Here is a 144,179-nt window from a genome sequence, read left to right on the forward strand (position 1 = left end):
ACTTGTCCCATACAAAATGTGTCCAGATCGGTCATCATTGCCCTTCCACCACTCAGAAGACTGGAGAATGATGTTCTCTTAGATCCTTCTAAAGTAGTAACTATTTACAATCAAAGTAGAGCTGCAGAAAACTAGGGAAATGGTGGTAGTACCCCATCACACTTCACATGGACCATCACAATATGTGTCCAGATCGGTCATGACTTTCCTTCCACCACTCAGCAGTTTGGAGAATGTTGGTCTCTTCCATCCTACTATTCACTATCAAAGGAAAACTGCAGAAAACTGGTGAAGTGGTGGTAGTATCCCATCAGACTTGTCCTATACTTCCACAGAACAAAATGTGTTCAATTCGGTCTTGACTTTCCTTCTACCACACAGCAGTCTGGAGAATTATTTTCTTTTAGATCTTTCCAAAACAATAACAATTTACTATCAAAGTAGAGCTGCAGAAAACAGGTGAAATGGTGGTAGTACCCCTTCAGACTCCTATATTAACCCAGACCGGTTATCACATCTCTTCCACTACTCAACAGCGTAGAAAATGATGTTTTCTTAGATCCTTCAGACAATGAACCGAATCTAGAACAAGTTGAATAGGACCATTAAAAGCTAGTTGCCTTGATAGATCAATTTAAGGCCCCCTCCCAACATAATACATTTGAGAGGCAGTTCTAAAAGAGTAAGATGTGCTCAGACCAGTGAGCTTTGGCAGATGATGGCGTTCTCCTGGATCCCATTGAACAAAACGTTGAGTGCAAAATGTGAAAGACAATGATCTCCATAGATCAGTGGAAGTACTAAAAATGGAGAACAGAGAACGGATAGAGCACAGACTAGTCATCAGTGAAGGTGAATGATGTTCTATTACTTCATATAGAGCACAGACTAGTCATCATTGAAGGCGAATGATGTTCTTCTACTTCACATAGAAGTTCAACCCCACCGAATGTGACACGTTAAAGCCCGTCTCCAGTGATCAATATGGATCCTCCTTCTAAAATTATCAACCAAGGAGTTAAGAAAAAAGTGCTCCGAGAGCAACTTTGAAGATTTGCCAAAACCTAGAAAAAAGTTGAGTGTCCTGTGAAATCTAATAATCTCCATTGACCCATCATAATGGACCAAGGAGTTCAAAATGTGCTCAGAACAATCAGCATTGAGGCGCAATGAAGTCCACGTGTATTGTATACCCTTCTCTACCATTCAGTACTGTCCAAAAGTTTTAGTCAAGTGCGGAAATAATTCGGCAAAGTAAAATATGCTCCCAAAAATAGAAGTGTCGATAGTTTATTTTGAGCAATTAAGTAAATTAAGTGAAGGAACCAAATCGAAATGGAAATCAAATTAATATTGTAAAAAACGGACAGCTACCTGCTCCACCATTTACTCAACTTTATATGTGTCCTCAGGATGCAGATAAAGTTGAAGCCAGGACATATCTCAAACTGTATCACCTCAAGTCTGGGACTGTCTTGCCAATGTGTAATGCCAATAAGGGTTGGGTACAGTGGTGTAACTACTGCCATAGCAGCAGAAGCAGCTGCCACAGAGCCCAGGACATTAGGGGCCCGGTGACAGCCGCTACTGCTGCTATCATTATACTTGGGGGTCTTTTCGGACCCCCGAGTATAATGATCGGCGGACCGGAAGAGGTAAGAAACATAAAAAACACTGTTACTTACCTCTCCACGATCCTGCCAGGCCTCCTTCCTAGTTGTCTGACGTCTCTGATGTCACATGAACCCGGCCTGCGTCCCGGGTCATGTGACGTCTGACATCATTTAAGAAGGACGGCAGCGGAGAAGACAGCGTAGGAGCCGGGGGACAGGTAAGCAACAGTAATTTTTTATGTTTTTATTCCCCCGAATCTCCGATTATTATACTCTGGGGTCTGAAAAGACCCCAGAGTATAATAATTGTTTATGGGTGTCCACAGTGGGGACATAATACTGAGTGCAGGGGCCCCTATGGGGGATAATACTGTGTGCAGGGGCCACAATGGGGGATAATACTGTGTGCAGGGGCCACAATGGGGGATAATACTGTGTGCAGGGGCCACTATGGGGCATAATACTGTGTGCAGGGGCCACTATGGGACATAATACTGTGTGCAGGGGCCACTATGGGGGATAATACTGTGTGCAGGGGCCACTATGGGGCACAATAGAACGCGCAGGAATGCTTAGAAGGGGGTCAGTCGAGATCGTCGGTGTCGGTCAGGGGGGGGGGCCCATGTCAAAAGTTCGCCACAGGGCCCCGCCATTCCTAGTTACGCCACTGGTTGGGTACAATTGCTCCAATTTCCAATTTTTTTCCAAAAACATTCTCTCCAACTTTTTCATTTCCAAAAACGCTCCAGAAACGAGAAAAGTTTACTCATTTTGTGATGCATCCATTCAAACACATAACACGGGACTCCCAACCCATAATATCCACCCTATCACGGTACAAAAACAGCAGTGAGATGGAGATGGGCCGGTGCCACATGCCTCCGCACGCTCGGTTATTAGCATTTTCTACAGATGTTCATTAACATGCCTCATTGTGGATGGAAGTTTTATAGAGTACTGGGGGATTAAAGGCCACGGTCACCGCTGCCAAACAAGTTATGCTAATGGCCAGTACAGTTGCAAAAAGTTTCGTCAATTTTTTTTTTTTTTTAGCTAGCCATGTCGCTGTTCATTTGTGATAATTTGTCCTCTGATCATCTCTGAAGTAGAGATCATTTGTTTCCGGCGAGGGAATACAAGTCATTCTGGCATCCTCCTCGAATCATCTGTGTGGACGCCAGAAAGGGCAGACCCATAACTTTCATGAATTATGTTCGGATTTTCAAAAAAAACGTACGGCAGCTGGCAAACAACAATGCTCGGCCCCTCCGAGAGACCGAGTAAATCCGATCCCGTTCTGTTGCTTTGTTTTATCTAAACCTCCTTTGTACTCGCGAAATTATATTTAGCTAATATTGTTCTCGACCACAGGCCCGGGAACAGCCGATTCCACTCGGAGACATCCACTTGTAGGATACATCAGGTCAACAGTTTTAAGCTCTTTAAAACTCTTTGAAGCATCATTACCCCCAAACCATTACGCAGCAATGTTCACAGCTACGGGCGATGCTCTGATAAATGGGACGAAACTGGAAATTGCATCAGTGTCTTGTTAGTGCAATTACGGGAACATTTTTGTTGTGCCTACCGCGATGTTCAAAATCAAGATGATTCATAAAGAGCGTCGGAGAGAAGAGGAAAAAAAAAGAGAAAAAAATTATCTCAAAAGAGGAAAATTAAACATTAACCGAGGGGTGAAGCCTGAAGACTCGAGCGCGCCTGTGAGGCTCGCGACGTAAATTGGATGTTCTTTTCTCTCGCTCTAAAGTGACTTTACTGAAAGGAGACAAAACAAAGTGAAATTGGTAATGTCAGCGAAAGAAAAGGAAATTGGACTTTTTGGGAGTTTTTTTAGAAATAGAGAAGCTCTGAATTACCGAAGCGTTATGGACTCTACGTAATGGACTAACCAATGAGTATTACTGAGACATGATACAGGGCCCATATACTCTGATGGAGGATTACGCCCATGGGGCCTCTTGGATGAAGATTTGCTACAAAGTTTCTCCAAAAGATAGACTAACGTTGGTCAAACCCAACAAATTCAGAGATACTAGCCAATCTTCCATGGTTTATTAGATGTTCGGTTGCCATTCATTAGACAGATTTGGAGAAAATAGAGGATCGGGGATGTGTTGAATTTCAAAATGTCCAATCCTTTCTTTTCAAGAAGCATAAGCCACCACCAGAGATGAGCACAGACTAGTCATCAGTGAAGGTGAAGGATGTTCTCCTATTTGATATAGAAGTTCAACCACCTACATTAAAACCTGGTTCTACTGGTTTGCGTTCCAGCGCTCTGGGGAGTATCGGACACTCTTGGACTCTGGACCTCATTCGTAGACATGTGAAGTGTACTCTACTCGTGGTTGCTACGATAGATGCACGCTTGATCCTATTGCTCTGTTGACTTTGTTCCCAGGCATCGACCTTGTGGCTCGTCATGCGTGGACTCCATCTTGGAAGGTCTTTCTTTTGTCTGCTCCCTACTCGCACCCTCCTTACCCTTCTCCTCCTCCTTTTTTTTCTTCCTCCCTCCTACTCTCCCCCTTTTTTCTCCCATTTGTCCTCCTGCTCACATTTTGGCCGAACCCTCCCGGGAATTTCTGGGGGTTCATTGTTGTTTGTGGTTTTTTTATTATCTTGGTTGTACTGTTTATACATATGCTTTCCTTTGTTGGTTTTTCTGTTTTTTTTTTTTCTGGTCTTTTCCAGACATCGTTGTATTTAAAACTATTGCAATAAAAAATTTTGAATTGAAGAAAAAAAGTTCAACCACACCTAGAAGAAGTTGAATGTGATACATAGAAACCAATAATTGCCAAAGATCAATAAGGCTCCTTCTTCGGAGTTTAAAAAACACAGTTTGTTTCTGCTTTAGACGTCGGAATAGCCTTTAGAAATGCTATTCGTCTCTTACCTTTAGACGTGGTCTCCGCCGCGCCATTCCTTAGAAATAACATTTTTTACCGCTATGCTTATGAGTTCTCCGCAGCAATGAGGGCGTCCCCACTGCTGCCCAAGAGCTCACTCCAGCGCCGCCTCCATCTTCAGCTGCAACACTACATGTAGAGATCCCGCCCCTGAGGAACCATGATATTATTGCTCCCTTGGCTAGTATATTCAAATTGGCATCAGCACTACCAGGGCTTATATCTTCAGAACGGGTGAACAGATTTGGACAAGCAAAATACCCAAATGGTCAGGGTGCCAACGCCGATCAAATCATGAACCGCCTCTTCTGTCTTCCGTCTCGGTCCAACTTCCGACGCCTGCGCAGTACGCTCCTGTATTGAACTACAAGAGCAAGAGCGGCCTCCCAAAAATGGCCACCGATGTGGTAATTAGTGGTAGAATCCCTTTAAAAAAAAGTGCTCAGAATGTAAACTTTGAAGGATTTCCTAACTCACGCTAGAAAAAGTTGAGAAATCAAAATCCCACCAAGATTGCAAGATTCAAAGATGGCTGATTGGCCGAATGGACGACCCCCTTCTTTACCATTTTATTCAACTCTATCTCCTCCTCCTCTGGATACAGGTAAAGTTAAAGCTGGGACAGACAGCACCTGAATCTGGGACTGTCCTTCCAAATCTCGTATGGTCGGGAGGTAAGTAATACCACAAAGGATTGGGTAAAATGACCATCCTAAAAAGGGAGGGATCTAAAGGGGTCTTCTCACTGGGCAACCCTGAAGGACATTGCTAGCCCTCAAAATTTCCAAATAAAATCTTAAGCCCGGTGACGATACCATAGCTGATCTAGGATGGCACACTCATGACCTTAGGTTAGGTGAACAATGTATGATTGGTGGAGGTTCTACTACTGAGACCAGTACCCTTTATCATGAGGAACGGAGAGTGGTGAGCCATGTTGTTGGAGAGCCATGGTCCCTTCACTGAAATACCGAGCACACTGACCTCCATGTGAGTGTGGCTGTGTCTGGTACTGCATCTTCTCTTATTTAGGATAACGGGAGTTAGTGGGGTAAAGCCACAGCAGCAGGAACAGCTACACATGTTTAGAAGTTGATGTGCTAGATACCACTGAATGGTGGGATTCTCAGGGGTGGAACCTACATTGATCATACATATATGGCCTATTGGAGTGCCAATATGGAGTATAAACAATATAGTTACATAGTCTATGTAGCTGTATAGCTAGTTTGTTAAAAAAAGCTACTGTTGGTGACAACCAATTTGGGTAAAAAGTGTGACCCAACTTGTATTACAAAGCAATAGCGCCACCATTGTCCACAGGCTATGCCTGATATTGCAACTATATTGAATTTAAAGGCATACCTTATCATTTTGGTACTTTGTTTATCCAAATCTGTTCAGCCATTCCAAACATACAAACCATTTTAGTACAGATGCAAATTAGGATATACTTACCAAGTGGGCGGTAACACTACATGTAGAGACCCCGCCCCTGAGGAACCATGATATTATTGCTCACTCGGCTAGTATATTCAAATTGGCATCATCACTACCAGGGCTTACATCTTCAGAACGGGTGAACAGATTTGGACAAACAAAATACCTAAATGGTCAGGGTGCCGACGCCGATCAGATATTGAACATTATTGGACATTTCAGTTGTCTTTAAGCACATCGCCTTACCAGACATAGACGATACACATGGGCGGTAGTGTTTTTGGAGATGAAAAAGCAAGAATTCTAGAGAGTATTTTTCTCTATTTACCGGAGCAATTCCATTTCACTACACACAAAAGCCCAAAGTCAATTGAAGTAAATTTTGTATGAAAGTCTAATTAACAACAATGCTAAATAAAACATCACCTCCGGTAAAAAGTGTATGCGCCGGCCCGCGCCCCGCGACTCATTATCGCACATTGTCTTGCATTACATTGGGTAAAGTATAGGCCCCCTTAGCTGGAGACTTTGATATGTTATTTTGTACAAATTGACATGTATAAGTGTCGGGAGGCGGTGGTGGCATTGTTCTCCTCACCGGTCTTACCTACATTATGGAGAAAAAAAATCAGATACGAAGAGAGAAATTGTCCTGATTACAACACAGGGAATTACAGTGGTTTAATTCTCCGAAATTGTCCTGTTTTGTTGAATTATGTATCTACGTTCATGAATTATTCGGAGATTTTGCGATTCTTTGTTGTGACTCTATTTACATATGATTAGCCGGCAGGCAATGACATGAATCTAAAAACTGCGTCTGAAAAGCAAAAAGCTACGTCCTTTCACCGTCATCTGTGTGATAGGCAAATATTAGCCGAATCAATTTAGGTAAACGATGGTCAAGCGGATACATCTCGGAATGTCACTCCATCAAAGGACAACTTCAGCCAGGGAAAGGACAAAGGTGTCCAATGTCTATTAACCAAATTCACCTACTTTGGGTGAACCTACGGGGCTTTGTTGACTCTTCCCGAACGGCAGATGTTGGAGAAGATAAGAACTGACTGTTGGCTTGCAACACGTCCAAACCTTTTGTTCTCGGGGAGATAAGCCGCTGCCAAAAGAGTCTGGCAGCAGCTTCCTCCTGTTTCCCTTGGCCGAGCCTGGTGTGCAGGAGTATGGGGGTTCTGTTAGTCGAACAAGTATTTGGCCGACAAGTTTCATATGTGTATGACCAAATGTGTTCAGGATCCGCTCATATTAGCACCGTGACTTGGAGCCATGACAGCTACCGTATGTTGGGTCCATTTGTGACCTTATTTGGAGAGGTTTGAGGTCTTAGGCTGAGTTCACGTGTGGTATTTTGGTCAGGATTTGGAGGCCGTATCTGCCTCCAAATCCTGACCAAAAAGAAGGCTCCCAATTAAATCAATGGGAGAAGGTCAGTTCTTTTTTTCCCGGGAACGGTCTGCTCTGACGTCTGATAATTTTAAGGTTACTGATACTGATTATTTACGGATCTGGTCTTGAGGACCAATAATTTAGGGGAACTTTGATAACAGGGGACTGGTATGACCTCTGATCATTTAGGGGTCTGGTATGATGTCTGATATTTTAGAAGCCTATTCTGAGTTCTCATCGTTTAGGGGTCAGGTCTGACCTTTAATGATATGGGGGTCTAGTCTGGGGTATGATAATATAGGGATTTATTTTGAGTTCTGATCATGAAGCAGTCAGGTCTGATCTTTGATGATATAGGGGTCTATAGTCTAAGGTCTGATCACTTACAGGTCTGGTCTGATGTCTGATTATTCAGGGCTCTAGTCTGACCCCTAATTATCTGACCTTCGCATCTGACATCAGTAGCATATGTATTGCCTTGATGAGTGGTGTAACTAGGAATGGCGGGGCCCCGTGGCGAACTTTTGACATGGCCCCCCCCCCCAACCGACACCGATGTCGAAGACCTCGACCGACACCCTCCTACGCATTCCAGCGCACTCTATTATGCCCCATAGTGGCCCCTGCACACAGTATTATGCCCCATAGTGGCCCCTGCACACACTATTATGTCCTATAGTGGCCCCTGCACACAGTATTATCCCCCATAGTGGCTCCTGCACACAGTATTATGTCCCATAGTGGCCCCTGCACACAGTATTATCCCCCATAGTGGCCCCTGCACACAGTATTATCCCCCATAGTGGCCCCTGCACACAGTATTATCCCCCATAGTGGCCCCTGCACACAGTATTATCCCCCATAGTGGCCCCTGCACACAGTATTATCCCCCATAGTGGCCCCTGCACACAGTATTATGTCCCATAGTGACCCCTGCACACAGTATTATACCCCATAGTGGCCCCTGCACACAGTATTATCCCCCATAGTGGCCCCTGCACACAGTATTATCCCCCATAGTGGCCCCTGCACACAGTATTATGCCCCATAGTGACCCCTGCACACAGTATTATCCCCCATAGTGGCTCCTGCACACAGTATTATGCCCCATAGTGACCCCTGCACACAGTATTATGTCCCATAGTGTCCCCTGCACACAGTATTATGCCCCATAGTGGCCCCTGCACACAGTATTATGCCCCATAGTGACCCCTGCACACAGTATTATCCCCCATAGTGGCTCCTGCACACAGTATTATGCCCCATAGTGACCCCTGCACACAGTATTATGTCCCATAGTGTCCCCTGCACACAGTATTATACCCCATAGTGGCCCCTGCACACAGTATTATGCCCCATAGTGGCCCCTGCACACAGTATTATGTCCCACTGTGGACACGCATAAACAATTATTATACTCTGGGGTCCCCAGAGTATAATAATCGGAGACCCAGGGAGAGAAAAACGCTCACCTATCTCCCGTCTCCTACACTGTCGGCCTCCGAAGTAGAAGATCTTCAATTACGTCAAACGTCACATGACCCAGGACGCAGGCCGGGGTCATGAGACGTCAGACGACTAGGCCGAAGCCTGCCCGGATCGTGGGGAGGTAAGCAACAGTGTTTTTTATGTTTCTTACCTCTCCTGGTCTGCCAATCATTATACTCGGCGGTCTGAAAAGACCCCCGAGTATAATGATAGCAGCGGTAGCGGCTGTCACCGGGCCCCCAATGTCCCGGGCCCTGTGGCAGCTGCCTCTGCTGCTATGACGGTAGTTACGCCACTGGCCATACCTGTATGGATCTCTAGGATAGTATAATTTCTTCTTGCATGACCTTGTTATTTTGGAACAGTATAGTCATATTAACATATCACTAGGTCATTTAATTAAGATACATTTTGAAGGTGTCAAATTTGGGCTGAAATTTTGCACATGTGGGTGACTACAATGTTGGATTACTGACTATTTTGGATGCTGTGCATTAGATATATATGCTTAGTCTTTACCACTGGTGTCACAATTAAGACATGATCCAGTTCACACCATCGCGCCTTGAAAATGCTAGAACAGTGCGGAATGTAACACATTAAATTAAAGTAAACGCCTTCTGTTCACTTATTAATACAAGACGCTTTGATCTCCAGATTTGCAGTGCTGTCTGAGCAATAGGTGAGAAGAGTTCCTAGGGATTTGTTTGCCGCATTACAATCTCTCCGCGCCGTTGTCACATGTCAGAATTATGTAGCACAGTTGACACTGATAAGTAGCTGAGGAAATTTACAGTGCTTGAGCTAATGCAAAAATACAGGGAGATAAATCATGCATAAAAGTCAAGAATCACAATGACAAATCGTGTTGGTCGGCTGAAACCAATGTTTAGCTGAATAATTTGAGAGGAAGATGGATGCAGAGCGGTGATCTTGTGTCCAGTGTCATCCCGAACTTGTTGCACTAGGTAGCGCGGGTCAGAATATCAGTAATACAGACAATATATCATCTAACACAAAGTAGTCTGCGGTCTGTAATACAAGGTCAGATAATAGGGAGGGTGCAAGGGACATAGATCTCCTCCAAAATGGAGACTGAAGAGACATGCACCACCCCACTACCTTATTGCAGCTTGCAGGACTTTTCTCTCCGCACGTTTCATGCAGAAACCACACGGACCCCACTATAATCTATGGGATCCGCGGATTTTCCCAGGTCAGGTGGTCCCCAAGCGGAATCCCATACACAGATGTGACGCGGGCCTCACCGGCTTTCTCTATGATCTTTGCCCATCAAACAGCTTGTAATACTGACTCAGAGGGATCTGTATACTCCTACCTCCTGTCACAATGTCTCCATCTTACCGAAGAAGCCACTTTAAATACGTTAATCAGTCTCAAGTGCGCACTTTGTCTAAGTCCAGATTTCTGCACCACAATGGGCCAAATAACCTTTCTATATAATGAGACGCCTATAATTATGTGTATACTGGTCTCATCCTCCTGGAGATGACTCTGAACCCTGTAATTTACAGATTGACCTGCTGAGTCCGATTATGGAAGGATGTGCATAAACTGCTCAGAGAAAGGTCAATTAACTGAGTAATTAACACAACGAGCAAGTGGAGAGACAGAATAAACAGGATCAGAGACCAACAAGTGTGTACAGCAGCAAATATATCCTGTATTCACAAGTATGGGGGAGAGAAAGGGGCGTCACATACGTCATGTGGAGTATATTACAGAATGTAACTCAGGATAAGTAATGTAATGTATGTACACAGTGACTGTACCAGCAGAATAGTGAGCGCAGCTCTGGAGTATAATACAGGATAAGTAATGTAATGTATGTACACAGTGACTGTAGCAGCAGAATAGTGAGCGCAGCTCTGGAGTATAATACAGGATAAGTAATGTAATGTATGTACACAGTGACTGCACCAGCAGAATAGTGAGCACAGCTCTGGAGTATAATACAGGATATTACTCAGGATCAGTACAGGATAAGTAATGTAATGTATGTACAGTGACTGTACCAGCAGAATAGTGAGTGCAGCTCTGCAGTATAATACAGGATAAGTAATGTAATGTATGTACACAGTGACTGTACCAGCAGAATGGTGAGCGCAGCTCTGCATTATAATACAGGATAAGTAATGTAATGTATGTACACAGTGACTGTACCAGCAGAATAGTGAGCGCAGCTCTGGAGTATAATACAGGATAAGTAATGTAATGTATATACACAGTGACTGCACCAGAATAGTGAGTGCAGCTCTGGAGTATAATACAGGATAAGTAATGTAATGTATGTACACAGTGACTGCACCAGCAGAATAGTGAGCGCAGCTCTGGAGTATAATGCAGGATAAGTAATGTAATGTATGTACACAGTGACTGCACCAGCAGAATAGTGAGCGCAGCTCTGGAGTATAATACAGGATAAGTAGTGTAATGTATGCACACAGTGACTGCACCAGCAGAATAGTGAGCGCAGCTCTGGAGTATAATACAGGATAAGTAATGTAATGTATGCACACAGTGACTGCACCAGCAGAATAGTGAGCGCAGCTCTGGAGTATAATACAGGATAAGTAGTGTAATGTATGCACACAGTGACTGCACCAGCAGAATAGTGAGCGCAGCTCTGGAGTATAATACAGGATAAGTAATGTAATGTATGTACACAGTGACTGCACCAGCAGAATAGTGAGTGCAGCTCTGGAGTATAATACAGGATAAGTAATGTAATGTATGCACACAGTGACTGCACCAGCAGAATAGTGAGCGCAGCTCTGGAGTATAATACAGGATAAGTAATGTAATGTATGTACACAGTGACTGCACCAGCAGAATAGTGAGCGCAGCTCTGGAGTATAATACAGGATGTAACTCAGAGTTAGTACAAGATAAGTAAAGGAAATTATTTATATTATCCTTAATGATTTGCTAGATTTAGCAGGCCACTATATATATATGTGTGTGTATATATATATGTGTGTGTGTGTGTATATACTGTATATATCTTAGTACTTCTCTTCCAGCCTCGTTCTTCAGTTGTTTTCATTTTATTTAGTGTTTCTGCACTGCACAACCAGTGAAACATTTTAAAGGTCCATCTCGGCCATTATTTGTCAAACCCCATAGAGAAACAGCGTTAAGTAAGTTTTATGACCTAGCATTAAAGAACAGACACAAATGGAAAAAAATCTCTGGCCTGCGCTGGATATACAGAGCTCTGGTGGTGCAGAGGAGCAAAAACGAGAAAAAGTGCCAAAGTAAAATTATTAGGCCGGAACCATTGTGCTGATCCTGGACAAGGACTCGGATAAAGGGGCAAGGAAAAGCCAAACCAAGCAGAGATACGCTGCAGATTTCTGGTGTGGAAAATCTATTTAAGGTGCAATTTCATTTGTCAAAAGTGACATTTATAAGGGAGCGATATAAGGATCCGACAGCCAGTGGGGCTCCATAGTGAATGAGATTTTTATCTTCAATAAAACCGGGGCTGGATAGGGGCAAGGACGTTTTATTCTGCAGGATATTAAACTCAGCATGGAGTGTAAAAGCAGCTGCAGACTGGAAATCTGGAGCCCGGATGGAGCGTGAAGGGGGAAAAAATTTTTTACAAAGCGCCGGAGGAAAATTAACAATAAAGTGTAAATGTATTCTAAAGCCTTCTGCAAATTTTTATTACGGTCAGGTTTATGCTTCTCCTTGTCAATGTAACATATTTATACTCCAGTGACTAGTGAGACTTACCAGCAAATATCGCTTTTAACATCCTCGGCCTTCCCCGTCGTTTGCAAGGTCACGTTCCTCAGTCTCATTGAACCAGCAGATGTGTCTCCATAACGGGTCCACATTAGGGGAAGAACGAATATAATAAATGTTATCGCGACGTTCTATACCGTGTCTCAGTTGCCCCCATTGTTTACACTGCTGAGCAGCTCCGTGTGGGCAGGATTGGTGGTCAGCAGGGTAAGGCCAAGGGAAGGGAAGCAAGGGATAGTCCAAGATATTAGGACGGGTCTTCAATGTTAGATTGGTTGGGGATTCAGCATCAGGGACGGGGGCGCAACTACTAGGGTAGCAGCTGCCACCGGGCTCGGGGCATCCCGTTGGCAGCCATTACCGCTAAGGATTTTCTTTAATAGGCTGTTACCTGCTGGAGTAATGAACCCCACTCACTACAAACGTCATTTAAGGGATCCTATCATTGTATATCCTTTTTTAATGACTAACACGTAGGAATAGCTACCTTTGGATGTCATCTCCACGCCGCCATTCAGTACAAATCTGGGTTTTCTTCGGTATGCAAATGAGTTCTCTTGCAGCACTAGGGGCGGGCTCCAGCGCTCAAACAGCACTGGGGGTGTCCCCAATGCTGCGAAAGAACTCTCCAGCGCCGCCTCCATCTTCTTTTGGAACAGCCTCTTCACGCGTCTTCTTCCGTCCTGGCTTTCAATCTTCCAGGCCTTGGGCAGAGCCGACTGCGCATGCCCAAGCCACAAGAAAATGGCCGCTTACACAGTAAACTATGTAAACAGCCATTTTCTTGTGGCCCCTTACACAGTAAGCTGGTGTAAGCGGCCATTTTCTTGTGGCCCTGTGAATGCTTAGTTGGCTCGATGGTGGAACCAACTGCGCATACCTAGAAGATTGAAACCCAGGATGGAAGAAGATGTAGGGAGAGGCCGTTCCAGAAGAAAATGGAGGTGGCACTGGAGATTTCTCTCGCAGCATTGGGGACGCCCCCAGTGCTGTTTGAGTGCTGCCCCCCCTTCCCCAGTGCTACAAGAGAACTCATTTGCATACCATGAAAACCCAGATTTCTACCGAACGGTGGCCCAGAGAAGACATCTAAAGGTAGGAGAAGATTAGCCTTTCTTAAGGCTATTCCTACGTGTTAGGCAGAAAAAAAGGGTATCCAATGATAGGATCCCTTTAATTTCAAAATCTCACAATATAACTTTAAGGCTGGGGCCCAACATGATGTAAATGCCAAACCACGGTGGAAGCGCCATGGAAAAATGCCACATGTACGGGCAGAGCAGGAAGGGTTAGGCTAAGGCCCCATCTAACAGGCTGCAGCAAAAAAGCCACACCACCCAACTTTCAGAGCCGAAAAAGGGACAAACTATGTGTTGCGCGCCGCGGCAAGCTTAGCTCCACCCACTTTTATGTTGACTCCGCCCATTCTCATTCTTTCATGTGCCCCCACACAGTATAATCCTGCTACAGTCACCTGTAAATTATATTCACCCCCTCCATCTCTCCCCCAAGTTTCATCTAACCCCTTCATCTGCCCCCAGTTTCATGCCCCCCCATCTCTGCCCCAGTTTCATATCCCCCCATCTCTGCCCCCAGTTTCATGTCCCCCCCTCTCTGCCCCCAGTTTCATGTCCCTGCATCTCTGCCCCCAGTTTCATGTCCCCCCATCTCTGACCACAGTGTCATGCCATTCTTTCCCCCTTCATCTGCCCCAGTGTCATGCCGTTTCCACCCCCTTCATCTGCCCCCAGTTTCATATCCCCCCATCTCTGCCCCCAGTTTCATGCCGTCCCCCCCTTCATCTGCCCCAGTGTCATGCCGTTCTCCCCCCTTCATCTGCCCCCAATTTCATGGGCCCCCTACATTACGTTTCCCTCAATGTTTAACACAAACAAATACTTATACTCACCTTCCATCGCTCCCCCGCCGCTCTCTCCACTCTCTCACTCCACTCACATAGTTGTAGACCTGATGTGACGTCATCGCATCGTGCCTACACACGCAGGAGCCGGAGCGCAGCGTTAAAGCAGGAGCTGAGCTGTGACAGTTCCTGCTTTACTTGCTCATGTGTTCAACTCATCGGCGTCCTCCGGACACTGATGAGTTGAAACTGGAACATACCTCCTGCCGACCGGGACCATGGGACAGGACACTGAATTCGTGAATGTCCCACGGAAATCGCTGCAGAAAGCGCTGCGGTAAAGAAACGTGATGCTTTGCGGCCGCAGCAGTTTTTTGCTGCAGCCCGCTAGGTGGGGCCTTAACCTAACCCTTCCTGCTCTGCCCCGAACATGCATGGTGCAGTGATGGTAAAGGCTCAGGAATCGAGCCCGTACAGTCAGCAGTTGGTAAGACTCAGCTGACAACCGGCTGCAACCGCTAGGATTGACAAAAGTGCCAAGTTCATCCATTTAACCCTTTAAATGCCCTGGTTACCCCACCAGGAAAGTAACTGCAGGGTGCCAAGGCCTCATGAACGTTCCCATATCTGCCATCTTAGTACATTTCTTAGGCCTTGCTAGATACGGGGCCTAGAGGATATTCTGACTTTTACAAGCCTAGAACTTGTCCCAGAAAAACTAATAAAACAAATATTGGTAAGTGACATGAACACAGGATGAATTATATCGTACACAGCTCAGCATGGCGGAATTACTAATCTAATTTCCCATTAAAAACAGACAAAACGCCCGCGCGGTCACTCCAGCCGCTATCAAATGTCAGCAGGAAGGTCAGTGGTGATCTTCACATGAGGTGCCGCACAACAAACTTTCATTTGGATTTAGCAATGTAAATAATGCTGACAGAATTAAAGGATTACATGGATTCTTGGGTAGATATTTGCAAATGTAATTATCATTTTCCGCCTTGTGTGCAACCATTGGTACAGATAATAGGAGGTTTGGATTGCAAGTGTAACCATATTCTGATGGGAAGTGTGTAAGGAATATCAACGAGGGACGACTCCTTCTAGGCCGAGGTATGGGCACCTACCTCCGAACTTTACAACTGAACCCAATGCCTTGACTTAATGGGAACCCTAACAAGGTCATGCTGTTGGGGTTTGGGCCCGAGTCCTGTCCACGAAATATTTAATCTGTCTCCTCTCCAGCAGCTCCTGAAGCATGTAGGGGACGTCGTAGCGAAGCGGTGGAGCGCGATGTACTCTCACTTCAATTGTTCGCTACGCACACGCCAGGAACCGGCGTACGGCCAACAGATTAGAACAATCCATATCTGCCAAACTGAGCCATGGACAGGACAGAGGTCATCAGCTTTATGTTTCGGCAGTGATATGCCAAGATAAGAGTAACCCTTTAAAGGGTCTTCATGCTGCTGTGGTTTACGCTTCCTTTAAATGGTTAATAATCTTTCAGACAACTTAGTCTCATTTCGTAGATCTTGTTACTCTGGACCAACATGTATTGCACGTTAATTAAAAATGCAGAATGCCTGAAAAACCTCTGTAAAGTTTCTGCCACTAGGTGTCTCCCTTCTAGATAATTTACAGTTGACTCCTTTGTTACCAGGGAAGTCTGTCCCTAGATACATTAGATAAACAAGATGGAAAGACAGTGAGGGGCATAAGGATGGATTAGAAGGGAGGGGCTGATTCTCCTCTTCCCCATTGGATTTTCTGTCATTTTATATGTCATTAATACATTTTGCAATATGCTTTATTAACAAAGTTCGGCTCCTTTCTGTGAAATACGACATTTTTTTCACTCCGTTGTTTCTCTATTGATATCTGCCCCTGCTTCTTATTGGGTTTGGAGTATGGACTTGTGTATAACATAGGGAAATAGAGGATGGGGAGGGTTACTTGAATGAGTTATATCTTGGGCATTATGAAACAGTGGCCAAAAGTCACGGGAAGGCGGGTCCCAGGGCCGGTTGTGTTGGATATGACGTGATGCGGCCTATGGCACTAGTGAGTGTTCCCAGGATATCTGAGCAATCTGAAGCAGACAGGTGTCTCATGAAAGTGGCAGCACGTCGTGAGCTAAGTGACTTTGAACGTGGGATAATAATCGGTGCAAGACGCATGGGGCATAGCATTTTGGAAATTACCCGGAATTTGGGTTTCCAAGGTCAACAGTGTCTCGGGTGGACCTGCAATATCGCAGAGACAACGTTGTCAGCCGCATAAACTGGCGTACCAGTTGACTACAAGTGTTGGATGAACGGATGTCACGTCACCTCTGCAGAGTCTTACGGGGCTCTTGACAGTTTACTGTGGGTCAAATCGCCATCGATTTGAATGTGGGGCACCAGGACCTCATTTCCACCAGAACTGTATGCCAAGAACTGCACCGCATAGGCTTCAACAGTCGATGCCCGACCCGTGTCCCTTTGCTGATGCAGCAACACAGGGCTCGAAGACTGACAAGGGCCCACGACCATCGACATTTGACCATGGAAAAGTGGTGGCATGTGGCACGGTCTGATGAATCACGGTTCCAGTTGCACAACGTCGATGGGCATGTGAGGGTGTGACGTATGCCCCATGAAGCCATGGATCCTGCATGACAACAGGGACGAGTCCAAGCGGGAGGTGGCTCCACCATGGTCTGGGCCGTGTTCACATGGTCACAATTGGGCCCCATTGTAATGGTGCAGGGATCAATGACTGGTGCTCGATATATGCAACTTATGGCAGACCATCTGCACCCCTTTCTGGTGTTGGAGTTCCCTGATGGGGACGCTGTGTACCAACAGGACAATGCAACATGTCATCGCTCATTGGTGGCACAGGACTGGCTTAATCAATACACCAATGACCTCACGACCCTCGATTGGCCTGCCCGCTCACCCGACCTCAACCCCACAGATCATTTATGGGATGCTGCAGATACCAGTGTCCACTCCAAGGACCCAGCGCCAACTACACAGGACCAATTGTGGGCTGCAGTGTAGACTGCGTGGATCAATATCCCTCCAGAACTCTTCCCACACCTTGTGGAGTCCAGGACTCGTCACCTTGCTGTAGTGGCCAGGGCTTGTGGAGGGGCTACCCGCTATTAACGGCACATCCGGTACCTTCCCATGACTGGCCACTCAGTGGAGTTCAGATATTGTATGAAAGAGTAGAATGTCATATCTATATATAGTCATAGTTATATTAATTCCAGAGATATCATCTTAGAAAACACAGTCAGGATTGGGATATTTCTAGGCAGCGTCTCCCAATCCTGACACTGTATTCAACTGATGAAATAGTACAGGTAGAACTGCAACCGCAGCTTTCATATGATACCAGGATCGGGTTTCTATGTTTTATTATTCCAGAGTGATTCTCCCCCACACACACATACACACATAAACACACACAGACACACACACACACACACACACACACCCTCTGCATTACACACAAGCCCGAACAACTCTCAATAGAGAGACAAGAGAAAGAGTTAAAAAATTCAGGATTTCACAGAAAGGAACCAAAAAGTGTCAATAAAGTATATTGCAAAATGTATTGAACGTTTAGTTACGCTTTAAATACCAAATCACACATATAGATGTGCATGAAACAATGGATCCTTCAGACAAAGAACCATGGGTGTCCCACTTTGAACTTTCATAAAGGTTAGGAGGGATCCTCACCCTTTAATTCCGCTCCCGGGAATTATAGATTGGAAATGATGAGCAGTGACCTGAACCGGCTACAGCTATGTAACATGTCAGCTACACCAATCCAATTATCCATACATAGCATTATCTATCAATGAGTCTCTCTTTAATTCTTTCGAACCACAAACAATTTTTGCCACTTTAGGCGGTATAGGGCCAATTTTTATTAAAGGTACTTATACCTATTATGTGTACTTATACAAACACAACCTAGATTCATCACTACAGACAATCTGGTTCAAACAGTGGCGTAACTAAGAATGGTGGGCCCCAAGTCGAACATGGGCCCCCTGCACAAAGCGCATTGCTGCACACACTATTATGGACCATAGTGGCCCCTGCACACACTATTATGCCCCATAGTGGCCCCTGCACATAGTATTATGCCCCATAGTGGCCCCTGTACGCAGTAGTATGCCCCATGGTGGCCCCTGCACACAGTATTATGCCCCATAGTGGTCCCTGCACACAGTATTATGTCCCATAGTGGCCCCTGCTCACAGTATTATTCCCCATAGTGGCCCCTGTACACAGTATTACGCCCCATGGTGGCCCCTGCACACAGTATTATGTCCCATAGTGGCCCCTGCACACAGTATTATGCCCCATGGTGGCCCCTGTACATAGTATTATGCCCCATGGTGGCCCCTGCACACAGTATTATGTCCCATAGTGGCCCCTGCACACAGTATTATGCCCCATAGTGGCCCTGCACACAGTATTATGCCCCATAGTGGCCCCTGCACACAGTATTATGTCCCATAGTGGCCCCTGTACACAGTATTATGCATCATGGTGGCCCCTGCACACAGTATTATGCCCCATAGTGACCCCTGCACACAGTATTATGTCCCATAGTGGCCCCTGCACACGGTATTATCCCCCATAGTGGCCTTTGCGTACAGTATTATGCCCCATATTGGCCCCTACACACAGTATTATGTCCCATAGTGGCCCCTGCACACAGTATTATGTCCCATAGTGGCCCCTGCACACAGTATTATGCACCATAGTGGCCCCTGCACACAGTATTATGCCCCATTGTGGCCCCTGTACACAGTATTATGTCCCATAGTGGCCCCTGCACACAGTATTATGCCCCATTGTGGCCCCTGCACACAGTATTATGCCCCATTGTGGCCCCTGTACACAGTACTATGCACCATGGTGGCCCCTGCACACAGTATTATCCCCCATAGTGGCCCCTGCACACAGTATTATACCCCATAGTGACCACTGTACACAGTATTATCCCCCATAGTGGCCCCTGCACACACTTTATTATGCCCCATATTGGCCCCTGCACGGTATGATGTCCCATTGTGGGCCACCCATGTATAATTATTATCCTCTGGGGTCTTTTCAGATATAATTCAGTATAATTCAGACCCCAGATTATAATGATCAGAGACCCAGGGGAAGATACAAACATAAAAAACACCGTTACTTATCTCTCCCTGGCTCTGGCGCACTCCCCACACTCCTCTTCGATGTTGGACCAGATGTCACCTGACTCAGGCCAGCATCGCAACACATATTGATGTGGCCTGGATATGAGCGCAGGAGAGGTAAGTTATAGTGTTTTTTATGTTCCCTCACCTCTCCTGGGCTCCCCTGGCATCTGTAGAAGGGGAAGCGCCGGCGGCCGCGAGCAGGAACCGGGATTGGTAAGTAAATAGGACCCGTTACCTGCTGGAGTTTTTAGCACTTATTGTATATTTTGCAATTTTTTTTAACTTTATTTAATACTCTTTTTTTGTTCTATTAGACATTCTATCAAAGCACCAGACCACTGAACAAGCAGTGTTGTCATAGGTGCATTCTGTATCTTCTAGCAGTGATAACACGGTTTTCTATGTCAGCCTGTTACATCTCTTCTCTGCGTAATTCTCCTATAACCTGCAAAGCTCCATTCAGTATACGGTAACCCACACACAACTACAAGGTCGGCAGCGACATTACTTCTGACAGCTCATGAGTTTCCCGTATATCCGCCCTCTGAATGGTGTCTGACCTACTCACGTCCCACCTAAGAACTGGACATTGTGTGTAATTGAAAAACAATGAGACGTAAATTGGAAAGTGCGGTTCTGATGAGTGCGCCGGGGTCAGGAGAGGCGCGCGTGTCATTATATAACAGGGCTGTGTATAACAGGTGGAAGGTAATCACACTCCGAAGGAAACCATTAGCGTCAGCTGATGGAGAGAGCTATTGTCCATGTCTGGAGCACTACCCCCTGTAAATGGTGGCTGAAAATGCTCTTCATCTGCTTATAATTGCATCTGTTATGGGAAAGCTGAGTCACGACAATATAGCAGCTTTATTTACCGCCCCGACAGTGTACATATCACAACTTTGCTAGAGTCCTGAATGGCCTCATCTACAAATTATATGGCAAATACAATATAGGCTGAGAACAAACTAGGCAAAATTGCCGCACATTGACCACCATGAAATCATTGGCAGCTAACCTGCGATGGATTATGGTTGCAGCAGAGTGGACATCGACAAATCCCATTAACATGCTGCATAGCTTAGAAACTGTGGAGGGAATTGCAGAGGAATCTCCAGGTGAACAGCAGCAAAAGCCACCAGGAACCTATCACACCTATTATCATACCTATTACACCTAGGAACCTATCTATAATACATAGTGTATAACACTGTCAGGGCTCCTAGGAACCTATCTATAATACATAGTGTATAACACTGTCAGGGCTCCTAGGGACCTATCTATAATACATAGTGTATGACACTGTCAGGGCTCCTAGGAACCTATCTATAATACATAGTGTATAACACTGTCAGGGCACCTAGGAACCAATCTATAATACATAGTGTATAACACTGTCAGGGCTCCTAGGAACCTATCTATAATACATAGTGTATAACACTGTCAGGGCACCTAGGAACCAATCTATAATACATAGTGTATAACACTGTCAGGGCACCTAGGAACCTATCTATAATACATAGTGTATAACACTGTCAGGGCTCCTAGGAACCTATCTATAATACATAGTGTATAACACTGTCAGGGCTCCTAGGAACCTATCTATAATACATAGTGTATAACACTGTCAGGGCTCCTAGGAACCTATCTATAATACATAGTGTATAACATTGTCAGGGCTCCTAGGAACCTATCTATAATACATAGTGTATGACACTGTCAGGGCTCCTAGGAACCTATCTATAATACATAGTGTATGACACTGTCAGGGCTCCTAGGAACCTATCTATAATACATAGTGTATGACACTGTCAGGGCTCCTAGGAACCTATCTATAATACATAGTGTATGACACTGTCAGGGCTCCTAGGAACCAATCTATAAAACATAGTATATATACTGTCAGGGCTCCTAGGAACCTATCTATAATACATAGTGTATAACACTGTCAGGGCTCCTAGGAACCTATCTATAATACATAGTGTATAACACTGTCAGGACTCCTAGGAACCTATCTATAATACATAGTGTATAACACTGTCAGGGCTCCTAGGAACCTATCTATAAAACATAGTGTATGACATTGTCAGGGCTCCTAGGAACCTATCTATAATACATAGTGTATAACACTGTCAGGGCTCCTAGGAACCTATCTATAATACACAGTGTATAACACTGTCAGGACTCCTAGGAACCTATCTATAAAACATAGTGTATATACTGTCAGGGCTCCTAGGAACCTATCTATAATACATAGTGTATAACACTGTCAGGGTTCCTAGGAACCTATCTATAAAACATAGTGTATATACTGTCAGGGCTCCTAGGAACCTATCTATAAAACATAGTGTATAACACTGTAAGGACTCCTAGGAACCTATCTATAAAACATAGTGTATAACACTGTCAGGGCTCCTAGGAACCTATCTATAAAACAGTGTATAACACTGTCAGGGCTCCTAGGAACCTATCTATAAAACATAGTGTATAACACTGTCAGGGCTCCTAGGAACCTATCTATAATACATAGTGTATAACACTGTCAGGGCTCCTAGGAACCTATCTATAATACATAGTGTATAACACTGTCAGGGCTCCTAGGAACCTATCTATAAAACATAGTGTATGACACTGTCAGGGCTCCTAGGAACCTATCTATAAAACATAGTGTATGACACTGTCAGGGCTCCTAGGAACCTATCTATAATACATAGTGTAGAACACTGTCAGGGCTCCTAGGAACCTATCTATAAAACATAGTGTATGACTGTCAGGGCTCCTAGGAACCTATCTATAAAACATAGTGTAGAACACTGTCAGGGCTCCTAGGAACATTCTGTGTCCCTGTCTTGACTCTTTGGGTCCGCACCACCGCTGCTACCATCGAGTTAACTTTCCCACAATAGTATTGTACTGTCCTACATGATGAACTGTATTTGGAGATCTCTATACCTGTATAGTATTGTACTGTCCCTACATAATGTATTTTATATAGAGAGATCTCTATATAGTATTGTACTCTTCTGCATAGTGTATTGGTATATAGCAAGATCTCTGTATCTGATATCATGGCTTAAGGCGCTCTCCTTGGGCCAATTGTGATGTCATGTGACCTTTAGCTCGAGGTCCTATGATACTTAGAATATGATGATGTCACAAGTCCTCTGTGATGTCATTGAATGGTTGAGTTAAGCACTCCACAGCCTGACATTAATCAGTATGTCTTCATCACCCGACCAGTCTGTACAATCTAATCTGTACGATTTCAACCGTTACCTTCAGAAGAAGGGGGAGAAGGCCAGTAAGCACAGGTTCCTCGTATCACCAAGGGACAAGGCACCTGCTGAAGCGCCAATTTCTCCAAATCTCCTATAGAAAAGAAAAATGGAGCGGAGAGGTAAGTCAGAAAGTAAGAGCAGAAGAGAGTGTAAAATATGGCAGTAACAAGTAAAACAATGTAGCTTCCAAAAGATCTGGAAGCCCGATAGAGGAAAGTAGACCGAACAAGAGGACGACAGAAGAGATTGAGGACCACAACCACAATGGCAACTTTCTGCTGTCAGATGTATTCATGAAGCATGTGAGTTTCCTGCTGCATCATGAGGCATATTCCAAATTTGGTCTTCGTTCTCAGCCAATGGCCAAGACATTTATTGGACTTTCTGCAGTCAGATGTTCTCACACAGTTATCTCAGATTCCAAGAACAGTTTCTGTTGTCTAACAAGCACAATGGCCACTTTATGCAGTCTAGGTGTAGTCACGAACTACATGAGTTGCCTGCTGCATCAGGAGACAGGTTACAAATTTGGTCTTTGTTCTCAATGGCCAAGGAATGTATTGGACTTTCCATAGTAAGATGTACTGACACACCAACTGAATTATCTGCTGCATCAACCACAATGGCCACTTTCTGCAGTCCAGATGGACTCAGGAAGCATGTGACTTTCCTGCTGCATCAGGAGACAGATTCCAAACATGGTCTCTGTTGCCAACCAATGACCAAGACATTTACCGGACTTTCGCAGTAGGAAGGACTCACTGTCATTTGAGTTATCTGATGCATCAACCGCAATGGCCACTTCTTACAGTGCAGACATGCTCACGAAGTCTATGAGTTTCCTGCTGCCTGAGGAGACAGATTCCAAATGTCGCCTTGTTTCCTGTTGCATAAGGAGACAGATTCCAAGCATGGTCTTTGTCCTCAGCCAATGGCCAAGACATTTACCGGACTTTCCGCAGTAAGATGTACCTACTAACAATTGAGTTATCTCCTGCATCTAGAGACGATTTCCATCCATGGTCTCTGTTCTCTATCAACCACAATGGCCACTTTCTGCAGTCCAGATGGACTCAGGAAGCATGTGAGTTTCCTGCTGCATCAGGAGACAGATTCCAAGCATGGTCTTTATCGCCAGCCAATGGCCAAGACATTTACCAGAGTTTCCGCGGTAGGAAGTACTCACTGTCATGTGAGTTATCTGCTGCATCAACTGCTATGGCCACTTCTTACAGTCCAGACATGCTCACGAAGCCCATGAGTTTCCTGCTGCATCAGGAGACAGATTCCAAGCATGGTCTTTATCGCCAGCCAATGGCCAAGACATTTACCGGAGTTTCCGCGGTAGGAAGGACTCACTGTCATGTGAGTTATCTGCTGCATCAACCGCAATGGCCACTTCTTACAGTCCAGACATACTCACGAAGCCCATGAGTTTCCTGCTGCATGAGGAGACAGATTCCAAACATGGTCTTGTTTCCTGCTGCATGAGGAGACAGATTCCAGACGGGGTCTTGTTTCCTGCTGCGTGAGGAGACAGATTCCAAACTTGGTCTTGTTCCCTGCTGCATGAGGAGACAGATTCCAAACTTGGTCTTGTTTCCTGCTGCATGAGGAGACAGATTCCAAACTTGGTCTTGTTTCCTGCTGCATGAGGAGACAGATTCCAAACGTGGTCTTATTTCCTGCTGCATGAGGAGACAGATTCCAAACTTGGTCTTGTTTCCTGCTGCATGAGGAGACAGATTCCAAACGTGGTCTTTGTTCTCAACCTATGGCCAAGACATTTACTGGACTTTCCGCAGTAAGATATACTCACTATCAGGTGACTTATCTCCTGCATCAACCGCAATGGCCACTTTCTGCAATCCTGATGTACACACAAAGCCCATGAGCTTCCTGCTCCGTCCTGCTATTCCATGTCCATTTGTGCCCAGTCTCCATTAGAGTAAATGTGAACCCCAGAAACAACCAACCCACATGGTTGGGACTCCCAGCGGCGTAAATTTTATTCATGGTCATCCGACTACATTTTTCCTGGGGTTGCTACGGGCATCAAGGCAGTTTGATCAATGAGGCCTATGGCGGCAGAGTTACGAAACTGTTTTTGTTGCCCTCACACCGTCGCTTTCACTTTGCTATGGGCAACATAGTTTGGATTTCCATAATGTCAAAATTTCTCCCCATGGTTTGCAAGGATAGTAATCGTGGGTTATGATACTATTTATACAGCACGGCGAGCCGGGGAAATAAAAAGAATCATTTCAGGTTATTTACACCTAGAGATAAAGGCGAGAACTTCTGTCCGCAAATAGGACGGCGCTCATTAGAATGCAGAATTATTCGCTTTACTTGGAGGAAATGTTTGTGTTTTTGCTCAGGAAAGCGGGATTCTGTATTCATTTTATGCAACATCTGAATTTCCAAGCAGAGTTAAATGGAATTTAGGGACTCGGCTTATTCCGATTTGCATAAGTCCACGCCATATGTAAATTCTATAGGATTAACCGCAGCGACACGCTCGGATTGTACAATACGGTCTGTAATTTATAACATAGGTTTAAGCTCTTGATTCCATAGTTTGTGTTTGCAGGAAGCCATGAATAGTCTGGTATACATAATACATGGCAGAACTTCCTGCGCCAATTACAATCAGGTATCCGGAATGTATAAGTAAACGTCTTCCTTCATCCTCTCCTTGTACTTGATGTCTGGGGTGTACGAAAGCCATGTCACGTTCTTGGAGGAACGCTGAATACATGCATGGACCTTGTTCATCAACCCGGACCAAAAGATGGTCCACTCGGAGCGTAGCTGTCATAGGTCCCATCGGGCTCAGGATTGGCAAGCGACCTAACGGTTATAACCAGTCGGAATGGCAACCGGCCTTAGGCGAAATACAATGTGGGGTCCCAAATACTGAAAATTTTACCAAAATTTTACCAAAATCACAGGCACAGAAGGCAGCGATAGCACTGATCTAAGGGGGAACCAAAGAAAGACAGCCCCCCTTCACAAATAAACCAGATCCCCCATCCCAGTTGTCTTTGGTTGCATGATGGGGCCCCCGTAAATAAAATTGTAGGATGCACCCTCCCATTTTCGAATCCAAAAATTCCCTTATTTGGGGCTCACCTAGTATAACGCCCCCAACACGGTATATAACCCCCTTTTCATGGCCCCCACACAGTATACAATCCCATTTTTTGGACCCCCACACTGTATACTACCCCCTTTATTGACCCTCCCACAGTGTATGATCCCCTTTTTTGGCCCCTTACAGTATATGATTCCCTTTTTAATGGCCCCCTACAATATATTACCCCCCTCTTTTTGTGCCCTCTCCAGTATACGACCCCCTTCTCTGACCCCCTTTTTAGGGCCCCCCACAGTATATGATCCCCATTTTTTATGGATCCCTCACACTATATGACCCTCACTTTTTTCTTGTGCCCCACCTATTGATATGCTAGGTCGCTACCTATTGTATCATTCAAATAGGAAGAGGGCCGATAATTTACTGACCCATCCACACTCCCGTCAACACTGTCCCTGACCAATACTGAACAATGCCAGGACACTGGACGCAGTGCAAGGCGCTGGACGCAACACAGTGGTGGTCTTCAGGCCATATTGGAGGCCGGCTTGGACAGGAACATGGATGGGCCCTTACCTAATGGAATAATACAATAAGTAGTGGACAATTAAAAAAAAAAAACCTGTCCATCATCCCCATGTCCGAGGTCATTGCCTCAGGTCACCTCCTGGTCCACACTTTCAATTCCCACCGGTGTTGGACTGAGGTTCTTTGGGCTCACCAGATGGGGGCACTAAGGTGCATTATACTATGTGGGGCCATTGAGGCGGCATTATAATTTGTTATAGGTATGTCTAGGTGGAACTTTTTTTTTTTTCAGTACGTCTTTGTAGAATTGGAGGAAATCCACGCAAACACGGGGAGAACATACAAACTCCTTGCAGATGTTGTTCCTGGTGGGATTCTTGCCCAGGACTCCAGCGCTGCAAGGCTGCAGTGCTAACCACTGAGCCACCGTGTTGCCCCCCGCTTATGAAACCTTTACACTGGACACACATAGGTTGAAATAAGCCTTAATGTAGTGTTTTTACTCCATTTGTTCCCACATAACCTTCTCTTCTTCATGGGATGTCGCTGCTATTTGATCCTTTAAGTTGTATTTCATAATCAAAAAGTTAAAGGAGCAAATAAAACATAGACTGTCGGTGCGAGACGTCGTCATTGTGGCCTCGAAATTATATGCTGATGCCTGTGGTGGCAGGAGAGATAAAATCCACAAAATTTCACATGTAATAAAGTTGTGTGAATTGGGCTGAATATACAAAGAATTTCTATTTTTACAGGATTTGACCATAGAGAGAACGTTGCTGCCATCTACAGGATATTTCAGGAGGGACCGCTCAGACAATCCACAAAGAGGGTTTCTAAATTTTAGCTAAATTTATGTTATTTCCGTCCAGTAACCCCTAGTTTTTAATGTCCCCCTCCAGCTGTTCCCAGTTTAATGTCCCCCTTCATCTGCCCCCAGTTCAATGTTCCCCCCCTACATCTGCCCCCAGTTCAATGTTCCCCCCCCTACATCTGCCCCCAGTTCAATGTTCCCCCCCCTACATCTGCCCCCAGTTTAATGCCCTACTCCATCTGTCCCCCAGTTTCATGCTCCCCCTACATCTACCCCCAGTTTCATGTCCCCCTTCATCTGTCCCTATTTTCATGTTCCCCCTCAATTTGCACCCAAAGTTTAACATAAAAAAACACTGATACTCACCTGGACTCGCTCCCCTGGTGCTCTGTTTGCAGTCCCAGTCATGGAGTGTTCTTAGAGCTGTAGACACGATGTGAGTGACATCATCACATCGCTCCTAGAGCTCCCGGGGCCGGAGTGCACAGGGAACACAGCGGTGAAGCAGGAGCTGTCCATGGATAGTTCCTGCTTCATTCACTATTGTATTGAATATGCAAATCTATTCTCCAGGATGTAATTAGGAGAACAGTGCCTCTGTATGCTGCCCTCTAGAGGGCAGCCTCCTTAACATCATGCATGACTCAGTTAATAAGCCTACTAACATGATGCGGAGTTTATTGCCAAATTAGTATTTCTATTCCAAAAGGAACAGATTCCCAGCTATGGACAGTGCTGTTTCGGTATTTTGGACCTCCTCAGCATAGCGCAGGGATACTGATTTGGCAGAGTGAGAGACTATAGACCAGTGTCAGGGGATAATCATACACATTAGGGAGAGTGTGTGCCTGCATAGGCAGTACAGAGATTTACAAGTCATTCCTGCTCCGCTAGGGATTCTGGGTACAAAAATATGCAAATCTATTCTCCAGCATGTAATTAGGAGAACAGTGCCTCTGTATGCTGCCCTCTAGGGACAGCCCCCTTAACATAAGTCTCCATGGGCCGGGGGCGCGGGTGGGGCGAAAGGGGAGGGCCGGAGATGCATCAGCGGGGCCGTGGAAGGCCACGGGAAAGGAAAGGGCCGTGGAAGGCCACGGGCCGCATTGCAGGTGGTTCGCGCAAGGGTGAGGGGACAGCGGACGAAGTCGCGGGTTATAGCTAGTATTATATACATTTGATATCCCAGAATTATAAAGTCCCATAGAATACAGGTGACAGGTCACTTTGGCTACAGAGTGGACGCCATAAAAAACGAAACCCGTAAGAAAGTCGCACAAATGCACTTTTTTTTCCAATTCTATGCTGTTCTGAATTTTTTTCCAGATTCCCAGTACATTGTACAGAATAATAAATGGCGCCATTACGAAGAACAATGTGTCCCGCAAACATTAACCCTTTATATGGCTCTGTGAACGGTGAAATAAGAAAGTTATGGGGTTTGGAAGGCGGGGATTCAAAAATACATTTCAGATTCCGCGCATTTTCTAGGCGGAAAATCATCAGGGTAACTCTGTAGCATTGAAGTCAATGAGATTTTGAGAACTGTAACGGAAACCTGCAAATTTTTCTAAGGATTTTTACACCCACAGTCTGGACCCATTCGGATGTCAAAAAATTCCTGTCCTATTTTGCGGCTCTGCGCTTCCATGGCTCCAGTTCATTTAATGAAAAGATCTCCGTGTCCCCCATGCACAGCCCTTGCTTTTAATTTACGGCAGGCTGGTGACAGCACGGTCGTCTGCAACCAGTCTAAGGCTGAGTCCACATGTTGCACAATCGAGTGCTGCATTTAGCAAACCCATCAAAAAGAATTATATTTTATTTAATACTAGCCTCTGCCCGCAACTTAGTCTGCGTGTTGTTGGAGTGGATGATCCGCCTATATTCAGCAAATTGCTGCTGTCGATGGTTTGCCTGCTTCGGAGTTTGGCAGCTCTTAAGCTGTGCTGCCACTGTACTTGTTCCACACACCGTGCCTGTGATTGTTCCGGGATCTCAGCAGCTCGCTGTGACGCCATATAATGAGCATGTTGTTGGCGTTGCTGATCCGCCTGCTCCAGCAGCTCTCAATCTGGCCTGCTGCTGAACTTGTTCCTCACGCTGTGCCTGTAATTGTTGCATGTGTTGTTGGCGCGATGATCCCCCTCAGCTCCGTTTGAGGAGAGCTCTTTAACTTTTGGCTGCCTTTATACTTCTCGTTGTTTTAGAATTTTGCGACAAATTAGATTTTCTTTTCCCGGCATGTTTAAAATCGGCAAACTCCCAATTTGGATTAAAGGTGTTTTCCCATCCAGTGTGTCAGCACTGGCTGGAGCAGATCAGATAATATGCAAATGCATGTACACAATGGACCATAGGGTTAGATGTGTGTTTACACAGAGAGATAACAGAGCTGGCTTTATCAGAACCTGAGATAAGAGCAGTGTAATATAGTATGTGAACATAAATTCATAACAGTCGTGAAGCCATGTCATTTACCGGGATAAAAAGTAGCCGATGTGTTATTCGAGGTTACAAACTATCTATGTGCTAAATGTATTCCAAATCCATTCAGCCGTTTTTGCATGATTGGGGAACAAACATCCAAACACACAAACTTTCACATTTATAATATTAGTAGGGCGACATTTTCAAAAATTTTTACCTGCAAAAACACAAAATTCTCCTCATAGACTTACACTAGGAACCCGAACATCAGAGTCAGACCGCCACACATGGAGCCCACTGACTGTAATGGGGTGCACTGACTATAATGGGGTCCACTGGGTGTCCATGCAAGACTTTTCTCTCTGCCGATTTTCAATACAGGTGTGAACCGTCTTATATGCTCAGAGGCAGAAATGCAAAACACACTATCTAAGCTTTTTGAGATTGTTTTTCTACTGTTTTTTTAGCTCTATTTAAAGGGATTCTACCACTAAAACACTTTTTTTTCTAGTTACCACGTCGGAATAGCCTTTAAAAAGGCTATTCGTCTCTTACCTGTGGAAGTGCTCTCCGCCGCGCCGTTCGTTCAAAATACCGGTTTGTACCGGTATGCTAATGAGTTCTCTCGCAGCGATGGGGGCGTCCCCATCGCAGGAGCAGCGATGGGGGCGTCCCCATTGCAGCTCGAAAACTGACCGCAGCGCCGCCTCTCTGGTCTTCGATGTCCTCCCTTTGCTTCTTCAGCGTACTGTCGGACGCCTGCGCAGTACGCTCTGTTCGACGAAGATTGCCGAACGTACTGCGCATGCGCGAAATTGCGATCCCAGCCATAGTGCGGGCACCGAACTTTCGCGCATGCGCAGTACGTTCGGCAATCTTCGCCGAACAGAGAGCATACTGCGCAGGCGTCCGACAGACGCTGAAGAGGCAAGGGGAGGACACCGAAGACCGGAGAGGCGGCGCTGCGGTGAGTTTTCGAGCTGCAATGGGGACGCCCCCATCGCTGCTCCTGCGATGGGGACGCCCCCATCGCTGCGAGAGAACTCATTAGCATACCGGTACAAACCGGTATTTTGAACGAACGGCGCGGCGGAGAGCACTTCCAAAGGTAAGAGACGAATAGCCTTTTTAAAGGCTATTCCGACGTGGTAACTAGAAAAAAAAGTGTTTTAGTGGTAGAATCCCTTTAAAGGGATTCGACTAGAGATGAGCGAGTACTGTTCGGATCAGCCGATCCGAACAGCATGCTCGCATAGAAATGAATGGATGTAGCCGGCACGCGGGGGGTTAAGCGGCCGGCCGCTGTCAAAGCGGAAGTACCAGGTGCTTCCATTCATTTCTATGGAGCGTGCTGTTCGGATCGGCTGATCCCAACAGTACTGGCTCATCTCTAGATGCTACCAGTAAAGCAACATTTTTTCTAATTACCACGTCGGAATAGCCTTAAGAAAGGCTATTCGTCTCTTACTTTTAGACGTGGTCTCCGCGGTGCCATTCCTTAGAAATACCGGTTTTATCCGGTATGCAAATGAGTTCTCCGCAGAAATGAGGGTGGGCCCCAGTGCTCAAATGGTGATGGGGGCGTCCCCAATGCTGCCAGAGAGCTCACTCCAGCGACGCCTCCATCTTCAGCTGCAACCCCGCCTCTTCTGTCTTCCGTCTTGGTCCAACTTCCGACGCAAGAGCAAGAGCAGCCTCCCGAAAATGGCCACCGGCCACAGTACGCTCTTGTAGTTCAATACAGGAGCGTACTGCGCAGGTGTCGGAAGTTGGACCGAGATGGAAGACAGAAGAGGCGGGGTTGCAGCTGAAGATGGAGGTGGCACTGGAGTGAGCTCTCAGGCAGCAGTGGGGACGCCCCCATCACCATTTGAGCGCTGGGGCCCGCCCTCATTGCTGCGGAGAACTCATTTGCATACCGGTTAAAACCCGTATTTCTAAGGAACGGCGCCCCGAAGACCACGTCTAAAGGTAAGAGACAAATAGCCTTTCTTAAAGGGGTTGTCCCATCACAAGGATCCTATCTATACTGCTTGTTAATGTGAATGTAAGACTTTTCCTAAATACACTGCTTCTGCAAAACTGCTTTGTTTCTCCACTATCTTACTTTATTCAATTTTTTTTTTACACATCCCTTGACTTATCTGGTCACAAGTCAAGTGATGTATCTGCTGCTCTGAGGGAGGAGGGGCTAAGTGCACGGGAGCGAGCCTGGAGGGGGGGGGGGGGTAGTTTACTCTTTGGGGGGAAGGGACTGCCAATACAGACTGTGCCGGCGTCTACACTCCCCGGCATCCGCCTCTCTATTACAGCGGATGCCGGGGAGTGTAGACGCCGGCACAGATGCCTACAACATCGCTATGTTCCTGCCCTGCATGAAGCCAGCAGCGGCAGGAGCGATGCTGCTATTCCAGAGGGGAGGGGGGGGCAGAGGAGCGTAATAACAGCATCGCTCCTGCCGCTGCTGGCTTCATGCAGGGCAGGCACATAGCGATGTTGTAGGCATCTGTGCCGGCGTCTACACTCCCCGACATCCGCCTCTCTATTACAGCGGACGCCAGGTCTGTAGTTGCATTGTGAAGGCTATACTGGTCTCACTATCTATGTGCGTGCACGCAGGGCCATCGGCATCTCGCTGCTGGCTTTGCATATGTAAGCCCCGCCCACCAATGACGCAACAAAGCCGGAAGAAGAATTTACAGCAATGAAGACTGGTGAGTATGCGACGTGGGAATACCCCTTTAAGGCTATTCCGACGTGGTAATTAAAAATGTTGCTTTAGTGGTAGAATCCCTTTAAGGGCTCGTTCACACGGGGAAAGAGGGGGCGGATTTTGGCGCAGAAAGCACCTTAAACCCCGCCCCCTCACAATAGAGGTCTATGTAGACGGCCGGCGATCTTTTTTCCACTAGTGGTTTGTTCCCGTTTGCGGAAAAAAGAAGCGAGCTGCCCTTTCTGGAGGGGGACACCGCAGCGGAAATCGCCACGGCGCCTCCAGACAATCCCTTCGGACTAGGCTTATTCATTAGGACCTACTTCGGAGCGGGAGGACGCGACTGTCGCATTTTAGTCCTGATTCTGACACGCTTCCTGCATCAAAATCAGGACCAAAATACGCGGCCACTGGCCCCGTGTGAACTAGCCCTTACTAGGCCTCAGCCCACTACTGGTCCTGTTTTTACACGCATATACTAGACCGTCTTCGCCCCTATTCACACGTTCAGGATGTGACGCCTATTTTACGTAGGGCAATGCAGCAAAGCATGACAATGGTGGTTTTCGCCTTGGAGTAACTGTACATGGTTTATTTCCACTGCACAGCTTCCATAATCCGCACACACTGAGGTATAGTTCACACACACGCTGCGCTTGTCAGAGACGCACTTCACAACTGAGTACTGCGCATGCGTGATTATCCGTCGGCTGCGGCTGTGATGCGAGCATGCGCATTGGCTCCCGGTCCCTGACGTGCGCATGCGCGGAAGGTTCGCGAAAGTTCCCGAGTGTTAGCCGGCGTTTTCCGGAAGGAGCGTGAGCAGTGTGTACCCGGGCTGAGAGAGGACGTCCTGCCGCTGCGGTTCCTGTCCTGCTGCTGCTTCCTCCGCCGCCATGTCCATGCTGTGCTATAACCGGGGCTGCGGACAGCGCTATGAGGCCGAGAGCAACACCGACGGTGAGCCCTGCTGTCCGGTGCTGTGCACACTGTGCGGCCCGGGTGCGGCATGTATGCTACAGGGTGTATATAGAGGCCTGGTCACACTGTATATGACAGGGGCTGCACTGCTGACTATGGGGAGCCTCAGCTATATATATTTATATATATATATATATATATATATATATATATATACTGCAGTATATAGGGGAGGGGGGTGTATCTGGTATTACAGACATGGGGAGGTCACATTATATATAATATTGCAGTATGATTTATTTATTTTTTGCTTCCCTTTAATGTCTGGCCTTAAAGGGAATGTGTAAAAAGCAGCGGATTGTCCCCCCCTCCATGTGTTTAAAGGGGTTGTTAAGGCAAATAACATTTACCTTCTATGCCCAGGGTTAGGGGTCTAGTCACTGGGGCCCCACCGATCATGAGAATGGGGGACGGCGGTCATCTCTGCCATAGCACCAGTCAGACCGGGGACAGCAGGTCTCTTTGCTTGCAGTGGGTCGGGGGCCAAGCAGACCCCGGAGTGGGTTGTGCAGGACTTCTGTATTGGTCCTCAGTGCGGATCTGACACCTGCACCTGCGAGGGTGTTGGACCCCACAGATCTAATATTGATGGCCTATCCTAATGTCAGAGAAGCGGGATAACCCCTCCCGTCCGATTTTCTGAAGTTTGGAGTGCCGGAATTTACCTTTTACGTTCTTATTTAGGAGCACCAGGTGAGAGCGCCAACACTGCGTCCTCTCCAACTAGCTGATCTGTGGGGGTCCTGGGTGTCAGACCTCTGCTGATCACAGATTGATGACTTGGGGCCGTCAGTATGTCAAGTCCCTTTGGAGGCTGTTCACACAGAGGGATTTGGTTGGATTTCGCCTCATAGGGAATGGTCACACCTAAGAATTTGACGTAGAATTTGGACAAGAGCGCCGCTGTATCTCAAGCTAATCTCATGTGTCCCCTATTGATGGTCAGTCCTAAGGGACAATTCACTGACCCGTGTTAATGAGGTTGTCCAGGCCCTGAAGGTAATTGGGACCGATGACCTATCTACAGCCTAGGTGATCAGGATCGGATCGGTCAGGGTCCGACACTCAGACCCCCGTATCCAACAGCTGCCATAAGCCATACACTGGGTATACAGCCGGAAACCGCTCTGCCCCTATTCAATGGGAGAAGGGCTGCAGACTCAGACACCATCGCTACAGTATATGGAGCTCCATACGCAGCTTCTGGTCCGTACTGTGTAGTGCTGGCTCCTGCTCCTATACAAGTGAATAGCAGAGCTGCTACTGCCTGTATACTTAAAGGGATCCTATCATTAAAATCTTTTTTTTTTTTGTGGATAAGACGTCGGAGTAGTCTTTAGAAAGGATATTCGTCTCTTACCTGTAGACGTTGTCTCCGCTGCGCCGTTCCTTAGAAATACCGTTTTTTTACTGGTATGCAAATGAGTTCTCTCACAGCGATGAGGGCGTCCCCACTGCTGCCAGAGAAGTGTCTCCAGCGCCGCCTCCTTCTTCGTCCGCAGCATGATCTTCAATGTCTTCTTCCGGCGCAGGCTCGTAACTTCTAGGCCTCGGGCAGAGCAGACTGCGCAGGTAACGGGAAAATGGCCACTTGCACAGTATTGTTAGCGGCCATTTTCCTATGGCCTTTGTGCCTGCACAGTCTGCTCTGCTAGGTTACAAGCCTGCTCCGGAAGAAGACATTGAACATGACCCGGTGGGTGAAGAAGGAGGCGGCACTTGGAGACACTTCTCTGGCAGCGGTGGGGACGCCCTCATCGCTGTTTGAGCACTGGGGCCCGCCCCCATCGCTGCGAGAGAACTGATTTGCATACCGGTAAAAATGGTATCTCTAAAGAGAAGAGACGAATAACCTTTCTAAAGACTATTCCGATGTGTGATCGCCAAAAAAAAAGGTTTTAATGGTAGAATCCCTTTAAAGGGATCCTATCATTGGTTACCCTTTTTCTCTGCCTACCATGTAGGAATCACCTAGTCTTCTCCTACCTTTAGATCTTCTCTGCGCCGCCGTTCGGTAACAATCCCGGTTTCCGTCAGTATGCAAATGAGTTCTCTCGCAGCACTGGTGGCGTCCCCAATGCTGCGAGAGAGATCTCCTGCGCCGCCTCCATCTTCTTCTGGAACGGCCTCTCCCTGCGTCTTCTTCCGTCCGTTGATTTGGTGGCAGAATCCACCCCAAAAGCCACGTCAGATTCCTATGTGTGAACAACCCCTTACAAATCTGCTCCAGGTACTCACCCCCCACAACGCCTCTTATCTGGAGCATGTCCTTACGTTGGCGGCACATTTTTCACATGTGCCACCAATTTAAAGACATGTAATTTAATCCTTCCATTTAACCCCTTAGATGCTGTAGCTAATGGCAAACAAAGCCCCTGTAGGTGTCGGTCACATTGGCAGTCACATGGGATACATTGGCGGTATATATCCAATCCAGGACCCTGTCGTTGTATCTGCAGTCTTTCCTTATGTCTCATGACGTGTCCTTGTTTTGTAGGTTCGTGCACCTATCACCCGGGGGTCCCCGTCTTCCACGACGCTCTGAAGGTACGTGTGATGCTCCTGTTATGCCAGCGCTTATGTCGGATTATTATGGCGTGCGGCCGTGCTGTAACTTGTCTCTGCTTTGTTGTGTTCAGGGCTGGTCGTGTTGCAAGAGGCGGACGACAGATTTCTCAGATTTCCTCAGCATCGCGGTACGTGTCTCCTGTTGATATTCCATGAAATAACTTTGTTTTCTCAGATCCATAAACCCGAGCAGGTCTTCACAAGTTCTCCTAGATGTGCACATACAATGCTAGGTCGCTGCTCCCTCTCTGAGCGCCTTGTGATCCTCCCGCTTTGTTTTTGGCGCAGGGCTGCACGAAGGGTTTGCATAGCAATGAGAAGCCCCCGGAACCTGTGAAGCCCGAGGTGAAGACCACGTCGGAGAAGAAAGAGCTGGCCGAACTGAAGCCAAAGTTTAATGAACACATCATCCAAGCACCAAAGCCTATAGAATGCATAAAGAGGCCCAGGTGAGAGGGCTAGGGGCAGAGGTCACACCACGTAAGACGAGTTTTCAGCCTGACCTTTAGTCGGGAGAGGGACTTTGTTATTATCTATGATCCTCCCAGCGACATACTGTCCCATAGTGACTATAGTACAGGACAGTATGGCGCTGGGAGGCCGGGACTCCTGACATCATAGATAACTGTACTGCCAAGCCAAACACTCGGGTGACAAGCGATCCTGTGAATCTGCTACAAGTATTAGGATCCCTTATCAGTCCGGCAGGGGGCGACATACAAAGGGTTCAGTGCAGGGAGAATAAAGGCCATGTGAGTATCTTGAAGGCTTCACACACCGCAGTCTTCAAGGGGTTGTCCCAAGAGTTAAACTTGTCGCCTAGGCATAGGATGGAGGGATATAAGTGTCTGATCAGTGCAGGGGTCAGACCATTGATTTGGAGGAGGAGGCCAGCCATTTCCTTGCCATATCTGTAGCATAGGTCAGGAACATCAGATCGGGAGGGAGGGGGATCTGCCTCCCAGCACCTACACTGATCAGTGTTCTGAGGAAACCACAGCTCTTACACGAGCACTGTAGCCTCTTTACTGTTCAGCACAGTGCCCGCGCCATACTTGGTATTGTAGCTCAGTCCCATTCACTTAAATAGGACTAAGCTTCAAACAGACCATGTGACCGATGGACAGAACGCCACTGCCACGTTGAATAGGTGATCTCTGGTGTTGTCGGGTCGGACCCCCAGTCGTCTGATATTCATCACTTATCTTAAGAATAGGTCATCAGTATTTAGCACTGGAAACCCATATAAAGCACACCTAACCTTAATCGTTCAGGATCCCCCACCTTGGCCATTAGAGGACTCGTTTTGTATCAGTTTTCTCCTTTGCAGGCTCCATCTCTAATTCTCAGTTGTCCCTGCACTGGTAGATGGAGTCTGGCTGCTATGATGTCTCCAGTAGACAGCACAGGGAGGATTTCTGTTCTGTGACTTGCTCTCCATAGACTTCTCTGGGCTGCTGTTGGACTGACAGATTCAGGATAGAGCAGATGAAGGGAAAGTTCTTTTGTTCCCTTCTACTATTGGTTTATGTTATGTTTGACCCTCTAAATCTTGGAACGACCCTTGTAAGAGACGATGGAGTCGCTGAGTGTATCTGATAGGTCACCGGCACCTAATCCCATCTTCTGTGTGCGTTTTAGTGCCGACGAGCCATTGACTCGGTTACAGCTGAAAGTGTCGGCGTCTCTGCAGCAAGCGCTGGATAAGCTGAAGCTCTGCACCGAGATCAACCAGACCATAGCAGGTAATTCACACTTGTCTTATTCGTCACATTTAACTCTTTCCCGACATCTGCCATAATAGTACTGCGCATGCCGGGTGTGTAACTGTGGCGACCGCCCGCCATAGCCGCCGGGTGTCTACTGCTTTGCGCAGTAGACAACCGGCGCTAATGTCTCCGATCGGTCCCTGGACCGATCAGAGGCATTAACTCCTCTGGCGCCGCGGTCAAAGGGGCGCCGCCATTTTGCCAGTAAAGGCTCCCGGCCAGTCTGCATTCACTTTCTTTTGCAGGCTGGTTTATGCAGCCTGCAAAAGAAATGATGATTTTTTGCAATGCATTGAATTAGTGATCAGACCCCCCTGGGGTTCAAGACTCCTAGGGGATCTAATAAATGCAAAAAAAAAATGTAAAAAAAAATATAAAATTTTTTAAAAAGTATTAAAAATTCAAATCACCCCCCTTTCGATAGAACACATATAAAAGTAGTTAAATACTGTGAACACATACATATTAGGTCTCCCTGTGTCCGAAATCGCCCGCTCTACAAATATATAAAAATATTTTTCCTGTACGGTAAACGCCATAGCGAGAAAAATTGTCAAAAGTACCAAACCGCCGTTTTTTTTCACTGTTTTGATTCTGATAAAAATTTGAATAAAAAGTGATGAAAGCAAAAGCAATTCCTGAAAATGGCAGAACTACAAAGTACACCCGGCCCCGCAAAAAAAGACGCCCTATACATCCCCGTACACGCAGGTATAAAAAAGTTACGGCTGTCGGAATATGGCGACTTTCAGAAAAAATTTTTTTAACACAGTTTTGGATTTTTTTTAAGGGGTTAAAATGTAAATAAAACCATATAAATTTGGTATCCCCGGAATCATAACGAAACACAGAATACATGGGACAGGTCATTTTGGCCGCACAGTGAACGCCGTAAAACCAAAGCCCATAAGAAAGTCGCAGAAATGCATTTTTTCTTCAAATCCACCCCATTCTGAATTTTTTTCCTGCTTCCCAGGACATTATATAGAATAAATAATGGTGGCATCATGAAGAAAAATTTGTCCCACAAAGATTAAGACCTCGTATGGCTCTGGGAGCGGAGAAATAAAAAAGTTATGGGGTTTAGAAGGAGGGGAGTCCAAAACGAAAATCAAAAAATGTCATCGGCGGGAAGGGGTTAAAGACACGTCCTCTGGCAGCGGCACTATTATACACCACTAGGAAGCCGTCATCTTTGCCAGCATGCACCCAGGCGCCGTTACTTTCGGCACTTTCGCTGTCAGAAGGCCAGACCTTATAGCCTAGCGTCATTGCGGGTGGTGAGGAACAGGTGAACAGTGTGTCTTTAACAGAGCTGAGCTGCAATTCCACATACAACCTATGGACAGGTGTGGCGCTGTTTTTTTTTTAAAAAGGAAGCAGCCCATGTTGTCCTAATCCTGTACAACCCTTTAAAGGTCTGCGTTGAAGAGCGACACCCTCGCCCCCGTTACACCAGTAGTACATTATGTGCTTATTTGTGTTACCTGATAGCGCCGGGCCAATGACCGTGATGATAATGCGTCTATAAAAAGCAACACGGTCCGAGGAAGATTAGGAAAAAGAAATTCCTTCCGAGTGCTCGGCAGCTTTGACTATTGACGTGAGCGGAGTGGACGCTATCAGGACAAATTCGCATTGTACATTGGATGGCAGCAGCGGTCAGGGCAGACACAAGTATCCTCTCCGGTTATCTTGTGTCGCTCGTTTCCCATAATGTGACCGATCTGATCAGTAATAGACCTTGTCCTGTATTGCGCAGGTTTTGTGGATTTTTATAATACAGGTGTATGAGGTATCTGTGAGAACCCGAAGGGAAAGGTCCTGGTGTGTCACATGACCCTGCAACTCCATATTAGTAATTAGATTTTATTAGATTTTGTAGGATTTGTGTGTTCGTGTTACAACTAACTTCAGTCACGTTTCTTCTTCTCGGTGCCCTGTAGATGAGGACACGGGGGAAATCAAAATCGGAACCTCCTGTAAAAATGGCGGCTGTACAAAGGTAAGGTCAGGTGTCCTTTTCATCCTTAGATGAAGCCGTTAAAGGGGTTTTGTGGCCCCCAAATTGATTTTCCTTACGGATATCTACCTATGACCCATGGGGGTCCGACATAATAGCAGAGAACGGAGGAATACGTGAAAGTGAGAGCAGGCAGATGCATCCTGGGAAATGTAGTTTGTCCACAGAGTCACTGCATGTAAATAAGTCCTATAAGGGGCGGCAAGGAACATAAAGCCAAACCAAGGGGATAGTGAGGGTGTATTTGCAGATCATTTTGGGAGGCAGGATAAACCCCTTTTAATCTGCCATAGGGTAAGGGGGTGACGCCAGCGTTACAAGGACACCTGATGGGCATCTAGTTCTGTCCCGGCCTTCATGTGTTTCTATGTTTTTCTCCGTAGACTTTTGCAGGACCGCAGAGCAATGAAGAAGTTTGTCAGTATCACAGCGGGGTGCCCATCTTCCATGAAGGGTACGTAGGACGTCTTGATGAATGTTGAGACCCCACCAAATCCCTGGCGGTGGAAGTACTGCCATTTGTTTCAGTACCTGGCCGCCAAAACTGAGTTGTCAGATATTTAGTGAATAATTGTAACCACATGGATGTTTCTATGGAGAACCTCTTCCCTGAAACACCTAGAAAACAAGCATGGGGTGTCCAGTTGCTTAAAGGGGTACCGGACCCCTGGTTCATGTCTGTGTTTGGTAATCCATTCGGAGAGTCCCCTCAAACAGACTACTGAATGCATTGGCAAGCGCTGTGCAGTGAAAGCACACGGACCCTATAGACTATAACGGGGTCCTTGTGCTTGCTGCACAGTCTCTGCACAAGTCACACGGACAGAAAAGTAGATTGTGAAGTACTTTCCTGTCCGCATATTTCCTGTGGAGATCTTATAGACTACGGGGTCCGTGTGCTTTCACTGCACACCGCTTGCAAAGGGCATGGGACTGCAAATATAGGACAAGTACATGCAGGCATGATGTGGCAAAAAGGATGAGCAACCTATGAGCACTGTCAGGAAAGCTGTTGCTGTCTGTGAATAATCACACGAGCAGCCAGAAGTAGATACAAGTACAGAGATTTGTCTAAAATGGTGTGCAGAATGTTCTGTCCAGTGCACAGAGCAACAGTCTGCAGATGTGAGGAAAACAGCGCCCCCTATCTGCGTTCACTGTGTGCAAAGACCGCTCCCTCCTCCTTCCACTCACTGTAAAGACGTCTTAAAGAGGAACTTTCACATCCTCATAGATGTGCGGTATACACCACCTTGTATATGTGCGGTATACACCACCTTGTATATGTGCGGTATACACCACCTTGTATATGTGCGGTATACACCACCTTGTATATGTGCGGTATACACCACCTTGTACCTGCATTGGAAAATGAATCCCCCACTTCTGAAAGTATATAAAGGGGGGGGGGGGGGGGGGGGGCAGCAGAAAAATTCTGTTCAATTGCAAACTTTTTACATTAATTCATGAATATTTTTGGCCCATTTCAGTTCTTTTCTGCCTTTCTCTTATTAGAATGAAATACTGGAGCTGCTGCAAGAGGAAAACCTCCGACTTCAACACGTTTTTGTCGCAGGAAGGATGTTTTAAGGGAACACATTTGTGGATTAAGAAAGATGATGTAAGTCTAAAGTGACATTGACAAATCCCGTCTTGTCTTTGCTCCGTCATGGCGCTGTTTGCCTGACGTGTAGGATTCTGTTTTGCAGGGTAAGAAGGTCGTCCCCTGCAGACACGACTGGCACCAGACCGGGAGCGGAGTCACCATATCCATCTATGCAAAGAACTCCATCCCGGACCTGAGCTACGTAGAGGCGAACAGCACCGTGGTGAGTAGGAGTGTACGCACGGCCCTGCTGTTTAACCCTATGAATTCTGTGATCCGAAAGTGACTGGGGGGGTGAACCCCACCAAGGTGATAAAGCCTGCAATGCGATGGGCCCTTACCTTGTATGGACTGTAGCCATAGATGGATGTCACGACTGTTTGACCATATCCCTTGTTGCTCCAGGGGTCGTATTGAGCGGTCTGAACTTTTCGCTACTAAGTATAGCGCTCTATAGTGGCTGTGCTTGGTAGTGCAGCTTCATTTGAACGGGACTGAGCAATTTGCCATATGACTAATGGATGTTTAGGGCAAGTGGAGCAGTATCACAGTTCTGGACAACCCCTTTAAGACACACTATTAGTACACTGGATAAATTAAATACACAAGGAGCGCCCCCTAAGGAAGAAAGGTGTCATTGCCCTATTAATGTGCACAAGGTGTGCAATGAGTAGTGCAGGGGTCAGCAACTTTCTGCACTTCCAACTCCCATCATGCTCCATTCACTTCTATGGAAGAGCCACGAACAGCGATACAATTAGGCATGGCGGAGGGCTGGACAGGTCTGTGAATAGCTACAGCACCATCCTGAACCCTCCATAGCCAGCAGTAGGGCGAAGGATGAAACTGAAGATGTCCTATAAGAAGAGTTACCCCTGTCTGGTGTCATTGCTGGCCTGCACTTGTGGGGTGCTCTGCTGGACACTGGAACACACAGACCAGTTACCGTATTTTTCGGACTATAAGACGCACCTAGGTTTTAGAGGAGGAAAATAGGGAAAAAAAATTTTGAAGCAAAAAATGGTAAAATATTTAATATATGGGAGTTGTAGTTTTGCAACAGCTGCAAGGCCACATTGACAGGTGACCCTGCAGCTGTACGGGGACACATAGAGTGTTTTTTTTGGGTTTTTTTGCGGGGCCAGATGTACTTTTTAGTTACACCATTTTGGGGAATGTCTATTGCAGCGGTTCTCAACCTCTGAGTCGTGACCCCGGCGGGACCAAAACACAGGGGTCGCCTAAAGCCATCGGAAAATACATTATTTCCAATGGCTTTAGCCGCTGAGAAGCCGCGCTGCCTTTGCATCAGGGTAGATCCTAGTGGGGTGAAGGACCTGTGATGACGTCCTGACCATGTGATCGGACTCTGGTGTGGGCGGAGCTACTCAGTACAGTGTCGAGTTACACAGGAAGGGAAGGCTGCAGTGAGTGGAGACTGGAAGGTAAGATGGAGAGAAGAGACTGCAAGTGTAAGCAAGAGGTGGGAAGGGGATGCAAGCAGTGTGTGAGTATGATAGGAGGGGTTCAGGCTGTGTGTGAGCAAGATGGGGGTGTTTCAGGCTGTGTGTCAGCATAATAGTGGGGTTCAGGCTGTGTGTGAGCAAGATAGGGGACATGAATCTGGGAACAGAGATGGAGGGACATGAATCTGGGGACAGAGATGGGGGACATGAATCTGGGGACAGAGATGGGGGACATGAATCTGGGGACAGAGATGGGGGACATGAATCTGGGGACAGAGATGGGGGACATGAATCTGGGGACAGAGATGGGGGACATGAATCTGGGGGCAGAGATGAGGGGACATGAATCTGGGGGCAGAGATGAGGGGACATGAATCTGGGGGCAGAGATGGAGGGGACATGAATCTGGGGGCAGAGATGGGGGACATGAATCTGGGGGCAGAGATGGGGGACATGAATCTGGGGGCAGAGATAGAGGGACATGAATCTGGGGGCAGAGATGGAGGGACATGAATCTGGGGGCAGAGATGGAGGGACATGAATCTGGGGGCAGAGATGGAGGGACATGAATCTGGGGGCAGAGATGGAGGGGACATGAATCTGGGGGCAGAGATGGAGGGACATGAATCTGGGGGCAGAGATGGAGGGACATGAATCTGGGGGCAGAGATGGAGGGACATGAATCTGGGGGCAGAGATGGAGGGGACATGAATCTGGGGGCAGAGATAGAGGGACATGAATCTGGGGGCAGAGATGGAGGGACATGAATCTGGGGGCAGAGATGGAGGGGACATGAATCTGGGGGCAGAGATGGGGGACATGAATCTGGGGGCAGAGATGGAGGGACATGAATCTGGGGGCAGAGATGGAGGGACATGAATCTGGGGGCAGAGATGAAGGGACATGAATCTGGGGGCAGAGATGGGGGACATGAATCTGGGGGCAGAGATGGGGGACATGAATCTGGGGGCAGAGATGGGGGACATGAATCTGGGGGCAGAGATGGAGGGACATGAATCTGGGGGCAGAGTTGGAGGGGACATGAATCTGGGGACAGAGATGGGGGACATGATTCTGAGGACAGAGATGGGGGGGACATGAATCTGGGGGCAGAGATGGAGGGGACATGAATCTGGGGGCAGAGATGAAGGGACATGAATCTGGGGGCAGAGATGGGGGACATGAATCTGGGGACAGAGATGGGGGACATGAATCTGGGGACAGAGATGGGGGACATGAATCTGGGGACAGAGATGGGGGGACATGAAACGGGGCAGATGAAGGGTGTATATGAAACTGGGGTAGAGATAGGGGGGGGACATATAATTTACGGGTGACTAGGAGGATTATACTGTGTGGGAGCACGGGAAAAATGAATGAGAATGGGCGGAGTCAACATAAAAGTGGGCAGAGCCATTTTATCCCTCTTTCTACTTTTCAAAAGTTGGGAGGTATGGGTTGTAGCAAAATTAAGGCCCGTTCACACAGGTACAGAGGGGGCAGATTATGGTGCGAAATCCACGTCATAATCCTCCCTCTCACAATGGAGGTCTATTTAGACCGCCAGGCTTGTTTTTTGTGTGAGCGGCATGCTGACGCTGACGGAAAAAAAAAAGTGGGCTGCTCTTTCTTCAGGTGGATTCCACAGCTCGGTGACCCGTGGCATCCGCCTGGCGGTAACAACCTCCCGAGTCGTCCCATTAATTTGAGCCGACTCCAGGGGGGAAGCCGCGACAGTCGTGGCAGCGTGTTTTGACCCGAGAGTGACGCGGCTCCCCGCGTTACTCTCAGTGCCTAAATCCGCTATAGATCCGGTATACCGCCCCGTGTGTGAACTAGCCCTTACAGTTATGAAGTAGCCACCAAAATTATTTTTTGGTTTGGGGTCAGTGCAACATGAGGAACTGTATTGCGGGGTCACGGCATTAGAAAGGTTGAGAACCACTGCCCTATTGCTTAGATCACCTTTTATTGAAAGAAAAAAACCCGGTGTTTTGGCACTTTTGATTTTGACGTTCACCGTACAGGAAAACTATTAGTAGACCGGGCATTTTCGGACACAGGGATACCTAATGTGTATGTGTTTGACATATGATTTTCTACTTTTATATATATTCTAGGGAAATGAATGATTTAGAACTTTTATTCATTTCATTTTTTTATTATATATTTTTAAAGCTTTTTTTTTTTTTTTTTTTTTTTTTTTTTTTAACTATTTTATTTCCTCCCCCCGGGGGCTTGAACCTGCAGTCATTTGATTGCAAGCCCTATAGACGGCAATACAACTGTATTGCCGTCTATGGGACATTCTGTATATTACTATTATGGCTGGTCATAGACTAGCCGCAATGGTAATATAGCAATCACAGGCCTGGGAGCCCTCAGTAGGCTGCCGGCTGTCACCGGAACAGGTCGGCTCCTGCGATATCGCCACGCAGGAGCCGGCCTGCAACTTTACAGGGGGAGAAGGGCCAACCAATACAGACATGGCATTCGCTGTACTAGAGAGGCGGATGCCGGCGAGGGATAGACGCCAGCATATGTGCCGGGGCCTGAGACATCGCTACGCTCCTGCCCTGCAGGAAGCCAGCAGCGGCAGGAGCGATGATGATATTCCCGGCGGGGGGACGGAGGAGCGGAATAGCATTTCCACTGCTGGTTTCCTGCAGGGCAGGAGCGTAGCGATGTCTCAGGCCCCGGCACCTGTGCCGGCGTCTATCCCTCGCCGGCATCCGCCTCTCTATTACAGCAAATGCCGGACTATAAGACGCACCCTTCTTTTCCCCCAAATTTGGGGGGGAAAAAAGTGCGTCATAGTCCAAAAAATACGATATTTTGGGGGGTACTGTAGTGCTTAATTTCCCATGTGGCAGTGTTGTAGGGGTGGGTTACTGGGTGTCCTAGCAGAGGTTCAGTCCAAAGCGAACAACCCCCACTTACCGTGTTACTCAGAGGTCTTATCGTTTACTTCTAGGTTAATATACAGATCGTCTTTGATGGCGAGAAGGAATTTCAGCAGAACCTGCAGCTGTGGGGGGTAAGTGTGTCCCGTGCATGGGACTTGGTCTTTTATGATGATGTAGGTAAATCTTTAACCCATCCCCGACAACTGATTTTCATTCTCGACACATGCTCACTACTCCCGTGTCTTAAAAGTCAGGAGCAATTGTGCGCATGCGCAGATAATGAAAATCTCAGCACAGCCATAAGAATACATGGACAGGCAAGATTTCGGCATCTCTCCCTGGCCCTGTACTTCTCCCATTAATGGCGACACTGCGACCAATCAATATAAAGGGGGCGTGAGCTATAGATTCCCTTTAAATATGGCGACTGCTCAAGAGCTGAGCATCTGCTGGGTTTCTGCTGTATTATACAGCGGAGAACCGGCGGCAATGAATGACTTCCCCCTCCTTGCACCCTCTTCCCGCACCTCAGTCACCTCGTTTTCCCGTGGATCTATCCTGTGGTCATCGGTATAAAAAACAAGTTTGGGGTAGGAAAACTCCTTTAAAAGCCGGAAGCCAGGGTTTGAAGATCAGTCTGTGTGATTCGTCAGGATCCAGGTTCCGCCCACATGACTCTTCAGTAGTAATTAGCCTATAGCCCATATTATAAGACCGGACATTTTAATCTAATTTGTCTCATAATTGAGAAATCTATAAAGAGATCATCTCTCCATGTCCCTACATTTGGTTGTAAGACAATTGGCTGCAGCAGGAGCCTCCCCCCATCATCAGTTAAGCCCCACCCACCCGATGTCTCTCTTATTACAGATGTAGTTTATTCAGTTCTTCTATTAGCGACTCTCTTTTGCTACTTTCCAGGTTATCGACGTGCAAAAAAGTTACGTGAACCTGACCGCGACCAAGGTGGAGATTTTCATGAAGAAGGCGGAGCCGATGACATGGGCCCGGCTTGATCTACCTCGACCCGCCCCGCCCCAACCCACACAAGCAAACAGCCTAGAGGCCCAGGAATGACCCTGAGCGCACCGCACGTCCCGCCTATTAGTTCTAGTCATTTCAAGTGATTTATTCCAAGAAGAGACTTGTGTTCTACAGATTGTAATATTTTTATTATCCATTCCATTCACTTGTATCTGACAACCGCCCACGACCAAAAAATCTGATCGTCAGAGGGGTAGGTACTGGTGTCAAAGTAGCAACCAAGAAGGTTCCAGTTCTTAAAGGGGTTTTCCAGCCTCAAATCAATTTATTGTACGATAGGTCATCAGTATAGGGTCTGACACCCAGACCCCGCGCAGATCAGCCATTGTAGCAGACGGTACTACAATTACGGTGTAGTGGACGCGCTGTGCGTGCCGTAGCACTACTATTAAAGTAATAGGTGTGGGCTATATGTGCCGCCCACCCACTAGCCGCTTCCGACACCCAGAGGGTCTGGTTGTCAGAATCCCAACAGATCCTATTCTGATGACCTACCCCTTTAAAGGGGATGATGATATTGATTATTGCCTCTACACTACGTAGCACAGTGCCATAGGTCGTATGGTGGCTATGCTGGGTATTGCAACTGAGCCGATTTCATTAGAATGGGACTGAGCAGAAGCATGGCCACCTGACCAATGAATGTAATGTCAATGACTTGAGTTATGGAATAACCCTTTAAACGTGGAACCTGATTGGTCGCCTTGGGCAACTGCTAGTCTTACCTGTTGCACCAGTTTTACTAACCCTCTTAAACTGTATTTAAGTATCCTTCCCTAAAAACAGCGCCCCCGTTGTGTGTAGACTGTGGCAGGTATTGCAGCTCAGCCAATTTCACTGAGCTGCAGTACCGGACACAGCCTCGGGATATAAGAGGCGCTGTGTGTTCAGCCGCCCCCGGAGGATATCACGTATATATTTCTATTATGTACTGTAGCCGTTCTTCCTCACCTACGTTATTTTTTACGCAAACTTTACAACTCCTTATCTTTGGCGCAAACGATTGAATGCGGTTCAGCCTCAGAGAATGTGTAAAATTCCGTCTTTTCCTTCATCACTTAATATATTATTGTCATTTTCTTTTCTATTTTGCTGTATTATTGCCTTTTTGTCCATTGAGGCGGCAGAATCTCCGCCTCTGTATATATGGAGTGAACGCCCTTGAAGGAATATTTAAGTCAAATCTTACCTTTCCAAGTAAATGGCGCGATCCCCCCTGCGGTATAAAGCAACGGCTCCTCCAAATTCTTTAGTAAATGCATGTATCTGTCATGAAAGAACAATTCCCTCTGTTACTCCTCCTGGAATTTATGAATAAGTAAACTTTCTTCCCAATCCCCTTTTTTTTTTTTAGTAGGATGTGTCCCTGTTCAGGCTAACCTGGTGACCAATCCTGTTGGTAAGATTCGGGTGTCACTTTATTCATATATTTCCAGGAGGAATAATTGAGGGACGACTCCATGTTAAGCATTGTGAGTACCGTATATACTCGAGTATAAGCCGACCCGAATATAAGCCGAGATTTTTACCGCAAAAAACTGGGAAAACTTATTGACTCGAGTATAAGCCGAGGGGGGGGGGGGATGCACCATTGCAGATAAAAAGTCTGGTCATGTGCATTGCACCTTAGTAACTCCATGGGGATCATAGTAATAGCAGTTAACCTCATCATGTCCCTCACATTAACCCCCTGTGTGCCTCACATAAGGGTTACTGATATGTGGGACATATGGAGGTAATAATTGGGTATCTTCACAATTAAGGTCCTTCATTAGTTCCCTAATGTGTCTCACATATTAGTAACCCTTATATGGGGCACACAGGGGTTAATAGGAGGGACATGATGAGGTTAACTGTTATTACTGTGAGGCGCATGGAGTTACCGAAACTAAATGAATAACCCCAAATGCCTGACATTAATAGGCAGAGGAACTAGAGGAAGGTCCCTGTGTGTGTCACGTTACTGTGGCGTCCTCTCCTCCATACAACAGACATCTTCCATAAGACACAATGAATCCCGGCCACTCATCTGCAGGGTAGATGCTAAATCCTAGTGCGCTAAAGGACCTCTGATGACGTCATGACCATGTGGGCGGAGCTACTAGGATTTAGACTCAACCTTATCTGCAGATGTTACATTCTAGTAGCTACAGGACCTTTGATGGCATCACAGTCACGTGACCTCATGACAAGCCAGTCACAGAGCAGTAGCACTAAAGGACCTTCCAGGTCCTTCCAGTTTTCTGTGCTCCGTGGACCCTGACTCGTGTATAAGCCGAGGAGAGCATGAAAAATGTGCTGGAAAAAGTCGGCTTATACTCGAGTCTATACGGTATTTACTAAAACAGACATGACGGGAGAACTGACCAGTCATCCTTAAAGGATGTAATATACTGTCAGTGTCCAGGATAAATTGTCCCAGGTCACTTCCCGCCATGTTCTGCATTGTTGGCCGTACATACGTGCTACTGTGCTGGAGTGTAGTCTCAGTCTGAATGTCGTCTTATGATGTCTGCAGATCTAGCAGAGCTGAGTTACAGCGCCGTATCACTAAGCAAAAACAATGCAGTTTCAACGATTAAAGGGCAAGGCGTCATCCAAAAATTACCTATTTTTAAACTAGTTTCTGTGATTAAACATATTTTTCAAGAAATGTTTTTCTCTATTAAATAAAAGTATTGTGTAATACGCACTCTGGCTGCCAAGCCTAATAATAGACTGACCATTCTGTAGGTGTTTTCTTTACTACAGCTATAGATAACGCTCATCATTACATCACTACTGACAATAGAGGATGTCACCGCTTATATCTCCTCCCCCTCCCTGCACAGAGCATGTGTCGAAACCTCTGTGCTGTAAAGCATGTCACTAAATGCTGTAAAGAGAGCACCAGGAGAAGCTCAGGCAAGACAATGTGTACTGCACCTTATTGGGAACCATGTTTCTTCTTCTTATTGGGCTGCTTTCCTACTCCCTCTGCTAAAATGACTTTCACTCTGAAAGTCTCTGCTGGATCTGCCTCAAGACACACTGCAGTACACACAAGACTCGGCAGTCTATGGAGAGGGTGAGGGCACCACAAACCCAGGCTTACTCTAACCTAGCCTTACTATGTGCAGTGTATGACCGCTAGTTTCTACCCGCCAGCTCAGGGAGAACCGTAAACTCCATCGACCCATCCCTTTGATCCTTGTAAATGACAAATCCGGCTCTGCTACATCCGCCATTCTAAGAACTGAGACTAAGTCGACAATCCTAGAACTTTCCTCTTAAAGGGCCAGCATGACCTGATTTCCACGTTATGACGAATCCCACTGACTTGGAAAGGAAAATCTCTTTTTTTTATTTTTTTTATACATCCGATGTAAATTATTTTAGAAGAAATTTGGAGCCCCCGTTTCCTGTAGGAACACTGTTGACAAGTCCTGCTCCTCACAGAACATCCTGACTGTTTCAATAAAAGATGTGGTTTTACGCAAATCGGCGACTTTTTATTCCATGGCATTAACTAGCTCAGAACTTAAAGGGGAATTCCAGGCTAAGTAATGGATGACCTATCCTCATCAAAGATGGTCAAAGGCTCAAGTATAACGCCGATTATTTGCTTGAAGAGGATGCAACCTTAGAATGAACCACGCTGTACATTTTTTTACAATGCGTTTGGTATCGCCGCTCAGCCCCTTCACTTGAATGAGACTGAGCTGCAATCAGGATATGTGACATGACGCGGCCGGGGAAGCTGCGGCTACAGACAGCTGAATCACCGGGGTCCTGAGCGTCGGATCCCGCACAGATCTTCACTTGACCCATCCTAAGAGAATCCCTTCAAGGTCGGGACCCCAAAACCGTTGCGTTTTACAGTCCTTGTGATGCGTTTTCACTGCAGTTTTTCATGCGAGCTGCTACATGGGGCCTTAGCTTTAGGGCCACGTAATACAGAAGATGCCATCTAAAAATACAACTCATCATACAAAAAACAAGTCCCAGATAGAAACTAGAGCTGTGTCCTTAAAGGGATGCTACCATTGAAATGAATTTTTTTGGCGATCACACGTCGGAGTAGTCTTTAGAAAGGCTATTGGTCTCTTACCTTTAGATGTGATCTCCGCCGCACCGTTCCTTAGAAATACCGGTCGTCTTCCTTTGCGTCATCGCCGACGCCTGCGCAGTTGGCTCTGCCAGTGAGACACCAGTAGAGCCGAGTGCGCATGCCGGCCGGCGGCCATTTTTGGTATTGAACTACAAGAGCAAGAGCGGCCTCCCAAAAATGGCCGCCGGCCGGCATGCGCACTCGGCTCTACTGGTGTCTCACTGGCAGAGCCAACTGCGCAGGCGTCAGAGGTGACGCAAAGGAAGACGGCGAAGGGGAGGATCCAGCAGAAGATAGAGGCGTCGCAGGATCCTGTTCTCGAGCAGCAGTGGAGACGCCCTCATCACATTTCCAGCACTGGGGCCCGCCCCCATCGCTGCAAGATAACTCATTTGCATACCGGTAAAAAAAGCCAGTATTTCTAAGGAACGGCGCGGCAGAGATCACGTCTAAAGGTAAGAGATGAATAGCCTTTCTAAAGGCTATTCCGACGTGTGATGGCCAAAAAAATTCATTTCAATGTTAGAATCCCTTTAAGGGGATAATTGTATCAAAATAATTCAGGAAATAAAAGAGAAATGTAGATTTTTGTGTTTTTTATTATTTATAAACCTAATGCTGAGTGATTCCAGTGCAATAAATTACATCATTGTCATACGGTTGTATCACGAACCCTAGTAATGAGGAGGCAGAATTTAAAGGGGATGTCCATGATTTTTTTTTATTTTTTTATTAAATTCATGGCCTGGGCCTTAAAAATTTACTCGGTGGCAGGCTACTGTATGGATGTTATTTGGAAATCTATCGGATCCTCGTAATACACGGACCTGGAATCGGTTGACTCTGTGCCGTGTATGGTGGCTAGTCACCGATACTGGCGTCAATAGGGGCGGAGCAGCCAAATCGGCGCCCACCCACTATACAGGACATGGAGCCAACGGATTCCAGTACATAGACCAGAGGCACCTCCAAACAGCAATTCCACCTGTGCGGGGGTCAACTATTAGCCCCCCATCGGTAAGATATTCATGGCCCGTCCTGAGGAATCCATTAAAGGGGTTCTATTCAATCCACAGAAGTGAGTGTCAGATGGCTAGAGGTCCGACTGGTTGGACCCCCAGCAGTCAGGAGAATGGGGGCTCGAAAATCCCCTGTGAGTGAAGCTTCTATAGAGGCCCCGCTCACGGAACGTTCTTACGTTTCAGTCATGTGGAGGAGACTTTTCTTAGTAAACATGTCAGTTGTGTTTTTATGAAGGAAAACTCGCCATAACCTACCATCACTCTATGACCTTGCTCGCAGGCAGTCGGACCCCTGTCCCCATGTCTTCGAAGGATTACACTATTGTACAGTATAGTACGTCATGGCGCCATAATAGAGCACACGTGACCTGTCAGACGGGCCCATCGGAGTACCAGAGGATCTTCAGGCAGGCCCGGAGTCTAACGCAAAATTGGTCCACAAATTTGAAGGGTACGTTTCTTAAGAGGGTGGGCCGGCCCAAGGAACCCCCGATACTACCCTGTCTACATCCTACTGTAGGTCATGTGCGATTTAGACATCCTCCTGTCCAGTGAAGCAGAGCAGAGTTACTACCGCGACTATAATACCGCCCCCTACTGACAAGAATATGATTCTGGCAAATATTTGCTTTTTTTTTTTTTCAGCAGTGTCGGAAAATGGTCACTGACAACAGAATTTACAATTTAGTCAACCTTGGCACAAGTCAGTTGTCGAGATCTACAGCATGTGACTGTGTGAGATGTATAGGCCCGGAGTTCGCAGCCATTGCATTTATTTCAGTCTGTCTGAGGACCCCTGCACGGAGACGTCTCGCGCTAAACTTCCTTCAGGGTCTCTGCGGCCGCCTGCACAGTAAACGTGGCTACGGAGATTTGTCTTTTGACTTCTTCCCAGGCCGCCCTCTGATCTTCTTTGTTCTCAATGTCGAATAAGGCGTCGTAAATACCAGGGAAGGATTCTCCGGCGTATTTGTTGTGACTACTCGGTGCGAAGATGATGTGCCTGGAAAAAAAAAATTCCAAAAAGTTGTTACTTAAAGAGTTCCTAGAATCATAGGAGGAGGCTGTTGTAATGTTGTTAGACTGCTAATGGATTTTACAATAGACCGTAACACTTTAGTATTGCAGTATATTGTAGGGGTGATCAGAACAACCCCTTTAAGAAGTGGAGACATCAGTACTAGGGTTGAGTCGATCTTAACTTTTCAGGATCGATTTTGAAATCCGATTTCCGATCATTTTTCATTCGAACCCGATCTCGATCCCAATGCAAGTCAATGGGATTTTTTTTACTAATCAGAGATCGGATTTTAAAAACAATCCTATTCACTATACAGCATGGAATCTAACAATTGAACGCTTTAATTGTTATAATCCACGCTGTGTAGTAATTTTTTTAATCACTAAAGTAGCCAGAGGATTTTTTTTAATCCTCTGGCTACTTAGCCCCCCCTGGTGTCCACTTACCTGCAGAGATGGCTGGTCCAGTGCCCGGTGTTCTCGTTCTTCTTCGCCTCACTGCCCCCGCTTCCCAGGTTAGGAGACTGTGGCCGGGTACAGAGCGGGGAGACGTAACGTTTCCCCTCCCAGTACCTGCCCACATTCTCCTAAGCCACAAGCCCCGCCTTCTTCCTAGCTCTTTAACACTAACCTAGGAGGCGGGGGCAGCAAGGCGAAGAAGAACGAGAACACCGGGCACCGGACCAGCCATCTCTGCAGGTAAGTAGCTACTAGAGATATTAGCTAGTCTCCCATTAGAATGAATGGACGCAGCCGGCGCGCAGGGGGTTAAGGCTGTGTGCTGGCTGCTTCCATTCATTCCTATGGAACCGCAGCGGAGCCTTCACACTGAGTATACGCTCTGCTCAGAATGAGCGGAGTGTATACTCAGTGTGAAGGCTAACATTGTTAGCTTTTCCCACATTGCTTGGCCAGTAGCAAAGCATTGTGGGAAATAATCACCGATCTCGATCCCACCTAAAAAGATCGTGTTCGGAATTCCAGTCGTGAAATTGGAATCCGATCGCTCAACCCTAATCAGTACCTAAATCCAAAAAGTTGTTACTTTAAAGAGTTCCATAAATCATAGAAAGAGGCTGAGGTGAAGTTGTTAGACTGCTAATGGATTTTACAATAGACCGTAACACTTTATCATTGCAGTACATTGTAGGGGTGATCAGAACAACCCCTCTAAGCGGTGGAGACATCAGTACCCTGGCCGACCTCTGATTTAGGTCTATTTGATGGCTCTGAGGTCTTTATGGCATTCTGGTGTAAAGACTCTCCTAAAATGAAACATGGAGGCTTCTAGGAATCCCATAGTGATGTATGTCCTCAGGCTTTACACCAAACAGTTGCCAAAGCGGTTCACCTTTTTGTTGACCCTACCTGTAAAAAGGTCTTCCTGGGAGACCCAAAGGATCAGTGAAGGCTCTTTCTGCGAACATCAGTTGGTCGTTTAGGATGCGAACGGCCATTGGGCTAGAAGAAGACAACTCCGATTAGTATCAGATTATGACAGAAGGTAGGGCTTTCATTGTACGACATGTCTAACTATGGAAGGAGGATCTCACTGGAGCCAACTGGTGGTACCGAAGTGAACGAATATAGTCAACCAACAAAAATGAGCTAATAGGTCAATCCTCACTGTTGAGTTCTCCACAGTTCATCTCCAAGCTCTCCGAGAACATGTCTTCTCCTATATAGAAGATCTGCTCAACAGTTATGGAGCCCAAATCGTATGGGTTAGTTTAGAACATGCTCAGGTGATAGTTGTTGGTCTTGGCAATGGTCCTGCCCATTGTGGAGCAGATCGTGGCAGAAGAAAGAGGTCCTGCACAACCCACAACAAAAACTCACACCAATGTGGTCTCCTCACTTGACTCAGGACATATAAACGCACATAGACTTACTTATCATGGTCGACATTCTGGATTCGTTGGTGCAGTCCTGCGGCAGAGTTGGTAAAATTATCAATGGCACCATATAGATGGTCTGTAAGACAGAGAAGGAAATGTTAGCGGACAGAACAATCACCGGCGCTATGTCCACCAGATAGGCTAGTCAAATGTTGGTCGATGTATATGGACTACATCATGGCTGGAAATGTACACACTCCTATAGAAACTTGTTCGTCCTAGTGCGACGGTGCCCTGGGGGCTGCATGGGGCCCACAAAGCCATTCTGCATGGCCAACATCCATGGCTATCGGAGTCCTGACAGAAAATGGCCATTACCGGTGGTATAAAATAGCCACTTGACCAGAAATGGTTTGACTAGTGCAAGAATTTTTCATGAAAATTTTTGGAATTACGATTATTCTGATCCAAACGAATATATGTCGCATTAAGAACCTGATGGATGGTTGTAGTTAAAAGTCAAAAAGTTGACAATGGTTTTTTTGGGGGGGTACTCACCGAAAGTCACCCCGTAGGTTTCCATCTGCTGTAGATGCTTTTTGGCCAAATTAGAAATGCTATCGGCGTAGTTCTTGAGCTCCTCTCCATAATCCAGGACGTAAAAGGGTATAATGGTGGACTCTGCCAGCTCGTACACAAGGCTTCCCCTCACCTGGGCCACAGAGAGCTGTTTCTTGAACGATGGGTCATAAAAATTTTCCACCAGCTCGAACGTCTCATAGACGGTGTGGTAGGCGGGGTAATTGCTGTATTTGTCGGTTTTCTGAAATATACATTTTGATCTGATATAATGGTCGCGCTGCATTTGTTCCGATATATACTACATACTCAAAAAATAATAATCACGTTATGAAATGAAAGCTCTACCAAGATAGGTCACTGTCTCCAACAAGATCAGCACACTCCTCTCCTGCTGCTGTCCTTATTCGGACCATCCCGTGGTCTGCACTTTGCTCTTGCCGCTAACTTTATGGCAATAGCGCCTCTACATTTACAGTAAATCTGTCATAACTACCTTAATCACTTAGATTGAGAGGTCACTGTCTCCAACAAAATCAGCAAAATCCTCTGCTGCTGATGTCCCCATTTCCATCATTGTCTGCACTTTGCTCTATACCGCTAACTTCATGGCCTTACCTCCTCTATACGTACCTGACATAACTACCTTAATCACCTGAACTGACGGGTCACTGTCTCCCAACAAAATCAGCAAAATCCTCTGCTGCTGCTGATGACACCATTCTCATCATTACATTATCTGCTCTTTCCTCTATGCCGCTAACTTCATGGCAGTAATTCCTATACATGTATAATAAACCTGAGACAAGTCACTTTCTCCAACAAGATCAGCACACTCCTCTCCTGCTGCTGTCATTTTAATCATCCAGTGATCTACATGTTACCCTATCCCTGCTATCTAATTGGCACTGCCTCCTTTACATTGAAATCCATTATAGTAATACCTGAAAAACAGACAGGTCACTATCTCCCACAAGATCAGTACACTCCTCTCCTGCTGCTGCCATTATTTCCTTCATCTGATGGTCTACATGTTGATCCTTCCTTGCTAACTTCATGACTCGGCCTCTACCATGTGAAGACCTACAGTATCATATCTAAACTAAAGTCACTTTCTCCAACTAGATCAGTAGACTCCTCTCCTGATGCTGTCATCATTTTCAATCATCCAATGCTCTGCGTGTTGCTCTATCCCTATCTAAATGGCGCTGCCTCCTACAGCCCTTGTCCATAGACACGAGATCCATACTCACCTGGTTTTTAGTATAGCGAGCTCTTCCAGAAGCAATTCCCAAACGTTGGAAATAGGCCTCAAAGTCACTGCCCGATCCAAGTTTATTAATTCTGCAGAATACAGATGGATATTAGTATGGGGGCCATGCAGCACTGGACATATGGGCTCATAGTAAAACGGGGCAACATTTGTATGAGTCCTACCTGGGCCTACATTGTCATAAGTTCTGGTGGAAACCATACAGGGACTACATGGTCATAGACCATATATGGGTCCCACTTGGGCCTACAGTCATGGCCAAAAGTTTTGAGAATGATACAAATATTAATTTTTACAAAGTCTACTGCTTCATTTGTTCTAATGGCAATTTGCATATACTCCAGAATGTTATAAAGAGTGATCAGCTTAACAGCAATTACTTGCAAAGTCAATATTTGCCTAGAAAATGAACTTTATCCCCCAAAACACATTTCAACATCATTGCAGCCCTGCCTTAAAAGGACCAGCTAACATCGTTTCAGTGATTGCTCCATTAACACAGGTGTGGGTGTTGATGAGGACAGGGCTGGAGATCAATCTGTCATGATTAAGTAAGAATGACACCACTAGACACTGTAAAAGGAGGCTGGTGCTTGGCATCATTGTTTCTCTTCTGTTAACCATGGTTATCTCTAAAGAAACACGTGCAGTCATCATTGCACTGCACAAAAATGGCCTAACAGGGAAGAGTATCGCAGCTAGAAAGATTGCACCTCAGTCACCAATCTATCGCATCATCAAGAACTTCAAGGAGAGAGGTTCCATTGTTGGCAAAAAGGCTCCAGGGCGCCCAAGAAAGACCAGCAAGCGCCAGGACCGTCTCTTAAAAGTGTTTCAGCTGCGGGATCGGGCTACCAGCAGTGCAGAGCTTGCTCAGGAATGGCAGCAGGCAGGTGTGAGTACATCTGCACGCACTGTGAGGCGGAGACTCTTGGAGCAAGGCCTGGTCTCAAGGAGGGCAGCAAAGAAGCCACTTCTCTCCAGAAAAAGCATCAGGGACAGACTGATATTCTGCAAAAGGTACAGGGAGTGGACTGCTGAGGACTGGGGTAAAGTCATTTTCTCTGATGAATCCCCTTTTCGATTGTTTGGGACATCTGGAAAACAGCTTATTCGGAGAAGACGAGGCGAGCGCTACCACCAGTCTTGTCTCATGCCAACTGTAAAGCATCCTGAAACCATTCATGTGTGGGGTGGCTTCTCAGCCAAGGGAATCGGCTCTCTCACAGTCTTGCCTAAAAACACAGCCATGAATAAAGAATGGGACCAGAATATCCTCCAAGATCAACTTCTCCCAACCGTCCAAGAGCAGTTTGGCCATCAACAATGCCTTTTCCAGCATGATGGAGCACCTTGCCATAAAGCAAAGGTGAGAACTAAATGGCTCAGGGAACAAAACATAGAGCTTTTGGGTCCATGGCCTGGAAACTCCCCAGATCTTAATCCCATTGAGAACTTGTGGTCAATCATCAAGAGACGGATGGACAAACAAAAACCTACAAATTCTGACAAAATGCAAGCATTGATTGTGCAAGAATGGACGGCTATCAGTCAGGATTTGGTCCAGAAGTTGATTGAGAGCATGCCAGGGAGAATTGCAGAGAAGAAGAAGAAGAAGAAGGGGCAACACTGCAAATATTGCAACGCTGCATTAACTCATTCTGTCACTATAAGCTTTTATTACTCAGAATATGATTGCAATTCTATTTCTGTATGTGATAAAAACATCTGACAAACACACAGAAAAACCAGAGGGCAGCAGATCATGTGACAATAGAAGATTTGTGTCATTCTCAAAACTTTTGGCCATGACTGTACATTCTCATAGACCATGTATGGGTCCCACCAGGGCCTACAACAAAGCAACAACACATGAGTCTCACAGAATGACTCTTGTAGTATTGATGAGCAGAGCCCTAACCCCGCTTCTAAACCCCCTTGGGACCCAAATCTTGTAACCCTGAACTCCCCTTTAGGATATTTTGAAAATACCGTAAGTTTCTTAGGCCCGAGAACCCGAGAACTTTAATATGATAGATAATAATCATAGTACCTTGGGAGATCTTTCTTTTGTGGGGAGGGGGCTTTCTGTAGCCAGCTTTCATATAATGACTGGCCATCAAAGCCTTCATCCGGACTATCGATCTGCAAAGACAAAATACAGCAATGACCACCAAGCCAAAAATACAACGTGCAATCTCCGTGTTATGGCTAGAATGCGTAATAAAATACTTATATGCCGGCTTCTATAGAAAAATCCGTTCCCTGCCTTATCCAATCTCAGAACTTGGAAATTTGAACATATATACTATATACTGACAGTGGAATGCTGCTGCCACCTAGTGGACATTATGATCATTACAACCAAAATGTGCACAATGTGAGAAGATGACGTTCAAGTATTATGTGGGTATCCCTGCACTAGTAGTGATGTCACAACTAACATGGGTGTAGACGCTCCTTTGCCTGCACTTGTCTCATCCTCCAGTAGATGGCGCTAGAGTCCGGAACACAAAACCCGACATAATTACAGTCCACAAAAATGTGAACTGGTAAAACTTGTTGTCACCTCCGATTCTGTTGCCAAAGCAGATTCTAAACAACGTCTTACATTATGTAAAATGTCTTTCTGATCTAGAAGAAGCACGAATGACCGTCTGTCTGCAGGCTGCGAGAATTCCCAATTTATAATGCCAGTTCTAGTCTCACATTGTATAGGATGCAAAAAACATGGCTGCTTTCTTCCAAAAGGAGAATCACACCTGTCCTTGTGTCAGGTATTTAAGCTCAACTCAGTTGAAGTGAATGTGACAGAGTTGCAATACCGCACATAACCTGTGAACAGGTGTGGCGCTGTTTCTAGAAGAAGTTGGCTATGTTTATGCAGTCCTGTACAATTCCTTTCAGTCTTGAATGGGGCTGAGCATGCAATGAAGCCATGAGACCAATGTACATGACGTCATGGCCTGTAAAGTAGGAGTAGCACTCAAGGAGCTGATCTGCAGGGGTCCCAGGTGTTGAACCCCCACAAATCTTCAGCCAATGATCTTTCCTAAGGATAATGGATAGATCATCGACTTAAAAATCAGAAAACCCCTTTAAGTTTAAGGTTGGGTGAAGGGGTTTCCTGTGACTTATATTAACATTAATGACGTATCCTTGGGATAGGTAATTGATATGGGATTGGTGGGGGTCTGACACTTGGTATCGCACCTCAGCCCCATTCATTTGCATAGGACTGAGCTGCTACTGTACCATGTGATCAGTGACAGTGACCTCGTTGGCACAGGGAAGAGGCGTTGGGTTAACTCTGCTACATCTGTAAGTAATGTAGGACAGGGCTGGTCCTCCAAAGAAAGGGACACTTATACTGTGTGTAAATGGAGCGTTATACTGCGTGGGAGCCAGTAGAGGGAGCGCTGTACCATGTGGGAGCCAGTAGAGGTAGAGCAGAGGTAGCTGGCTCTCCAGCTGCTGTGAAACTACAACTCCCAGCATGCTCCATTCACTTCCATGGGAGTTCCCAGAACAGCAGAGCCAGTATGCATGCTGGGAGTTGTAGTTTTGCAACAGCTGGAGAGCCGTACGTTCCCTACCCCTGCAGTAGAGGGAGCGCTATACCATGTGGGGGCCAGTAGAGGGAGCGCTATACCGTGTTGGGGCCAGTAGAGGGAGCGCTATACCATGTGGGGGCCAGTAGAGGGAGCGCTATACCGTGTTGGGGCCAGTAGAGGGAGCGCTATACCATGTGGGGCCAGTAGAGGGAGCACTATACCATGTGGGGGCCAGTAGAGGGAGCGCTATACCATGTGGGGCCAGTAGAGGGAGCACTATACCATGTGGGGGCCAGTAGAGGGAGCGCTATACCGTGTGGGGGCCAGTAGAGGGAGCGCTATACCGTGTGGGGGCCAGAAGAGGGAGCACTATACCATGTGGGGGCCAGTAGAGGGAGCGCTATACCATGTGGGGGCCAGTAGAGGGAGCACTATACCATGTGGGGGCCAGTAGAGGGAGCGCTATATCGTATGGGAGCCAATAGAGGGAGCGCTATACCGTGTGGGAGCCAATAGAGGGAGCGCTATACCATGTGGGGGCCAGTAGAGGGAGCGCTATACCATGTTAGGGCCAGTAGAGGGAGCACTATACCATCTGGGGGCCAGTAGAGGGAGCGCTATACCATGTGGGGGCCAGTAGAGGGAGCACTATACCGCATGAGAGCCAGTAGAGGGAGCGCTATACCATGTGGGGGCCAGTAGAGGGAGCACTATACCGCATGAGAGCCAGTAGAGGGAGCGCTATACTGTGTGGGGGCCAATTCAAGAGTTTGCTATTGAGCCTAGTCTTTGCTAGTTGTGTCTCTGTGACATCCTTATGTAAAGCTGATAGTAAAGTGCTCCCCCTGCTGGTGGGGTCTATCACTTCATGCAGAATGACAACTGTATACATTACAGAGCAAACCAAAGTGTACATACACTCACTATAGCAAAAGGGTAAGCATTACAATCATATCTATTGATGGATCTAAGGAACCTGCAGGTCCTTCAAGACTCACCTCTTTGGTGATATTATACACCAGTTTGTACAATAACGGGGTACAATCCACTCGTAAGGTGTAGTTGCCTAAAAATACAAATTTATTAAAATATGAAAATCACCATAAAACAAAGGTAAATGAGCCAAGTGCTGAGTACAGACATCTACACGGCTCCTCCTCAATGGAGGTCTACTTAACCCCTTCCCGCCGATGGCATTTTTTGATTTTCGTTTTTGACTCCCCTCCTTCTAAACCCCATAACTTTTTTATTTCTCCGCTCCCAGAGCCATATGAGGTCTTAATTTTTGCGGGACAATTTTTTCTTCATGATGCCACCATTAATTATTCTATATAATGTACTGGGAAGCAGGAAAAAAATTCAGAATGGGGTGGATTTGAAGAAAAAATGCATTTCTGCGACTTTCTTACGGGCTTTGGTTTTACAGCGTTCACTGTGCAGCCAAAGTGACATGTCCCCTGTATTCTGTGTTTCGGTACGGTTCCAGGGATACCAAATTTATATGGTTTTGTTTACATTTTGACCCCTAAAAAAAATTCCAAAACGGTGTTAAAAAAATTTTTTTCTAAAAGTCGCCATATTCCGACGGCCGTAACTTTTTTATACGTGCGTGTACGAGGATGTATAGGGCGTCTTTTTTTGCGGGGCCAGGTGTACTTTTTAGTTCTACCATTTTCGGGAAATGTTATTGCTTTGATCACTTTTTATTCAAATTTTTATCAGAATTAAAACAGTGAAAAAACGGCGGTTTGGCACTTTTGACTATTTTTCCTGCTACGGCATTTACCGAACAGGAAAAATATTTTTATAGATTTGTAGAGCGGGCGATTTCGGACGCGGGGATACCTAACATGTATATGTTTCACAGTTTTTAACTACTTTTATATTTGTTCTAGGGAAAGGGGGGTGATTTGAACTTTTAATACTTTTTATATTTTTTTATATTTTTTTTTTACTTTTTTTTTAAATTTTTTTTTTGCATTTATTAGACCCCCTAGGGGTGTTGAACCCCAGGGGGTCTGATCACTAATGCAATGCATTACAATGCTAATGCACTGCAATGCATTGCAAAAAATCATCATCTCTTTTGCAGGCTGCATAGACCAGCCTGCAAAAGAGAGACTTTGCAGACCGGCTGGGAGCCTTTAACAAGACTCCCGGCTGTCACTGCAACATGACGTTGGCCCTGGAGCATGCTCCAGGAGCCGGCGATCCCTGCCAAAATGGCGGCGCCCATGCGCCGCCGGGAAAATGGCGCCTCCGGCGCCTTTGACAGCAGCGCCGGAGGGGTTAATGCCTCCGATCGGTCCAGGGACCGATCGGAGGCATCAGAGCCGGTTGTCTACTGCTTAAAGCAGTAGACACCCGGCGGCTATGACGGCCGCCCGGCTCCCGGGCGGTCGCCATAGTTACAGACCCGACACGCGCCGTACTATTACGGCGCATGTCGGGAAGGGGTTAAAGGGAGTCTGTCACCAGATCCCAACATATAAACCCCACCCACAGATAGATAGGTTAGGGTCACCAGAATCAAACAGTGTTTGCCTCTTGTGAATCGGAGCCTCCATTGCTGAGATATCGCCGTTTTTGTCATATGCAAATGAGCTAATTTCAGCAATGGCCGCTCTCTTGTGACTTGATACAACAACAATATCTCACCACTAGAAGCCCCGATTCACAAGGGGGAAACACCATTGGATTCAGGTGATCCAAAACTATCTATCTGTGGGGCTGGGTTGGCATGTTCAATTCTGGTGATAGACTCCCTTTAAAGGGGTTTTCTAATGATCTAACTTTAACATAGGTTATCAGTATCAGATTGGTGGGGGTCTGACAACTCAAACTCTCACAAATCAGCTGATTGATAAGGTCATGGTGCTCTGGAACAGACAGCACAGTGCCACACACTGGGTAGAGGCCATGAATGGTACTGCAGTGCTGCTCCCGGTACTTTAATGGAAGCAATGCCCCCCTCCCCCCACCTCTGCACCAATCTAATATTCCAGATTTATCCTAAGTATAGGTCAAGACATCAAATATTAATATCCTAAAAATCCCTTTAAATCCCAAGAACTTGTGCATTGTGTTGATTAAGGTTGAGCCGATCTCGAGATTTCAGGATCGTTTTTCAAATCCGATCATTTTATAGTCGATCCCGATCGTGAAATTTGCTCGATCACCGATCAGGATCCGATCTTTCCTGATCCCGATCGATCAACCCTAGTGTTGATGCGGTGTTCTCCATCGGTGGTTCACCAGCTATGGCAAAGCCACCCTGAAGTTTCAAGTCTGATCTAAGTTTATTTGTTTCTGCAAAAATTCATAATATAGAAATACATTGGTATCCAATCATAACAGAGGCCACACCCCCTGGTAGACTGAACCATCCAATCATAATTAAGTAGTACAACTTTAAACGACAGAATATCCCAGAATCTTGCAAAACTCAGCATCAGATTGGTGGGGGTCCGAAACCAGAGACCACCACCCATCAGCTGTTAAGGATTTAGACCAGTGCTTCGGCCTTACCACTGCTTACTAATCACAGCGCCATACACCGTATAGTGGTCATGCCTGGTACTGCAACTCATGCCCTTTCACTTGAATGCAAACAGACCATGTGACAATGGACATGACATCACTGACCAGGCTCTTTCTACTGTTCAGTTGGCCAGTAAGCAGAGGGGGGCGCTATTAGATTTGTCAGGCACTGAAGGGTAATACGTGTGGAAAAATTACCTTCGATGGAAGAATCCGAATTGATATAGGCCACGCCTCTTTCCTGAAGAATTTTAGCATTTTCCTGCCAATGACATAAAATCATCAAAAATGTTACGATAATGTAAAATGATGAGACCGGAACCTCATAGGCTTAAAGGGATACTGTAATTCCTAGACAACCCCTTTAAGATCTCTCTTTTCTTAGTTAAATGTATATGTCCTATGAGCAGAATCCCATATACTGTGTGACATGTCCATGATTATGGGGGCGGCCATCTTGCCTGAGCTTCTCCTCGTCTCTGTTAACAGCGTTTAGTGATCTGCTTTACAGCATAGTCATAGTCAGGAACCAACATAGAGTATAGGTAGTGACGCAAAAAATGTAAAAAAAAATCACCAAAAGTCGTTATAAAATATGTTAAATGCAAAAATTTGAGCCCGCAGCATGACAACTATCCCGCAGGCCAAAATCTGCTCTGTATTGTGGTGTGTATAATACTAGACATCTGTACGGCCACAATGAGTGGGCTCCATAAAAAAAATTTAAAGGGGTTGTGACATCTGGACAAGTGATCCCCTATAACTTGCAGACAGTGGCGTAACTAGGAATGGCGGGGCCCCGTGGCGAACTTTTGACATGGGGCCCCCCCCCAAACCGACGCCGAAGACCTCAACCGACCCCCTCTTCATAACTCTATTATGTCCCTTAGTAAGCCCTGCACACAGTATTATGTCCATTAGTGTCCCCTGCACACAGTATTAACCCCAATAGTGTCCCCTGCACACAGTATTATGCCCCATAGTGGCTCCTGCACACAGTATTATGCCCCATAGTGGCTCCTGCACACAGTATTATGTCCATTAGTGTCCCCTGCACACAGTATTAACCCCAATAGTGTCCCCTGCACACAGTATTAACCCCAATAGTGTCCCCTGCACACAGTATTAACCCCAATAGTGTCCCCTGCACACAGTATTAACCCCAATAGTGCCCCCTGCACACAGTATTAACCCCAATAGTGGCCCCTGCACACAGTATTAACCCCAATAGTGGCCCCTGCACACAGTATTAACCCCAATAGTGGCCCCTGCACACAGTATTAACCCCAATAGTGGCCCCTGCACACAGAATTAACCCCAATAGTGGCCCCTGCACACAGTATTATGTCCCACTGTGGACATCCATAAACAATTATTATACTCTGGGGTCTTTTCAGACCCCAGAGTCTTTTCAGACCCCAGAGTATAATAATCGGAGACCCAGGGGAATAAAAACATTAAAAAAAAACAAAACAGTTGCTTACCTGTGCCCGGCTCCTAGGCTGTCGGCTGCCGCTCTTGTCCTGCATTAATGACGTCGGACGTCACATGACCCGGGAAGCAGACCCGGGTCATGTGACGTCAGAGACGTCAGACACGAATGAGGGAGGCCGGAGGCAGGATCGTGGAGAGGTAAGTAACACTGTTTATGTTCCTTACGTCTCCTGATCCGCTGATCATTATACTCGGGGGTCTGCAAAGACCCCCGAGTATAATGATAGTGTTTGTGGGGCCCGCGGTGTCACTTGCCGATCCCGGCCCAGCCAGGATCAGCAAGTGAATGGGGCCCATAACGGACTATTTAAAAAAAAGAAAAAAAAAAAAACGCAGCGGTAGCGGCTGTCACCGGGCCCCCTAATGGCCCGGGCCCTGTGGCAGCTGCTACTGCTGCTACCACGGTAGTTACGCCCCTGCTTGCAGATATGTGATGGTGCCGCCACCTAGGCCGCCGCTGATCAGGAGATGGAGGGATTTTTGTCCCCCAACATGAATAGAGATTTGGTCAGGGGTAAACCATGTCACTCATGCCAAAATACTGCACCTGACTACCACCGATCATGTTCCCATTGCAATGAATGGAATGTTGCGTGTGACAAAACTGCCCCGTTATCCTGATCTTGGGGGCCTGAGAAGCCGGACCCACCTGATCTGTTATCCCGTATCCTATGGGTAGGCGCATAACTGGATAACATAGGAATACCCCTTTAAGGATCACTCTCATCTACAGCAGATCTCCGGGGTCTCTGTTTACATGAGTTTCTTCTTCTGGTTTATAGGGGGCAGTAGTGTACTAATATTCTACCCACTACTGTAATGTAAATCATGCTGGTGGGCTAGTGCTGGGCTTCTGCTACTACACAGCAGCCAATCAGAACAAGCAGAGCTGCAGTGTAAAGCATGGGGGGGACAGAAGTAGGCAGGGAAATACAAGACAAGATAGTAAGATAGATAGATAGATAGGAGATAGATAGATAGGAGATAGATAGATAGATAGATAGATAGCAGATAGATAGATAGATAGATAGATAGATAGGTGGTAGATAGATAGATAGATAGATAGATAGATAGATAGATAGATAGGTGGTAGATAGATAGAGAGATAGATAGATAGATAGATAGATAGATGATAGATAGATAGATAGATAGATAGATAGATAGATAGATAGATAGGAGATAGATAGATAGATAGATAGATAGATAGGAGATAGATAGATAGATAGGAGATAGATAGATAGATAGATAGATAGATAGATAGATAGATAGATAGATAGATAGATAGGAGATAGATAGATAGATAGATAGATAGATAGGAGATAGATAGATAGATAGATAGATAGATAGATAGATAGATAGATAGGAGACAGATGGATGGATGGATAGATAGGAGATAGATAGATAGATAGATAGATAGATAGATAGATAGATAGGAGATAGATAGATAGATAGATAGATAGATAGATAGATAGATAGATAGGAGATAGATAGATAGATAGATAGATAGATAGATAGATAGGAGACAGATGGATGGATGGATAGATAGGAGATAGATAGATAGATAGATAGATAGATAGATAGATAGATAGATAGGAGATAGATAGATAGGAGATAGATAGATAGATAAATAGATAGGAGATAGATAGATAGATAGATAGATAGATAGATAGATAGGAGACAGATGGATGGATGGATGGATAGATAGATAGATAGATAGATAGATAGATAGATAGATAGATAGATAGATAGATAGATAGATAGGAGACAGATGGATGGATGGATAGATAGGAGATGCCACATTGTTCAGTTTGTGCCCTGACACTTTAGGAAAGAGGATGAAACAGGGCGGTGACGGGGACACCTCGGCCTGACAAATTTTATATCATTCAGGCCGGAGCCATACAGAAATCCATTCTTAATAAATCCCATCCCCTCCCCACCCGTGTATTCGGTTTTGCCCGGAATGTTCCTTTAGGTGCACACATGAGAAATGTTCTGTCCCATGGAAATGTCAGGGACGTGTGAAGTCGATGCAACAACAACAATGATCCTATTCACAAATGTCATGAGAAAGAAAGACTGAGCCGCCCATTGTCATATGGTCCCCCCATAGCACCGCTCCCCTGCAGTCAATGAGCCTTAACAATTCTGAAACGTGCAGGGGGTGCGAACTCTGCAGATATATATATAGAGAGAGAGAGAGAGAGAAAGAAAGAGAGAGAGAGAGAAAGGGGGAGCGAGGAAATTGCATCCAGATGGCTCCTTTTACTTTTGGGGAATTACGTGACCACTGTGACTGGCCGCAAGTTCTAACAAAGTGGAAACTTAGATGGGTGCACACCCCTGTAAATCCTAACCATGGCGTCATACGCTTGCCGCATAGCTGAGGCTACAGTTACACTTGTCTAAAACGTCCCTATGTCAACACTGCCCTTTATCCAAGGGAATGTGACACCAAAAATGGCCAATTAAAAAAAAAATTATGAGACACATTTTTTAAAAATTTAGTATTTTTAAAATAAATTTTTGAATTTCAATTTTCCATACCTATATTAAAAACAAAAAAAAATCCTGCAATTTTAACTCTGACCACTAAACCTAAGGCCTCCTGCACACAGCCCATGTTTTTTATGGCTAACACACTGAGCCATTCATTTCTATGGCCTTATACCCACAACCATGCATTGTCACAGTCCGGTGTATGGAGTCATAAGCAAATCTCAGGATTGGTCCTATTCTTGTCTGTTTTGTGAGCCGTGTTCAATAAGCCCATGTTCAGTCACGGCTCGGCGACACACATTTCGCCTTAAAGCTGCTTTGCTAATACTGTAGGGGTTCTCTTTGCAGCAGTGACCTCATTTACATCACAAACAAGACAGATCAGGATCACAATAGAAGTTCACACCTCTACAGATAACACTCATAGTGACCCTTCTGGCTCTAAAGACTGAGATCTCTTACCTCAGCCCATTCTGTGGATCCCAACAAGCCGAACTCTTCTGCGTCCCAACTAGCGAAAATGATTGTCCTCCTGGGCCGCCAACCTGAAATAATAAAAATGAGGATGGTATTAATAATTACTTGTACATAACATGCAATGTATAACTCCTCCGAATAGCCCCCGGCACACCTGCACAATGTATAGCCCCCTGCAGAATGTATAACCCCTCCGAATAGCCCCCGGCACAATGTATAGCCCCTCCAGACAACCCCATGCACAATGTATAGCCCCTCCGGACAACCCCCTGCACAATGTATAACCTCTCCGAATAGCCCCCTGCACAATGTATAACCCCTCTGGACAACCCCCTGCACAATGTATAACCCCTCCGGACAACCCCCTGCACAATGTATAACCCCTCCAGACAGTCACCCTGCACAATGTATAGCCCCTCCGGACAGTCGCCCTGAAAAATGTATAACCCCTCTGAACAACCCCCTGCACAATGTATAACTCCTCCGGACAACCCCCTGCACAATGTATAACCCCTCCGGACAGTCGCCCTGCAAAATGTATAACCCCTCTGAACAACCCCCTGCACAATGTATAACTCCTCCGGACAACCCCCTGCACAATGTATAACCCCTCCGGACAGTCGCCCTGCAAAATGTATAACCCCTCTGAACAACCCCCTGCACAATGTATAACCCCTCCGGACAACCTCCTGCACAATGTATAACCCTCTGGACAACCTCCTGCACAATGTATAACCCCTCCGGACAACCCCCTGCACAATGTATAACCCCTCCGAATAGCCCCCTGCACAATGTATAACCCCTCCGGACAACCTCCTGCACAATGTATAACCCCTCCGGACAACCCCCTGCACAATGTATAACCCCTCCGAATAGCCCCCTGCACAATGTATAACCCCTCCAGACATCCCCCTGCACAATGTATAACTCCTGCACACAGCCCTTGCACAATGTATAACCCCTCCGGACAACCCTCTGCACAATGTATAACTCCTGCACACAGCCCCTGCACAATGTATAACCCCTCCGGACAACCCTCTGCACAATGAATAACCCCGCCGTACAGCCCCCTGCACAATGTATAACCCCTCCAGACATCCCCCTGCACAATGTATAACTCCTGCACACAGCCCCTGCACAATGTATAACCCCTCCGGACATCCCCCTGCACAATGTATAACTCCTGCACACAGCCCCTGCACAATGTATAACCCCTCCGGACAACCCTCTGCACAATGAATAACCCCGCCGTACAGCCCCCTGCACAATGTATGCACCTCAATAGCAGCCTCAGCTGTGTTTAACCCCTAAATCACTTCTTCATATATCCAGCACAAAATGGCGGCCTCACCTGTGTGATTGATCACCTTAATTTTCCACCGTGTGAGTTTACCCCAATTGTCCAGAAGAAGCTTCTCCTATGTGAAGGGTACTATGCTCTCTTTGGAGGGTGACCTCCAAAATCATTTTATCTGATGGGCCCAAGGAACCTTGGACTGACACTGTCTAGGGTCTGTGATCTGTAAGGGGTCTGGTTTGGGGTATGAATTTACTTAGGAGTCTGTGATCTGTCTTCATTTAGGGTGAAGGGTTCCATTTTGGGTTTTAGGTGGTATATATAAAAAGGTATAGCAAGGGCCAAAACTTTAACCTCTATACGTCCCCTTCTCAAAAGTTAACAAGTCGGATATAAATAGTGACTGGCAGAGGCCTGTGGGGCGAGTGCCCAATGTGCCCTCCCTATAATCCGGCCCTGATCCTACCTATACAATGTGTTCTACCTCTGTAAACAAAATGGCTGCCTCCATGCTCAGATAACAAAATGGCCGCTGCATTATAAACAGATCTGGTACCTCAGTGTTTTGCTTGTATACAGTCCATAGTGCTGTTATTGTGTAGCTTTCAGGGGGCCCCCACCGTCACGTCTGTCCCCGCTGTTTGTCATACAACACGACTGGTTATTACACAGGCGTATAATACCGCACAACACTACACAGCGCAATGCGTCATCTCACGGCTTGTCCTGAGGAAAGACACAACATCCTGCACGTGTAATGCCGAGCAAACCTGTTCCTCCACCTCGCGTGACCCCGGATAGAAGATGTAGGAGCAGAGTAAATAAATTTTTTGGGTGTTTTAATTATAGTTTACTTGGAAACCATCACAAGTTGCTGTTGACGGATCCGTTACTGTTATACTATGTCTCTATTTAGTGTTTTGGATGTACACTTGCGTCTCGCAGTTGCGGTAGTAAAGTTGTACATTGACGTAGGAATAGTCATTGCGAGTATTAAAGGGAATGACCTATTTTTTTTCTATTTTTTTTTTTATTTTCTACATCACTATCTGTATATGAATAAAATACAATATCCTGCATTTTCTACTCTGGCCACTAAGCCTAATAACCAACTGCCACTTGTGAATGTGTCACAAGAAAATGGCCTATTTTTTTTAACCCGAAATAATTTTTTATGTTTTTTTTTTAATTTTTCACATCACTATCTGTATATGAAAATATATGATATCCTGCAATGTCCAGTTGCATCCTGGTTGCAAAGGGTACTGCAGTTTCGGCCCATATTCTTCACTATACTTTGTACCTTCTTTTAATTTCACACCAAAGCTCCTTGCAACTTCTTGAAGGACGGCAGCTCCGGTCGTTGGATCGATCCCTCCGAACACCCATGAGTCCCGGTGACCACCAAGAATAACATACCGGTCTGAAAAAGATGTGACATTGTAATCAATGCAAATTACCAAAGTATTATACATTGTAATATCTAGGGAGATAACAATATTCTAATAATATTACTAGAATAATATGTCCCAGAGCTGCATTCACAATTCTGCTAAATATTATTGGAAAGAGTTGACATACTTCTTTTCAAATGTAACGCTAAAAGATAAACTCTTATAACACTTAGTCCGAATTACTATAAAGGGGCGGTTATCCTGACAATTCACTTGCATCACTAGTGCAAGCTTCATGTATACACTGAACCAGCAGAATAGAGAGCGCAGCTCTGGAGTATAATACAGGATAAGTAATGTAATGTATGTACACAGTGACTGCACCAGCAGAATAGTGAGCGCAGCTCTGGAGTATAATACAGGATATTACTCAGGATCAGTACAGGATAAGTAATGTAATGTATGTACACAGTGACTGTACCAGCAGAATAGTGAGCGCAGCTCTGGAGTATAATACAGGATGTAACTCAGGATCAGTAATGTAATGTATGTACACAGTGACTGCACCAGCAGAATAGTGAGCGCAGCTCTGGAGTATAATACAGGATAAGTAATGTAATGTATGTACACAGTGACTGTACCAGCAGAATAGTGAGCGCAGCTCTGGAGTATAATACAGGATAAGTAATGTAATATATGTACACAGTGACTGTACCAGCAGAATAGTGAGCGCAGCTCTGGAGTATAATACAGGATAAGTAATGTAATGTATGTACACAGTGACTGTACCAGCAGAATAGTGAGCGCAGCTCTGGAGTATAATACAGGATAAGTAATGTAATGTATGTACACAGTGACTGTACCAGCAGAATAGTGAGCGCAGCTCTGGAGTATAATACAGGATAAGTAATGTAATGTATGTACACAGTGACTGTACCAGCAGAATAGTGAGCGCAGCTCTGGAGTATAATACAGGATAAGTAATGTAATGTATGTACACAGTGACTGCACCAGCAGAATAGTGAGCGCAGCTCTGGAGTATAATACAGGATAAGTAATGTAATGTATGTACACAGTGACTGCACCAGCAGAATAGTGAGCGCAGCTCTGGAGTATAATACAGGATAAGTAATGTAATGTATGTACACAGTGACTGCACCAGCAGAATAGTGAGCGCAGCTCTGGAGTATAATACAGGATAAGTAATGTAATGTATGTACACAGTGACTGCACCAGCAGAATAGTGAGTGCAGCTCTGGAGTATAATAGAGGGTACATGGAGTAGGACACTGTCATACACTAAGCTGGTCCAGATGACGCTTATAGCCTCAGCACAATAATGAAGTCCCTACCTGGATATAACCACTATCCTAGCAGGCCATCCGATACTTTAGGTACACACCTGGTTCTACTGCTCCCCGGATGGTGCCGATGACATCATAAATCCTGGTGACCTTATTGTTGTTGTGCACATGCATCTTTATTTGTCTGAAATGTTAAATTACATTAAAATTATTATACAAACACAGAAAGTTGATAATGTATTCCGCTTTTAGGGGGTTTCTATGCCATAAAACTGATCTCAGAGGGGGAACTGAATTAACCCATGATGGCCCAATCCCATGGCTTTCCTATAATAACGCCTGATGGCTACAAAGGGCTAATTTAAAGTAAAGTTCCGTAAGAACATATTGGAGGTACCGAGGACCCCACCACACCAGCCTTATGACTGTTTCCCTTTAAATCGTTTCTATACACTTGTCACAATAACATTTCCAGTTGTAAAGGCGACCTCATAATAAATGACTCTCCCCCTGCAGGTACACGGCCATCTGTCTGTGCCGAGGATATATGACATTTCCACAAAGGTTACAGAAATTCGGCCGCTTTTATCTGTGTGAATGGAGGCGGGGAGCCGTTTACAGCATACGGTCAGACTGATGGCGGCTGTAGTGACACTGCTGTACTGGGCCATTAGTCTGTATACTGCCACCATAACAATGAGTCCAAGGATGCAGCAGCTGAACTGCAATACCAACCATAGCCTGTGGACAGGTGTGGCGCTGCTACAGAAATGAAACAGCCAGGCAGTGAGCGTCATCTTGACATTGCTCCCCCTGCCGTGGGCCAGATCCTCCTACTGGGGAACAGAGTGGGTGTGATGTTCCCAAGTGGCTGTACTGAAGTCTATGGGGCTCCACTGCAGTACCCATATCCGCCACTACTAGCAGTGCAGCACCTAGCATGAACAGAACCAGGGAAACAGCTGATCTGTGGGGGCCCCCAACACTCAGACCCTCACCAATCTAAAACTGATGGCTTATCTTACTAATAGGCCATCAGTTTGCAAAAGATGGACAATCCCTTTAAGGCGCAGGCTGAGTTTTCTGTCTTGAATGTGCTGACAGAGTGACAGCATGCCTGCGGGGAGGAGACTCCAAGCAGTGTTAGTAAAATGTTCACCCTGACCTTTGCCCTTTGCCTTCCATTAGTCTTCTCGGTACTTGTAGACAGTCTTTGGCAGGGAGATTGTTCCCGCCGCCATCTTGGAGAACTAAGCACAGATCTTCTATGGATGTAGGCTTCTCCAATCCGTCTGTCTCTTCATGTCTTCCCAGACAGACTGGATGATGTTGAGATCGGAGCCGTATCATCATTCCAGGACTCCTCCTCCAAAGGGTAAAGGTCACAACAGATATTGATGGAATTGACGTTTCTCTTTCCTTCATTCACTTCGTTTTATTCATTGCCGAAAATGAACTATTAACCCTTCTTCTTCTGACTGCATTCTTACCGCGCAGCCTTCTTTCCACAGAATTATTTTTGCAGATTTTAATAGGCCTTGGAACGGTTGGCCACGTCTGTAACATCCCGCAGCGAGTCTGTGATGTGGCCGGAGCCGTATGTTATTTTTAATAGTTACTTCCCGGGCCTGGATTGTGTTTGTTCCAGATTAGTTTATGACCTACGTCCTATTTTATATGGAGGTTCTGACGCCGAGGTGGGGGTAAGGGGGGATGATAGTAAGCAGATTAGCTAGGTGGTGGCGGAATATGGCCGGCTGATTGGTAGATCCTGTAGAGTGGAAGTTTTTGGGTTTGGTTTTGTTGGACATTATGGCGCTCGATGCGGTTTGCAAAATTCCAAGACATCAGTGCATATCATCTATCCACAGTTTTTTTGCACGAGGCCTCTCTTTGATGGCGGGGGCGTACACCCCTACCCTGGGTCTACTCAGGTTACCAAAAAGTTGATGTCCAAGGTATTGATACTGGTATGAGGTAAGGTTACATTACATCTGGTGTTGGAGTCTCGGTTAGTCCTGCACGCACGGACCCTGACAGACCCCAATGTGGGCTCTGTATGTGACTGCTATGTTACCGGTCCAAGTATACACCTGCCACCTCCTTCCTCCTTGGAGACGGTAATGGCCTCGATTTGTTGAGGATCGGCCTCCTCGCCCCCTGTTTTTATAATAAAGTAATGGATATGGCCTTAGATATGCCCCTTTACTCGAAGACCTATCGCTTGAGGATCTTTGGGCCCACCAGATGAAAGGGGCCCACTCTCCCAATGAATCCTATCAAATAGACCATCGCACCCTTCAGATTTGGGTGTCTTCTGCTGGACATTATTGTGTTATTGCCTTTGGAGGACCCTCTGGTATTCCGGTGGGCCAGACCAACACAAACCAAGATGTATGATAGGAAACGGGACTGATGCCAGTTTGGCGCTCCTTTACCCCCACTATACGTGTTTTTCCAGGACTTGATGTTGTGTAATAAGTTGATGCCATCTACGGTAATATTACCACTCACAGATTGGAACTAATAAAGGTGGATTCTAGTGAAAAAATTTGGAATTTGCTATGAAGTTGAACGCTTTGGCTGTCTGAGACGGAATAGATCAGACACGAGAAGTAGAAATGAGTTTTGAGACTCATAAAAATTCTCCTGCCTGGGACGCACTTAAAGGGAATGTAGCGGCAACTTTTTTTTTAGCAGATATTAAAACCAGATATAAATAACACATCACTCTTTTTTCCGTTTCTGGTTTTCTTTTCAGATCAAAGATATTTATTTCTATTTTCTATATAGGATTATGGGGGTGGCCATCTTGCCAGTGCAAAATAGCGCCGCGTATACGGCCCGCAAAAGCTCTCGCGGCATCTACGTTCCACATTACGAACCAAAATACTCTGTGTGAACCCGGCCTTAAAGGGGTTGTCCAGGATAACTGTTTTTGGCAAGGAGGTCACGGAAGGTGAAAAAAAAAAAAACATACTTACCTGTCCTTGGTGCTCCGGTGTCTCCCACTGTGAGCCGGTCCTGCTGCTTTTGGCGGAAGTGCTTGTCCCACATGACCGGCCTCAAGGATGTATGCGAGTGATGTCCCGGTTCTTTAACGTCATATGCGGTGAGGCTTTTCGCCAAAACAGGTCCCCGAAGCAACAGGTCTGAACTTCGGTGGGAGACACCGAGGTACGGATTTTTTTTTTTCACCTTCCGCAGCCTCCTTGCCAAAAATGTGTCATCGATTTTTTGATCATTTTTATCCAAACTGTTTTATTTTCTGATTTTCGAATTTTTTATTCTATTTTCTGTCCATGAATATGGGGGCGGCCATCTTGCCTGAGCTTCTTCTGCCAGAGAAGTGTCTCCAAGCGCCGCCTCCTTCTTTGTCCGCAGTGTCATCTTCAATGTCTTCTTCCGGCGCAGGCTCGTAATTTCTAGGCCTCGGGCCTTGTGCAGAGCAGACTGCGCAAGCGCACAGGTCACGGGAAAACGGCCGCTTGCACAATATTGTTAGCGGCCATTTTCCCGTGGGCTGTGTGCCTGCGCAGTCTGCTCTCCTAGAAGTTACAAGCCTGCGCCGGAAGAAGACATTGAAGATGACGCTGTGGACGAAGAAGGAGGCGGCACTGGAGACACTTCTCTGGCAGCGGTGGAGAGGGCCCCATCGTTGATTGAGCGCTGAAGCCCGCCCCCATCGCTGCGAGAGAACTCATTTCCATACCGGTAAAGAACGGTATTTCTACGGAACGGCGCAGCGGAGACCACGTCTAAAGGTAAGAGACGAATAGCCTTTCTAAAGGCTATGGCGACGTCTTATCCACAAAAAAAGGTTAGAATCCCTTTAAAAAAAAAAAAAGCAAAAATTATTTTTAAAAAAATTGAAACTTGGTTAAAAAAATTTGGTAATTATCTGGTAATTTTTTTTTTTACAAAGGGTAAGTATTTCAGAAAAAAAATCGAATTGGTTTAAGAAAGAGGGCAAGTGTGCACTGGATAACCCGTCTGAGGAAGTGACTACGGAAAATCACTCTATAGCAGAGAATTAAGTTTTTCGGAATCTGGAGACGGCACCACACGAACAAGCTCAACATCACTCCCAAAGTAATGGAGTCAAAACAAACTTTTTTGGTGATTCAGCGGCCAAGTGCTTGGCCAATTTGGTCCGGGCCCAGGAAAATGTACCAGAAATTGGAGCAATAAGGGGCGCAGTTCCAGGTCCAGAAAATGTCAGGAGGGAGTTTTTCCGTTTCTATCAATAATTGCATGCCTCAGAAAGTCGTCATCATCCTCATGTGAATTAGGGAAGGCTAAGCTGCCAATGTTAATCCAGGAACAGGCCGAGGTTTAGGAGGGTGGGTGGGTAGAGGTGTGGGCGGCTGACGAAAAGCTTTTACAGTAAAGTACGGATGGGCTCTGAATTTTTGTATTTTTTGGAAAATTGGAGCAGATTTATTAAATCCGTCCAAAAGCCAAATTATCATAGTTGCCCATAGCAAACAATGACAGCGCAGCTTCCATAGTGTATGGGATTGGTGGCTATGGGCAACTTAGTTTTGCTTTTAGACCAACAGGGCCGTAATGGATAAACCTTAGGCATTAGTGACAGTGCAATGGTTTAACCCCTGGTGGTGCTATAAATGTCAGGATAATTTATGGCATTGGTTAAGGTTTTTTTTCTAAAGCCGCAGCGTTTTACAGTCCCTGGTTTTGGAAACAGCAGCATGCCAGTGATGGCGGCGTCCCTATAGGTATAATGGAAGAGGAAATCTCTGTGGACTTTCTGTGAAAAGTAGGGTTGAGCGATCAGGATTAGAAAAGATCGGATTCCAATCGACGAATGAGTAAATTTCACGATTGCGATCGGCATTCCGATCCCGATCTTTTCCAGCGGGATCGAGGTCAGAGGTTATCTCAAGATCGGCTCAACCCTATTCATGTATATATCATGAATAGATTTGAGCGATCGGGAAAGATCGGATCCCATCGGCGATCAAGCAAATTTCACGATCGGGATCGGCTGGAAAATGATCGGAAATCAGATTTTAAAATCGATCCTGAAATCTCAAGATCGGCTCAACCCTACTGAAAAGCAATGCAGGACAAAAACGTGATGCGTTCCAGCTGCGGTTTTTCCCGCGGCGCTTTTATGCTGCGGCCCGCTACGTGTGGCCCTATGGTGCGGAGCGCAGCTAAAAAATGCTTTTCCTTGCATTTTTGCTGTGTTTTTCCCTAAAGTTTTTCTTCCTTTATGAAATATTTGGGGAAAATGCAAGCATACCCACTGGAAAAATTGACGTGCTGCGTTTTTTTTAAAACGCAGCTTTTCTGCATTTTCTTCCATGTTTTTGCTGTGTTTTGGAAACGTCGGGTCTTAGTCTAAATGCAATATATTTCTTATAGGATCACTGAAGGGTCAGACCCTCTGTGCAGCCCCCAAAATATCCGGGACCTGATCAGCAGATCAACAATAAAGGGGTTCTATAGTATATACGTAATGGATGACGTAATGGGGAGCATATACAGCCTATGTCCATACCGTGTCTGGTATTGCAGCTCAGCCAGGTCACTTGAACAGGGCTGCGGCACCAGATACGGCCACATGGATGAATCTATGACATCAGAAGATCATTTTCATTGGATTTCCTCCAATTTTGGGACGTTTTCCTACCCTACAATGTACAGAAGATGAAGGTCTTAGGTCGATGTTTACCGTTTGGAGATGTTGTCTAAGAATCCAGGTCCGATGTTATACGAGACGTTAAGATTCCCTTTCCAAAAAGCCGGTGAGGCCGGACCGCCCATCAACCTGAAGGAAGATGAAATGTTATATTAACCGAGGTGACAAGAACAAAGTGCGGACAAATAGGATTTAAATGGATATAAGCCATCATGAGGCTTTTTATGGATATGCAAATTAGTCTGAAAGTGCACCATGGGCGGGGCCTGATTTTTTTTAAATTTTTTTTTATATTTGCCTACAGCCAGATACAAGTGCTCCAGGTCTCCTCTGGAATCACTGACGTCACGGCTCCTTTAGCGATGTTTGATATTTTCAGGTCTGCCTGTGCCACAGTATCTGTAGGCAAATCAAGCTCCGCCCCTGATGCACTTGCAGACTAAGTTGCATATCCATATCCATAAAAAGGTGGATAGATTATCTTTGCACTGGTTCATCGTGCTATTTTAACATGAATTGGGCTGAGCTGCAATACCAAACACTGCCTGTGGACAAGTGTGGTGCTGTTTTGTGAAAGAAAGTAGTCATATTTATAATTTTTTATATAGTGTAGAAGCGGACAGAGCCAGCTGGAGTGACAATGTGCCATTTTGTGAATTCCCCTATAACCCCTTATTAGCCAAATTGTCTCTCTTTGTTGTTGCCATGTATAACATGGACACTGTGTATATAATACAGAGGATAGTTTGCTCTATTGATACTGTCAGCAGTGACTTCAGACTATACAGGGATCCTCAGTTGTATGTAAATAGAACTTCACAGTTCGTTACAATGTGTCAGGCTTATCCCCTAATATAAACAGATTTACTGCTGATGGGGTTCATAGGCCTGATACACATCCGCATGTCATGTGAACTGGGCCATAGTTACATTCAGTTTTAGGAAGATCACTTGGAACTTGTCATGACGGCTCCGTTCCCAAGGAGTAACGCGCCGCTCATTCTGACACGTAAACACGAGTCAGAGTGAGGCGGTTCAAAACAGATCCCATACACTTCAATGGGTGCCGGCTTACGCGCGCTACACATTTGAAATCAACGGGAGGCTTTGTAACCCATTGATTTCAATGTGTGGCGCGCGTAAGCCGGCACCCATCGAAGTCAATGGGATTCTGTTTTGAAGCGCCTCGCTCTGGCACGTGTTTACGTGTCAGAATGAGCGTCGGCGTTACTCCTTGCGAAAGTTGTAAAGAGCTGAGTAATAACGGAATATACGCCATATAAATAAAATGGAGTATTGTTATTATCACTTTGGCCAAAACTTCCAATTTTCATGTTCCAGCGAGCCAGACCGCAAAACGGAGCAATGTAAGCAAATGAGCATTAAGAAGTTGAAAAGGGAGTGTCCCTAGCAATCAGACTGTCACGCATAGCACAGCTGTTACAGGGCTTTTCCCGTGAACATCACCAAATTTAGATTTGTAGATAGTGAACAGTGAAACAGTCTGAAAGGTTTTCCCTAAGGGCGGGTTCACACCAGTTTTCAAACCCATTCACCGTTTCTTTTAGCCAGACACAAGCTTGGACATGCAGGACTTTGTGTCTGGTTAAAAAATTATCGGTTTCGCGATGGACAGGCAGAAGACGCACACGGACGATCGCTTTGCAAACCCATTCAAGTGAATGGGTTTGAAAACTGACCGCCGGGTTTCTGCCCGCTGTCCAGTTTCTCAGGGCAGAAGATGGAAACCCGCAGGATTGGCTAAAGCGGAGACTGGGCGCAGGGGTGATCTTGGTGGTGACATCTTGATTAGTTGCCAATAGACATGACCACAAGTGCAGGAACTTTCTATGGTCAGAAACCCAGCCATGATACCTTGGAGGTAAGTTCAGACGGGGTTTTTTGGTCCAGAACCTGAAGCAGAGGCCGCCTCAGTTTCCGGACCAAAAGCCAGGTAGCCGTAACTGAAAGCCGCTGCACTACAACGGCATCCAGCCACGCACTCCACTCCGGATTAGGCCCAATGAATGGGCCTAGTCAGGAGGAGGGAGTGTCTTCAAGCCGAATCGCGAGGCGACTGGGCCTCAAGAAAAGGCCCCGGAAAAAACTCCTGACCAGCTTCCATTGATTTCTTTCTGTGCACCTCGTTGCGACATTCTGCTCCAGATTAAGCCCAAATGAATGGGCCTAATCGGGAGGGAACCTCACGCCTCGGACACCGCGGCGGAATCCGGGGCAAGAAGGATCATCTCGCTTCTTTTTTCCACTACTAGCTAGCGGGAAAAAGACGCGAGCAGCTCCCATTGAAGTCAATGGGAGCCGGTTTTGGCAGCGGATTTTGAGGCGGATTCTGCGTCAAAATCCGCTGCCAAAAAACCCCATGTGAACGAGCCCTTAGGCTAAGGCCCCACGACCCGCAGCGCTTTGAATAGAAAGTTTGCAGAGTTTTCCTCCGCGGACTTTCTGTTACAATTATATCTAAGGGGAAGCCGCTAGCATTTCCGTAGATATAATTGACATACTGCGATTTCCAAAACCGTGCCGGTTTTCGAAATTGCAGTGTGCCTGCACTGCGATTTTTACCGCAAACCGAGCATGGGATTTGCATGAATCCTAACCACTTTGCAAGTACTGTAAAATGCCGCGATATCGCTGGGCCCCGGCCTTAGTCACACCATGCCAACCCCATCTCATCCTACTCTATTATTCAGATTTTTGGGAAATACAATTTTTGAAATTTGTAATTATTTCCAATATCAGATAACTTCAAGACATTCCTAACGTACCTGAGTATTTTCTCAGCATCGTGGTATCCTATGGGGTGGACGGGGATGTTGGGCAGTCCCACTCCTTCATCTGCATTATATCTATAGGTAAAATCTGCCGAAGAGGAAAATCATCACACACAGATCACTGAGCGGGCGTATAAGAACCCTCCCACCTTATGGCACCCCCAATATATATACCGATATCCCCTCCACCATACAGGACGTTGTCTCCCTAGTTCCCCCCATTCACTTAATACACTTGGATTCACAACGGGTCTCCATGAAAACAATTCAGATACTTTAGATCTTTCCATTCACTCACCTTTTGCAGGATAACCCGGTGTTAAAGGATCTCCAGCGCCATTAAGATTGAGGACGTTACCACGTTGGGCGCCGCCACCCGGCAGGTTCCAACCATTGGGATAGGGCTCCACCCCCGGAGCACAGTAGTCAGCAGGGTCAGAATACAGTATAATCCCCTTGGCTCCTGCCCGCATAGCATTTTTTACCTATAAAAAAAAAAAAAAGGACTATTGCTGAGTATCATATAACAGGGATGTCACCCGTGTGCCGCCCATGCACCAGCCGTGCTTCTGCGGGCCCGTTCATTCAATGAATAGAAGCCGAGGTACAAAGGCCGCAATTTGGGCAGGAATAGGTATGTTCCATATTTTGCAGCCCGGACTGTCATATGCAGTTTAGACAATGCTCTATGACAGTGGCGTAACTAGGAATGGCGGGGCGAACTTTCAACATGGGGCCCCCGCAACCGACGCTGAAGACCCCGACTGACTCCCTTCACCCCCACATTCCTGCGCGCACTATTGTGGCCCCCACACACACTATTATTCCCCATAGTGGCCCCTGCACACAGTATTATCCCCCATAGTGGCCCCTGCACACAGTATTATGTCCCATAGTGGCCCTTACAGACAGTATTATGCCCCATAGTCACCCCTGCACACAGTATTATGCTCCATAGTGGCCCCTGCACACAGTATTAAGCCCCATAGTGGCCCCCACACACACTATTATTCCCCATAGTGGCCCCTGCACACAGTATTATCCCCCATAGTGGCTCCTGCACACAGTATTATGCCCCATAGTGGCCCTTGCACACAGTATTATGTCCCATAGTGGCCCCTGCACACAGTATTATGTCCCATAGTGGCCCTTACAGACAGTATTATGCCCCATAGTGGCCCCTGCACACAGTATTATGCTCCATAGTGGCCCCTGCACACAGTATTAAGCCCCATAGTGGCCCCTGCACACAGTATTATGTCCCATAGTGGCCCCTGCACACAGTATTATCCCCCATAGTGGCCCCTGCACACAGTATTATCCCCCATAGTGGCCCCTGCACACAGTATTATGCCCCATAGTGGCCCCTGCACACAGTATTATGTCCCATAGTGGCCCTACACACAGTATTATGTCCCATAGTGGCCCCTGCACACAGTATTATGCCCCATAGTGGCCCCTGCACACAGTATTATGTCCCATAGTGGCCCTACACACAGTATTATGTCCCATAGTGGACCCTGAACACAGTATTATGTCCCATAGTGCCCCTGCACACAGTATTATCCCCCATAGTGGCCCCTGCACACAGTATTATACCCCATAGTGGCCCCTGCACACAGTATTATCCCCCATAGTGGCCCCTGCACACAGTATTATGTCCCATAGTGCCCCTGCACACAGTATTATCCCCCATAGTGGCCCCTGCACACAGTATTATACCCCACAGTGGTCCCTGTACACAGTATTATACCCCATAGTGGCCCCTGCACACAGTATTATCCCCCATAGTGGCCCCTGCACAAAGTATTATGCCCCATAGTGGCCCCTGCACACAGTATTATACCCCATATTGGCCCCTGCACACAGTATTATGTCCCATAGTGGCCCTTACAGACAGTATTATGCCCCATAGTCACCCCTGCACACAGTATTATGCTCCATAGTGGCCCCTGCACACAGTATTAAGCCCCATAGTGGCCCCTGCACACAGTATTATGTCCCATAGTGGCCCCTGCACACAGTATTATCCCCCATAGTGGTCCCTGCACACAGTATTATCCCCCATAGTGGCTCCTGCACACAGTATTAGCCCCCATAGTGGCCCCTGCACACAGTATTATCCCCCATAGTGGCCCCTGCACACAGTATTATGTCCCATAGTAGCCCCTGCACACAGTATTATCCCCCATAGTGACCCCTGCACACAGTATTATGTCCCATAGTGGCCTCTGCACTCAGTATTATGTCCCATAGTGTCCCCTGCACACAGTATTATGTCCCATAGTGGCCCCTGCACACAGTATTATGCCCCATAGTGCCCCCTGCACACAGTATTATGCCCCATAGTGGCCCCTGCACACAGTATTATCCCCCATAGTGGCTCCTGCACACAGTATTATGCCCCATAGTGACCCTTGCACACAGTATTATGTCCCATAGTGGCCCCTGCACACAGTATTATCCCCCATAGTGGCCCCTGCACACAGTATTATGTCCCATAGTGGCCCTTACAGACAGTATTATGCCCCATAGTGGCCCCTGCACACAGTATTATGCTCCATAGTGGCCCCTGCACACAGTATTAAGCCCCATAGTGGCCCCTGCACACAGTATTATGTCCCATAGTGGCCCCTGCACACAGTATTATCCCCCATAGTGGCCCCTGCACACAGTATTATCCCCCATAGTGTTCCCTGCACACAGTATTATCCCCCATAGTGGCCCCTGCACACAGTATTAGCCCCATAGTGGCCCCTGCACACAGTATTATACCCCATAGTGGCCCCTGCACACAGTATTATTCCCCATAGTGAGCCCTGCACACAGTATTATGCCCCATAGTGGCCCCTGCACACAGTATTATCCCCCATAGTGGCTCCTGCACACAGTATTATGCCCCATAGTGGCCCTTGCACACAGTATTATGTCCCATAGTGGCCCCTGCACACAGTATTATCCCCCATAGTGGCCCCTGCACACAGTATTATGTCCCATAGTGGCCCCTGCACACAGTATTATCCCCCATAGTGGCCCCTGCACACAGTATTATGTCCCATAGTGGCCCTTACAGACAGTATTATGCCCCATAGTGGCCCCTGCACACAGTATTATGCTCCATAGTGGCCCCTGCACACAGTATTAAGCCCCATAGTGGCCCCTGCACACAGTATTATGTCCCATAGTGGCCCCTGCACACAGTATTATGTCCCATAGTGGCCCCTGCACACAGTATTATCCCCCATAGTGGTCCCTGCACACAGTATTATCCCCCATAGTGGCCCCTGCACACAGTATTAGCCCCCATAGTGGCCCCTGCACACAGTATTATACCCCATAGTGGCCCCTGCACACAGTATTATTCCCCATAGTGCCCCCTGCACACAGTATTATGCCCCATAGTGGCCCCTGCACACAGTATTATCCCCCATAGTGGCTCCTGCACACAGTATTATGCCCCATAGTGGCCCTTGCACACAGTATTATGTCCCATAGTGGCCCCTGCACACAGTATTATCCCCCATAGTGGCCCCTGCACACAGTATTATGTCCCATAGTGGCCCTTACAGACAGTATTATGCCCCATAGTGGCCCCTGCACACAGTATTATGCTGCATAGCGGCCCCTGCACACAGTATTAAGCCCCATAGTGGCCCCTGCACACAGTATTATGTCCCATAGTGCCCCTGCACACAGTATTATCCCCCATAGTGGCCCCTGCACACAGTATTATACCCCACAGTGGTCCCTGTACACAGTATTATACCCCATAGTGGCCCCTGCACACAGTATTATCCCCCATAGTGGCCCCTGCACACAGTATTATACCCCATATTGGCCCCTGCACACAGTATTATGTCCCATAGTGGCCCTTACAGACAGTATTATGCCCCATAGTCACCCCTGCACACAGTATTATGCTCCATAGTGGCCCCTGCACACAGTATTAAGCCCCATAGTGGCCCCTGCACACAGTATTATGTCCCATAGTGGCCCCTGCACACAGTATTATCCCCCATAGTGGTCCCTGCACACAGTATTATCCCCCATAGTGGCTCCTGCACACAGTATTAGCCCCCATAGTGGCCCCTGCACACAGTATTATCCCCCATAGTGGCCCCTGCACACAGTATTATGTCCCATAGTAGCCCCTGCACACAGTATTATCCCCCATAGTGACCCCTGCACACAGTATTATGTCCCATAGTGGCCTCTGCACTCAGTATTATGTCCCATAGTGTCCCCTGCACACAGTATTATGTCCCATAGTGGCCCCTGCACACAGTATTATGCCCCATAGTGCCCCCTGCACACAGTATTATGCCCCATAGTGGCCCCTGCACACAGTATTATCCCCCATAGTGGCTCCTGCACACAGTATTATGCCCCATAGTGACCCTTGCACACAGTATTATGTCCCATAGTGGCCCCTGCACACAGTATTATCCCCCATAGTGGCCCCTGCACACAGTATTATGTCCCATAGTGGCCCTTACAGACAGTATTATGCCCCATAGTGGCCCCTGCACACAGTATTATGCTCCATAGTGGCCCCTGCACACAGTATTAAGCCCCATAGTGGCCCCTGCACACAGTATTATGTCCCATAGTGGCCCCTGCACACAGTATTATCCCCCATAGTGGCCCCTGCACACAGTATTATCCCCCATAGTGTTCCCTGCACACAGTATTATCCCCCATAGTGGCCCCTGCACACAGTATTAGCCCCCATAGTGGCCCCTGCACACAGTATTATACCCCATAGTGGCCCCTGCACACAGTATTATTCCCCATAGTGCCCCCTGCACACAGTATTATGCCCCATAGTGGCCCCTGCACACAGTATTATCCCCCATAGTGGCTCCTGCACACAGTATTATGCCCCATAGTGGCCCTTGCACACAGTATTATGTCCCATAGTGGCCCCTGCACACAGTATTATCCCCCATAGTGGCCCCTGCACACAGTATTATGTCCCATAGTGGCCCCTGCACACAGTATTATCCCCCATAGTGGCCCCTGCACACAGTATTATGTCCCATAGTGGCCCTTACAGACAGTATTATGCCCCATAGTGGCCCCTGCACACAGTATTATGCTCCATAGTGGCCCCTGCACACAGTATTAAGCCCCATAGTGGCCCCTGCACACAGTATTATGTCCCATAGTGGCCCCTGCACACAGTATTATGTCCCATAGTGGCCCCTGCACACAGTATTATCCCCCATAGTGGTCCCTGCACACAGTATTATCCCCCATAGTGGCCCCTGCACACAGTATTAGCCCCCATAGTGGCCCCTGCACACAGTATTATACCCCATAGTGGCCCCTGCACACAGTATTATTCCCCATAGTGCCCCCTGCACACAGTATTATGCCCCATAGTGGCCCCTGCACACAGTATTATCCCCCATAGTGGCTCCTGCACACAGTATTATGCCCCATAGTGGCCCTTGCACACAGTATTATGTCCCATAGTGGCCCCTGCACACAGTATTATCCCCCATAGTGGCCCCTGCACACAGTATTATGTCCCATAGTGGCCCTTACAGACAGTATTATGCCCCATAGTGGCCCCTGCACACAGTATTATGCTGCATAGTGGCCCCTGCACACAGTATTAAGCCCCATAGTGGCCCCTGCACACAGTATTATGTCCCATAGTGGCCCCTGCACACAGTATTATGTCCCATAGTGGCCCCTGCACACAGTATTATGCCCCATAGTGGCCCCTGCACACAGTATTATCCCCCATAGTGGCCCCTGCACACAGTATTATGTCCCATAGTGGCCCCTGCACACAGTATTATGCCCCATAGTGGCCCCTGCACACAGTATTATGTCCCATAGTGGCCCTACACACAGTATTATGTCCCATAGTGGACCCTGAACACAGTATTATGTCCCATAGTGCCCCTGCACACAGTATTATCCCCCATAGTGGCCCCTGCACACAGTATTATGTCCCATAGTGGCCCCTGCGCAAAGTATTATGCCCCATAGTGGCCCCTGCACACAGTATTATACCCCATAGTGGCCCCTGCACACAGTATTATACCCCATAGTGGCCCCTGCACACAGTATTATGCCTATAGTGACCCCTGCACACAGTATTATACCCCATATTGGCCCCTGCACACAGTATTATGTCCCATAGTGGAAACCCATGAACAATTATTATACTCTGAGATCTTTCTTTCTTTTAAGACCCCAGAGTATAATGATCGGAGACCCGGGGGATACAAACATAAAAAACACTATTATTTACCTATCACTGGCTCCGCTGCAGTCCTTGGTGGTGTCGGCCATCTACAATGACGTCTGGGACATCACATAACCCAGGACGCAGGCCCCGTTCATGTGACATCAGGGACGTCACAGAAGTAAGCCTGCCTGGATCCCGGAGAGGTAAGTAACGCTGTTTTTTATGTTCCCTTACCTCTCCAGGGCCTCTGATCATTATACTCGGGGCTCTAAAAAGACCCTCGAGTATAATAATAGTGTTTGTGGGGCCCGTGAAGTCACTTACCGATCCCGGCCCCTGCCAGGATCGTTAAGTAAGTAGGACCCGTTACTCCAGACGGTAATGGCCTATTAAAAAAAAAAAAAAACAAAACGCAGCGGTAGTGACTGTCACCGGGCCCCTAATGTCCTGGGTCCTGTGGCAGCCGCTACCCCGGTAGTTACACCCCTGCTCTATGAGCTACAGGAGATATTTGTGCAGCTGTTGCTGTTGTGTTTAGCTCGATATCCAAAAATATACATTGCCCTTGCGCAAAAATGTAATTATGGTGCGCAAGGGCAATACAGCAGCAATACAATTCTCAAATTATATCAAACGATGTTACAACTATATGAAGCCTTATGTTAAAACAGTGCAGGCAAAGGACAGAGGTAAAACACAGAAATACCTAAACACCTCCGCGGGGGGATCGATAGTGATCCATGTGGAGAGTAGACAAGAAGCAACAATACTACAAGACCCCCCACATCAGCAAATCCTATTCATATTATAAATGTGAAAGTTTGTGAGTTTGGATGTTTGTGGGTTTGTGTGTTTGGATGTTCGGATGTTTGTTCCTCAATCACGCAAAACCCGCTCGACCGATTTGGCTGAAATTTTCCACAAACATAGTCACTACACTCGATTGCGCAATAGGCTACTTTTCGTCACAACAGCGCACATACGTTTGTGCCAGGACCCCCACAAAACCCAAACTCACACCACCATCTCTGCAATCTCACACACTTTGGACCATAGCAAGCCACAAAATTCATATTGCCCTCTACAGCCTCGCCCCTAACCCCACACAATCACATATACATATACTTTACCACTTTGCCCCTCCCCTTAACGATACTCCAGGAGGCTCTCTTTAATGCTCCGGAGCAGCCATGTTTGCCGACCCCCACCGCTCTGACAATCCGCGACACCGCCCACCCATGTCAATACCCCTAGGAAGTCTAATAAATGCAAAAAAAAAGTGTAAAAAAAAGGAAAAAAAATATAAAAACAAATAAAAAGGATTAAAAATTCAAATCACCCCCTTTCCCTAGAACACATATAAAAGTAGTTAAAAACTGTGAAACACATACATGTTAGGTATCCCCACGTCCGAAATCGCCCGCTCTACAAAGCTATACAAATATTTTTCCTGTTCGGTAAACGCCATAGCGGGAAAAATGGTCAAAAGTGCCAAACCGCCGTGTTTTCACTCTTTTGATTCTGATAAAAATTTGAATAAAAAGTGATCAAAGCAATAACATTTCCCGAAAAAGGTAGAACTAAAAAGTACACCCAACCCCGCAAAAAAAGACGCCCTATGCATCCCCGTACACGGACGTATAAAAAAGTTACGGGTGTCGGAATATGGCGACTTTTCAAAAAAAATATGTTTGAACACAGTTTTGGATTTTTTTAAGGGGTCAAAAAGGGCCAGAATCGTAACGAAACACAGAATACAGGGGACAGGTCATTTTGGTTGCACAGTGAACGCCGTAAAACCAAAGCCCGTAAGAAAGTCGCAGAAATGCATTTTTTTGTCAAATCCACCCCATTCAGAAACACAGTACGAAAATCTTACCCACACCTGTATATACCCACTTCTACAATCACCGCAGACGAAGTCGCGGGTACCAGCTAGTAGTAATATAAAGTGCACAGCAAACAGTTAAATGCAAAGTCAGATGGAGCCAGGCCTGGATTAAGCAATTTATTTAATAGAACAAGTAGCCCAAAGCAAACCCTGGGGAGGAGATGACGCAACCCTTGGTTTACTTTTGGCTACTTGTTGTACTATGTAAATTGCTTAATTTTTGCATTTAATTGTGTATCCTGTCTATTAGTCAGCTATTTGCTGATGTCAGGGGTCTTGTAGTATTGTTGCTGCTTGTCTACTCCTCAAATGAATTACTATCGATCCCTACGAAGGTGTTTAGGTATTTCTGTGTTTTACCTCCTGCACTTTTTTAACAAAAGGCTTCATTAAAGGGATTCTACCATTAAAATCAATTTTAAGGCTATTCTTCTCCTACCTTTAGATGTCTTCTCCGCTCTGCCATTCAGTAAAAATCCCGGTTTTCACCGGAATGCAAGTGAGTTCTCTCGCAGCACTGGGGGGCGGGCCCCAGCACTCAAACAGCACTGAGGGCGTCTCCAATGCTGCAAGAGAACTCTCCAGTACCTCATCTTCTTCAGGAACGGCCTCTCTGTGCGTCTTCTTCCGGCGGTGGCTTCAAACTTCTAGGCCTCGGGCCTAGGGCAAATCCGACTGCGCATGCCCTCCGGCCACAAGAAAATGGCCGCTTACAATACTGTAAACAGCGGCCCGGAGAAGACATCTAAAGACATCTATTCCTACGTGTTAGCGAGAAAATATTCTATTTTAATGGTAGAATCCCTTTAATACGGCCTTAAAATCCTGACCAAAATACTCCATGTGAATTTACTCTTAGCGTTTTACATACACACCCTTGGCTACATTGTGTTACGCTTAGTTCAGGGCGGCACATGACATATTTTTTGTCAGCATAGACAATCTATTTCACTTTGTCGTTTCACGTGTTAGTCAGGACATTTATTAACATAACATGACCACTGGACCGGACAATGTGCTGACCGGCCTCCCCCATCCCGCTGACACAGCTGGAGGCCGGGCGGGTGACGGCCATAACATTCCTGAAGGAATTACAAAAATATTAGGCTTGAAGATGGCAAAAAAATCCAATAAGCCAAGGGGTGAGAACTTCCACCTGCTCCATGGAACCAAGGGGTTAATCTTACTACGTGACCCGTCCATGGTACATATGACATGGGGGACATGATGGGAGTCGACCAAATAAATGAGCCTCCTCAGCCTCTCCGTACATTCCCGACATAATTTGGAAAGGAGCTATTTGGTTACAGAAAACTCCCCGGGATTAGAACTTCTTGAAGATAATTGAGGCAATAATGGAGGAGATTCAAGGAAATCCTTAAAGGGAATCTGTCGCGAAAATACCCCCTATTTTTAAGGCTAGGTTCACATCTGTGTTTGGGGAGTCCGTTTGGGGAAACTTAATCCGCATAAAAACGTGGTTACCTTAGGAAACCTGCGGATCCCATAGACTGTGACAGTAAGCGCCTCATTACAGATTTTGCAATGGGGCCTAGGAGCGTCCAGTTACGCCTCTGCCACTAGGCCTGATGACACCAATTTTTCAGAGGTTTTCTCTGCAGCAGTCACCGTATACATCACAGACGGGAATACAATATAAGATAACACCTTTATAGATAACACCACTGACCCAGCTTATCTCCTCCCCCCATGCCCAGAACATGTCTAAAAAACACTCTGATAGACTTCAACGAGACAGCTCGAGACTATTGCCGCCTATGGCCATGATTGTGCTGTAAAGCAAATCACTAAATGCTGTAAACAGAGCAGAGGAGAAGCTCAGGCAAGATGGCCGCCCCCATAATCATGGACAGAAAATAGAAAAAAAAGTGTAATCCAAAAATAAAACCAGTGACAGATAGGGTTTGTAGTGTTGTAGTGAGGATGGAGGTCTTCTGGAATAAGTCCACTATGAGATGGTTACTCTTGTAGATCAGAACACTTTATTCCATGCTCCATCATGGCTCCCTGTCTAACAACTCCTCCCCCTAAGCTCAGCTCCTCCTCCATTACTACCTCACTGGTGCTAGGCAGACAAAGCAGAATAAGTAAGCAGAACAGAACATACAGAACATACTTATAACAACATCACATCTCTCCCCTTCTTATAAAAAAAAAATAAAATGCAAACAATATGAATGGACAATAAATAAAAGGTCCGAACTGAAAAGAAAATTTTACTGCAGAACATAGTCCCTGAGGTGCGTTGGTGGCCTTCGATTTATCCTTGTCGGGTAGCGTTGAGACATCTCGTTATCAGAAACAGTCTGTGAATTTTCGGAGGTGTCTCTTGTTGGTGTTGCTGAACCAGTTGTACCTGGTGAAATGTCCTCATCATCTGTCTCCTCTGCACTTGCTCCTGGGTTGTAGTCACGAAGCTTTTTAAAATGGGAGACATTTCGTGTCACTTGATGACCCTGGCGTTGAGCAGTAACCATGGTACCTTTAACGTGTGTGACTTGAAAGGGTTCTGGATGATAAGGGGATGATAACTTGTCACTGGGTCTCAGCCTTTTAACAAGGACCCAGTCTCCCACGTCCAGCTGTTTGAAGCAACAACTTCTCTTATCTGCATATCTTTTCATCCTGCCTTTGGCAAGGGAATCATTGAGGACCAATGGAGTCTGGACGTGAACTACTGGGATGTTTGGAAGCTTAATGCGCAAAGGCCTGCCGAAAAGCGCAGTCGCTGGCGGAGTTACTGTAGTAGAGTGCGGGGTGGCTCTGTACTGTCTAAGGAACCTGTACAATTCTTGCTGCAAATCCTTGTGTTCCATGGTAGCAATCCGAAGAGTTTTGTTGATTGATTGCATGAAGCGCTCCACTTCACCATTGGCTTGAGGCCAGTAAGGAGTTATTTTCCTGTGGTTAAAACCAAGATAAGTTGCAAAAGACTGAAAATCTGTACTATTGAAAGGTGGCCCATTGTCAGTCTTCACTGTTTTAGGTATGCCATATGCAGAAAAGATTTTGTCCAGTTTTGGTATGACAGCTCTTGCAGAGGTGGTGGAAACGGGTTCAATGACTGGAAACCTAGAAAAATCATCTATGACAACCAGTAAATAGGAATGATCTGGCAAAGTGCAGAAATCAACATTCACAGCAGTCCATGGATTGTCTGGCAGAGGTGTCATTTGTACTGGTGCTCGGCTATGGTCCACCGTAGTTGCTTGGCAAGGTATACATGTGGCAATAAGTGCTTCCACTTGTTTATCTAGTCCAGGAAACCATACTTTCTCCCTAAGTAATTGCTTTGTTTTAACTATACCTTGATGGGCCTCATGGGCCAGATCGATCACTCTACTCTGAAGTTTCTGAGGAATGACCAGGCGGTTGTCACGTAGTAGTATGTTTGAGTCAGATACAGAAAGAGAGTGTCTTGCATTAAAGAAGGCCTGCAAATATGCTGTTTGGCCCTGCGGTTGAAGACGAGTCTCAGCTAGAAAAGAGTTCCAGTTCTTAGACCGAACAGTGTCAATTACCAACTGAAGTTGGGGATCAGAATCCACCGCATGTTTAATTTCTTCGAGGGTCATTGCTCTTGGCACAGAGTGAGTAACAATGAAATTTACATGCTCCTCAGCTAAGACAGTGGCAGGCAAGTCATCTTTGGTAGACTGTGGTGAAGGGTGTCTTGAAAAATAGTCTGCAGGGTTCCCAGCTCCTGCCTCATATCTCAAGTGAAAGTGATAGTTCTGCAGGCGGAGTAGCCAGCGTTCAAGTCGTGGGGGTGGCTTTGATGAATGTTTATTGAAGATTGGAATGAGTGGTTTATGATCACTGACCACTGTGAATGGACGACCAAAGAGGTAAAGATGAAAATGAAGGCATCCCCATACAACTGCGAGAGCTTCCCTCTCAGTTTGAGAATAGCGCTGTTCCGTTTCTGTTAAAGCCTTGCTCGCATAGGAGACTGTGGAGATGCTGCCAGTTTTAGACACCTGAGTTAAAATTGCACCAAGGCCTACAGGACTGGCATCCACAATAAGCTCAGTAGACTTTAGTGGGTCAAAATAGGCCATGACTGTGTCACTAGAAAGACTGGACTTTAGTGTATCAAATGCTGATTGATGTTCAACTGTCCATGACCAAGGAGTATCCTTTTTAGTGAGTTGTCGTAGGGGTTCAGAAACAGTAGCCAGATCAGGTATGAATCGTCCACAGTATGTGACCAGACCAAGAAAACTTCGAACATCTGAGACATTTTGTGGCTGGCTAGCAGAGGTTATGGCTGCTACTTTCTCAGGGTCTGCAGAAACACCATTTTCAGAAAAAATGTAGCCAAAAAAATTCAATGACGTCTTGTTGAACTCGCATTTTGATGGATTAACAGTTAAATTGCAGGTTTGCAGTCTCTGAAAAACTTGTTCTAGGTGATTGTCATGTTCCTCTTGGGTTGTGCCAAAGATAAGGATGTCATCACTAACATTGAGGACTCCAAGTATTCCTGAAAGAACCTGCCTGATAACATTCTGAAAGATTTCTGCAGCCGATGAAATGCCAAAATTCAGCCTCTTGAACCTTCTTAGACCGACATGAGTGCTAAAAGTTGTGATATATCTGGAGTCTGGATGCAATTCAAGCTGATGATAACCAGATTTTAGATCAATTTTTGAGAATACTTTTGCACCATTTAGATCTGTGAGAATATCATCAATGGTAGGTGTAATGTGCCTTTCTCTTTGAATGGCTCGATTGGCATGTCGCATATCCACACATAACCTGATTTTACCAGGCTGCTTAGGTTTAGGCGCAACAACAATTGGTGAGACCCAGGGAGTTGGGCCCTCCACACGTTCAATAACATCATCTGTCTCCAGGTCTTGTAGCTCTTTCTCCACCAGCTTGCGGACATGGAATGGGATGCGCCTGTGAGGTTGAACTGACGGCTGGACTGACTAGTCAATGTGTAATTTCATTTGAAAGTCTTTCAGCTTTCCTATGCCTTGAAAGAGTTGAGGATATTTCTGCATAATAGTTTGGACAGAAGAGTGTGTTACGCTGTTTGCCAGTTTCACTAGGCCCAGAGATACCGCACTATTGCAGCTAAGAAGAGTGTCTGCAGAACACTCCACTACATAGAAAGTGTCCGTGATGGATTTCCCTTCAGCCGTTAGTAATGCCTGAAATTTGCCACATAGGGGTAATGCAGTAGCTGAACCATAAGGATATATCTTCAGGTTAGTACATTGCAAAGCAGGTTTGTTCTTTAGCTGGCTATAAGTGGCATGACTAATAACATTGACAGACGCCCCTGTGTCTACCAGTGTCTCCACCGGATTGCCATGTATTAATATGACTTGTTTGGGATTAGACATTGCATGCACATTGTGAGACCCCTCAGTCACTGAGAATAAGTAGGTGCTGCCGGGCTCATCCGCAGGGGACACTGACTGCACTGCCTGAACTTTCTGTGGCAAGGCTTGTTTAGCAGAGAGAGAAGATTGTGATTTTGATCTGCAGACTTTTGCAAAGTGATTTAGTTTCCCACAGTTATAACAAGTTACTCCCTTTGCTGGGCATGGTTTCTGATGAGGATAAGGACCTCCACAGTTGTAGCAGGCTGCAGCCTGTGTGTGAGGCACATGTGGCTTCTGAGTGAGCTTTGCTACAGAAGATGGCTGCTCTGGTATACAGTCTGTGTTCTCTATAAGTTTAGCTTGATTCTCTGCTGCATCATGAATACGTGCAATGTCCAGTAGCTTTGCTAAAGTCATGGTGGGATCTCTGAGTGCTTGTCTCCTTAACTTAGAGGACACACAACCTTGTATGATTTGCATCAGAATTTCCTTGTCTATATCTGCAAATTCACAGTAAGCTGCAAGTTGTCTTAAGCGGACATGATATTCATCAATGGTTTCTGTTGCTGACTGTTTTGACTGTCTAAACTTGAAAATTTCAAAAGCTGCATTTATGTATGGAGAGAAATGCTTAGTTAGCGCTGCTTTGCTTAGCTCATAGTCACTGTCCTCCCCTGTATTGGGCAGAGTTGTGAAGATATCATAGACTTGCTCCCCTGCATAGTGCAATAACATGGCTTTCTTTCTTGCATTGTCAGTAATGTTCATTGCTTGCAGGAATATCTCAAAGCGTTTCAGCCATTTATTCCAGCATGCTGCCAAGTTTGCTTGGGGCTGGTGCACATCAAATACAGCAAAGGAGGGTAAGCAGGCCATGGCTGGTGCTAGGATTGCAGTCTTGTACACAGTTTCCTGTAGCAGTGAAATACCTTTAGCTGATTATTTTTAATCCTCGTCGCCAATTGTAGTGTTGTAGTGAGGATGCAGGTCTTCTGGAATAAGTCCACTATGAGATGGTTACTCTTGTAGATCAGAACACTTTATTCCATGCTCCATCATGGCTCCCTGTCTAACAACCCCTCCCCCTAAGCTCAGCTCCTCCTCCATTACTACCTCACTGTTGCTAGGCAGACAAAGCAGAATAAGTAAGCAGAACAGAACATACAGAACATACTTATAACAACATCACAGGGTTGAGCGATCGGGATCGGGAAAGATCGGATCCTGATCGGCGATTGGGCAAATTTCACGTTCGGGATCGGCTGGAAAATGATCAAAAATCGGATTTTGAAATCTCAAGATCGGACAACCCTACTGTTTTATATAATATACAATTGGGGGTTGAGCAATCGGGATCGGGAAAGATCGGATCCCAATCGGTGATCGAGCAAATTTCACGATCGGGATCGGCTGGAAAATGATAAAAAATCGGATTTTGAAATCTCAAGATCGGACAACCCTACCGTTTTATATAATATACAATTGGGGTTGAGCAATCGGGATCGGGAAAGATCGGATCCTGATCGGCAATCGGGAAAATTTCACGATCGGGATCGGCTGGAAAATGATCAAAAATCGGATTTTGAAATCTCAAGATCGGACAACCCTACCGTTTTATATAATATACAATTGGGGGTTGACACCTCTTGGTGTAAACCTTGAGGAATCCTAAGTAGGGTTGAGTGATCAGATAAGATCGCGATCGAGTAAATTTCCCGATCACGATCGGAATTCCGATCCCGATCTTTTCCGGCGAGATCGAGAGAGGTTATCTCAAGGTCAGAGGTTATCTCAAGATCGGCTCAAACCCATTCATGTATGTATCATTGATAGGGTTGAGCGTTCGGGATCAGGAAAGATCAGATCCCGATCGGCGATCGAGCAAATTTCACGATCGGGATCGGCTGGAAAATGATCGGAAATCGGATTTTAAAATCGATCCTGAAATCCCAAGATCGGCTCAACCCCAGTGACAGATTTCACTCGTCGCATTCTTTTTTCCATTGACTGCTTCTCTCATCAGATGATACTTCACGTCTGACTCTCCCTTCCTACCGGAGAGTGACTGTGACCATTTTTGTAACTTTTTAAAAAGCCCCATATTTTCTAAATCTTGTGTACATCTGTTCGACAAGCTAACCACTTCCACTTTCCCACCCATTGGCCTAGCAACAACCGTAAAAATGTGGTCAATTTTTTGGACAAATAAACCCAAAAAGTTGCAAACGACTATTCTGCAACTTATAGATAAGAGACTTCTGTTGTGCAGGGTTTGATCAATTCTTCCTTTTAGGGTGAGTTCAGAAAGAGCTGTGTGGTCTGGGTTATAGGGTCTGTAGGGTGACCACCATGACTGGACCATCTATGGATGGAGTGAAGCGAACTCGTCGCATCATAGTGATGTATGATACTGCGATGCTGTGAGTCCCAGCCTGCCCGCGGGTCTACTTTCACATACTGAAGTGATGCTGTGAGTACCGCACAGTAGACTCATGGTCGGTGTGGTACAGCGAGTATAACTCAGTTGAGATGTGGTCGGGCAGTATAGTCCATCACGTGGACTACATTACCTGACCACATGTCTGAACGTGCTCCTTCAATTTCCACTCTGGCAACTAAACCCAATAATAGATGGACACTTTCCAATTCTGTAGGAATTTTTCTTTGCAGCCGTCATCACAGACAGTATTACAATGGAAGGTAACACCCCTATAGATAACACCAGTGCATACCTCCCAACCGTCCCGATTTCCGCGGGACATTCATGATTTGGGTGACATGTCCCGCGGTCCCGGTTGGAGGGAGGTATGTCCCGATTTCAACTCAGATCTGCATCCGCAGGTCAGCTCCTTGCTTCGCTGCTGTGCGCCTCTCTCGCTGACACATATGCGGCTGAAGCAAGGAGCTGACCTGTGTCAGCTCCTCGCTTCGCCGCTGCCGCCGGCTACTGGCTTGTAGACGCAATGTGATGATCGCGTCTACAAGCCAGTAGCCGGCGGCAGCGACGAAGCGAGGAGCTGACACAGGTCAGCTCCTCGATTCAGCCACATATGTGTCAGCAAGAGAGGCGCGGAGGAGAAGGTAAGTGTAATGTGGAGGTGGAACGTGAAACTGGGGGCAGATGAAGGAGAGGACGGCATGACACTGGGGGCAGAGATGGAGAGGACGGCATGACACTGGGGGCAGAGATGGAGAGGACGGCATGACACTGGGGGCAGATGAAGGAGGGGACAGCATGACACTGGGGGCAGAGATGGAGAGGACGACATGACACTGGGGGCAGATGAAGGAGGGGACGGCATGACACTGGGGGTAGAGATGGGGAGGACGGCATGACACTGGGGGCAGAGATGGAGAGGACGGCATGACACTGGGGGCAGATGAAGGAGGGGACGGCATGACACTGGGGGTAGAGATGGGGAGGACGGCATGACACTGGGGGCAGAGATGGAGGGGACATGAATCTGGGGGCAGAGATGGAGAGGACATGAATCTGGGGGCAGAGATGTGGAGACATGAATCTGGGGGGACATGAATCTGTGGCAGAGATGGGGGACATGAATCTGGGGGCAGAGATGGGGGACATGAATCTGGGGGCAGAGATGGAGGGGGGACATGAATCTGGGGGAAGACATGAGGGGACATGAATCTGGGGGCAGAGATGGGGGGACATGAATCTGGGGGCAGAGATGGAGGGACATGAATCTGGGGGCAGAGATGGGGGACATGAATCTGGGGGCAGAGATGGGGGACATGAATCTGGGGACAGAGGTGTGGGGACATGAATCTGGGGGCAGAGATGGAGGGACATGAATCTGGGGGCAGAGATGGAGGGGACATGAATCTGGGGGCAAAGATGGGGGACATGAATCTGAGGGCAAAGATGGGGGACATGAATCTGGGGGCAGAGATGGAGGGACATGAATCTGGGGGCAGAGATGGAGGGGACATGAATCTGGGGACAGAGATGTGGGGACATGAATCTGTGGCAGAGATGGGGGACATGAATCTGAGGGCAGAGATGGGGGGACATGAATCTGAGGGCAGAGATGGGGGGACATGAATCTGGGGGTAGAGATGGGGGACATGAATCTGGGGGCAGAGATGGAAGGGGGACATGACACTGGGGGCAGATGAAGGGTGTATATGAAAGTGGGGGAGAGATAGAGGGGGGACATATAATTTACGGGTGACTGTAGGAGGATTATACTGTGTGTGGGCACATGAAAAATTAATGAGTGGGCGGAGTCAACACAAAAGTGGGCGGGGCTAAATTTGCCACATTTTGTCCCTCTTTCGGTTCTTCAAAAGTTGGGAGGTATGCCAGTGATCCATTATTAGATAATCTACTGACAATAGATGATGTCACAGTTTATCTCCTCCCCCTACAAAACTCTCCCATAGATCTCAGTGAGTTGCCTCCAGACTATTGCTGCCTACGGCCATGACTGTGCTGTAAAGCAGATCACTAAATGCTGTTAACAGAGCAGAGGAGAAGCTCAGGCAAGATGGCCGCCCCCATAATCATGGACAGGAAATAGAATAAAAAAAATTAAAAAAAAATCTACAAAAAAATCAGGAAATTAAAAAACAGATGAGATAAAAGTGATAGATTTCACTATCTGGTTTTAATAAATCAATAAAAAGATTGTTGCACGGTCAAGACATCCGCGCTGTCTGTACACATAACATAGTCGAAGGAAATTTACAAACTCGTTTCTTATCTTTGTGGTTTCCTTTAGTGCATGCAATACCGATAAGGAGATGTTCATAGACGATGGCCATCTGTGCTCTGTATACTACATACCGGGTGTCAATATCAGGACGGGACCCCTGGCATCACCGTCAGGAGCCACGTAGTCAGTGACTACCCTTGGCCATCTTAGACTATATATATATATATATATATATATATATATATATACACAATGTATGGCCATGCGACGTCACATGGCCTGATTACAGCTCAGTCCCATTCAATTTTATGGAACTGACCTGCAATTTCACAAATCCTAAGAATCTTGCAATCCCAACTCCTGCCACTAAGCCTAAAATAGTCTGTGACTTCCTGACTCCTAGTGATATACCATGGGCCATAGACACAATCTGGAGCAGACCCTACTGACTTCCATGGCAGATTTTTCTAGACATACCATGTGACCTGTGTAGAGAGGGAAGCAGATAAGTATTGTGATGGATGGATTCTGTGCCTTATCTACATACTAGCCTCTGCCAGCAACTTCGTCTGAGTTTTGGCATCCATGATCCGCCTATATTCAGCAAATTGTTGCCGTCGATGGTTGGCCTGCTCCGGCATTTCGGCAACTCTCAAGATGGCCTGCAGCTTAACTTGTTCCTCGCACCGTGCCTGTGATTGTTCCGGCATCTCAGCAGCTCGCTGGGACACCATATAATGAGCATGTTGTTGGCACCAATGATCTCCCTGAGCTCCACTTGAGGAGAACTCTGTGACTTCTGGCTATCTTCATAGCTCTCGTTGTTTTAGAATTTTGCAACAAATTAGAATTTGCCGACATGTTTAAAATTGGCAAACTGCCAATATGGATTAATTGAGTTTGCCTATCCAGTGTGTCAGCACTGCCTGGAGCAGATCAGATAATATGCAAATGCATGTACACAATGGATTGAGGGTTATCTGAGTGTTTACTTAGAGAGATAACAGAGCTGGCTTTATCAGAACCTGAGATAAGCTGCTGCAAGAGCAGTGTAATATAGTATGTGAACATAAATTCATAATTTACTGGGATAAAAATTAGCCGATGCGTTATTCGAGGTTACAAACTATCTATGTGCTAAATTTCATCTAAATCCGTTCAGCGTGATCGAGGAACAAACATCCAAATACACAAACTTTCACATTTATAATGTTAGTACGATACAGGATCGCTGTGATGTTCAATGTGTTGTACGTCAGGCAGCTGCTGCCAAGAAATCTTCTAAAAAAACAGGAAGTGTCAACCTATAATTTGGCTCAGTGACCAGAGTCGGAAATGCAGGTTTTCTAGGATTTTTTTTAAAAAAATTGGATAATAATAACATGAAATTTTTTTAAAAAAAATACACACACACTAAAAATTCGTAAAAATATGTTTAACATAAAACTTGATAAAAAAAAAGGTTATTTTTAGAGATGAGCGAGTATATTCGATTGAATACCTCCGCCACATAGTCCTTTTGGCCCATACTAAGATAACAGAAGATGAAAATACATAACTGAGAATCTATTTATATAATGGAAGAAAAATGTGAACACATTCTAATAATTACCACAAAAATTTAAAAAAAAACAAACCCAAAACTCATCACATTCTTACTTTATTTCCTCTGAAGATTTTCCCATATCTGGCGATGACGATTTTCCCGGTACAATTGATGCTCATGTTCCGCTCGAGATAGAAGAAGTCCTCTGTTCTGGCGTAATTGACATACACCAGGTCGCCCTGTGAGACAAGGAAGTGCAGACTACAGTACACAATAAAGGAATGACCAGAATGGATTCATTCACTTTCATTTTTTTGAGGTCCGCGAAACTAAAAGGGGCCAAAATGTCAACCTTGATCTGAGGGCTTGGGCCTTGCAATTTACATTGGGAAAAATTTTGGCCCAATTTTAGCGCCCCCTCCGGTCAGAGGATTGGTGGCTATTTAGATATCGGTCACCTACCAAAGATTCATCTCTGATATCTAACTAGCCACCAATCCTCTGACCGGAGGGGGTGCTAAAATTGGGCCAAAATTTTCCACAGTGTAAATTAGTAGGGAAAAACTTATTCTAACTTTTATTGTAGTAAGATATAAATTTTATTTACTCAGATCTAACTTCTATTGTACTCAGATCTAACTTTTATTGTAGTCAGGTCTAATTTTTATTGTAGTTAGAATTATCTTCTATTGTAGTCAGATCTAACTTTTATTGTACTCAGATCTAACTTTTATTGCAGTCAGGTCTAACTTTTATTTACTCAGATCTAACTTTTATTGCAGTCAGGTCTAACTTTTATTTACTCAGATCTAACTTCTATAGTAATCAGATCTAACGTTTATTGCAATAAGATATAACTTCTATTGTAGTAAGAGTTGACTTTTATTGTAGTCAGATCTAACTTTTATTGTAGTCAGGTCTAACTTTTATTGTAGCAAGATCTAACTTCTATTGTAGTGAGATCTAATTTTTGGGCTACCACAATGCTGCCAGGACTCATCTAACATCTTATTTTAGCATGGTGGCTCCTTTGGGAAGCCAGGGCATTCTACTACTATATGTAGAATGTAAAATTCATGCAAGTCCTAATTTTTTTTTTTTACAAAAACAGGAATTATATAGTCATCTAAAATGAAGACATTTATCAAAAAAAGGACATTGCAACTACAAACCAGACCAGGCCCACTTACCTCAGGTTCTCCCTTAGCAGAAAAAGCATTATACGGAGGGACAATATCTGTGAAGTTCTCATAGCCTTTTGGTGGTGGCTCCCAGGAAGAAGTATTGAATATCTGAAAGTAAAATCAAAGTTAATGGTGGATCAAGAACCTCCTCTAAGACTTTACCTAAAAGGAAAATCTGCACCGAAGAAGCCTCAAAAACTCAATTTAGCCGGTTAAGCTTATTGACGCAAATTTATTGGCCTGTTCTTATTAATGTAATCTATTCTCCTACTTATGTGGCCCAAGTCTATATATGTCCCACAAGACATCATTTTTGTCTACTCCTCCTACTCAAGAAGCCAATGTAGACAAATCCGTGGCTGGGAGGCAGACTGCAGTAGCATCAACCTTCTCCAATATTGTCGTCTTTTTCATTCTCAACTCTCATTAAATTCTAGATTTCTTACTCAAATGGTAATCTGAAGAAGAGAAATTCCAATTTACACAAATTGTGACTTGGTTTCATGGCTTGTACATCAATTTTCTGGCACACAAGCCATGATAAACCAACCCGCGTATGGTTATTCTTTTTCATTAGTGTTGTAGATACATGTTTTTTTTATCTTGCTTGGGTTGCCATATTGGAAACACAATTTTTTAAAGACATAGAAATTACTCTGATCCACCATCCCAGTCTATACGGTAAAGCTGACGAGTGAGCTATGGGAAACAGAAAGCGAAAGTCTACTGCAACCACTTACGTGGCCAATATAAAACAGAAACATGTCAAGATTTTTTTTTAATTTTTTTTTTTTGTTTTTGCTTATTTGTTCAACTCTACAATAAATAATTCACCTCGGTGCCTTGTTCATCTATAACGGAGATGTAGTTCGGATTGGATTCGTTGGGATAGGACAGCAGGACGTCATAGTGAACGAGCTCAACCTTATCCAATCCAAAATCTTTCCATTGGTTCTGGATTTTTTGCGCTAGTAGAAGGTTCTGCTCTGTTCCGGCCAAATGGGGAATTTTTGTGAAATCTCTGAAAGAAGATGAAGTGGAACACCTTGGTTATAGAAATTATAATGGTTTTTGTGATAGAAGCAATGGCTTTATTCTTCTTACTTTAGGAAAGCTCTTATGTTCTCCGCCTTCATTTCAGATATAAGCTCCTTCCGTATATTTCCACGTTTAACGTTTTCTTTGTATACCTGTGCTGACGGTCTAATAAGCCAACCTGAAAAAAAAACAGACTCGAGATGTAAAAAAAAATGATACCTCATACAGCAAACTCCATTCTCAGTCCTTTGTGACCAACCAAAAACATCAAGCGTTAAAAATATGTAAAGAAACACAATGATCGGTCCTTGTTTCTGGCCACCATCTTTGATTCAGCTTGGTCTGGAAGTTCTGATGGTGGGTATACCTTCAACTGTTTGGCTCAATTCCATCTGGTCTACAATAGGGTGTGGACACTTCCATCACTTTCCATCCATCATTACATAGTTGGCCACAACATATGGATAACCAGTACAAGTTGCCTACAGCACACATGTCAAGGACCATTTGGAGATGCAGCCTTGGACCTTCCAATTAACTTCTTGGTCTAAAAACATGGCAGGGTATGTGATTGTTGATAGGATAGGATCTGGAAAATTCCATTACCTTTCATTTTTCATTGCAAAGCTGGTCACATGGTGGCAGCTGGGACAAGGAGCCAACTTCCCACATGTCATTGACCATTTGTGGATGCAGTTTTGGACCCTACATTGGTCCTACCTTCTTGGTCAAAAAAAATTGTAAGGAAGACAACTGGTGTTACAAAAGGACTGTTCAATATTTTAGCACTAAAATCCCATACTCAGGCCCTGTTCACATCCGCGTTCGGGTCATTCTGTCCCCCTCTCTGTGCATGAAAAGTTCTGTACTTTCTGCATTTTTCGTGCAGAAACCGAGCGGAAACCACACGGACCCCATTATAGTCTAAGGGGTCCGCGGGTTTCCTTAGGTAACCGCTTTTCATGTGGATTAGGTTTCCGTTCAGGGAGTCTGCAGACTCCCTGAATGGAAACCCATACGCAGATTTGAACCAGGCCTCAGAACCAGGATAAAGCTAATGCTCTACTTGATCTGCCTAACATGGGAGATCTACTGGTATGACCCATTGGTCAAGAAGGCTTCTTAGGTGTGAAAGATCCAGCACACTCACAACTAACACCTCTTGGTGTAAACCTTGAGGTATCCTAAGCAGGGTTGAGCGATTGGATAAGATCGCGATCGAGTAAATTTCAGGATCACGATCGGAATTCCGATCCCGATCTTTTCCGGCGGGATTGAGGTCAGAGGTTATCTCAAGATTGGCTCAAACCCATTCATGTATATATCATTGATAGGGTTGAGCGATCGGGAGCGATCGGATCCCGGTCGGTGATCGAGGAAATTCACGATCGGGATCGGCTGGAAAATGATCAGAAATCTTGAAATCTCAAGATCGGCTCAACCCTAATCCTAAGGATACCTAAAGTCTAACTGAAATCCTAATAATCTTTTAGTGTTCCCCGACTTCTACAATTCCAACTCTGCCCATTCCTCAGCTGGCCTAGTGATGACACGTCAACACGGGGGCATATCACCGCAGCAGCCAGTCCGTGTCTGTAGTCAGTCACTAGTGTGGTCAATGGTTGTCTTCAGTAGTCACAAGTCCTGTCATCATTGACCAGGAAAGAAAAACAGGGAGGGGAATGGGCAGGAGAACAGGAAGAGCGATGAATCTGAGAATGTGACTATTTCGTTTTTATCACTTTCTAAAAGCCTGCGGAGCAATTTAAAACATTTTAATGGTTGCAAAAGCCCTTAATGTTCAAAGGAAAGCAAACATGTTTTTTGTATCCTGTACACCTCCTTTAGTTTCCTGGCTTTGTATATTCTCTATACAAAGCTTATGCAGATTTCTTTATGAAAGAGTTTGATGCTTTTGTATCTAACCCAAACACAAAACAGGAAGCCTCGTAATACGGTAATGGAGGGTTCTGGAATAAGTCGCTCCAATGATAATTAGGTGTTTGGATTCCTCATTGTTATCAAAGGAGAATAAAACAAGTTTGGAGCCATTATTCGCATACATCCTATCTCCTTTGGGAATGATGTGATGGCACAAGGTTTGTTCTACAAATGTATCTTATACTAGCTTCTGCGGGTTGTTGGCGTGTATGATCCTCCTCTATTTAGCCAATTGCTGCCGTCGATGGTTTGCGTGCTCCCACGTTTCGGCAGCTCTCAAGCTGTCCTGCTGCTGAACTTGTTTCTTGCAACGTGCCTGTGATTGTTCTGGCATCTCAGCAGCTCACTGGGACGCCATATAATGAGCGTGTTGGTGGCATTGATGATCCGCCTGCTCCGGCGTTTCAGCAGCTCTCAAGTTGCCCTGGCACTGAACTTGTTCCTTGCACCTTGCCTATAATTGTTCCGGCATCTCAGCAGCTCGCTGTGATGCCATATAATGAGTGTGTTGTTGGCTTCGATGATCCCCCCTCAGCTGCGAGGAGAACTCTGTGACTTCTGGCTTCCTTCATAACTGTCGTTGTTTACGACAAATTAGATTTTCTTTTTCCCGCCATGTTTAAAATTGAGAAACTGACAATTTGGATTAAAGATTTTTGCCCATGTCACTTTGTCTGAAGTGCCTGGACCAGATCAGATAAGATGCTAATGCATGAACACTGAGGGTTAGTGTGTTTTTACACAGAGAAATAACAGCCCTGGCTTTCTCAGAAGCTGAGATAAGAGCAGTGTAATATAGTATATGAACATAAATTCATAACAGTTGTCAATCCATGTCATTTACCGGGATAAAGTAGCCGATGTGTTAATCGAGGTTACAATCTATCTATGTGCCAAATTTCATTCAAATCCGTTCAGCCGTTTTTGCGTGATTGAGGAACAAACAGTAAGTAGGATAGGATAGGATTGTATAACGTAGCAATGCACATGATCTATTTGTGAACTGAGCAGGGGTGGTGGACTTCATCTCTGCTAAGGCCAGGTTCACATCTACATTTAGGCCATTCCGTTACCCTATTCACATGAAATATGTGGAGAGAGGTCCTGCAAGCAGAACTGTTCTCTCCACATTTTTCATGTGGAAACCACACGGACCCCATTGTAGTCTATGGGGTCCGCAGGTTTCCCTAGGTAACCGCTTTTTTATGCACCCCTATACCTCCAACCCCCCCACCCTGCGCTGAGGATTTTTCTCTCCAGCATTTTTCAGTTTTGATGTCACCTTGCGACGTCCACCTGAAGACACTCTCTCCCGACTAGGCCCATTCATTTGCACTGCACCGACATCCAGTCGCAGCTACCCGTATTTTGGTCCACTGCTACTGCCTCAGGTTCCAGACCAAAAAACCCAGCGTGAACTTACCCTAATATGTTAAAAACTTAATTTCTGCTTCCATTATACCCATAGGGAAACCACCGGCATTTCCATAGGTATTATTGACCTGCTGAGATTTCAAAAACTGCAGCGGTTTTGTAAACCGCTGCACGTATTTTTCCGCAGTGTGTCAACGGGATCCTTAGAATCTCCTTCACTTTGTGGGGACTGTAAAACACTGCGGTTTGTGCCACGTGGAGCCCCGGCCTAAAGAAGGAAACCACAGAGGTCACGTGACATGTCTCCGGATGGGTAAATCCGTTCCTCTTATCATTTTTGATGAATAATTTTTAGCCACAAAGGAATATAAAGTTCACAGTAATGGAAATAACTGGTGTGTAGGAATAATAACACAAAGAGATCACTAATAAAGCAGGGAAACCATTACTAGAACTGTACAAATAGCGAATTTAGGGTTTCGCTTTTATGGCGTTCACTGTGCGGTAACAATGACATGTTCCTTGTGTTCTTTGGATCAACACGATCGCAGAAATACCTCTTTTCTACAGTTTTTGTTATGCTTCACTTCCTTTACAAAAATCCAAATTTTTGAAAAAAAAAATAAATTAAAATTTTAGTCGCAAGATGTGATTTTTATTTTGTCTGACGTTTTTGATCGCTTTTTGGTCAATTTTTTTGGCTATTTTATTCTATTTGTTCGCTGTAGGACTTAAATATTTTTACATTTTCTTTTATAGTTTAGGCATTATTGGACACAGGGATGGGCAATATTTTTTTGCTTATTTTTGCGTTCTAGGGAGGGGGCAGAGATTAGGATTATATATATATATATATATATATATATATATATATATATATATATATATATATTTATTTTTTTTTAAATAAAACATTTTTTAAAATTCTTTCTACGTTTTAGTCCTCACATTGGGCTTGAACCTGTGATCAGTAGATCGCTTGTCCCATAGGATACAATAGAACAGCGGATGTTGGCAAGGGGATGATTATAGGATTTGTTAATCTATTCTCTGCCATCGGCAAGGAACAGGTTAAGGGATACTGTAATCGCTTTAACACTTGAATTGCAGCAGCTTTGGTCTCTGTTCAGACATCTAGTGATATTGGGCGCAGACATAGCTGCTGCATGTCAGGTGTTCACATGCTTAGATGAGTATTAATATCTGTGACCCTTTTTTCAACGCGTATAAAATGCCTTTCCAGGCGTTATTGCAACCTCTGCCAAGTCAGCGTGCTGTGTTCGGAAAAAACACCAAGTCACAAAAAAAAAATCTATTAATATTTTAGCAAAAAAGCTGTGGGTCGCACTTCCAGTATTACGCATCCATCTAGGCTTCTCAAGAAAATCTACAAAAATGAATCCGCCTGAAAGAATGAGCACCTCGCTTCTTTTTCCGGGAGCCGGAAGAAACGGCTCCTGGAAAAAAGAACTGCCCGGCTCCCGTTGATTTCAATGGGAGCCGTCTTTTTGATCAGGATTTTGAGGCGGATATGGCCTCAAAACCCTGACCAAAATACCCCGTGTGAACTTAGTATTGTCTAAGGCTTCTCTGTAAGAGATCCTGTTGCAGATTCCAGTGAATATCATCAGAGAGAATAGTCCGGCATGGAGGAGTCTTCTCTCCGCCGGTTTCAGTATAAAACCAGATCCCATTGTTGTCTACGTGGTCCGTGATGGTCTGTGGGTAACTGCTGTTTTAGTAGACAGGTTCCCTGTCGTTTCGGGTCCCATGGAGCACTAAGGCTGGGTGCACATCAGAGTGCTGCAAGTCTGACTTAGGGGGCGTTCACACTTGCGTCGCTGTCCACCCTTTGTGATTCCGCCGAAAAGTCTGAAAAAACTGCATGGGGACGACTCGCCGGCGATCAGTTTTAAAAAAGCATTCATTTCAATGGGTTTTTAAAGCAAACTTTGTGTCAGTTTCATGGTGGAGAGGCTGTGTACGGACACCGGCGGTTTGCTTTAACCCATTCCTGACATCCTCCGGGTGTTTTCTACAGCAGACACCCAGCGCTAATGCCTGCGATCGGTGCCCTCACCGATCGCAGGCATTAACCCCTCTGGTGCCTCGGTCTAAGTTGACCAAGGCATTAATTTACTGGTGGTGCTTTGGCACCAGAAATTGCAGGTACCCTGAGCAAGCTCCTGCTTCTATGAGAGCCGGGAGAATCGTGAAGGCTCTCAGGCCTGTCATTCTGCAATAGAAATGCCAGATTTTTGCAATGCATTAGAATTGTAATACATTGCATTAGTGATCAGACCGCCTGGGGTTCAAGATCCTTAGGGGTCTAATAAATGCAAAAAAAAAAAAAAACAAGTAAAAAAAATATAAAAAAAATAAAAAGTACTAAAAATTCAAATCCCCCCCTCCCTTTCCCTAGAACACATATAAAAGTACGAGGACCTTTCACCGATTTGGGCACAGGCAGTTCTATATACTGCTGTGATCAAAGCAAAAGCAATTCCCCAAAATGGTAGAACTAAACAGTACACCCGGCCCTGCAAATAAAGACACCCTATACATCCCCGTACAAGGAAGTATAAAAAAGTTACGGGTGTCAGAATAGGGCGACTTTTAGAAAAAAAAATTAAAAATTGGGGCACAGTTTTGTATTTTTGTTAAGGGGTTAAATTAAAATATAAATAAAACCATATAAATTTGGTATCCCTGGAATCGCACTGAAATATAGAATACAGGCGACATGTCACTTTGGCCGCACAGTGAACGCCGTAAAAACGAAGCCCGTAAGAAAGTCGCTCAAATGAAGTTTTTCTCCAATTCTACCCCATTCTGAATGTTTTTCCAGCTTCCCAGTACATTTTACAGAATAATTAATAGCGGCATCATGAAGAACAATTTGTCCTGCAAATATTAAGACCTCATATGGCTCTGGGAGCGGAGAAATAAAGAAGTTATGGGGTTTGGAAGGGGGAAGGAGTCTATCAGTCATTGTCGTCTGCAGTTATAGTGGCCGGTGTGTCTGTTGTTCTGGTCCTACAACAACACCTGGGCTCAGGTACACGTAATATAACTCTGTGTAAATGGGCTTTTTTGCACCGTCTGCAGATTATTCCCAGGGCAGCGAATGTGCACGCGACTATACAAGTCTACCAGACTGGCTGTGTCACCTTATATTCTATCAAGGACGTATCCATACTCTCTACCAATTTCCCTCCAGCATCGGGGAAGGTTTCTTGGCACCGGAGCGTAGACATTCTTATTACAATGATTTACAACCTTGCAAATCTGTATATTGTATATTTGCATAATATAATTATCTGCATTCTGATAACTATATTTAGATAGATAGATAGATAGATAGATAGATAGATAGATAGATAGATAGATAGATACAAAGATATTGCTACATTTTTACTATTATTATTATTATTATTATTATTATATTTTGCTACTATTGTTATAAATATAAAACAAATAACTAAATAAAAGTAAAGCAGATAGCAGTAGTATAGAGCCAGTACACACAGTAAGGGCCTTCCTATAACCCCAGCTTCATATGTACCCCCTGCCACCCTCAGTGCAGTATTGTTCGCCCCCCTCCGGTGCCCCCTGCCCCTGATCGTGTCCTGGTCTCCCTAGCAGCATGTGATGTCAGCCTGCACAAGGTAACATCTGTGGTCAGGGACACAGCGCAGGATCCATATGGCACTCACCCACAAGCACCCCCAGCAGGAAGAGCACGGCCATGGACATGACGACCACCAGGCAGGTTCTCTTGAATCCTTTCTTCCTGGCCATGATGAAGGATGATCTGCCCGGATCTTCTCCCTCGCTGCAGCTAAGACACCATGAAACTTTCTGCAAAGGAAGGAACAACTTCAAAAACTTTCAGGACTTTTGTTTCCCACGAAAGAAGAAGTGGATCCTCCTTGTGGCACAGCCTGGAATAACACCTGATACTACACACTGCATGGATACTGATGTTTGGGGAAAAACAATGTCAAGATAGATAGAAAGGGAGATGATAGATAGATAGATAGATAGATAGATAGATAGATAGATAGATAGATAGATAGATAGATAGATAGATAGATAGATAGATAGGAGATAGATAGACAGATAGATGAATAGATAGAGATAGATAGATAGATATTTAGATAGATAAATAGATAGATAGATAGATAGATAGATAGATAGATGAATAGATAGAGATAGATAGATAGATATTTAGATAGATAAACAGATAGATAGATAGATAGATAGATGATAGATAGATAGATAGATAGATAGATAGATAGATAGATAGATAGAGATAGGAGATAGATAGATAGAAAGATAGATAGATAGATAGATAGATAGATGATAGATAGATGATAGATAGATAGATAGAAAGGAGATAGATAGATAGATAGATAGATAGATAGATAGATAGATAGATAGATAGGAGATAGATAGATTATATATATGAGATAGATAGATAGATAGATAGATAGATAGATAGATAGATATGAGATAGATAGATAGGAGATAGATAGATAGATAGATAGATAGATAGATAGATAGGAGATAGATAGATAGATAGATAGATAGATAGATAGATAGATAGATAGATCGAAGATAGATAGATAGATGATAGATAGAAAGGAGATAGATAGATAGATAGATAGATAGATAGATAGATAGATGATAGATAGATAGATAGATAGATAGATAGATAGATAGATACATAGATAGGAGATAGATAGATAGATAGATAGATAGATAGAAAGATCGATAGATAGATGATAGATAGAGAGATAGATAGATAGATAGATAGATAGATAGATGGATAGAGATAGATAGGAGATAGATAGATAGATAGATAGATAGATGATAGATAGATAGATAGATAGATAGATAGATAGATAGATGATAGATAGATAGATAGATAGATAGATAGATGAGATAGATAGGAGATAGATAGATAGATAGATAGATAGATAGATAGATAGATAGATAGATAGATAGATAGGAGAGATAGATAGGAGATAGATAGATAGATAGATAGATAGATAGGAGAGATAGATAGGAGATAGATAGATAGATAGATAGATAGATAGATAGATAGATAGATAGATAGATAGGAAATGGAAAAAATGGCAGCACTCCAATATTTAGAAAAAGTGTGGATCCAAATCCACACTTTTTCTAAATATTGGAGTGCTGCCATTTTTTCCATTTCCTATGTAAAGTTGAAGATTAGCCACCTTCCAGTTTGGCTTTGCACCCGGTTTGTATCGCTGTGCTGCTTCTGCATTTTTTTCTACTAGATAGATAGATAGATAGATAGATAGATAGATAGATAGATTGATAGATAGGAGATAGATAGGAGATAGATAGATAGGAGATAGATAGATAGATAGATAGATAGATAGATAGATAGATAGATAGTGTGATCACACTGTACCAAGCTCAAAGAAGTTTCTGAAGGACCTGTAATGGATCTGTGCCAGGATGACAAAATCTGATATCAGGGCTAAAGGTAATAATAGGGATTAACCAAATTTACATACAGTGGCCGGATCAGATGTACAGACATAAACACCTTCTGCTACATGGTAGATCCTTGTCGGACTGGTCAGACCGGTTTGGAGATTTAGCAAGTGCAGCAGGCAGAAAAATTGAACTTAGTTCACACACAGAAAAAAAGCAAACTGGAAAATATCAGCCAGTGGATCTTAGAGGGTATTTTGAGACAGTCAGGCACTCTCAGGTGCTGTCCAAGAGTCCGCACACCATGAGAAGAAGAAGGATTGGCATGTTGGGTTTCATACTGTGCTGGAGATAAGCGGTGCCAGAGATGCCATTTTGCCTTTACAGTAACCATGAACTGTCAACTCACCACGCATCTGCTCTGGGTCCCCAAAAACACTGAGAATGCCACTAAAACGGGCACTTTTTAACCAGATTTGGATAGAACTTGCTCCTTTTAAGGTCTATCCTGTCTATAGGATTATCCTGCAAATCAGGACTATTGGCAGGTATGTTATAGGGGGGCCTGTTGATACACAGGGTGGCTCGGTCACAGGTACTCTGTGGCGGGCACATATGGGAAGATTTACAGTGTTGGCCAAAAGTATTGGCACCTTCAATTCTGTCAGATAATACTCGTGTTCTTCCAGATAATGATTACAAGCACAAACTCTTTGGTAATTTCTTCATTTATTTTGCTTGCAATAAAAAACACAAAAATGAAAAAAAAAAAAAGTCAAATCATTGATCATTTTACTCAAAACTCCAAAAATGGTCCGGACTGAAGTATTGGCGCCCTCAGCCTAATACCTGGTAGCACAACCTTTAGACACAATAACTGCGCACAACCGCTTCCGCTAACCAGCAATGAGTTTCTTACAAGGCTCTGCTGGAATCTTAGACCATTCTTCTTTGGTAAACTGCTCCAGGTCCCCCCTGAGATGTGAAGGGGGCCTTCTCCAAACTGCCATCAAGAGATCTCTCCCCCTCCCCCACAGGTGTTCTATGGGATTCAGGGCTGGACTCATTGCTGCCACTTTACAAGTCTCCAGGGCTTTCTCTCACCACCATTTTCTAGTGCTGACCTGAATGTTCCTGTGTCTACCGTGCGCAGTGTCATCAAGAAGTGTAAAGCCCATGGCCCTGTGGCTAACCTCCCTAGATGAGGACCGAAAAAAAAAATTGACGAGAGATTTCAACGCAAGATTGTGCGGATGGCGGATAAAGAACCTCGACTAACATCCAAACAAGTTCAAGCTGCCCTGCAGTCCGAGGGTACAACAGTGTCACCCCGTACTATCCAGTGTCAGCGTCTGAATGAGAAGGGACTGTATGGTAGGAGACCCAGGAAGACCCCACTTCTTACCCAGAGACATAGGCCAGGCTGGAGTTTACCAAAACTTACCTGAGAAAGCCAAAACCGTTCTGGAAGAATGTTCTCTGGTCAGATGAGACAAAAGTAGGAAAAGGCCTCAACATAGAGATTACAGGAAAAAAAAAGAGGCCTTCAAAGAAAAGAAGACGCCCCCTACAGTCAGACATGGCGGAGGGTCCCTGATGTTTTGGGGTTGCTTTGCTGCCTCTGGCACTGGACTGCTTGACCGTGTGCATGGCATCATGAAGTCTGAAGACGACCAACACATTGTGCAGCATCATGTAGGGCCCAGTGTGAGTAAGCGGGGTCTCCCTCAGAGGTCAGGGGTCTTCCAGCAGGACAATGACCCAAAACACACTTCAGGTCAGCACTAGAAAATGGTGGTGAGAGAAAGCCCTGGAGACTTCTAAAGTGGCAGCAATGAGTCCAGCCCTGAATCCCATAGAACACCTGTGGGGGAGGGGGAGAGATCTCTTGGTGGCAGTTTGGAGAAGGCCCCCTTCACATCTCAGGGGGGACCTGGAGCAGGAGCCAAAGAAGAATGGTCTAAGATTCCAGCAGAGCCTTGTAAGAAACTCATTGCTGGTTAGCGGAAGCGGTTGTGCGCAGTTATTGTGTCTAAAGGTTGTGCGACCAAGTATTAGGCTGAGGGCGCCAATACTTCTGTCCGGACCAGTTTTGGAGTTTTGTGTAAAATGATCAATGATGTGACTTTTTTTTTCATTCTCTTTTGTGTTTTTTCATTGCAAGCAAAATAAATGAAGATATTACCAAAGAGTTTGTGCTTGTGATCATTTTCTGGGGGACACCGAGTATTATCTGATAGAATTGCAGGGGGGCCAATACTTTTGGCCAACACTGTAGACTCTGTTCACATGGGGGGAAAATTAGGCCTGATTCTAGGACAAATTGGACCCCAAAGTCAGCAACAGGTTTTGCATTGATTCCTCCCACCATTGCTTTCAATGGGAGACAGAGATCACAGCAGGACTCGGAAAAAAATAAGTGTCCTGCTCCATCTTGCCGTGGACACCGTCTGAAGTCTCTGCGGCAACATCGTGGCTACAGAGTACTGTGGCTCGAGACGCCATTCATCTGGGCCTAACCACCAGGGAAATTCCTCTTCATCTTATGATGTGTGAACAAGGCCTTATTCTATTATTCTACACAAAATTTCTGGCAGAAAAGAGTTGCAAACCTCGGGTAAATAAATAAACCGTTGCAACTGGCATTTTTGTGGCATCCACGCCATTTACTCGGTGGATTTATTTGTGAGAGACAGATACGGGCGACTTGTCCTTGGCCTTGTCCCCTAGAAACCTACGGTACGCGGCCTGCAATTCCTAATAGTCCTGACTAAAGTAGTTCTACCAATCTTGTTGTTAAAATGACGACCAATCACAGCGCAGTTTTCATTTTGTATCCTGCTCCTGAAAAATGAATCCTGTGTTTCGATTGGTTGATAGGGGCAGCTATGATAGATTTGCTTGCAGACGTGATAATAAATTTGCCTCAATTTGTCCTGTCTGCCTTAGGGGGCGCCGTGGCCACAGTTTTACTTACATGAGTCGACGAGTAACTGACGACCAGCCGCTCCTTACTCAGCTCCATAGTGTTTGCAGTAATACTGGTTTCTCAAGGAAGGAAACAGAGTCACTGCTTTGGGTGTAACTAGAGGAAGGGCTGTCCTATGTATATACATATACAATATATATATAGCACTATTGCTTAAAGGGGTATTCCCATGTACATCATCATTATCTATATTTGTAGATAATTAAAAATTAAACATTTTTGCAAATATAAGTAGTTAAAAATTCTGCAAAGTTTTAAAGATTTTCTCCAACTTTCTTAGTGGTGACAGTCTTATCTTGATCGGTTGCCAATGGATATGACCACCAATGCAGAAACTTTCTATGGTCTGGGACTTGTCAGGAACCCAGCTATGATTGTCCTATTGTAGCTGGGATATCAGGAGGACACTACATGTATGAGAAGACATCCCGGCCACAATAAGGAAATCATGGTGGATTTTCTGACCTTAGAAAGTTCCTGCATTCATTGTCGTATCCATTGGCAACCAATCAAGACAACAGACTGTGACCACAAGATATTGAGAGAAAAGTTTTAAAACTCTGCAAAATGTTTAATTACTAATATTTGAAAAAATGTTTAACTTTTAATTATCTACAATTTTTTTTTTAAAAAAAAAAACTATGTACATGGGAACACCCCTTTAAGGGGAACAGTGTGATGGCGTTATTTATGGGGCAACACAGTTGCACAGCCCGCGGAAGGATTGCCTTATTTAGGAGGAGGTGCATACCTCCCAACCGTCCCGATTTCCGCGGGTCATTCACAATTCCGGTGACGTGTCCCGCGGTCCCGGTTGGAGGGAGGTATGTCCTGATTTCAACTCAGATCTGCATCCAGAGGACGCAGATCTGAGTTGAACACATATGCGGCTGAAGCAAGGAGCTGACACAGGTCAGTTCCTCGCTTCGCCGCTGCTGCCGGCTGCTGGCTTGTAGACACGATGTGATGACGTTACATGGCGTCTACAACTGTGCGCCAGTGAGAGAGAGAGAGAGGCGCAGAGAGCTGCGAGAGAGCGAAGGAGAAGGTAAGTGTAATGTGGAACGTGAATCTGGGGGCAGATGAAAGAGAGGACAGAATGACACTGGGGGCAGAGATGGAGGGGACATGAATCTGGGGGCAGAGATGGAGGGGACATGAATCTGGGGGCAGAGATGGAGGGGACATGAATCTGGGGGCAGAGATGGAGGGGACATGAATCTGGGGACAGAGATGGGGGGACATGAATCTGGGGGCAGAGATGGAGGGACATGAATCTGGGGGCAGAGATGGAGAGGACATGAATCTGGGGGCAGAGATGGAGGGGACATGAATCTGGGGGCAGAGATGGAGGGGACATGAATCTGGGGGCAGAGATGGAGGGGACATGAATCTGGGGACAGAGATGGGGGGACATGAATCTGGGGGCAGAGATGGAGAGGACATGAATCTGGGGGCAGAGATGGAGGGGACATGAATCTGGGGCAGAGATGGGGGGACATGAATCTGGGGGCAGAGATGGAGGGGACATGAATCTGGGGGCAGAGATGGAGAGGACATGAATCTGGGGCAGAGATGGGGGGACATGAATCTGGGGGCAGAGATGGAGGGGACATGAATCTGGGGGCAGAGATGGAGAGGACATGAATCTGGGGGCAGAGATGGGGGACATGAATCTGGGACAGAGATGGAGGGGACATGAATCTGGGGGCAGAGATGGAGGGGACATGAATCTGGGGGCAGAGATGGGGGGACAGGAATCTGGGGGCAGAGATGGAGGGGGGGACATGAATCTGGGGGCAGAGATGGAGGGGACATGAATCTGGGGGCAGAGATGGAGGGGACATGAATCTGGGACAGAGATGGAGGGGACATGAATCTGGGGGCAGAGATGGAGGGGACATGAATCTGGGGGCAGAGATGGGGGGGACAAGAAACTGGAAGCAGAGATGGTGGGACAGGAAACTGAGGGCAGAGATGGGGACATGAATCTGGGGGCAGAGATGGGGGGACATGAATCTGGGGGCAGATGAAGGGTGTGTATGAAACTGGGGGAGAGATAGAGGGGGGGACATATAATTTACAGGTGACTGTAGGAGGATTATACTGTGTGCGGGAACATGAAAAATTAACAAGTGGGCGGAGTCAACACAAAAGTGGGCAGGACTAAATTTGCAGCGGTGCCCTATGCGTGCCGCACATTTTGTCCCTCTTTCGGTTCTTCAAAAGTTGGGAGGTATGGAGGTGTGTGGCACATTTGCCCCCAGATGCCGCAGCTGGGCCTGTAGAGCTTACACACTTGTGGTTGCCGAAACTAGCGACCCAGCTGGTCCCATAAGGGCTTGGCGATAAATCTGTTGTCAGGACAGGCCAAGGAAGTGTTGTAATATGGTGGAGACATTCCTGGGAAACTATTGTGTGTCAGCAAGCAATGTCCTGCTGCCATGAGAGGCAACGCATATAGGTCAGGATGTCCTGTACACATCACTGAGCTGTTATTGTCCTCGTATCACTACTATGGGCACCTGACTGTCTTACGTGATGGCTCTTTAGATTATCACACCCGGCCAGCGCAGTGGTTAGCCCTGCAGCCTTGCAGTGCTGGAGTCCTGGGTTCGAATCCCACCAGGAACAACATCTGCAAGGAGTTTGTATGTTCTCCCCGTGTTTGCGTGGATTTCCTCCCATTCTACAAAGACATACTGATAGGAAAAAAAAAAAGTATGTTGTGATCCCTATATGGGGCTCACAATCAACCTTTCAAAAATAAATAAATAAATTATCACACCAGCAGGGGGCAGTGTGTTGCTCTAAAACAAAGGCACAAAGTGCTTACCACAAGGCCTCCATACGTGAACCCCGTTGTGGTTGGTTCCCAATGGATTCGTTGGTGAAGGCAACATGGTCCAGGTTACTCGTTCACAACACCAATGCAAACAAGCAATGTGAGGGTTGGTTCACACTAGCGCTTGTATTCAGTCCGCATGGACACCCCCCCGGACGGAATGCAATTGTAAGTGATGTCCTTGCAAAGCACATGGAGCCCATAGACTATAATGGGCTCCGTGTGCTTGCTACGCACTACCCGCACGAATGAATTGTATGGGCAGTGTGCGGCAAGCACATGGAGCCCATTATAGTCTATGGGCTCCATGTGCTTAACTGCACAGCGCTTGCATTAGCGTTGGTATTCCGTCCGGGGGGGGGGGGTCTCCATGCGAACTACTTGCGGACAGAATACAAGCGCTAGTGTGAACCAACCCTTTAGGCTGTCAATGTCAGGAAACATAATGGGCGTTGTTACACCAAATTTCCTGCTAAGCACCTGTAAATGGTCTGGGTGGACAGTGGTCTGTAAGGAAGGAGTCACCTGTGTCGGAATTTTGGACAAGGAAACTGTGGGAGCTGCTCGTACTTGTTGGCTGATCAAACAAACCTCTCTTCTAATGGTCTGTTTGGGCCTGTGTGCCTTGTATGCCCTCATGTAACCACTGCCATGAACACCTCTTAACAGCTAGATGGTGGGCCATTCCTCGAAATGACCATCCTGCTTCTCTTGGTCCATTGATACCCCCCTTTTAAAGCCTGTCAACAGTGCAAAATGTATTCATGTGTGTTTTAGAGACATGTCTAGCATGTATGCCGATTGTGAAGAGGTCACTTCGAAGGCTTGCGGCGCTTACCTGGTACAAACAAGACACAAACCGGGGAGCTCTAAACCAAAAAAGCACTGGAAATGGAGGAGCGGGGAGAGGGGAGTAATGGCTTTTTCTGTTATTGGCCCCATTATCAGCAATATTAATCCTTAAAGCAAATAAACCAGAAGATTTTTATTGACCGCTATCTCAAGTGGTTGTCTAGCTTTTACACCTCTGTCTTCACTGCATACTAAAGGGGTTTTTTGTTCCCAACTCGAATTTTCTTACTGATAAGGGCTCATTCACATCTGCGCCCGGTCTCCGTTAATGCAAGTTTCCGTTTCCTGCACAAAACTGAGCAGGAGACGGAAACCTGCAGGACTCTCTAACCCATTCATTTGAATGGGTTTGAAAGCTGTCCGGCCGAGAGCGCCAGTGAGCGTTTTATGCTCTCCGCCACAAAACCGTTTTTGGCAGAGCGCATAAAACGCTAACTGGCGCACACAGCTGGACCCGGTCTGACAGCTTTCCGTCTTCTGCATGTAGAAGGCAGAAAGCTGAGAACGGACTCCAGGTGCTAGTGTGAACCTAGCGTCACCTAACCAGGGCTGGTTATAGATAGATTGTGACCATGGGCAAGGCTAGACCCCCAGACTCTGGGCCCCATCGCCCCACAGGCACCGCACCACAGCAACAGCAGTCATCGCACAGACCCGCGCCATGTGAACAGATCACAAAAAAATTCACATTGCCATATGGTGTCAGTCAAAGGATTGCAATGTGTGAACAGATCTCAAAGGCTTCGACTTGCCATACAGTGTCACTGGACTGGGACTCCAATGTTATACATTGACCTAGGCTTCTCAGCAATATCTACAATACTGAACATGAGGTTCTTAGTTTGCATATTGATAAAAAGGTCGCCATGAAGTGACTAATGGGCATATATGACTTATGTATACTAAGAACCTCATGTTCAGTATTGTGGATTTTGTCGAGAAGCGCTAGATCAATGTATAATATTGGGATGAGCGGCCGTGGGTTTTTTTCTTCTTGGATATTATATACAATAGACACATTTATACGTAATAGTTCCTCTCTTGCAATAATCCCCTCCCCCCTTATAAATAATAGTTTCCACTATTATAATAGGTTTCAACAGTACGCCAGATAATATATATGTAAGTGGAGCTCCCTGAATTCAAGTGATCAGGATGTAAGACTGATGTTCCAGATCCTATGGGCCCCTTGGCGATTTTCCAGTCTTCCCTGAGCCCAAACTTCCCCTCTCTAACGCCAGCAGGGGCGGATCCAGGGCCAGGCGAGCCGGGCAACCGCCCGGGGCCCCGCGCTTAGCGGGGCCCTGCGGCGCGGCCGGGACCTAACAAAATGGTCCCGGTCGGCATGTCCCGATTCCAACTGAGCTCAGACAGCGTTAAAGCAGGAGCTGACAGCTCCTGCTTTAAACGCCTATGTATTCGGCTCATCGGCGGTAGGACGCCGATGAGCTGAATGCATAGGCGTTTAAAGCCGGAGCTGTCACAGCTCAGCTCCTGCTTTAACGCTGAGCTCCGGGCCTCCGGCATTTGTAGCCGCGATGTGATGACGTCATCACATCGCGGCTACAATATGTGTATGAGAGAGGAGAGAGCTGCGGGGGAACGAGGAAAGGTGAGTGTGTGTGTGTGAGAACGGCATGACACTGGGGCAGATGGAGGGGGGAGAACGGCATGGCACTGGGGCAGATGGAGGGGGGGAGAACGGCATGACACTGGGACAGATGGAGGGGGGAGAACGGCATGGCACTGGGGCAGATGGAGGGGGGGAGAACGGCATGGCACTGGGGCAGATGGAGGGGGGGGAGAACAGCATGACACTGGGGCAGATGGAGGGGGGAGAACGGCATGACACTGGGGCAGATGGAGGGGGGGAGAACAGCATGACACTGGGGCAGATGGAGGGGGGAGAACGGCATGACACTGGGGCAGATGGAGGGGGGAGAACGGCATGACAGTGGGGCAGATGAAGGGGGGGAGAACAGCATGACACTGGGGCAGATGGAGGGGGGAGAACGGCATGACACTGGGGCAGATGGAGGGGGGAGAACGGCATGACACTGGGGCAGATGGAGGGGGGGAGAACAGCATGACACTGGGGCAGATGGAGGGGGGAGAACAGCATGACACTGGGGCAGATGAAGGGGGGAGAATGGCATGACACTGGGGCAGATGAAGGGGGGAGAACGGCATGACACTGGGGCAGATGGAGGGGGAGAACGGCATGGCACTGAGGCAGATGAAGGGGGAGAATGGCATGACACTGGGGCAGATGAAGGGGGGGAGAACAGCATGACACTGGGGCAGATGGAGGGGGAGAACGGCATGGCACTGGGACAGATAGAGGGGGAGAGAACAGCATGACACTGGGGCAGATGGAGGGGGGAGAACGGCATGACACTGGGGCAGATGAAGAGGTGGAGAACAGCATGACACTGGGGCAAATGAAGGGGGAGAGAACAGCATGACACTGGGGCAGATGAAGGGGGGATTGCATGACACTGGGGCAGAGACGGGGGTGGAAATGAAACTGTGGGCAGATAAAGGGGGAGAATGGCATGAAACTGGGGACAGAGATAGAGGGGGGGACATGAAACTAGAGGTAGATGAAGGGTGTATATGAAAATGGGGGGGAGATATAATTTACGGGTGACTGTAGGAGGATTATACTGTGTGGAATCACATGAAAATTGAATGAGAATGGGTGGAGTCAACATAAAAGTGGACGGGGACTAATTTGTTGCAGCGCGCTGCGCGTGCCGCACATTTTGTTCCCTCTTTCTAGTCTTCAACAGTTGGGAAGTACAGGTTAGAAGTGCAAGACCCCCAGTAAGTAGGGCCCCGCCAAAGTCAATTGCCCAGGGCCCCGCAAACCCTGGATCCACCACTGAACGCCAGCCCTGGATCTATCCACAAGACAGGTCATCAGTAGGTGATCTGTAGGGTACGACACACAGACCCCGCACAGATCAGCTGTTCTTGCAGCCTCTGGCTGCTGGAAGCTTCTAGTGGGCAGGGAGTATGTGCAATGCCGCTTATATACTAGTAATAGGAGTGACACAGCAGCCCCCTTCGTACAGGACAGGTCATCTGTATGAAAATTTGACTTTTCTGGAAAACCCCTTTAAACTATGTGATACAAAGTACCTCTGAAAAAGTAACTGTTCCTCCTATTTCGCTAAGCTCCTGGCTACAATTTTGGAATTCCATTTGTATTGAAATTGGTTCTTTTTGGAACAAATCAATTGTGACAAGATGCGCCATAAGATCAACGCCACTATACCTTAGCTAATATTTACTATACATCCCCTATGGACCGCGGCATCTGGGAGACGTCTCTCCTCATTTAGTCCTTGGTCTGCCTGCATGGATAAATTAACAGGTTGCGAAATTGTAAATGATTTGTGCCCCTACATACATATCATGTGTCAGTATCAGATGGCATAGGGGCAGTGCTGGCGAACCCAAACGGCAACCCAAACCCCACTAGATTATCACAAAGTGCCGACACGGCAATTTAGCCTAAGTACTATGGGGATCCACAATTACGGATAGCTATGGACATTTGGTAATTTTGATTAATTAATGTTCACTATTTACATCGCACAGGTTTGTTTTATAGTGACTGTTCAATCTTTTTACAGCCTGTACTAATATCACGTCTGCTATAAAATACATACTGTGTGATATAAATAGGGAAGGGGCCCCCAGACAGTACAATGCACCCCACACTGGCCCCAAGACAGTATTATATGCTCGACTGTGGCCCCCAGACAGTATTATACACTCCACAGTGGCCCCCAGACAGTATTATATGCTCCACAGTGGCCCCCAGACAGTATTATACACTCCACAGTGGCCCCCACACAGTATTATATGCTCCACAGTGGCCCCCCCACACAGTATTATATGCTCCACAGTGGCCTAAACACATTATTACATGCTCTACAATGGCCCCCACACAGTATTATATGCTCCACAGTGGCCCCCAGACAGTATTATACACTCCACAGTGGCCCCCAGGCAGTATTATATGCTCCACAGTGGCCCCAACAAAGTATTGCATGCTCAACAGTAGCCCCCAGACAGTATTATATGCTCCACAGTGGCCCCCACACAGTATTATATGTTCCTCAGTGGCCTAAACACAGTATTACATGCTCTACAATGGCCCCCACACAGTATTATATGCTCCACAGTGGCCCTCAGACAGTATTATACACTCCACAGTGGCCCCCAGGCAGTATTATTTGCTCCACAGTGGCCCCCACACAGTATTATATGCTCCACAGTGGCCCCCCACACAGTATTATATGCTCCACAGTGGCCCCCACACAGTATTATATGCTCCACAGTGGCCTCCACACAGTATTATATGCTCCACAGTAGCCCCACACAGTATTATATGCTCCACAGTAGCCCACACACAGTATTATATACTCCACAGTGGCCCCCACACAGTATTATATGCTCCACAGTGGCCTCCACACAGTATTATATGCTCCACAGTGGCCCCACACAGTATTATATGCTCCACAGTGGCCCCACACAGTATTATATGCTCCACAGTAGCCCACACACAGTATTATATGCTCCACAATATCCCACACACAGTATTATATGCTCCACAGTGGCCCCCAGGCAGTATTATATGCTCCACAGTGGCCCCCCACACAGTATTATATGCTCCACAGTGGCCCCCACACAGTATTATATGCTCCACAGTAGCCCCCACACAGTATTATATGCTCCACAGTAGTCCACACACAGTATTATATACTCCACAGTGGCCCCCCACACAGTATTATATGCTCCACAGTGGCCTCCACACAGTATTATATGCTCCACAGTAGCCCCCCACACAGTATTATATGCTCCACAGTAGCCCACACACAGTAGTATATACTCCACAGTGGCCCCCACACAGTATAATATGCTCCACAGTGGCCTCCACACAGTATTATATGATCCACAGTGGCCCCCACACAGTATTATATGCTCCACAGTGGCCCCCACACAGTATTATATGCTCCAGAGTAGCCCCCACACAGTATTACATGCTCTAAAATGTCCTCCAGGCAGTATTATATACTCCACAGTGGCCCCCATACAGTATTATATGCTCCACAGTAGCCCCCACACAGTATTATATGCTCCACAGTGGCCTCCACACAGTATTATATGCTCCACAGTAGCCCCCACACAGTATTATATGCTCCACAGTAGCCCACACACAGTAGTATATACTCCACAGTGGCCCCCACACAGTATTATATGCTCCACAGTGGCCTCCACACAGTATTATATGATCCACAGTGGCCCCCACACAGTATTATATGCTCCACAGTGGCCCCCACACAGTATTATATGCTCCAGAGTAGCCCCCACACAGTATTACATGCTCTAAAATGTCCTCCAGGCAGTATTATATACTCCACAGTGGCCCCCACACAGTATTATATGCTCCACAGTAGCCTCCACACAGTATTATATGCTCCACAGTAGCCCCCACACAGTATTATATGCTCCACAGTAGCCCCCACACAGTATTATATGCTCCACAGTAGCCCCTACACAGTATTATATGCTCCACATTAGCCCCCAGACAGTATTATATGCTCCACAGTAGTCCACACACAGTATTACATACTCTACAGTAGCCCCCACACAGTATTATATGCTCCACAGTAGCCCCCACACAGTATTATATGCTCCACAGTAGCCCACACACAGTATTATATGCTCCACAGTAGTCCACACACAGTATTATATGCTCCACAGTAGCCCACACACAGTATTATATGCTCCACAGTAGCCCACACACAGTATTATATGCCCCACAGTAGCCCCCACACAGTATTATATGCTCCACAGTGGCCCCCCACACAGTATTACATGCTCCACAGTAGCCCCCAGACAGTATTATATGCTCCACAGTAGCACCCACACAGTATTATATGCTCCACAGTAGCACACACACACAGTATTATCTGCTACTTATCTAATATGCAGTCCCATAAAGAACGCCATCCTTCTTCTTCTTCTGACTACAGTCGCTGATGTCTGACTCAGCGACTGTAGCGGGGGGCAGGCCACTCTACAGATTACATACCCTGATAACATGAGTGCCAATGAAAAGAAAAATGCAAAGAAAGATCTCCTCAAAGCCCATGCTGAGACCCTGTTTGCTGATTACACATCAAACCAAAGAATGACTAACCTCATTATGCACACTGACCATATAAGAGCCTGGCAGCATGCAATATGTGACTGCTACAAGAGTACAACAACAGAAGAGGCGGATACAGGCAAAATAACAATCAGAATAAAAAACCCACAAGGGGCCGGCGAAGTGATTCTCACAACAACCATTTTTAATAATGGGACTTTAATGATTCAAGGAAGAGAAGATAGGCTTCACCAATATATAGAAAAATTCCCAGAAATCAAGAATCAGGCACAACTAAAAAGGGGCACAGACACAGGATCACCCACTGACTCAGGTGAATTACCCGTGACATCCCCCAACACTGCCAGTACACAAGCCAGCAAGCCCTCCCCCGACTCCTCACACCTCTCACTGGAGTCCCTCACAGAGATTGTATCTCGGCTGGAGAGAGATTTTACTATCTATAAACACAATTATAACAGAAACTGTAATGTCAACGAACTGTCCAGCACAAATGGCGACACAAAAGCCATCCACAAACTTATCCAGGAAAACACAAATCTGAGAAAAGAGATAGCAGCCTGCCAGCAAGAGAATGTCAAGCTGTGGGACAAAATGACGCAGTGCCTACAAGAAATCACAGAACTAAAGGAAGAGTTATCAGGCCTGAAACTACAGACACAAGAGATAAGATCTAAGGAAGAGGGGGAGGAAAACACAACAGTCTCTGATCAAGGTATCAATAAGCCAGAAATGCCTCAAACATCACAAGAAAGCCCAGAACTGCCCATCACCCCAGACATAGAGCCAGAGAGAACCCAAACAACGAGAACCTCAAACCCAGATATAGTCCTGATCATAGACTCCAATGGCAAGTACATTAATACAAGAAAGCTCTTCCCACGGCAAAGAGTCAAGAAAATCCACAGCCCAACCATTGAAAAAGCCAATACCGTCATTTGCAAGCCTTTCTTCACTACCCCGAAACACATTGTCATACACACAGGCACAGAAGATCTCTCTGACCAGCCCCAACAGACAGCGGGCCAACTGGTCCAACTAGCAGAGAAAGCAAAGCAACAGTTCCCAGACTGTATTATCATCCTGTCATATCTGCTCCCATGAGAAGACATCTCTGAAGCTACCATCATGGGGATCAACAAAGAGCTGGCGACCAGAATCAGACAAACATCAGGCATCACCCTGGCACAACACCCCTCCATAGATAAGCGTCACCTATATGATGACAAACACCTCAATAAACATGGCGTCAGCCTCCTAGCGAAGGAATTCAAAGACTTAGTGCTCAACAGAGCCCCCGGGCCTAGACAACAAACAAGACAAAGAACCATGGAAATAATACCCGACAACCGCCAATATCCAAGACAGAACCCCCCAAAGATGCCACCTATCAAGAAAAAGCCAACCAGAGCAACCCAGAGCACCAACATAGAGACAATAAAGAGAATAGAGCATGCGGTTACTACAATGGCCACAACAGCAATGCACATAAACCAATACCTGGCCACACTGCAACCAACCAAGAACCCAGCCCGTCCTCTGCAGGACAGCTCATTACAAGGTTTACACACCGAAGATGAAATCACTAACTATCAGTAGTTGGAACATACAAGGGCTGAACGCCTCAGCCTTTGGATCTAAATCAAAAGATCCAGACTTCATAGACAGACTAAAAAACATAGACATTCAAATCCTCCTAGAGACATGGACCCGGGCAGATGACGAGTCCCTAACACCCATGGGCTACAAGGAATTCTCAGTGCCCGCCCAGAAAAATAAGACCACCAAACATGGCCGCCACTCAGGAGGCATACTAATATGGTACAAGGAGGAGCTCAAAGAACACGTAAAAGCTACCAAACGTGGAACTAATCACATATGGATAAAAATAAGCAGCTCCATCCTCAGCGGCCAGCAGGACATCTATCTCTGTGCAGTATATATGCCCCCACCAGGGTCCCCCTACCACGACCCCGACACTTACGAGGTCCTACAAAGGGAAGCTGTCCACTTCCAACCCAAAGGCAGAGTACTAATATGCGGAGACCTGAATGCAAGGACAGGCACAGAGTTAGACTACCTGCCTCCTGACGACAACCCACATACGCACGGTAGTGAGATCCACCACCCAGAACCCACACAGACAAGAAGAAACAGCCAAGACAGAATTGTCAACAAGAGTGGGAGACAACTGCTGAACATGTGCCGAAGCCTAGGACTGTACATAATAAACGGACGTACCACAGGCGATCCCAGAGGACGCTTCACACTAAACTCTCAAGTGGGCAACAGCGTGGTGGACTATGCCATTACAGATGCAGACCTGTCAGACATTGAAGACTTCACAATCGCACCTGACTCCCATCTATCAGACCACAACCAGATCCTACTATACATGAGAACCAGGAACAAAACACCCACACATGAGCCCCAACAGTCCGGCCTCTACAACCTACCAAGACATTTCAAATGGGCCAACCACCAGGCCATAGAATATAGCAACGCAACCAACCGACCCGAAATCAAGACACTGCTCACAAACTTCCATACAAACACCTATCAGCCAGACCAACAGGGAGTCACCAGAGCTGTGAAGGATCTCAAGTACATCCTACAGACCACAGCAGAACTAGCAGGCCTGAAACGAACCAAACCCATAAGACAAACCAACAAACAGTCCCACAAATGGTTCGACAGCGACTGCAAAGCACTACGCCATACCCTAAGAACAGCCTCCAACCAAAAACACAGGGACCCCAACAACAAGGAGGTGAGGGAAGCCTACAGCAATCTATGCAAGCAATACAAGGGCACCCTCAGAGAGAAGAAACAGAGATACCTCTCCCACAAAATTGAGCAACTAGAGGACTCCCTCCAGGACAGCTCATTCTGGGAGACCTGGCACCACATGGGCACAAAGCCCAAGAAAAACTCTCTCCACATCCAAAATGGCAATATCTGGCTCAACTACTTCAGAGGTCTCTACAAAAACATCCCAGAAGAAGAACTAACTCCAGAACAGCAACAGATAATCACCAAACTGAGGGACATGGAGAAAGTCATCAAAGACTTCCAGAACCCTCTGGACTCGCCAATCACCATAAAAGATATACAGGAAAGAATTGCCGTGCTGAAAGGCAAAAAGGCCAGTGGCCCTGACGGCATCCTACCAGAGATGATCAAATACAGCCCTCCAGCAATACACGCGGCACTGGCAAAGCTATTCACCCTCGTGCTCAATGCTGGACACTTCCCCGAAGACTGGAACAAAGGGCTCATAACCCCCATCTACAAGAATGGGGACCAATATGACCCCAACAACTACAGAGGGATCTGCGTCAGCAGCATGCTGGGGAAACTGTTCAACAGCATCATCAATAACAGAATCCTCACCTTCCTCACACAACACGGGGTCCTCAGCAAGAGCCAAGCAGGGTTCATGCCAAACCACCGCACTACAGACCATATCTACACCCTGCACAGCCTCATCAAGACGCACGTCCACAACACCAGAAGAGGCAAGATATTCGCCTGCTTCGTGGACTTTAAGAAGGCGTTTGATTCAGTATGGCACCCAGGCCTACTTCTAAAACTCCTAGAGAGTGGAATAGGAGGAAGAACGTACGACGTCATCAAGAGCTCCTACACCGGAAACCAGTGCAGTGTGAAGGTGAATGGGAAAAGGACAGCATACTTCCAACAGGCCTGAGGGGTCAGACAAGGCTGTAGCCTGAGCCCAACGCTCTTCAACATCTATATCAATGAACTGGCTACAGCCCTGGAGGCCTCACCAGCCCCAGGCCTCACCCTGAACAATCAAGAGGTGAAGTTCCTGCTATACGCCGATGACCTCCTACTCCTGGCCCCCACCGAGAAAGACCTCCAAGAAAGCCTGTCAGTGCTGGAAAAATTCAGCACCACATGGGCCCTACCCATCAACCAGAAGAAGACCAAAATCATGGTATTCCAGAAGAAGGGCCACAATAAAGCCTCCACCACCTCACAATTCACACTGAACGGCTCCACACTGGAGAAAACCAACAGCTACACCTACCTGGGGCTGGAGCTCAGCCAATCAGGAAGCTTCAAAGCAGCAATAGAAACCCTGAAAGCAAAAGCCTGCAGAACCTTCTACGCCATCAGAAGACAACTGTACCACCTCAAACCACCGGTGAGGGTCTGGATGAAGATATTTGACGCTGTCATCTCCCCGATCCTTCTCTATGGCAGTGAGGTTTGGGGCCCAGCCACCTACCCAGACCAGTCAAGGTGGGATTCCAGCCCAACAGAGAACTTCCACCTGGAGTTCTGCAAATACCTGCTACATGTCCATCGCAACACCACCAACATAGCCTGCAGGGCAGAGCTAGGCAGACTCCCCCTATGGCTCACCATACAGAAGAGGGCGCTAGCTTTCCAGGCACACATCCAGGGGAGCAAGCCCGACTCCTACCACCACCAAGCATGGCTAAGCCACCTGAGCAAACCAGACATTCACCAACCAAACAACAGCCAACCACCAAACCAAAAACACCAACAGACGATAACCAAGGCCGAAATAAAGGCGACCACAGAGGCAAACAGAGAGCGGTACATTGAAGAATGGAGAAACGAAATAAATAACTCCAAGAAACTCACCGTGTACCAATCCCTACAAAGGGACTACACCATGGCCACCTACCTGGAGAGAATACGCCACCCCAAGCACAGACAGACCCTGAGCCGGTACAGACTGAGCGCCCACAACCTAGAGATAGAGACGGGGCGATACAGGCAGACGTACAAGCCACGGGAGAAGAGACTGTGCCAGCACTGTGACCAGGGGGCCCTAGAAGACGAGACCCACTTCCTGCTACACTGCACCAAATACTCAGCTATGAGGGCCGTCTACTACCAAAGACTCTCTGCCCACATCCCAGACTTCATATCTGCAGACGAGAAGAGGAAACTCTACATCCTACTGGGAGAAGAAGAGGCCACTGTGGAGATCGCTGCCCAATACGTGTCCAGCTGTCACCAAACAAGAGGAAGATGAGACTCCACGGACTGTTATATTTATCCCAAAACACCCGCCCCACCCACCCCCACCCCCACCCCCACCCCCACCTCCCCATATAGCAGTCACCAACGAAGAGGAAGATGAGACTCCATGGACTGTTATAACCGAACCCCCCCCCCCCCCCATACCCACCACCCACCCAACCCAACTCCCCCCCCCCACCCACCCACTTTACTAGCTTTGGCAATGCCAAATACCTATTCGGACGTGCCAATAAAGCATTTTTTTGATTTGATTTGATTTGATTTGACTCCATCGCGCCTGCATTGGGGCAGAGGTCACACTCTGCAGTGTATATAAGCCGCCGTCTGCTAGTGAGTGATCAGGACAACGGCACACATGCCAACAGAGAGGGCTCTATGTGCCATAGGTTCGTTGTCACGGGCATAGGACTCTTTCTATCAAGGGCAATTTTAGCTATTAGTGGCTACATAGTAGACTAACATGTCAGGAGAGGTGTGAGCCCCCCTACAAATCCAGTGACTCACAGTTGACTTCTGTGTTCTTGGTTGCTTTTTCTCTTCATCCACTCCAGACCGCAATGACAACTTCTCCTCATCACTGCAATGTGTTTCTTCGTTCGCTTCTGTACCCATTTCCAGCCTCTAAAAGAACAGAAATTTTGATATTTTTTATATATATATTTTTTAAAAGTACCATACACCGCAATTTTCACTGTGGCTACTAAGCCTAATAATACATTGATACCTACCAATTCTGTAGGGGTTTTCTTTTGCAGCAGCCTCCTCATTAAAAATCCAGACAGGATTACAATAGAAGATAACACCTCTGTACATAACACCGCTTCTCACTATTAAATCCACTACTGACAACAGATAATGTCAGAGCTTATCTATTGCCTCTCATAATGTCTACAAACCTCTCTTCTCCTCTCTGCTAACAGCAGTGATATGTGACTAGATATTAGTTATATGCCATACAATAGTCCGGGATTGACTCATTGAGGTTTATGGGTGAAGTTTTTTTTTTAGACTTGTTTACTGCAGGTGTGCGGGAATAGATAGGTTGTGAGTGTCAGAGGTTAGTGGAGTATGTAAGGATGAATCAGAGGTGTTATCTTCTATTGTAATCCTGTATGTGATGTAAATAAGGTGATGTGTACAAAGAAAGCACCTAGGTAGCAGTCTATTATTAGGATTAGTGGCCATAGTGAAAATTGCAGGAAACAGTGATATCATTTACTCCACTCTGCCCTTCAGCCCTGTGGTCTTTGAGGAAGAGAGCGCACTCACTGGCCTTATAACATCAGACTAAAGAGTACAAAGCAAAGATTGGCAATATCTAAAGCAGACAGCATCCCAAGTAACAAATCATCCAGACAAGCATTACGCTGTACCAAGCCAGACAATGTGAACACTCACCACAGCGAAGCTCTGCCGCTGCCAGACTACTGAACTGCTTAACACTATTCACTTCCTTCCTGCAGCCTAATTATGCAAGTGAATGATTGCTAAGTTCATTAGCACACACCCGATACATACAGGTCACAAAGTAACATTATTATGGCCACCTCCTACTTTTGATATTGGCAGCACGTAGCCCATGTAAGAAATGACATGTCGTGGGCTACCAAGTTTGCCATAGGCCAGTGGTTCTCAATCTGTGGTACGTATATCCCAGGGGTACACCGCACTGCACGGAAGTCCCTCCTGCCCGAAATGGATGCTTAGCAGCCAAAACGCCGGAGCAGGCAGATCATCAATGCCAACAACATGCTCATTATATGGTGTCCCAGTGAGTTGCTGAGATGCCGGAACAATCACGGGCATAGCAGGAGGAATGAGTTCAACAGCAGGACAGCTTGACAGCTATCAAAACAGCGGAGCAGATGGATAATCGACACCAAAAAAATGCTCATTATATGGAGTCCCAGCCAGCTGTTGAGATGCCGCAACAATCACAGGCACGGCGCGAGGAACAAGTTCAGCAGCAAGACAGCTTGAGAGCTGCCAAAAAGTTGGAGCAGGCAGATTATTGACGGCAGCAATTTGCTGAATATAGTCGGATCATCAACGCCAACAACACGCTCATTATATGGCGTCCCAGTGAGCTGCTGAGATGCCGGAACAATCACGGGCACAGCATGGGGGAAGAGTTCAGCGGCAGGCCAGTTTAACAGCTACCAAAATGCTGGAGCAGGCAGATTATTGGCCAGGGGCGGGGCCTGTGGGCGGGGCGGAGCGTGAGAGCAGGAGACAGCTCTCCGGTGTCTGCTTGTTCACAAAGCAGACTGAGAATCATCTCCGGACACTTGCAGGCGGGGCCGCCGCAGCCCTGACTGCGAACGAGTGCAAGGCCCCGGCCTGCCAGTGTCCGGAGATGATTCTCAGCCTGTGCTGTCAACAAGCAGACACCGATCCCGCGATCGACCCATACGTCCTTCGCGATCGACCGGTAGATCGCGATCGACGTATTGGGCACCCCTGCACTAGAGAAAAAGGCTTGAACTGGAAGTGGACCACCGATGATTGGCAAAGGGTTGCCTTCTCCAAGGAGTCACTTTTTCTGCTTCATCGAACAGATGGACGTTGGAATGTCATATGAGGAACATCAAAGAATATGCAACCACAATGCGACCTTTGCTGGAAGAATGCAAACTGGTGGCGGCAAGATTATGGGAAGGAAATTTTTTCATGGCATTCCCTGGGTTCCCTCATCCATGTGGAAGGCCCTCTGAACCCATACATGCCGTTTGTCTTCTGGAATCTTCCAGCTAGACAACGTGACATGCCATATAACTAGAATTGTCCAACAGTGGTTAGAAGAGTACGACCAAGACTTCCAAGAACTTCCTTGGCTCGCTCGTTCCCCAGGCTTGAGCCCTATTGACCATCTGTGGGACCTCCTCAATCATCCTGATCTTCCTAAATGTGGGATGCACTACAGTCAGTATGGCTCCAGATACCTGGGACAACCTGCCAACAACTTATTGGGTCTCTCCCAACCCGTCTATCTGTTGTCCAATCTGTGCACGACGGTTACTCTGGTTATTAGCTGGTGGTCATAATAATGTGACTCGACTGTATATAGAAAACAGCAAGAACCTAAACCAAAAAAATTATATGTCAGGCTTGCGCTGAGCTCGGACCTGAAAGACGGAGAGCCCATCCACTAATACAGTGGTTACCTGCAGACACCCGTGGACCTCGTAGGTGTGGACAGTGCAGGACTTTTTGGAGGATTCTATGGCAGAGACTCCAACACAAATGTGAACCTAGACTCAGCTGTAAGACTCTGTTCACACCTATGTCAAGATATTTCATGCTTTGTCATAGGAGTGTATAAATGAGAATAGAGTGACGGATTGGTCATAGGATAGACATTGGCAGTGCCCGATAGACCCCACTGACTTGTAATGAAGTCTATCCAGGTAGATAGATGGATACATACGCAGATCGCTCTGTGCCGCCTGGCCATGTTTTCTGGTGTTCTCCCTCTGTCTGCCGTACTGTTCTTCCTCTTTGTGGACGCCGTGTATCAGTCCTTGCCTGTAGGTTGCACTGGCCCTTTAAGAAACTCTAAACCTTGTTTCTGTACTTACCTAATCTTCTGCCCAGGGGGGTTATTAAAGGCAGCTTGTCCCACAGCAATCTGAGGAAAGAGCCTACTAGTTTGCTAGTGTGCAGTAAAAATGTCTTTCTGAACTCTACCTGGTTATCTGTTACCAGACCACTGATTTATTCCTTGCACTGGATTCTATCCTGATCACTTCATAGATTACGATATTGCCACCTGCCCTGACCTCTGCTTGGATTACCGTATTGACTCTGTGCCTCCTGCCCTGATCACTGCATGGAATACCATATTGACTCTGTGCCACCTGATCATCCACTTGTATTGATGGAAGTTCTCATGGTGGACCCTCCATGGAGCTGCGGTTGCAACACCAAAAAGGAAGTCTTGGAATTCTTGAAATCACAGGATCGACTGACAAGATAAGGATATGCAAATGGAAAAAGTGGAAGATAGTCATAACATCTTAATTTATTCAGTATCGAGTATGAGCGGCATGCACAGAATCCCCATCTTACACGTCTTGGCATGTTATCAATGAGGTTAGTAATGGTTGTCAGAGGAATGTTGTGCCAAGCTGAAGGCACTCGGGCAAGAAGATGATCAAGATTGGCCACTGGCCGCTCCCTTGTCGTTTCCAACCAATGACTCCTGCCTTGAATAACCTCGGGGTTATTGCTCTTTCAATTTCAATATTGAGGAGAGTAAAATGTGAGACAGGTATTTCCAGTCCATTGCAAAGTCAGCGATCCTGACTCATCTCATATTTAGGATGCTTTTGTATCTACAGATCTTCATTTGCAAGGAATTTTGGGTGCAGTTTTGGACACCATTGTACGGGAAAGACAAAGTAGAGCAGGTTCAATGGTGGGCGGCCAAAGTCATAAATGAAAAAGGGGCGACCTATGGATGGATGTATGTCTGTTTTACATTACAAACTATGTATATGGGGATGAATCCAAGGATTTACATAATAGGATTAACATATAGTGATTTGTGCGCTCATGTATTGTAACAGACATAACACCCTGCAGGCAGACAAACTGGACCCAATTCACATGTTTGCATACCTCCCAACTTTCGAAGAATAGAAAGAGGGAGAAAATGTGTGGCACGCACAGCACGCTGCGACAAATTTAGCCCCTCCCACTTTTATATTGACTCCGCCCATTCTTATTCATTTTTCATGTGCCCCCCACACAGTATAAACCTCCTACAGTCACCTGTAAATTATATGTCCCCCCTCCATCTCTCCTCCAGTTACATATACCCCCTTCATAGTGGCGTAACTACTGCCATAGCAGCAGAGGCAGCTGCCACAGGGCCTGGGACATTAGGGGCCCGGTGACAGCCCCTACTGCTGCTATCATTATACTTGGGGGCCTTTTCAGACCCCCGAGTATAATGATTGGCGGACCGGGAGAGGTAAGAAACATAAAAAACACTGCTACTTACCTCTCCACGATCCTGCCAGGCCTCCTTCCTAGTTGTCTGACGTCTCTGACGTCACATGAACCCGGCCTGCGTCCCGGGTCATGTGACGTCCAACATCATTGAAGAAGGACGGCAGCGGAGGCCGACAGTGTAGGAGCCGGGGGAAAGGTAAGAAACAGTAGTTTTTTATGTTTTTATTCCCCTGGGTCTCTGATTATAATACTCTGGGGTCTGAAAAGACCCCAGAGTATAATAATTGTTTATGGGTGTCCACAGAGGGGGATAATACTGTGTGCAGGGGCCACTATGGGACATAATACTGTGTGCAGGGGCCACTATGGGACATAATACTGTGTGCAGGGGCCACTATGGGGGATAATACTGTGTGCAGGGGCCACTATGGGGCATAATACTGTGTGCAGGGGCCACTATGGGGGATAATACTGTGTGCAGGGGCCACTATGGGGCATAATACTGTGTGCAGGGGCCACTATGGGGGATAATACTGTGTGCAGGGGCCACTATGGGACATAATACTGTGTGCAGGGCCACTATGGGGCATAATACTGTGTGCAGGGGCCACTATGGGGTATAATACTGTGTGCAGGGGCCACTATGAGGTATAATACTGTGTACAGGGGTCACTATGGGGGATAATACTGTGTGCAGGGGCCACTATGGGACATAATACTGTGTGCAGGGGCCACTATGGGACATAATACTGTGTGCAGGGACCACTATGGGGTATAATACTGTGTGCAGGGGCCACTATGGGGGATAATACTGTGTGCAGGGGCCACTATGGGACATAATACTGTGTGCAGGGGCCACTATAGGGCATAATACTGTGTGCAGGGGCCACTATGGGACATAATACTGTGTGCAGGGGCCACTATGGGGGATAATACTGTGTGTAGGAGCCACTATGGGGATAATACTGTGTGCAGGGGCCACTATGGGACATAATACTGTGTGCAGGGGCCACTATAGGGCATAATACTGTGTGCCGGGGCCACTATGGGGCATAATACTGTGTGAAGGGGCCACTATGGGGCATAATACTGTGTGCCGGGGCCACTATGGGGGATAATACTGTGTGCAGGGGCCACTATGGGGCATAATACTGTGTGTAGGAGCCACTATGGGGATAATACTGTGTGCAGGGGCCACTATGGGACATAATACTGTGTGCAGGGGCCACTATAGGGCATAATACTGTGTGCCGGGGCCACTATGGGGCATAATACTGTGTGAAGGGGCCACTATGGGGGATAATACTGTATGAAGGGGCCACTATGGGGCATAATAGAGCACGCAGGAATGCGTAGGAGGGGGTCGGTCGAGGTCTTCGGCGTCAGTGTTGGTGGGGGCCATGTCAAAAGTTCGCCACGGGGCCCCGCCATTCTTAGTTACACCACTGCCCCTTCATCTGCCCCCAGTTTCATGTCCCCCCATCTCTGCCCACAGTTTCATATACCCCCTTCATATGCCCCCAGATTCATGTCTCCCCATCTCTGCCCACAGTTTCTGAAAGTGTTTTTGAAACTGAGACATACCTCCCGCCGACCGGGACTGCGGGACAGGACATCGAATCTGTGAATGTCCCACAGAATCCGGGACGGTTGGGAGGTATGCGGTTGTTATAAGAAACCAGCTGGATACATCATGGAACATGACAGCCAATGAACGTTATAGGGGTTTTCTAGGAAATTATTTTATGGGCCGTAAATATCAGCCAGTTCGGGATTAGCTGTGTGAGGGTATGTCCGGTCCCCGTACTATACACAGCTCAGCTGCCATTGAGGTCAAGTTGCAGTAACGGTGTCTGGCCACTATATAATGCCTGGAGACATCTGTATCTGGCTCTGTGCACTGTAGGGACTGCATGTATTATACACCTGTTGCCCCCAGCGCCAAGCACATATTTATGGTGAGACTTTCTGCTTTCTGTAGGAGATCTCTTTGCAGCAGTCACCTCACTTCCAGCACTGACGGTCACATCATGTATATATAGATGAGACTCAACAAGTCATGATATAGTCAGTGGTCACAATATATCTATCCCCCATGCAGAGGGCACAGAGCATGCCTAGAAAACTATCCTACGAAATTCAATACCATTGTGTCTATGGCTCATGGTTCATCTACAAACTATCTTAGGCTTAGTGGCAAGAGTTGGAATTGCAAGATTTTTTTAAAAAAATCTAATAACATGGAAAATTAAAAGCCAGCAAAAATTCTTAAAAAATAGGATTTAAACAACAAGTCATTTCCTGGCAACACTTTCCCTTTAAGTCAGAAGTGATCGTCCGACAGCGGTCAAATGAATCGCACAAATAAGACAAAATTAGACGGTAAGATGTGTTAAAAATATAATAACGTGCGGAGCGGATCTTCTTCATGATATTTACATGTAATTCCGTTAAACGTGATCATGACCATGATCCATTGGGTTAGTGTCCCTTTAAGACCTTTCGGATTTGCAGTTTTTAATGACAAAATAATAAGTAAATGAGGAAGGAACTGGATGGAGGGCGAAGAATTGGGATCCTGGGAAGTGATGTCGATTCATTAGCTTAGACCACAAGTATCATATATACAGTATATATATTATAGTACATCCTCCAGCGTCTGCCCGGCCGCCTGCACCGTGAAGGCGGCTATAGATATTTGTCTCTTGACCTCCTCCCATGCCGAGCGTTGGTCACTTTTATTCTCAATATCAAAGAGGGCATCGTAGATTCCAGGGAAGGATTCCCCCATATACTTGTTATGACTGCTCGGAGCATATATGATGTGTCTGGGGAGAGCAAAAGAGACAGAAGATTTGTTAAGATGCCGCGTCTTTAAGAAAGATTATATGTACGATATATTATTGAGGAGATTGTATATTATAAGGGTATGACCACTACTATTTGTATTGCTAGAATATAGCGAAAAGAAAATAAATTGAGCAATGTTTTGTGTATACAGCTCCTAGGCCAATCAATGTATCGTCATGGTTAGAGACTACAAAACTACTTGTGCGGTCAGACAAGGCTGTAGCCTGAGCCCAACGCTCTTCAACATCTATATCAATGAACTGGCTACAGCCCTGGAGGCCTCATCAACCCCAGGCCTCACCCTGAACAATCGAGAGGTGAAGTTCCTGCTGTATGCCGATGACCTCCTACTCCTGGCCCCCACCGAGAAAGACCTCCAAGAAATTCAGCACCACATGGGCCCTACCCATCAACCAGAAGAAGACCAAAATCATGGTATTTCAGAAGAAGGGCCAAAACAAAGCCTCCACCACCCCACAATTCACACTGAACGGCTCCACACTGGAGAAAACCAACAGCTACACCTACCTGGGGCTGGAGCTCAGCCAATCAGGAAGCTTCAAAGCAGCAATAGAAACCCTGAAAGCAAAAGCCTGCAGAACCTTCTACGCCATCAGAAGACAACTGTACCACCTCAAACCACCGGTGAGGGTCTGGCTGAAGATATTTGACGCAGTCATCTCCCCGATCCTTCTCTATGGCAGTGAGGTTTGGGGCCCAGCCACCTACCCAGACCAGTTAAAGTGGGATTCCAGCCCAACAGAGAATTTCCACCTGGAGTTCTGCAAATACCTGCTCCATGTCCATTGCAACACCACCAACATGGCCTGCAGGGCAGAGCTAGGCAGACTCCCCCTATGGCTCACCATACAGAAGAGGGCGCTAGCTTTCCAGGCACACATCCAGGTGAGCAAGTCCGACTCCTACCACCACCAAGCATGGCTAAGCCACCCGAGCAAACCAGACATTCAACAACCAAACAACAGCCAACCACCAAACCAAAAACACCAACAGACGATAACCAAGGCCGAAATAAAGGTGACCACAGAGGCAAATAGAGAGCGGTACATTGAAGAATGGAAAAACGAAATAAATAACTCCAAGAAACTCACCGTGTACCAATCCCTACAAAGGGACTACACCATGGCCACCTACCTGGAGAGAATACAGCACCCCAAGCACAGACAGACCCTGAGCCGGTACAGACTGAGCGCCCACAACCTAGAGATAGAGACGGGGGCGATACAGGCAGACGTACAAGCCACGGGAGAAGAGACTGTGCCAGCACTGTGACCAGGGGGTCCTAGAAGACCAGACCCACTTCCTGCTACACTGCACCAAATACTCAGCTGTGAGGGCCGTCTACTACCAAAGACTCTCTGCCCACATCCCAGACTTCATATCTGCAGACGAGAAGAGGAAACTCTACATCCTACTGGGAGAAGAAGAGGCCACTGTGGAGATCGCTGCCCAATATGTGTCCAGCTGTCACCAAACAAGAGGAAGATGAGACTCCATGGACTGTTATATTTATCCCAAAACACCCACCCCACCCCCACCCCCCCCATATAGCAGTCACCAACGAAGAGGAAGACGAGACTCCACGGACTGTTATACCCCAAACCAACCGCCCCGCCCCACCCCACCTCCAACCCCCCCCATATAGCAGCCACCTACGAAGAGGAAGATGAGACTCCATGGACTGTTATAACCCAAACCCCCCCCCATACCCACCACCCACCCAACCCAACCCAACCCCCCCCCCCCCCCCCCCCCCCCGCCCACTTTACTAGCTTTGGCAATGCCAAATAACTATTCGGACGTGCCAATAAAGCATTTTTTTTTTTTATTTGATTTTTGACTATATTAGCCATGTCATAGCACCTTGCCTTGGTCCCCTTCAATTACTAACCTATCAAATATACATAGTGCATAAACATATCCTTTAAAGGGATCCTAGCATTAAAACATAATTTTTTCTCATTAACACATAGGAATAGTCTTAAGAAAGACTATTCTTCTCCTATCTTTAGATGTCTTCTCCGTTCCGCCATTCGGTAGAAATCCCAGTTTTCGTCGGTATGAAAATGAGTTCTCTCGCAGCACTGGGGGCGGTCCCCAGCGCTCAAACAGCAGTGGGGGCGTCCCCAATGCTGCGAGAGAACTCTTGGTCAAACTTCTTGTGGTCGCGGGCAGAGCCGACTGCGTATGCCCGCGGCCACAAGAAAAATGGCCACTTACACAGTCAGTAAGCGGCCATTTTCTTGTGACCTGTAGGCATGAGCAGTCGGCTCTGCCCGAGGCCTAAAAGTTTGACCACCAGTGCCGGAAGAAGACGCGAAGAGAGGCCGTTCCTGAAGAAGATGGAGGTGGCACTGGAGAGTTCTCTCGCAGCATTTGGGGACGCCCCCAGTGCTGTTTGAGCGATGTGGCCCACCCCCAGTGCTGCGCGAGAACTCATTTGCATACCTACGAAAACCGGGATTTCTACCGAATATCGGCGCGGAGAAGACATCTAAAGGTAGGAGAAGAATATCCTTTCTTAAGGCTATTCCTACGTGTTAATGAGAAAAAATTGTGTTTTAATGATAGGATCCCTTTAAGGCTGTGTGAAGTCTCTTATGGTGCCTTCACACGACATAGTGCTCCTTTAGACACGTATACACGTGTCCAAGCACAGCGCTTCAAGTGTGAAGGCACCCTTAGGAATCACAGTGTCCGCCTGAAATTGCAGAGAAAAAGGTCTGCTGCTTCAGTTTAAAAATGGGCTCCTTTTGTGACCACAAGTTCAGCGGCCCTCTTGTCTATTACTCAGAACAATAGCTAATGCTAGTGTGAATAGGGGAGAGAGAAGAAAAGACTGAAAACAGAAGCCGGGTAAAACATTAAAAACAAGGGCAGGACTACAGGAGAGGTAACAGGTACAGTGGGGCAAAAAAGTATTTAGTCAGTCACCAATAGTGCAAGTTCCACCACTTAAAAAGATGAGAGGCGTCTGTAATTTACATCATAGGTAGACCTCAACTATGAGAGACAAAATGAGAAAACAAATCCAGAAAATCACATTGTCTGATTTTGTAAGAATTTATTTGCAAATTATGGTGGAAAATAAGTATTTGGTCACCTACAAACAATCAAGATTTCTGGCTCTCACAGACCTGTAACTTCTTATTTACGAGTCTCCTCTTTCCTCCACTCATTACCTGTAGCAATGGCACCTGTTTAAACATGTTATCACTATAAAAAGACACCTGTGCACACCCTCAAACAGTCAGACTCCAAACTCCACTATGGTGAAGACCAAAGAGCTGTCAAAGGACACAAGAAACAAAATTGTAGCCCTGCACCAGGCTGGGAAGACTGAATCTGCAATAGGCAACCAGCTTGGATTGAAGAAATCAACTGTGGGAGCAATAATTAGAAAATGGAAGACATACAAGACCACTGATAATCTCCCTCGCTCTGGGGCTCCACGCAAAATCTCACCCCGTGGGGTCAAAATGATCACAAGAACGGTGAGCAAAAATCCCAGAACCACGCGGGGGGACCTAGTGAATGTACTGCAGAGAGCTGGGACCAATGTAACAAAGCCTACCATCAGTAACACACTACGCCACCAGGGACTCAGATCCTGCAGTGCCAGACGTGTCCCACTGCTTAAGCCAGTACATGTCCGGGCCCGTCTGAAGTTTGCTAGAGAGCATTTGGATGATCCAGAAAAGTATTGGGAGAATGTCCTATGGTCTGATGAAACCAAACTGGAACTGTTTGGTAGAAACACCACTTTACGTGTTTGGAGGAAAAAGAATACTGAGTTGCATCCATCAAACACCATACCTACTGTAAAGCATGGGGGTGGAAACATCATGCTTTGGGGCTGTTTCTCTGCAAAGGGGCCAGGACGACTGATCCAGGTACATGAAAGAATGAATGGGGCCATGTATCGTGAGATTTTGAGTGCAAACCTCCTTCCAACAGCAAGGGCATTGAAGATGAAATGTGGCTGGGTCTTTCAACATGACAATGATCCAAAGCACACTGCCAGGGCAACGAAGGAGTGGCTTTGTAAGAAGCATTTCAAGGTCCTGGAGTGGCCTAGCCAGTCTCCAGATCTCAACCCTATAGAAAACCTTTGGAGGGAGTTGAAAGTCTGTGCTGCCAAGCGACAGCCCCAAAATATCACTGCTCTAGAGGAGATCTGCATGGAGGAATGGGCCAACATACCAACAACAGTGTGTGCCAACCTTGTGAAGACTTACACAAAACGTTTGACCTCTGTCATTGCCAACAAAGGATATATAACAAAGTATTGAGATGAAATTTTGTTACTGACCAAATACTTATTTTCCATCATAATTTGCAAATAAATTCTTACAAAATCAGACAATGTGATTTTCTGGATTTGTTTTCTCATTTTGTCTCTCATAGTTGAGGTCTACCTATGATGTAAATTACAGACGCCTCTCATCTTTTTAAGTGGTAGAACTTGCACTATTGGTGACTGACTAAATACTTTTTTGCCCCACTGTATATAGCAGAGAGCCCAAGGACCAGAGGTAACAGTACAGTGCACCAAGCTTGTGGTCAAAACAGGGATAGGCGGGAGGAAGTTTAGCAGGTGCAAACACTAATATTTAAAGAGCCTTTCCGCTTCCAACTTGGTGAGTTCCGGCACAGGAGGAGATAAAGGAGACTGGTACAGAACAACCGAATGCTGGGGGACAGGTGAACATCTCTTTTTTTTTTGTGTTCTACACCCAGCCCGTCCGCTCATGAGTTTTCTGTATGCCCTGGATAACCCCTTTAATAATTGATCACCTATCCTTAGGGTATGTCATCATCCACTGAAGATCAAAGTAGATTCAACGCCCGGGTCCCCAGCTGATCAGCTGTTTCATTGTACGCTGCTGTGCTTGGCAAGTAGTGAAGAGGCTTCAGCACTCACACAAACGCTGCAGCCTCTTCACTTTTTGCCAAACACAGTGACGTACATTGTATAGTGACTGTGCTTGGTATGGCAGCTCAACCCATTTATCTTGAATAGGACTGAGCTGTGAACAGGACATGTGATTGATGAAGGTGATATAACATGGCCTGTGAGGCAGAAGCAGCGCTCAGGGAGGATCACTGACACTACGGGCGCTTTTAGATACCAAGGCCGAGACTGTTATGTTATCTTTGAAGCCCCCTAGGAGGCACCATCATGATCACCTTCTTACCTGTAGAAGGGACGTCCTGGCAATCCTAAAGGGTCAATGAAGGCTCTTTCCAAGTACATGAGCTGATCGTTCACTGAGCGCACTTCTAGTGGGCTGTAATAAAGATAAAGCCAAGGTAAGGTAAATGGAAGGAGAGATAGAAAGATAGATAGATAGATATTAGATAGATAGATAGATAGATAGATAGATAGGAGATAGATAGATAGATAGATAGATAGATAGATAGATAGATAGGAGCTAGATAGATAGATGATAGATAGATAGATAGATAGATAGATAGATAGATAGATGATAGATAGATAGATAGATAGATAGATAGATAGATGATAGATAGATAGATAGATAGATAGATAGATAGATAGATAGGAGATAGATAGATAGATAGATAGATAGGAGATAGATAGATAGATAGATAGATAGGAGATAGATAGATAGATAGATAGATAGATAGATAGATAGAAGATAGGTAGATAGGAGATAGATAGATAGATAGATAGATAGATAGATAGATAGATAGATAGGAGATAGATAGATAGATAGATAGATAGATAGAAGATAGGTAGATAGGAGATAGATAGATAGATAGATAGATAGATAGATAGGAGATAGATAGATAGATAGATAGATAGATAGATAGGAGATAGATAGATAGATAGATAGATAGATAGATAGGAGATAGATAGATAGATAGATAGATAGAAGATAGGTAGATAGGAGATAGATAGATAGATAGATAGATAGGAGATAGACAGATAGATAGATAGATAGATAGATAGATAGATAGATAGATAGGAGATAGATAGAGTGTGAAAAATCTTTTACTCACTTTGTAAAATCAATGTCTTTCAACCTGGCATGAAATGATGTAGCAGATTTTGTGAAATTTTCAATGGCAGAATAAAGCGCATCTAAAAAAAAGAATACAGAAAGTACATTTGTATAGAACTCTGTGCAGTACCATTTTTCACCACATCCATGAGTGCTTACTTTTCATAAGCTACAATGCAACAGCGCCCCCCAACTAAAAAAGATTGTCAAAACTCAGATAGCAGGCCATACATCTTAAGGCCTAACTACACCCCATCACACTTTTTGTTCCATCGACTTACCAAAAGAGACCTTATACTCCTGTATTTGGGGTTGGTGTTTCTGTCCGATGCTTCTTATGATGTCGGCGTAATTCTTCAGGGCATCTGCATAGTCTAGGGCATTGAAGGGGATAACCACCTCATTCGCCAGTTCGAACACAAGCCCGCCTCGCACTTTGGCCACCGCCAGGTGGTTTTTATACGTGGGGTCGTAGAATTGATCCACAATCTCAGATGTCTCGTAGATGCTGTGGTAGACCGGGTAGCCGCTGTATCTCTGCTCTTTCTGACAAATGCAAAAGAAAACTGGGATTTCATTACTGTAAATTAAAAATTAATTAAATTTTTTTTTCCATAATATATCTGTATGGAGTGAAATAATAAAGCTAGTCCTTAAAGTGGCTCTCCAACTCTACAAAACTGGTAGCCTATCCTTAGGATATATTGGATTGGTGGCCCCTGCACACAGTATTATCCCCCATAGTGGCCCCTGCACACAGTATTATGCCCCATAGTGGCCCCTGCACACAGTATTATGTCCCATAATGGCCCCTGCACACAGTATTATGTCCCATAATGGCCCCTGCACACAGTATTATCCCCCATAGTGGCCCCTGCACACAGTATTATGTCCCATAATGGCCCCTGCACACAGT

General features: G+C 46.1%; 3 protein-coding genes across 3 annotated transcripts in view; 1 reads left to right on the forward strand and 2 right to left on the reverse strand.

The window, feature by feature from the left end:
* The first annotated feature begins 33,414 nt into the window (after positions 1–33,414).
* Positions 33,415–48,036, forward strand: CHORDC1 (cysteine and histidine rich domain containing 1). Its single transcript, XM_075266220.1, has 11 exons — positions 33,415–33,560; positions 36,079–36,128; positions 36,221–36,277; positions 36,438–36,598; positions 37,791–37,894; positions 39,865–39,923; positions 40,325–40,395; positions 41,457–41,562; positions 41,651–41,770; positions 45,988–46,050; positions 46,841–48,036. The coding sequence occupies exons 1-11, from the start codon at positions 33,497–33,499 to the stop codon at positions 46,994–46,996; spliced, it is 1,011 nt and encodes a 336-aa protein (XP_075122321.1). The 5' UTR covers positions 33,415–33,496; the 3' UTR covers positions 46,997–48,036.
* A 4,699-nt stretch (positions 48,037–52,735) lies between these two features.
* Positions 52,736–114,535, reverse strand: NAALAD2 (N-acetylated alpha-linked acidic dipeptidase 2). The gene is made up of 20 exons (XM_075266211.1): positions 114,472–114,535; positions 109,736–109,880; positions 102,771–102,882; positions 102,501–102,687; positions 101,673–101,774; positions 100,596–100,721; positions 81,103–81,289; positions 80,799–80,892; positions 78,046–78,141; positions 72,443–72,528; positions 70,950–71,069; positions 68,335–68,417; positions 64,078–64,141; positions 61,338–61,405; positions 58,839–58,930; positions 56,766–56,856; positions 55,492–55,756; positions 54,988–55,069; positions 54,464–54,556; positions 52,736–53,078 (listed from the first exon to the last, which is right to left on the reverse strand). Exons 1-20 carry the CDS (start codon positions 114,517–114,519, stop codon positions 52,892–52,894), a joined length of 2,328 nt encoding a protein of 775 aa, XP_075122312.1. The 5' UTR covers positions 114,520–114,535; the 3' UTR covers positions 52,736–52,891.
* Positions 114,536–136,741: 22,206 nt separating this feature from the next.
* Positions 136,742–144,179, reverse strand: part of LOC142196029 (putative N-acetylated-alpha-linked acidic dipeptidase) — a 41,624-nt gene continuing 34,186 nt past the window's right edge. The window contains exons 16-19 of the mRNA XM_075266212.1: positions 143,545–143,809; positions 143,262–143,343; positions 142,436–142,528; positions 136,742–137,194 (exon numbers count right to left, since the gene is read on the reverse strand). Coding sequence (XP_075122313.1) covers positions 137,005–137,194; positions 142,436–142,528; positions 143,262–143,343; positions 143,545–143,809 — 630 coding nt within the window. The 3' untranslated portion in view covers positions 136,742–137,004. The remainder of the gene's footprint in view (positions 137,195–142,435; positions 142,529–143,261; positions 143,344–143,544; positions 143,810–144,179) is intronic.

Source organism: Leptodactylus fuscus, chromosome 2 (genome assembly GCF_031893055.1).
Source record: "Leptodactylus fuscus isolate aLepFus1 chromosome 2, aLepFus1.hap2, whole genome shotgun sequence".
Taxonomy (NCBI): Eukaryota; Metazoa; Chordata; class Amphibia; order Anura; family Leptodactylidae; genus Leptodactylus; species Leptodactylus fuscus.

Coding starts and splice junctions, on each gene's coding strand:
- NAALAD2 (XM_075266211.1), bottom strand. CDS start 114,519: ATGGAGCTGAGTAAGGAGCGGCTGGTCGTCAGTTACTCGTCGACTCAT. Junction 72,529..78,045: donor TTAGACAACATCTCCAAACG/GTAAACATCGAC, acceptor TTAACATTTCAG/ACAAATAAAGATGCATGTGC. Junction 55,757..56,765: donor CTCGCTATACTAAAAACCAG/GTGAGTATGGAT, acceptor TGTATATTTCAG/AAAACCGACAAATACAGCAA.
- CHORDC1 (XM_075266220.1), top strand. CDS start 33,497: ATGTCCATGCTGTGCTATAACCGGGGCTGCGGACAGCGCTATGAGGCC. Junction 36,278..36,437: donor CAGATTTCCTCAGCATCGCG/GTACGTGTCTCC, acceptor TTTTTGGCGCAG/GGCTGCACGAAGGGTTTGCA. Junction 37,895..39,864: donor GATCAACCAGACCATAGCAG/GTAATTCACACT, acceptor GGTGCCCTGTAG/ATGAGGACACGGGGGAAATC.